The sequence below is a fragment of the Daucus carota genome, chromosome 9, assembly GCF_001625215.2.
Source record: "Daucus carota subsp. sativus chromosome 9, DH1 v3.0, whole genome shotgun sequence".
Classification (NCBI taxonomy): Eukaryota; Viridiplantae; Streptophyta; class Magnoliopsida; order Apiales; family Apiaceae; genus Daucus; species Daucus carota.
The window spans coordinates 32,148,612-32,289,759 of NC_030389.2; the positions used below are offsets into that span (position 1 = coordinate 32,148,612).

Sequence of the window (141,148 nt, forward strand, 5' to 3'; positions counted from 1 at the left end):
GAAAAATAAAATTTGTTTAACTCATAAAGTTATGCTTAAGAATAAAATTTTTATATATTTAAAAAATAATTTTAAATAAAATGTGTAAATTGTTAGATAATACATTTATGAGTACAATAATACATATCATATTTACATACCTTCTAGCAATTTACACACATTTTATATTAAATAGTTTTACAAGTATGTAAATATTATTTTTTAGACATGACTCAGTAAGTTAAACAAATTTTATTTTTCTTTCACTTTTCCACAAAATAGGGCAATTAAAAAATTAAACTAAAAATGAATACATAATAAATAATTAAAATTTTAAAATCTTAGGCTCAAGGCGCCGTAAAAACACCCTGCCCTAAATCTCTGTCTATATATGTGCATTGTTCTTTTGATCCGCCGCTGCCAAATTACTTTCCAACTTCATTCGCGTTCATCAAATATGTCAAATGTTAATGTTGCGATGGGTAACGGCGGAGGAGTTTCTTCAGCCCGGCGTCATGGACATCGTCGTGGGTCGAGAAATAGACCCAATAGAGGGCAATCTGTCCCGAATGTGGTGTCATTAAATGTTCCACCCGGAGTGGAATTAATAAATTGGATAATTTGCTTTTCTATGTTGAATCGTGTTTGTGTTAATGTTCTTCGTGGATTTGGCAGGGTCGCGCTGGTAGATTTTATCAATATGTATTCGGAAGTTCCGAATAGACTTTTAAGATCCGAGAAGAATTTCTTGACATGATTTTTATCTCAGGGGCTTGTTTTTCCCCTATCTCATTACCTACCCTTTTCAACGTCATGGTGCGCAGATGGAACGGCGACATAAATTATGGGACAGTGCGGACAATGACCACCGTAAGTTACGTGGTTCTAGATGTAGTAATTTATAGAAATCCTTTGTTCATTGAGGCACCTTTTGTTTGAGTGCTATAGATTCAAGATTCTAAATTGACTATGTTTCCATCTATTTAGTCGTTCTCATATTTTGTTGTCTTTGGAGAGAGATCTATGTCTCTTCAAAGTATGGATTGAAATTAATATTTTTATCATTGTTATGTTTCCATTTTCTATAAAAATAAGAATTTCACCTTGTTGCAAATTATATCTATATTATAACATTTTAATATTCTAGATGCAAGATTACAATGCAATTGATTTCAGTTTTTTTTTTTTTGGTTATTTTAGTTTGAGGTTTGATGTTGTATAATTATTATTGTGGTCATTAAATTTGATTCATTTAAGGAATGATACCATACATATATATTCTTCAGCAATATACTCCATTGGCAATTATAAGAATATTGTTTTCCTCATCAATTATAATACTGATCTGTTTAAAACTGATCGATAAAAGGACATGTTTCCACACACCTATATTACATCTTACATTTTTACTATATTTGCTCACTTATCTACTTTCACACAAACACCAATATAACATCTTTCATTGCATCAAACATGCCAACCTTGAATTGCTAATAAAGAGAACATTTGGACTCAGTGAAAGAAGGATATATTAGCCAATTCACTATCTCCGCTACTTATATATATCGATCAGGCTTGTGAAGATGAATAATCCAAGCACTCTTTGTCCTCTAAAAAAAAGATGATAAACTACACTACACAGACACTCTTCATGAATTATCAAACCCAAAATCCCAATTTGATAATTTCTAATATTAAGAACATCAATAGTGTTGATGCTAATTGTATAGTTGTACATTGGAATTTGTGAGTTTGATAATGTTGATAGAGATTTAGTAAATTTTTTTGACCCTTTTTAGATTAATGACACTTTATAATAATGTGCTAGAATTAATATTATCATATAGGCATATATTCATTGTCTTACATTGGTTTAATTTAGATAATTTTTTTGCGTAATCTATTGAATGCTAAATAAATTTTAAGATAGAGAATCATACTATACAATTCTTTTAAAGTGCGGAACTTTAGCCATGACTCTTAGATTGTTGAAATTATTTATAATAACCAAGTTCATTATGTTCTTAATAAATAATATCAATCTATTTTAATGAAAGAAATAATATTTAATTTCTATATTTTACATAATTATTAATATTTTCTTTGAATGCATTGTTCTAATTTGAAACAACAAAAATCACAAATGAGATGAGACAAGAATGATGTTACTTGTTTTTGTTTTTTTTTATAAAATATTTTAGCTACATTGAAAATATAATCGGAAAACTACAATAATATAATTACAACCCACAATGTTTTTATTTTAGAACAAAGATAACAACCTGAGCAATGTAATCCAAGGGCTTCCAGTGCTAGATGACACACTGCATTCATCTTTGCCTATAGTGAATCGAGTGGTACTTTGTTATCGGTATAACAAAATACCCACCAAGAAATGCTGTTAATACTGATGAAATCAAGCCCAGTGGGAATCCAATCCACACTCCTGTCCACAAGAACCATTCCTCTTTTTCATCAAGGTCATCCTCTTCTTGTCCATCATCTGGTGGTGGCTCGTCTTTTGAACATTTCACCCTGATCTGCATGCCACATAACCCACTGTTGTTAGCAAAATAACTCGGATCATTCATCGTGTCCATTTGTCCACCCCGCGGGATTTCACCACTTAGCTTGTTGTTGCTCACATCTAACACAGAGAGTTCATCTAACTTCATAAATGACTTTGGAATTGTACCAGAAATATTGTTGTTGGATAGGTCCAATGTTTCTATACTCTCAAGATCCCCAAAACTTTGTGGTATACATCCAGAGAGCCTGTTGTTGGAGATGTTCAGTAGCTTTAGATACTTGAGCTTTCCTAATGAAGCTGGAATAATACCGGAGAGCTTATTCTTCGACAAGTCTAGCAAAGAATAGAACTGCTGGTTATGACTTGAGAGACCTTGTATAGCATTCTTCCAATTCACTGTAAGGTCATTGATTTCTATTGTAAAAGTGAACATGCCCCTGTAGGATCTAATCGTGCCCTCAGTCCAGCTCAGCTCCATTTCATTATCAATATCAGGTCCACTTGCATATAAAGCCCAACCTCCAAATAGATTTTCCAACTCCGATGGGACATTTCCAACAAGATTGTTGATTGAGAGATCAAGGATTTTGAGGCTACTTTGGTTGGAGAACAACTTGGTTGGTAGTGAGCCATGTAGAGAATTGTTACGTAGACTAAGAACTTGAAGGTAGGATAGCTGGGAAAGAAATTCTGGCAAATTACCTGTAATGTTTGTTAGAAAATGGAAAAGTTTGAGTCATATTTTATATATATGTTCTTGATGTAATTTCCGGAAACTAATAGTTGGAGGTTGTTCCTTGCTATGAGGACTTAAACTTTCGTACTTGGATCTAAGATATTTTCTTAGTGAAATCCATAAATATATTGAGGCAAAGTTGCTCAGTTGAAATGGGTTATGTGGATTTAGTCCCACATTGATTTTGTAAAAGAAAATTATGGAGTTTATATAGCATCTTGTATTAGTGTGTTTACAACTACTAATACAAGTGGAATGCTTGTGTGTGGCCTAGTGCTAGTAAAAACTTCTATATCTTTTACAAGTTTATTTATATTGATTATTTTATTATTAATATTAAATATATTGAGTCGGGATTATTTTAAATAATCAGACTCTGAATATAGTATATAATATTAATATTAAGTAATCTGAACAATATAAATAATGAACAAAACCTGTTTTGTTTTGTTTTTACTATTTTGTGACTTGATCCCACATCGAGTAAAATAGTAAGAGAGCAACTACTTGTCCCTATATAAAGAGAAGTACACTTGAGATTTTTTCTAAGGGAGAATTCTCTAAGTGCCTATCTTGCAAACGTGAATTAGTTGCAAAGATTTTTTTGGGCAAATTGAGAATTTTCTAAGGGAGAATTCTCTAAGTGCCTATCTTGCAAACGTGAATTAGTTGCAAAGATTTTTTGGGCAAATTGAGAATTTTCTAAGTAGGATCTCTAAGTGCCTATCTTGCAAACGTATATGAGTTGCATAGATTTTTTGGGCGAATTGAGGTGCTAGTCGTTGTTGATCGTTTCCGTGTCTGTGAGCGGTTCGGTCTGTGCTGTTTTATCCTGGGAGCGATATTGCGACACCCATCACAGCGGAGTGGGGCAATAATCACTTCAAGAACAGCCTAGTCTTCATCGAAGGGCTAGGTGACTCAGCTGTTCAGTGCTCTTTTCCGAGCGTCGGTGTAAGGTACGCCTTTCTTGTCTTTTCTTGTTAATTATCAGTCGCTGATTAATTGTGTATATGATCTTCGTGCATGCTATATAGTTGTGATTTTGTTTGCCTGTTCTTGCTTATATAATATAACTGCTCTACACATTGTTGCTGTGATATTCACTATTATTTTTTTCCAACAATCTTGAAGTGATTAGTTGTTATATTGCGTAAGTAAGCAAGATGGTTAACGAAATTGGTGATTCGGTTGTTGGTACTACTGGTTCTGGGTCTGGTGTTACTAGTAACATCGACCGGACTACGTATCGTTTCCCACAGCCTATCGATTTTCGGGTATTCCCGATAAATTTGGTGGGGGAGTTTCTTTTTCTCGCTGGCAGAAAAAGATGAAACTGTGGCTTACGGTTAAGGGTCTGTGGCCGGTGTTACAGTATGAGAAACCAGTTGTGGTACAGGAAAAGGCTGAAACCCTTAAGGCCTATGCTATGTGGGAGGAAAAGGATGGGGTGGCTAGGGCTGCTATACTAGCAGCCTTAACGAACACTCTGTTCGATGTTTACTCATCTGACTCCTACACTGCTAAGACCTTGTGGGAGAAGCTTGATCAGACACACAATACTGACTCCCAAGGGTTGGAAAAGTATTCTGTGGCTAAGTTCCTGGACTTCAAACTGGTGGATACAAAATCCATGACTGAGCAGGTGCATGAGTTTGAGACGTTGGTGCATGCTTTGAAGGAGTCCGGAATGGACCTTCCTGAAAAGTTTTTGGTTATGTCTGTGATTGAAAAACTCCCTAAATCTTGGGAAGAGTTTGCACTCTCCCTGAAAAGGCAGAAGGGAGAGATCACTTGGACTAACCTGATGCTGGACATCTCTGTGCAGGAGCAGCACAAGTCCAAATAGGGACATGTGATGCCAACTGAATCTGGTAGCTCGAAGGTCAATGTAGTGACTGTGGGACAGAAAAGAAAGTCTGTCGCTAAGAAGGTGAACACTAAGCCCAAAACTGACAAGGGCAAGGCTAAGAAATCAAAGGCCAACAAACCATGTTGGTCTTGTGGACAGGTTGGTCATTGGAGTAAGGACTGTCCTGTAAAGAAAGCAAAGAAAGCTGAGGTGGTAGCACAAGCAAATACTGTGCTTGGAACCACTGATGGGCCTGTGCTTAACATGGTTGTTGGTGAGGCTGTTGCTTCTGAAACCAATGACGGGTATGTTAAGTACAACCATGAACTATTTTCCACTTATATGTCTAATGAGTGGTTGATTGATACGGGAGCTAATGTGCACATTTGTGCTGATATTACTCTGTTTGTATCTTATCAACAGGCTCATGGGATGACAGTGATGATGGGGAATGCTAGTGCGGCTCAAGTTCGTGGAATAGGAAACGTGGACCTGAAGTTTGCTTCAGGGCGTGTTCTATCCTTTTCTAGAGTGCATCATGTTCCCGAGATTCGAAGAAATATTATTAGTGGAAGTTGTTTAGTTAAAAATGGCTTTGAACTTTCTTTAAAGTGTAATAAAGTAGTTATTACTCAGACTGGTGTGTTTTTTGGCAAGGGCTACTTGTCAGATGGCTTGTTTTTAATAAATGTGGAGCCTGTTTTAGGCGGTTTTATTAATGATATTGCTTCTCCTTCTGTTAATAATATTGAATCATCCGATTTGTGGCACTCTAGGCTTGGTCATTTAAATTTTGGTGCTCTAAAGAATATGATGAACTTAGAGTTGATTCCAAAGCATGCCATTGATAAGAAAACTAAATGTCAAGTATGTGTGACAGCTAAACTAACAAGGAAACCTTTTCATAGTGTGGTTAGGGATTCTGACTTGTTAGATTTAGTGCACTCGGACATATGTGAATTTGGTGGTGTGTTGACTAAGGAACACTGTAGATATTTCATTACCTTTATAGATGATTGTAGTAGATATTGTTATGTTTATTTGCTTAAACATAAAGATGAAGCACTTGAAAAATTCATTAGATTTAAAATTGAAGTTGAAACACAAACTGGTAAAGTACTTAAACGTTTGAGATCTGATAGAGGTGGTGAATATACGGGAAACACCTTTAATGAATTTTGCAAGAGCAATGGTATAATTCATGAGGTGACTCCACCATATACACCTGAGTCTAATGGGGTGGCAGAACGAAAGAACAGAACTTTTAAAGATATGATTAACAGTATGTTGATTAATTCGGGGTTGCCTAAGTACATGTGGGGGGAGGCTCTGAATACGGCTTGCCATATTCTGAATAGAGTCCCTCTGAAACATATGGACAAGACACCTTACGAATTATGGAAAGGCAGGAAAACTGGTATAAAGTATCTTCGTGTGTGGGGGTGCCTTGCTAAGGTACTTGTCCCTGAACAGAAGAGAAAGAAACTAGGGCCGAAAACTGTTGATTGTATCTTTCTGGGCTATCTCGAAACCACTACAGCTATGAGATTTTTAGTATTAAAATCTGACATAGATGGTATAGTGGCAAACACGATAGTTGAGTTTCGTGATGCAACATTCTTTGAGGATGTGTTCCCTATGAAGACTGGTATACCTCAAAGTTCTTCTAGTGATGATCCTACTCACACATCTAGTTCTATTCCCGATTATGTGGAAAAGATGACAAATGTGGGGGCAAATCCTGCTAGTAGCTCTACTCCTAATGAAGTTGAGGAACCTAGAAGGAGCAAGCGTGCAAAGGTAGTTAAGGACTTTGGAAGTGATTTTATCACTTACAATGTCGAGGACGAACCTTTGACTTTCCGACAAGCCATGGATTCTTCGGAATCTAGGCACTGGAAAGGCGCTGTGAAGAGTGAAATTGACTCTATTGTTTCTAACGGAACATGGGAGTTGGTTGACCTCCCTCCTGGGTGTTCTACTATAGGATGTAAGTGGATCTTCAAAAAGAAGATGAAACCAGATGGCTCAATAGATAAGTATAAAGCCAGATTGGTTGCTAAGGGTTTTAGGCAAAGAGAAGGTATTGACTACTTTGATACATACTCTCCTGTTGCAAGATTGACAACGATCCGAATGCTTGTAGCATTGGCTTCCGTACATGGTCTTATCATCCATCAAATGGATGTAAAGACAGCTTTTCTTCATGGTGATCTTGAAGAAGAGATTTATATGGATCAGCCTGAGGGATTTGTTGCATCTGGCAATGAGAGCAAAGTATGTAAGTTAGTCAAATCCATCTACGGCTTGAAACAAGCACCTAGAGACTGGCACAAAAAGTTTGATGACACTGTTTTGACTTTTGATTTTATAGTTAATGATAATGACAAGTGTGTCTACTATAAGGTTAAAGGAAATGAACATATTGTGTTGTGCTTGTATGTGGATGATATACTACTGTTTGGAACCAGTATTGAGATTATTAACGAGACAAAGAATTTCTTGAAAAGACACTTTGAAATGAAGGACATGGGTGAGGCGAATGTGATTCTTGGTCTCAAGTTGACTCAATCAACTGAGGGAATAACCTTGTCACAATCTCATTATATAGAGAAATCTATACTTGAGAAGTATGGTTATTCAAATTGTAGAATTGCTAGTACACCATATGATCCTAAAGTTGCTCTTATCAAGAATGCTTCAGGTGTACCCGTGTCTCAGTTAAGATATTCTCAGATTATTGGTAGTTTGCAATATCTTGCTAATGGTACAAGACCAGATATATCATATTCTGTGTCTAAGTTAGCAAGATATACAAGCTGTCCAAACAGAACTCATTGGGATGCTCTAGATAGAGTACTTAGATATCTGAAAGGCACCATATATCTTGGGTTGCACTACAGGAGATATCCAAGTGTGCTTGAAGGATATAGTGATGCAAGTTGGATAGCTAAGAAGTCTGGTTCCAATGGAGTGACTGGATATCTGTTTACCCTTGCGGGTGGAGCAGTATCCTGGAAGTCGACTAGACAGACTATTGTAACTCGGTCTACGTTTGAGGCTGAGTTGTGTGCATTGGATGCCACGGGGACGGAGGCTGAATGGTTACATGGACTTATGTCTGTGTTGCCTGTAGTTAGTCGTCCGCTACCGGCAATTTCTGTTCATTGTGATAGCCGTACAACTATCGACAAGATCAGAAGTGCGAAGTATAATGCTAAAACAAATAGGCACATCCAAGTTAGACTTAAGTCTATAAGGGGTTTGGTGTTTGATCGGACTATTGCTATTGAGTTCATTGGTACTCAAGATAACTTAGCCGATCCTCTGACTAAAGGACTTGAGCATGCTATGGTCCTTAAGTCGAGGTTGGGGATGGGACTGATAACCCATCATGATTCATCTACAGCGGGAACCCAATACACCTGAGAGGAGATCCCTCGAAGTGTATTCAATGTGGTAAACAAGCTGTAAGGGTGGATCGGTAGTACCTTTAACTACAACTTGAGATACCGATGTATCTGAGTCTATCCCCTGTAAACCTAAAAGGTACTGTCACTGCTAGTATAGCAAGAGTTTTAGAACTCTGAATGGGGTCAAGTCATTTGACGAGATGGTTGCAGTACATCTCTGGAGATGCCCAGCTAAGCGAATGTAATTGTGAGGTCGCAATTAGAGGAAAGGGTTATTCCTTGAAACATTCGACGAACAGGATCGAGACACGACCATTAATGTCTCAGAGCCGTAGATTGGCACCATAGCCTTTGACTTATCGTCGTCTATGGAGTGTGGTTACACCCAATGGATAAAGATTCAAGGTGAAACATTCCATCTATATCCAGTAGCCATCGAAGTAGAGGACTTAGGAGGGTTCAAACCCGGAAGGGTACCGACTCTGAAAAAACAAGTCATGATGAAATCTGATATGCAATTCTATTATGGATTTGTGGGGGATTGTTAGAAAATGGAAAAGTTTGAGTCATATTTTATATATATGTTCTTGATGTAATTTCCGGAAACTAATAGTTGGAGGTTGTTCCTTGCTATGAGGACTTAAACTTTCGTACTTGGATCTAAGATATTTTCTTAGTGAAATCCATAAATATATTGAGGCAAAGTTGCTCAGTTGAAATGGGTTATGTGGATTTAGTCCCACATTGATTTTGTAAAAGAAAATTATGGAGTTTATATAGCATCTTGTATTAGTGTGTTTACAACTACTAATACAAGTGGAATGCTTGTGTGTGGCCTAGTGCTAGTAAAAACTTCTATATCTTTTACAAGTTTATTTATATTGATTATTTTATTATTAATATTAAATATATTGAGTCGGGATTATTTTAAATAATCAGACTCTGAATATATTATATAATATTAATATTAAGTAATCTGAACAATATAAATAATGAACAAAACCTGTTTTGTTTTGTTTTTACTATTTTGTGACTTGATCCCACATCGAGTAAAATAGTAAGAGAGCAACTACTTGTCCCTATATAAAGAGAAGTACACTTGAGATTTTTTCTAAGGGAGAATTCTCTAAGTGCCTATCTTGCAAACGTGAATTAGTTGCAAAGATTTTTTTGGGCAAATTGAGAATTTTCTAAGGGAGAATTCTCTAAGTGCCTATCTTGCAAACGTGAATTAGTTGCAAAGATTTTTTGGGCAAATTGAGAATTTTCTAAGTAGGATCTCTAAGTGCCTATCTTGCAAACGTATATGAGTTGCATAGATTTTTTGGGCGAATTGAGGTGCTAGTCGTTGTTGATCGTTTCCGTGTCTGTGAGCGGTTCGGTCTGTGCTGTTTTATCCTGGGAGCGATATTGCGACACCCATCACAGCGGAGTGGGGCAATAATCACTTCAAGAACAGCCTAGTCTTCATCGAAGGGCTAGGTGACTCAGCTGTTCAGTGCTCTTTTCCGAGCGTCGGTGTAAGGTACGCCTTTCTTGTCTTTTCTTGTTAATTATCAGTCGCTGATTAATTGTGTATATGATCTTCGTGCATGCTATATAGTTGTGATTTTGTTTGCCTGTTCTTGCGTATATAATATAACTGCTCTACACATTGTTGCTGTGATATTCACTATTATTTTTTTCCAACAATGTTGTTGTCATGGAGATCAAGATATTCAAGCATTATCATATTTGTGAGTTTCCTAGGCAACATACCAGAAAACTTATTTCCCCCCAGTGCAAGAATACTGGTTCCTCCGCAAAATGACACAGGAATGTCACCTGAAAGTTCATTAGAGGACAAATCAACATAAATGAGTGAGCAATCTGCAGGATCAAAAACTGGGAACGTGTTGCCAGATAATTTGTTTCTTGACAAGTCTAATAGCATTAGTTGAGGGATATCAGCAATGGATCTTGGAATGGCCCCGGAAAAACTGTTTGCAGACAGCATAAGTACCTTGATGTTATTAGCATCACCTATATTTTTTGGCAACTCTCCTGAAAAATTGGTTTTTGAAAGAGCTAGAATGGATAAACTCGCAGATTGAAAAAGGCGAGATGGTATTGCACCAGTAAGCTTGTTACGCGACAGAAGTATACTTTTAACTTCCATTTCAGCAAGCCAAATAGGAAATATTCCTGTCAAATTACAGTCGCTCAGATCGATAATATCAAGATTTTTCTGAGTGGAAATCCATTCCGGAATGTCTACAGAAAATTTGCATGATTTGAGAGAGAGTTGAGAAAGCATACACTTGGGAACTATTTTGACATTGTTATTCCAAGTTAATGTGTTTCCTCCAAGATTTAAGATCTTGAGACTCTCTATGTCAAACAAACTTGAAGGGATTTCTCCAGAAAGCCTATTATTTTCCAAGAGAAGTGTTTCCAACCTGATCAAGTTACTTATTGATGGAGGTATTAAACCACTGAAACTGTTTTCGCTCATGTATAATCTTTCCAATCCCTTCAAATACCCTATTGAATCTGGAATACGCCCCGAAAATTTGTTGTAATTGATAGAAAAGTGTTGCAACTTTGTCAGATTTCCAATCTGCACAGGAACATATCCATCAAGCCGATTCTCTTCCAACTTTAGAGTCCTCAAATTTCCAAGCTTGCCAACTTCACTACTTAAACCACCCTTCAGTGAATTATAAGATAAATCATGAAATTGCAGATTCCTCAACTGGAAAACTTGTGCTGGAATTGTGCCGTTAAACTCATTCGAACTCATGTCAAGGTGAACTAGTTTCGTGAGATTAGCCAATCCTTTGCCTGAAATTTCCCCTCCTATAAAGTTATAAGAGATATTAAGAAGCGATAAAGATGTGATGCTATAAATGGGGTCTAAGATATTTGGATTGATACTATAGTGTTGTAGTTGAGTATAAATATCGCTAAGGTTTAGAGCTACTATGCTACGTGAATGGGAACCGCAAACAACTCTATTCCATGCACAGCAATCAGAAGTGGAGTCCCAAGACCCCAAGTCCAAAAGTGATGGGTCTGAGGTGTTGTAGGCATCGATAAAGGAGGACTTGAAGCGGAGAAGGGACTGTTTTTGATGGGTTGTGTTTCTTTTGCTAGTTGTTGTGAAGCAGAGTTGTTTAATAGAGTAAAGCACATGTCTACTGTGAAACCTTCTGAATTAATACCATTTGAAATGATACCGGTTCCAAGTCTGGGACCAATACTAAAATGTTTATATGAACAGATTAATGGCCATTAAGTGGTTGCAAGACAATTTTCAAGTAGGACACAGAAGTATTATTGATCATTTATTGATTTTAAGACTAATCTACAAGAACCGGAGAAAAGTTCAACAAGACACCGTCTGGTTGTGTCTTTCTGTAACACAAGTTGCTATTCTTCTGATGACTTTTCTTTTCCTTCTCCTTCTCTTGTAGTCTTCGATTAGTTTTTTACCTGATTTTTCTGGGGTGTGTCCAGGGACACACAATAAGATAACTATTTAACTAGGTGACAAATTTTTATGGGCTCCAATCTTATTAATAATGATGATCCCTGTTTATACAAAAATTTCCACCCATAAAATCTGCCACCTAGTAGGAACTTGTTGTTACTATGTGCTAATGGGCACAGACTAGAAAGCTTTCTTTGACAAAATAGTTATCGATTAGTTATTTACAGAATTTTCATGTAATTTTATGTGATAAACCGTATAGTGTAATTTTGATTAGTTGTCGCAAAAGTGGCATGGTTCAAGTTGATTAGCCATGTCAAGTTGATTAGCCAAATATGTCAGCAAAGTGTGTTAAAGAAAAGTGAAGAAGCTTAATACCTACTGTAGTAAATAGTTTTCCTCGCCAAGAGTTCACGGTTTTAGCGCTCCCCTTCATTGACAGTTGTTTATAAATCTTGGTAGACTTGTAGTTTCTTTGGGATTAGGATTGAAAATTCTTTGTTCAAATAATGTATCAGTCATGTTCTAGAAATATTATGCATATATACATACTCCTGCTAATTAGATTGACAATTTAAACACTATTCCAGGTAGTACAAGTATTATATATACAATCCTGTGTTTTAAAAAAAAATTATACTATAAAATGTTTTTAATGTAGCAAGCTTCAAATTTAAGTCACTTTCGCATAACAGTCGCGTTACGTACTCCTAATCGTAGTTTTCACTTAATAGTGAGTAGCTTCACGTACTCCTAATCGTAGTTTTCACTTAATAGTGAGTAGCTTCAAGACTGATAGATGCTGTATCCAGGTAGAGTTTTTAGAAAGGTCGGCCCCACGGGATTTTACCACTTAGGTTGTTGCTACTCACATCTAATACTGATAATTAATTTAGCTTCTGAAATGATTATGGAATTGTACCTGAAACTAAATGAAAATTTCTAACATGTATTACATTTCTCTAATCAAATTTCTAACATGCAACTAAATGAAAATTCGGTAACCAACTAATCTATAACCAAGATCAACAGAGAGAAAAACTGATTAAGCAACATTAATTTCGTATTACATAGACGTACGGCTCATGTTACTCATCTGAATCACATTCAAGTTAAAAAATTTATTCTTTGGTTTTCTGTCAGTAAGTTTTGCGCTCCACCTTTTCCGTTGTAAAATATCCGTCGTAAATGTCCAGAATTGTTGTAGTGTATGATTAATTCATTGGAAAGTTTACATTGTTCAATTGTGTTCATACATCCTTATGATTTAGCATCCACCAGCCCACTCCACTTTACGAAAACAAGTAACAGAAGTAAAACAATGGCAAACCACTAGGCCTGATAAAAACACGCGTGCCTTCCTTTGTCATGATCAAATCATAAAAGCGTTGAATGTCTCATGAATAGTTAACGTCATTTACACTTCTAAGTACCGTGACAAATCTCAGTTGACTCGTTCAGAGTTGGAGGCTTAAAAGTATAAGGAAAGGAAAATAAGGGAAAAATCGAACACAACACCACTACAAGTAGGCACTCAGTTTACCATATAGACTTCTAACAGAGTCCGTGCAAACTCAGGCATTACATATTGGGCGCCGATCCCTGGCACTCGCCGGGGACGGTTTAGCCAGCATCACTTTTCTGGGCCATTGGATTAATATCGAGCGGCCCAGATTATAAGATAATTTTTTTTATATATATACATCATGTAACCCGATCAGCGTTTTTTAACCGCTGGATGTAGGGCTGATTATTCGGTAAAAACCGAACCGAATTACCGAAATACCGAATAAGCTCAAAAATCATAACCGAATAGTGAACCGAATTTAATTCGGTTATTTTACCGAACCGAAATTTTTATTTCGGTTAAAGCCGAATACCGAAAAAAAAAACCGAAATTTTATAATTAATAAAAAAAATATGAAAATAATGGAGAAAAAAAATTTAGGAGGCAAGCAACCAACATTATTATATCTTTTTAATTATAATTATTAATTTGTGGTGTTAACTTGAGTCTATATATGAGGTACTTTGAATCAGCTACTCATGCGATACGGTTCCAGAACTCTTTAGACTTCACCTTTAAAGCTGGAGGCACTCTGCATAATTTGCATATACCATTTCACCATGTCAGTGCTTTCTGGTGCTTGCTTTTATTTTGTTTTTCTGCAGTTATTTCAGCGAAACTGTTTCGCAATCTTATTATAGATATTGTTTTAAGAGAGACTTTCATATCGAATGGTGGCGAAATATCATATCTTCAACTCAATGGTGACCCCATTGTGTTTTAATGTATTGAAAAATAAATAAATAAATAAATAAATATATTTTTTTATTTTAAATATTTCGGTTATTCGGTTTTTTCGGTTAATTCGGTAAAAAACCCGAAAAAACCGAAATAGCCAGAAAACCATAACCGAATTAGGTACCGAAATATTTCGGTTCGGTTAACAGAACCGAAATATTTCGGTAATTTCGGTTCGGTATTCGGTTAACCGAACCGAATGCTCAGTCCTAGCTGGATGAGGTAAAATGACCCCGTCTAGCGGTTAAAAAGCGCAGGAGGTATTAAATTTTTGTTATAATTCTGACCGTTGGATTTGAGGGATAATATATTTACGAATGCAGATTCCAAGTGAGATTGGAAGCTTGTTAAACATTTCCACTTTGGCATTGAGCAAAAACAGTTTCTCAGCTGTAATCCCACGATCTTTACGAAACATGAGCAAGTTAGAAACACTTATGCTTGAAGATAATATGCTTTCCGGAGAAATACCCTCCTGGCTATTTGAGATGGAGAGTTAAAATAAGATGATTTGGAAAAACAATGTTAAAATAAATACAAAGTGTATGCTTCCTCAAATGTCTCTAAGATCTTGCAAAATTGAAGGAGACACTCCAGAATGGATTTCCACAATAAAGGATCTTGATATTCTGGACCTGAGTAACAATCACCTCACAGGAAGACTCCCGCAATGGCTTGCTGAGATAAATGTTGGAAGTTTACTACTGTCAGCTAACAACCTTACTGGTTGAATTCCTTCTCACCTATTTAAATCTTTAAATTTATCATTCTTGGCTCCCCGAAGAAACAATTTTGATGGGGGAAATATAGGTCAAGCTAAGAAACTCAAGGTACTAATGCTTTCTGGAAACAAATTTGGGCTCATTCCAAAGTCTGTTTCCAGTTTTTAATCCTCTTGGCTTACTTTATTATGTAGATCTCTCATCCTGTGTCATTTTCCACACTAATAGGTATCCTTGCACTAGGGGAAAATAAGTTTTCTGGCAAGCTGCCTAAGGGCCTAATAAATCTGACAAATCTAGAATATCTTGATTTCCATGACAACAACATAACAGGTAACTTCCTAGAATATATTTCCCAATTATTTGAACTTCAAGTTCTAGAGTCTACGTAACAACTCTCTCATTGGCTCACTAGCATCAACCTCATTCTGCAACCAAAGTGACCTTTGAATACTTGATCTCTCAAGTAACAATCTTGATTGAAGTATCCCTTCAGAGATGGGAAATCTAAAAGGAATGATTTAAGGTGACATTGTGTTTTGGATGGGCATGGGTACAGGTACTGACATTATAATGGTAAATAATGAGAAATGTAGCAAATCTCCTCAAGGCATCAATTTGTCACCTACAAAATCAACAGATGATGAGCAACCATGAACACCATTCTCACAATCTCATATCTGTGTATTAATATATTAAATTTCAGAGTTCCGACTAAACTAGGAAATCTGCAATAACGATTTATGCATGAGCTTGATCACCAACATTTCGCTTTGCATGCACTTGCTGCTGTGGCAAAGCATACATGACTTCCGGTATTATATATGTCAACAAAAAGTAATGCTATGGTTTCTTAGAAAACACTTATCGGAATTGATTTAAGTTTTACTTATCGGAGTTGATTTAAATTTTTATAATTTTTTTCGTAAGATAATGGAGGAACTTATATATCATACTTCTTATATTATTTATTATTGAACATAATTATTTAAAAGTACATAATGCATTGACTTGTTCAAATAACAATTAAGGTGACAGGATCAATAGCAAGTCTGTTATTACGGGTAGTTCCTGTAAAGGATCGGACTAATGACGTATACAATACTTTAATTCTCGATGTAGATGCTACATAGTTGGTTCTCATCTAGAAATCCTCCAGAGACTACGGGTATAATAGGAGCCGATCATCTCATGGCTATCGAGAACAAATCAAATTAGATGGTTCTATTTCTCAATCTTTCTGATTTGCTACTACGGAACCAAGACCGCAAAGATTGAAAAACAAGTCGTTCGGGTTGGAAATCAATTGGAGCGGATCTTATCAAATTTAGAGGATATATATATATAGGGGCTTACTCCATTAGAAACTAAATTAGTATAGAAACTAGAAACTAGTCCCTGGCCAGTTTTTCATCACTATTCTTAACTACAAAAATCATTCATTTGTATATCAGAAATCATTAACTTATATATGCAAAAATCTGACAAATATAGATGTATAAATACACATATATACAACGTACATCATCATCATATTCAATCATACTACATTGATGAAACTCCTGGCATCATTATCAACTCCTTCCACTACTGCCGCCTTCACTTACAACCATGACTTTGCCTATCACCGTTTGTCATCATAACTTGCCACTACTAAGGACTATCTACCATCACCACATACCTCATCCCGCCATTTTCTACCATTATATATCTTCTACAACTATAATTGATCATCAATAATCGACCACCAATGTCAATCCTAAGTAAATTTTCTTCAATTATTAAAAATAAAAAACTGGTGAATATACTGTATAAATTAGTGATTAACAGCAGAGAAACTAGTGATTTCTGTAGTTATAAATAGTGATTCAAGGAGTGGTTTCTAGTTTCTAGAATAATATTAGTTTCTATTTGATCACTTGCATATATATATATATAGAAAGAGTCATATTCCAATAGAAACCAAATTAGCCTAAAAACTAAAAACCAGTTTCTGAACAGTTTTTATCACTATTTTTAACTACAGAAATCACTAATTAGTACATAACATATCACTAATTTATATATAGCATATCTCGCGAATATAAATATATATACACATATATGCAACGTATATGACCATCATCTTCACCCAGATCGTAATAATGGACCTCTTACCATCATTACTAGACGTTTCTATCACTTGCCACCACTGTCTATCATCACCAATAGTCACATACACTTTCCATCTAACTTACAAAATTAACGGACTACTTACCATCATCATACAACTTCTCTTGCGGCTTCCTACCGCCAAGAACCTTCCTACGGATGAAATTGATCATCTATAATCGATTATCAATAGTTTAGATAAGTAGATTATCTCAATTTTGATAATAAAAATCGCTGTTTACATAATGTATAAAAACAGTGATTAGTGCAGTATAAATTAGTGATACCCGTAGTTATAAATAGTGGTAGGGAAACTGGTTTCTAGTTTTTATTTTAAGAGTGGTTTCTATTTGATCATGAGCCTATATATATATATATATATATATATATATATATATATATATATATATATATATATATAGGGCATTGCTCAAAAAAGAACACTCTTAAAAGAAGAACAACACAGAACACTTTAGAATCTAATATAGAATCTCATCTAAAGCTTAAATTACTTTTAAATTTGAAGTTGATTAACTTGTTATTATGAATAATAATAGAATCCGTCATGTTTAACAATAAATTTGGGTTAAAAATAACATGATTTTATGTAAAATTATTCGTGCAAAAAATATATATATGATTCCATTCTGGATTCTATCTTAGATTCTGTTCTGGATTCTATAATATTTCATAGTAATAATGTGGATGAATTTGGATGTTATATTTCATATATTAAGTTTAAATGGTGTTTAACTATATAATTATAATCTTAACAAATCATTCTTTGTGAAAAATAAAATGTTATGATAGTGTTCTGTGTTGTTCTTTTTTTAAAGTATTCTGTGTGGAGTGCAACCCTATATATATATATATATATATATATATATATATATATATATATAGGGTAAAATTCTAGGGAGGGACATCTTATATAGAGTTACATAGTAAACCTTTAATTCAATCTCCACCCTTCATTTGTATCTTATCCAACGGCTGGTAATATTTGAATAAAAACTGAAATTTTTGCTAGTCGACCGTTGTGTCAAACGCGTTTCTCTCTCTACTCTCTGTCTCTCTCTCTCAACGCTCTCTCTCGCACTTCTCTCTCTCTCTCTCAAAGCTTCCTCTCGCACTTCTCTCTCTACTCTCTCTCTTTCTCTCTCAACGCTCTTTCTTTCTCTCTCGCACTTTCTCTCTCTACTCTTTTTCTTGCAAACGAAGTATGGATTATTCTTACAATGGATCTGAAAGCATCAAATCAGTCGGTGATGTTCCAAGTTTATCAGGTGTATTGTTTATTCTAATTGATTTTCATTTTTTCAAGCTGCATATCGTTGGAGATTGTGTAAAGTTACAATTTCACAGTCATATATGTTGTTTAGTTATTTTGAATGTGATTTGTGATTGTATTGTTGAACTTGTATACTGGATTGATTATAATCTTGATAGGTTGTTTATGTTCTATCGTAGAATAATATTACACATGAGATTTTTATGTTCTTGTATCTTATAATTAATTTGGATTTGGATTCTACTGTAGAATTGATTTGGTGATTTTATAATTATTTATACTGTTTAATTAATGCTTCTACTATAGAATCAGATTAGATATTGTTATCTGCAATGTTTTTAATATTTATTCTAGTGTGGAATAAAATTGTTGATTTATAGTTGAATGTTTAAACTTATAATTAATATAGTCCATTTCATGGTCCTAATCATTGCCAGATAGAGTGCTGCGATTATTACACGAGATTCGTGATGATATTAGTGAACAAAATGCAGTAAGGTACATTGGATAAATGTTATGATGTGGTTTTAGTTAGTTTTGTTTTTACAATTATCAATGAACTATTATTAAGCTTTATTGTTGCATATGATATTTGTCAGGAATGAAGTATGGGTAACATTTCCTAGACAAGAGCAAGCTATTAGTTATCAAAAAGAACATAGCAATGTTTTTATTTTTAGCTATCAAGACCATGTTAATGGTCAGAGGAGGTTTGTTGTTTCAAGCTATAAGGAGTTTTGGCGAAGGCTCTTATAATCTTTTTTTATTTGGTTTAATATATCTACGTAATTTTGATGTTTATGGTTGCTATAACTTATAAATTTGTCATGTAATCATAGGTACAAGAACATGAATCCCAAATATCGTCATCATTATGAAGTTATTCAGGAGGTAATTATGTTCCATTGCATTATGTAGTATTAGTGTAATACACAGTGTAATTAGTGAGTTCTTGTTTATCTAATGTGTTTTAAAGTTTCATTTTGTGATTAGGGATTACCATGCCACCTTTATTTTGATTTGGAATTCAATAAGATAAAGAGTGTGTTGTTGAACTTGATTCATCAACAGAAGGTATTATTTTGACATAAACAGGGTATTATTTTGACATAAACAGTCTTTTTTAACAAATTATAAGTTGGATTCTGATTATGTATTTATACTATTATTGGCAAAAAAATTTTCTTGCCATATAATAATTTGTTTCCCTTTTAAGTACAACCGACATGCTGGTGCATTTGTTGGTGAGGTGTAATTCAGATTTAAATTAGATATTATTCATCAAGGTTTAGGTTCTTGGGATTTGTATTGTTTAATCAGAAAACTGATGAAGCTTTCATATTTTTTTGAATTTTAGATTTGCTCAAGGATACAAAATGAAAGGGGAAGAGATGGAAGATTCGAAAAATTGTTCATATTAAAAGATAGGAACTCATCTCATGTGAATAAAGAAGTTTTTATTGATAGAGCAGTGTATTCCAGAAATCGATGCTTTCGCCTACCATTGTCTTCAAAAGCACGAAAGACTTCTATACTTGTACCTACTGGACGTTTTAAGTGCAGGTTCATGGTAAAATACTAGACTAAGACTCTAAGTTGTTATTTGTCCTATGCTTATATTTGTTACTCAACTACATGAAATGAAATATTCCTAAAACTAGACCTGGCAATTCGTGCAGATCGTGTACTTTCGTGTCGTGTACCTTTTCGTGTTGTGTACTCAAAGGCCAAACACAAAACCGACCTGTTTAGCGTTTGTGTATTTTCGTGTCGTGTACCTCCGTTTTCGTGTCGTTCTCGAGTCGTGTTTCGTGTAAAATCGAATTTAATTATAAATATAAATAAATATATAAATTAATGTAAATATTAGATTTCTAGGCAAAAAATTTACAAAATAGTATGAAATATATATATTTAAATCATTTACACTTACAATATTATAAACTATGTATTATTTTAAAAGAAAATATACATATATTTATTATAAATATACATATATATAATTAAATATTAATATTTAACTATTAAATTATATTTATTTCGTGTATCTCGTGTCGTGTCGTGTCGTGTACCCGAAGGGTAAACACAAAACCGGGACGACATCTCAGTCGTGTACTTCGTGTCGTGTATCTTTTCGTGTCGTGTACTCAAAATGCAAACACAAACACTAAATTTTCGTGTCGTTTTCGTGTCGTGTGAAAATTTGACGGGTCTACCTAAAACAGAGTGAGGAAGATATGTTTATGGCATCTTTGATCTGCAAAGTGGATGTTGATGTTCAAAAGATTCTTATATGTGAAATGGATATTGGTTGTTCAAAGACTCTCCAATTTGCTACACAAGTAACTATTATCACCTCTGAAAGTCTTTTGTTTGATAGAATGTGTCCATTCCCCTTATAATCGTTGTGATTTGCATATTTGCTAATTTTATTTTAAATTAAAATAAAGTGTAATTCGATTCAGGTTCATGTCAACTTGCATAAAGATTATGGAGTCCCAAGAAATCTTCTGTCAAATTCTTGCATGATTGATTCGTCAAGAATATTTCAGACAGGGAGATCACCATTTCCACTTTTGGATATGTTTGTAGAGTCTGTTGGCTCCTTAGGAAATATATCAGGTATCCATTAAGTGATTTTGATTTATGTATAATTGAATATTAGAAACATAAGAAGAATATATATTTATTGATACTTGAATATATAATCGTTTATATGATTAGTAGGTTGGATATTACGTGTTCTTTTCAGGAAAAATTCACAGTTGGCATTGGTTTTCAGAGTATGGTATAATGGTGTATAATATGTCAAAAATAGATACTGTGAGAGAATTGGTAGACAACACAAAAGCAATCATGATACATTTTATCCCACTTAGTAGTATCTATTTTTGATTTTATATTGTAGCTTTGAGTTTGGTTATTTTATTTCGATTGTAAGTTGACTTGTACATTGTAGTTATTTATGTTGTTGATCTAAGAAGAGCTGGTTATTATCAAAAATGTCATGATCCAAATTGCAGAGGTTATTAACTTATGTGTCACTATTAGTTATACAAATAAATGTTTGAAAAATATAATCAATTTTAAATATTGTTGTTAATGTTATAACAGGTTATCGTTCTCCACTACGTCCAGTTCCTGAAGAAATTGTACCTGATACAACCATTTTTTTTGAAGGTGTTAAGCGTCATGAAATTTATGAGCATAATGTTGATAACAAGACGATAGACATTGTGGATAGCTGCCTGAAAGATGGTTGGTGGTTTGAAGCTGTAAAATTTGCCGAAAAAGTTGAGAAAAAGACACTAGATTTCGATGTAGTATCTTGAATCAAATTATGTATAGAAGCAATACTTTTTGCTAATGTAAATATGCTTGAAATAGTATGTAAATATTTGAGTTTGTGTCACATATTGAAGAAATTGTGTAATTTGTGTTCCAAGCAAATGTAAATTTTGATTTTGTATCTACTTTTATAGTGCAAAACATTCTTGTGCAGAACAGCAAAAATTCTTCTACTGATACTTACACACTTCTACTCTTGAATATAATTAATCATTTAAATATTATTTTCTTATAGAGTAGTTTATACATTATTGCTAGCAATCCATTTGCTCTGCGTGAAACTGTAAGTTGTTTCCCGGTAGCTTTTATGTTCTTCTTTAGGATCGATTCTCTTTTGATTAGTAGTTGATCATGATTTTTTTGTTGAGCAGGTTGTCGAGGTTCCCAATGTTAGTTGGGAAGATATTGGTGGCCTGGATAATGTTAAGAGAGAGCTTCAAGAGGTAATTTTGGCTTTTGTAACTGTAACAAGTATATATTGCCAGGGATTTCTGTCATTTACAAAGATTAATGAATGTGGGAAAACCTTGCTGGTCAAAGCTATTGCCAATGAATGTCAAGAAAATTTTATTAGTATCAAGGCACCCTGAGTTGCTCACCATGTGGTTTGGAAAGAGTGAGGCAAATGTACGAGAACTATTTGACAAGGCTCGTGGATCTGCCCCTTGTGTGCTATTCTTTGATGAACTAGATTATATTGCCACTCAGGTTTGTTTTCACTGCTTTTAACTATAAATTCTTGTATATTAAATATTTGTTGCTGTTTGGACACTTCTAATTTACACTTGTTTATTAATCAATCACAGAGGGGAAGCAATTCTGGAGATGCTGGTGGAGCTGTTGATAGAGTTTTAAATCAACTTTTGACTGAAATGGATGGAATGTCCACTAAGAAAACGGTTTTTATCATTGGAGCTATTAACAGGCTTGATATTATTGATCCTGAACTACTGCGGCCTGGTCGTCTAGTCATGCCTCAGGAAATCACCAGTATCGCAAATATCAAGCATTTGCTCAAACATTGCAGCAGTCTAGAGGATTTGGTTCTGAATTCCGATTTGCAGACACTAGTGCTACAGCTACTGCATATGATCCTTTTGCAACTTCTGCTGGCGGAGCTGATGAAGATGACTTGTATAGTTAGGCTGTACCTCTTTATTTACCATGCACTCATGTTGTTTTTGAACTACTATTTTATGTCTCAACCTACAGTGTATGGTTTTTATAGAGCTAGTCTTCATATAAGTATGGTTGTATCTTATTCTGTGTTTTCACTACAATGATATTATACCATTATCTGCTGTTCAGTGCTTGGAATTGTACACAGGGGTTGAGTCTTCTATGGTCATGTTTAAAAATTATGATTTACGACTTAACATGGTTTAACGTAATAAGCTGAGGACATACAGTTTTGTTTTGAAACCAGAAAAAGACATACAATCTGAAAATTGAAGATTATTCTATTATGGAATATCATAAATATTATATAATATTTTTATTATCATAGACATTAATAAATAAAACAATATTAAAAATAATAATAAATGCCCAAACTTAATGGATACAGTTGATTCATAACCAACTGCACTCTCCCTCCCCAAACCAAACCCACTCCCTCCGTCAGTCTCACTGCAGAAAACCCCCTCCCTCGCCTCCGTCCCCCCCTCCCCCTTTACACTCTCCCCTCCCTCTCTCTGTCAAACACAGTAAAGTAACAATGGCGTCTTCTTCGAATCAAGGTAATATCATTAAATCAAAATTTGAGATCCAATTATCATCCGGTATTTATCTTCAATTTCATTGTGTTTAGCTAATATAATTAGTAGATTTTGTACTTCTTTTAATCTGTGATTGTACTTGCACTAGCTAGTAGTTGTTTTTGAAACTTTATTTTTATTTTTGTTTGTGTTGTGGATTCTGAATACCATGAGATTTCTTTTAAGTGTTGATTTACTTAATTTCATATTACATGTTTGAGTTGTACAGCTAAAGTATAGCAGATATGAGTCCTTATAGTTATATTATTGAACATATAATTTTTTTTTATGCTACTAGAGAATCATAGATAGTGGAAATTAAGTTTTTAGTTTATTTTGAATGCAATTTTATTCTATTTTCTATTGAAATATAGTTTTCTTCTGACCAGGAAATTTACATAACAGTTGCAATAGATACAGTGATTTACAAGTTGATTCCACTGCTAATAACAATGATTTCACTGTTGAGTGTGCTCGTGATGATGAGGTTGAGAATTTTATTGAAGGTTTTGATGATTCGTTTAGTAGTAGTAGTGGATTATCGATACCAAAGGTTGATGACAACAAAGTGAAGCCTTATTCTGGTCAGATTTTTAGAGATATTGAAACATGTTTTAAGTTTTATGCTGAATATGGGAGGCAAGGTGGTTTCGATATTCGCAAGTCATCACAAAAAGTCAGAGATGGTATTGTAGTTTACAAGTATTTTGTCTGTTCGAAGGGAGGTGATCATGAAACTTCTATGTCGAAAAACTCTGATAGTAATTCGGATTTGTCTCTTGTCTCAAGCACTGCAGGAGTTGATGTAAGAAGGCGAAGAAGGACAGTTACAAAAAAATGTCAATGTGAAGCAAAGGTTCAACTGAAATATGGTGGTTTTAATCAATATATAATATTTTGTTTTGTTGAAGGTCACAATCATCCTTTAACATCCACATCTGGAAAGTAATTTCTTCGTATCAATCGAACTATTTCCTCACTTCAACACCGATTCATTTTAGATGCTGCTAAATCAAATATTGGTGCTCATAGAGCGCATAGCCTCTATAAATCTATAGCCGGTTCCTACACTGATGTAGGAGCAACTGCTACAGATTTTCAGAATTGGGTAAGGGATATTAAGTTGTATATTGGAAAGCATGATGCGGATATGTTGCTTCAAAATTTCCAAAATAAGCGAGAGACATCAGATGCTGGATTTGCTTATGAGTATGAAACAGATTCGGATGGTCATCTTACTCGTCTATTTTGGGCTGATATTCCAGGACGCCAAAGTTATTAAGTGTTTGGTGATGTGGTGTCTTTTGATGCAACTTATCGCACAAATAAGTATGTTAATCTTATATGTGTATAAGTTTATACTCTTTGTTTTATTTTTTCACCTCTGCTTCTTTATAATTTATATTGTGTAATTGTAGGTATGGCATGGTTTTTGTACCATTTATAGGTGTTGACAATCACTGGAAAAGTGTTACCTTCGCATCTGCTTTGCTTAATGACGAGGATTCGACAAATTTTACATGGGTGTGCGAGATGTTTTTGAAAGTCTTTCAGCAGGCACCAAAATGTATTATCACCGATCAATGCCCGGCTATGAAAGTTGCTATCAACAAGATATTCCCTAATTCAATTCATCGATATTGCATGTGGCATATAATGCAAAAGTTTACAGCTAAGGTAATCAAATACATCTGCCTTATGCAAATTAAATGATTTTGATTTACTTGTATCTGTTATATGTTTGATGGTAATATAGATACTCATTAGTATTATTTGAGTTATTATATTTTATCTTTTATTCTATTAGAGGAATAGATTAGTTGTAGATTATCTACTTAATTCGATTATCTGTTGTGTGTTAGAAATACCTTCTCATTTGTCTAAATCCATTAAAAATAATATTTTTATTATAGGTTGGTCCTGTTTTTTGTGCGGAATCTGGTTTTGTGGAGAAACTTAATAAATTTGTTTGGTCATCACATTTGACGATATCTAAATTTGAAGAAGGTTGGAATTTTGTGTTGAATAAGTTTGGATTGAGTGAACATGTATGGTTGAATGAAATGTACCTTATGAGAGAATCGTGGATTCCTGCCTTTTTTCGGGACAAGCCCATGGGAGCGTTGCTCAGAACGACATCAAGGTCAGAAAGTAGTAACTTTTTCTTTAATCATTTTGTGCAGAGGAGAGACACACTGTCAGAGTTCTATATATGCTATGAGAGTGCCATTGAGAAACAGATTTATGAAAATAAAAAACTTAATGATGGAGATAGATGTATACCTAAGACTATCACTGAAAAAGAAATTGAAAAGGAAGCAGCCCAGCTCTACACTCGCACAATGTTTTACAAGGTTCAAAAACAGATTAAAGCTAGTTGTTTTCATATTAGTTTGGCTGGACAGCCAATTGTGGTTGATGGTGTTAGTAAGTATATTGTACGTGATAAAACTTATGATGAGAAGTATTTCGAGGTTCAGTTTTCGTTCTTGACAAACAATGTGGAGTGTTCTTGCAAGCTTTTTACTAGAGTGGGATACCTTTGTCGGCATTGTTTCTACTGTTTGGGTCTATGGGGTGTTGAACGAATTCCATATCAGTATTTGTGTAGTCGCTGGATGAGAAATGCAGAGGACAGATTTTGCAAATCAAAATTTTCAGATGTGATGGAAAGTACTAATGTACAGAACATTAGGGATATGTCAAAAAAAGTATGGACTGTGTTCCAAGGATGCATTGAATATGTTTCAAACAATGCTAATGGTATGCAGTTTTTGTTTGATGAGATGAATAGTTTGAAAATAAGGGTTGAAGAAAAATTTGAAAGTTCCAGAGCTACAAAAGAAGATATGCTAGAAGAATGTTTCGGAGTGAGGCCTTCAACTATAACTACTGTTCATCCACCACTCCAAAGTAATAATAAAGGTAGCCGAAAAAGACTTGTTGGTCCTGCAGAAAAAAGTTGTGATGGAAAGAAGAGGAAATTAAGGGTGTGCAAATTCTGTATGATGGAAGGATATCACGATTCACGTACTTGCCTGAAGAAGAAGATGCAAAATCCAATCATGCAAGCTGCTAATATTTGTGTTGACCATATTAGCACTAACGAAACCATCAATACATGTATTCTGCAAGTTAAAGTTCCATGGAATTATGCTTGTTAAATATTTTTATCTAATGCTAATTGAGGCAGGTTGATTCCAATTTATAACTTATTTCCATATATCTCTTTTTAGGAATATTAAGCTAGTTTGCATGGATCAGCGGACAAGAAGAAACAAGGATTGAGCCAAAAAATGTGGATTTGTCAAGTTTATAGTTCTTGGATTATCTTGCAATGTAAATGAACAAATTTTACATTGTTCTTGAGATTAAATTACAAATTTTACTAAGCAAGAATGATTGTCTGAAAGTCTGATATTTGGATTTTAGACCAATGTGTTCTCGCGGGGGAGATAACTATGGATTATTTTTCAATTGGCTTTATTGGTATATAGATGAATTTGCTTGACCAAACTTGCTAGGCTGTACAGATTCTATAGGCTGTACAGATTCTATATATGTACTTGAATGCACAACCTAAAGTCCAGGTTGTAATCTTTTGGCAGGCTGCCATAGAGAAGCTGCATGTACCAGATGAGTTGGAGGATACCTTGTAAATTCACATGGTATTTCAGTGCAGGAGTAGAGATGATGTAAATTTGTAAATTCACATGGTATTTCAGTGCAGGAGTAGAGATGATGTAAATTATTCGGCTTAATGTACCATCCCTTGAGGCTTGGCCTGCTTGCGCTTTCGGAAAGTGGTGGATTAGTTGAGCTAATCTTTTAGGCTTTCATTTAGTTTTGTAAGTGATATATTATTCCTATGATAAACCTAAGTCATATGATGAGGAATGTAATGAGTTTTTTTATAGAATACTAAAAACAGATCTATTGTACATGAAAAACTATGATTCTAGTGTAGAACATTATAAAAATCTAAGTGTATTACAGTAAAAACCAAAATTCTTTTTAATAAATTAAATTATTCTACTATTGAATATTGATGTGAACATTGTAGGTTTTTTGATTTAGGTAAAATATAATGATTCCACTAAAGAATACTATTTTTAACTTACTATTATTAGCTTACTAAAATCTAAGTGTATTACAGTGAAAACCAAAATTCTTTTTAATAAATTAAATTATTCTACTATTGAATATTGATGTGAACATTGTAGGTTTTTTGGTTTAGGTAAAATATAATGATTCCACTAAAGAATACTATTATTAACTTACTATTCATTTTTAATAACTTACAATCCATATGAAGATTAACACAAGTTAATACATAACAATGATTCTTTTATAGATAGAATGATAGATAGCAAAACAGACATTACAAGAGAGTATTTCTTTTAAAATTTCTAGCATCATATTCCAATACGTAGCAAATGAAAATCTGCAATATTTTTACTAGCAGTTGATCACTATTCACATCACTTTCAAAAATAAGTACTTGCTTCATCTCACTATTCACATCACTTTCAAAGACAAGTATTTTCTAAGACAAGTACTTTCAAAGACAAGTACTATTCATCTTGGTTGACACAGCGACTTGATCTCATTCACCATTTTGTTTTTGTACAGATTTGTTGGTGAATATATAATCTTTGAGGCGTAAATCTGATGTGCCTTCTCCAGCTGTTTTTTCTGTTGAACTCCCTGCATCAATATATTGATCATTTTACCTAGTTAGTTTGTTCGGAGCATAAAGTATTCTAGAACTGAATAGATATTAGAACATTGAATACCAACAGTAATAGAGTAAAGTATCCACATAGCATTTTGGTGAGACTATAATTTAATTACTATTTAACTCAAATCAGACATGGAATGGTCTTACCTTTTCATATGCAAATTTGCATTCCCAGTTCCGCAATCCATTGCCTTTGTAGGTTTCCATATGGTTAATGGCAAACACTCCAGAATCCACCTCATTATACATTGTTCGCCATTTCATATCTAGTCGAACAATTGAAACGCTGCCCAACTGTTTACTCTTGACCGGACTGCTTGTTTCCAAGTAGGTCACAAAATGTTGTTGCTGAAAATAATTTTTTTGTGAATACATATAACACAATTTATAGTTACAAATAAAAGTAGAAAAATACCAAGCATAATCCAGAACTAGAAGAGCAAACAAGTATTATAGTTACAATTAAGATTTTATAATTACAAGCAAGTCATTATCCAGAACTAGAAGAGTCCCTGGTTTGGGTTCAACAGAGTAGAATGAAATTGGTCACTAAAACCCGTCTCAATCAGGTCACTTACTCACTTTCTTAAATCAGGTGTACATTTCGTCAATTGAGTAAAAATCTGTACACAGAAATTACTTACGTGGTATGAATGATATTGATGTGGCTAATGTCCGTTAAGCTAACCATAATTACATATAACACAATTTATAGTTACAAATAAAAGTAGAAAAATACCAAGCATTCCGGTAATCCATCATAGACTGCATTGCTGCCATCTCCAATTCTATTGTTGTCAAGGATCTCTATTGATGGATTTTTAATGTTGAAACAGACAACATAATAGTATTCTACATCATGGATGGGGAAAAATATATGCATAAATAAATGTGAAATATATAATTTAGTCTATCTATGTCAATCTATGTTCGTGTTTTTGTGTGAAATTGAAAGTATTTATTAAATTCTTAGAATGTACCAGATCGATATCATCAATTTTTGAATCATGTTTCAGAAGCCATATATTTAATCTTGAACAAAACCTTATATACTTTGCTTTAGCCTCTTCAGGAGTTTCAACATGGTTCCTTTTTGTCAATGACATCCCCTGTATTGTAGAAACAATCTCAAGTTAATATAAACTACAGAAGTTAATAGAAATCAGTGCAAATTATATATTATGAAAGACCTTCATTGTGTCTAAAATATTTCATCTAGTAGAATACCGTGATACTAGTGTTGCAAAAGAACCGGTGTGGAGAGTCTGGGGATCTGTATTTTTCGTCTTCATTCAGGATGCTCGCATATACATCAACGACAACAGTTGATATTCTTTCATTAAATTGAAAAGTTTTAATCTGGTACTTCATGCAAGTTACATCCTCCCAGAAGAAAATAATTTGGCTGCATTAATATTATATTATTCATACTTAAAAGTACTGCCTAGATTAAGTAATGATGTGTTTTTAAATTTAATCAAATATGTTAGTGAAACATACGTTGGATCTGATGTATCTCCTATGATCCAATTCCACACCTCCTCCTCTGCTTTTGTAATCTTTTGCCTGTTGAAGTCAATTGTGCGATCAAGATATGGTGATTTTTGGGAGTCTCCAACCTTTACCTCTCTCCTTAGTCTTCCCGGAATATATTCATTGTCTTCTTCTCTTTCAAATCTATCAAAATCAATACGTTCACCACCCAATGTTAGATCACCTAGAAAGTCATCGATATCAATCATTTTGTTATATGCTTTATCGAATTTTGGAAGCGCTAAAATATCAATTGTTTTCCAGTCTTTGTTCGTGCAGTAAGGCCACTCTGGGTCTCTGTCACTGTCTGGTTCGACTTTGTTTTTCAAAATATATTATTGTCAATTGAATTATTTTTTAATGATTACTAGAATAGAAGAGAATGACATATGATAAATAAGAATATTGAATCATACAATTATCAAAGTAAACATTCACAAAAATTACATTATATTCTAAGTGTTGTTATAATACCTTTGGTGCTCTTCTTCTTCTTCTTCCTGATTTGGTGGTTGATACATTTTTGCAAATGTGTCTTCATACAGCTTCAGGCTAGGGTTGTTTGGGAAGAGGTCATTTGCCATCTTCAAGTTGTTTTTGCATTTCTTATACACAAATTCCAATTCTTTGATGTCTTATCAACTTGTGACATCATTTCCTAGTTTCATAGACATAATAATATTATTCAAAACGTTATATAATCACATGACAGAAACTAGATTTTATAGAATTATAAAAAAATGTTTTGTACCTCTTCAGTGATAATTTCATTATCTTCATACATGAAGTTAATATCTCTCGTCACAAACATGATTCCAGTATTAATTTCAGCTTCCTTGAATAGTTGTGGACTCATTTCTACTCCTCTTAAGGTTTCTTTCGGTGTTTTTAAATTGTCACCTTCTTGAAATATCTGTAAGAGAAGACATATTTATGTGGTTAATAAAAGCAGAAGAATTTATATGGACCAATATAAGATTGATGCAGTTTAATATTTATGTGGTTAAGACTGATGAGCTCCAACTATAGTTAGTAATATAAGTTGGAGATGTAGTGCCAAGTGCTAACGCCTAACTGTGTTAGCATTGGACTTAACCAGGCTCATTATTAGCCAAGGGGCTCAGGGCATTCCCCACAACCTGGATGAGTACATCGATTGTGTAATCTCAACTTGGAGTAAAGTTCCAGTGACTTGTTTGTTCTGCTCATCCTTTAGGTGATAATATGTATGCTAATTGGTCCTTGCTGGAAGCTCAACAGGAAAAATGGTGCTGTAATATCTTTTCTTCTTGATCGACTAATAATCAAGTTGAGTGATTTGCTTCTTTTCAACAGGATAGGAAACCGAATCGAAAGCCCTCTTGATTGTCAGTGTAAAAATTAACAGGCGACGGAACAGTAATGTAACATGTTTCAACAAACAAATCAACTACAAAACCTGACTAGTTAGAGTGGAAAGAACCCTCTGTATTCAGCTTACGATGTGCTTCTAGGATAAAATTCTGTTTCTTGATATGCAAATGCCAAATGTGCAAGAAAAGAATCAAGCATCAAGTAAATCTAATATTCTGTGACCGACAGGAAAATCACTAGGATCCTAATCAGAAGAGGAGAAGAGAAGGCTCTAGGAGGCCATGAATTCTGAGTAGTCAACCTATTTGTCATATAAATGTAAGTGTATGCAGGAGCTTGCATGAACTATCCATAAAGCACAAAATTAATATTGTACTATAGAACATAAACTTTTTTTTAATATAAAACATGAAATCCAAATAAATTACAATCATTTTTAGAGAATATAATTGAGAAGCTTACATCCACAAAATCTTCAGCGGGTAACTTTCCTTTGATTTTACGCAATTCAAAAATTGCAGCCTCCTCATCATCCTGATTTCCATCCTAAATTTTCCAAGTTCAATAACAAATGAGAAATGTAGTTTACTTATCACATATGTTTATATTGAGAATGTAGTTTATGATATGTTTGTTATTTAGACCTGGTGCCTTTGTTGTTCAAGTGATACATTTTTAGTAGTCTGTCTCTCTCCAGTGTTTTCGTTGTGCAATGGTCCAACCTGAAATGTATTTTAAGAACATTAACATACACTTCTGATCCATTAATAGGCTGTGTCTTCACAATTTTTCAAAGAAATCAGTTGAGAATTATATTAATTGGACAAATGAACTTACAATTTCTCCTTTCAAAAAGGTTCCATCAATGGATTCACTTCTGTTTCTATTCTCAATGAGTGAGTCCCTCCAACCAATGAAAACATGCCTTGTCCTTTCTGCTCTATATTCAGTATGGACGCTTCGGCCAAGGTAGAAGAACTGAAAACATTGTTAGTTAAAATTAATGCACAATAGATATTAAGGACAAGTACGAATTATTAATATTTTATGTTTACTTACAAGGAGGAACACTAGTGAACCAGTGTAGTACTTCTTGTGAGGATCATCCCACCATTCCTCATGAGAAGTTCGAAGAGATTCTATGACAAGCTTGCACCAATTGTACTGGCTCGCGTTTTCAAACTCGTCTTCAAATCCCAAAACATCTTGACAAAGGAAAGAGCTGTTGTTTGTGTATATGAACAGATTCATCATTAGAATCATGAAGTTTTGTTTGAAATGAAGATCTACTACTCTTGATCTAGTTATCGCCTCATACACGGTCAACTCTGTGATTCTATTTTCATCTTTGTCAGGAAATTGCGCTCTCCATCTAGAGAATTTGTCTCTATTAACTTTGCCTTTTTCGAAACAGATTTCTTTTTCTCCCTTTGGCAGCCCAAGGGTATCAGCCACATCTTGCTCTGTGATCTTCACCCTTTGATCATGGAAGAGCATCTCATCCTTGGTCAAATCTTACCACCAAATTATATTCACACACAATGAGTGCGGAACTTTTCTCATTGCAAATGATAAGAGAAGGCCAAATCCCGCTTCAGTCACCCATTTTTTCTGATCTTCTGTCAACGCCTGGATAGCATCGGTGAAGGTTTTCGGGTAGGCACGTAACAATATCTTATTTGGCATGTCTGTTTCAGGCTTTCTTATGTTCTCAGTTGGTTCCTCTTCTTCTGTTTCTTCTTCTTCTTCTTTGACATTTTTTCGTTTCTTGGCTCTTTTAATTTTGACCTAATATCATCCAGATTAAAGGAAAAGATTTAGTATTTGAATTACACAATTCAAAAGATAGACAGATTCCATATTTGTGCATATATATGAAAGAGTGTGTTAGGATCGCATCCACTATAGATTGACGTTAATCAAACAAAATAACAAGCACGAAAGTAAAGAACACAACAATTAACGTGGAAACCCCTCAAGGGAGGGTAAAAACAACCAATCCACTAAATATGAATGTATTACAAGATTGGAGTCGCTCCCTCACTCAACACTCTTGTATACAAACCCCTCAACTTGATCACAAAAGTTCTCTCTTGTGTATCTCTCACACAACTCTCTAACTTTTGCAATACAATAAAACTCCTACAAATAACTATATTTATAGGCACCATAATTAAAGATCACCCTCGATCTTTTATACTACAAATAAAACATCACCCTCGATCTTTGATTTTTGAATTGCTGGCAAAGGGGATGGCTTATTGCCTACAAGGAGACATAATTAAAGAACATCATTATGTTTCTTTAAAGCAATTTGCAATAAAGAAAGTTCTAAAGAATATAAACTTAAGAAAGTGTAGAATTTCTTATATTGAGTTATTTTATGCTCTTCTTGTGAACTTTCTGGGGTGTATGATACCAGTGCAGGGAGGGCATCATTAGATTTGAATAGATCATGTGATGGCGGTGTTTGCAGCATATCATGATTCACATTGTTAATATTTTGAATGCTACTTCCTTCACCATCTTTCTTTTTATCTGTAGTTGTGTCAGATAAACTAAACTCCTTTTCTTTTACTGATGTCAAGTCTTCGTAAAATTTTTGGAATTCATCCAAATCAAACCAATCTTCATTCATCTGTTACAACAGAGAAGTTTTAAATACATCATTTTATTTTATAAATCATAACACAAATTAAGAACATATAGATTAGGGAAAACCAATAAATAAGAACTTACAAACTTACAAATCCTGGACAATCCTTAGACATGTCAAATTGATAGGGACAAGCAGTGAGGAATTTGAACATGTAAAACAACATGTAATAACCATATTTAGTCCCATCTTCTTGTTGTGGAATTGATGGTATGTTGTATGGTATATTAAAGATTTCCTCAACAGATTCTTTTCGATTTCCAGATTCATATAAATGAAATACAAACCTGAAGTTTGCATCATATCAAATTGTATGTTACAATATATTATTTATATATAAGAATTAATTAAATTATAATTAATAGTTAATATAAGATCTTACTCTCTTAATTTTGTTTCAAGTCTTGTAGCTTCTCCGAATTGCAGCGAGTCCAGTAAGAATATGCATGGACTCTTTGTTTCAGAATTCATATCCTCGCCAATATTACAGATAATGAGCAAGTTCCAGTGATTTCTGTCATGAACAAATATAAATTTCTTAGTATTGGTTTGAAGAATGTTTAGTACATATCTAACATCATATCTTTAATTTACTTACGATTGGCACATTGGAATGAAGACATATCTGCTTGAGAACACTTTTTGTCTTGATACCCATTTTTTCAGTTTGTTAGCTTATTTTTCATCAAATATCTTCGAAAAGATAAAGGATGGTAACACAGACATCCTTGTATTCTCTCTGAAGGTATTCTTTTCCAGATTAAACTACATAGAAAAAAAAATATTTGCATGACCAGAGAAAATAAATGTTATGAAAACACTTGTATAATTTGGCAAGAATATATTACCTCCAATAATCATCAAAGACTGCTGTGCTCAACTGTTCTTCTACTTCATCATCAGAATTTTGCTTAAGTCTCTTTTGCGACTTGCCATGTTTTGCAGATCTTGAACTTTTGAATTTATATTTCTTTCCTCCTGACCTTGTACCTGCCATGTTTAGATAGAAGTAGTGAAGATAATAAAATAATTAAATAGGAAAATCAAAACCAAGTATTTCATTTATGCAAATAAATGAAAGCTTACACCACCGAGACGCCCTAAAACGCTTTAATTAATGAAAGGAGAACTACAGTTTGAATAAACAAGTAGGATTCAGTTTCATATGATACACTTTGAATTATTTGAGGCTTAGATTGTGCTTTCATATGAGCCAGAGGCAGAGCCAGAGTAATTTTATATGATCCACTTTGAGTTATTCCACAGAGCTAGTAAGAGATACACTTTGAGTTAAAATATGGAAAGAGCAAATAGTTTTAAAGTCGTACTCTAAATATGTTCAACTATATGTGCCTGTAAACAATGTTCCATACCATTATAACAGGAGACAATGACTAAATGTCATACAAGATTAAGTGATACTTATTTCTTTTCATCATAATCTTCATATTGGTCTACATTACTCCAATGACAAAAATGATATTAATCTGACAATAGTCTTCTGTATGCTAATCCAAATAGTGGAAACAGAATGTAAGTTTTGTATAACCAAGACAATTAAGTTAAAATAACCCTACTTAACTAATTCCAAAAATATATAATTTGGTAGAAGTTATTGCTACACCAAGGGAAGCATCCAAACAATACCTTCATTTTGAACTTGTTATTTTGAAGATTATACACCAATTTCCTACTATTAATTATAATGCTTTAAGAAAAGAGTCCCCATACCAAAATATATAAACCACAATAATATCTTTTCTTATATTTAGAAGTCATCTATCTACCCTGATCTTAGACTTGGAAGAATGTCGCAAGATATAATTAACTTTATCCCTTATACATATAAACAAAACACCGTTAAAATTGCATTAGATAGAAAAAAAATTTATGCTAATAGATATTAAACAAAATCATGTACAGAGCAAGTGCTGGTGAGTAATATATATGACCATAAAACTTCCACGACGCACACATGTACACATATTCCTGTGATAAGGACTATAAATGCCCATGCTATTCTTGATATATTGTACCAGTTTGACATTTTCTAGCCTGTTAAGGGAAAAAAAAATTCAGCGACCAGTATACCAATCACCAAAGTGAATCCATGATCAGTGGGATCAACCGATGTTACCTTAAGCAAACACCAAACAATAACCTGTAAAACTCAAGGTGACTATTTCCTAAAAAATATTCTACGACTAATTATTCTGATGAATACAAGTAATATATAACCCTTGTCATAAAATAGTATTCTACCAAGGAAGCAAAATAATCTATCCTATAAACAATGAATTTATTCTAATATACAACATATTTGACAAATTCATAAACTATATTCTAATGTAGAACAAACTTCATTAACTAGTAACATATTCTACCAAAGAAGCAAAATAATCTATACTATAAACAATGAATTTATTCTAATATACAACATATTTGACAAACTTGTAATATATTTTACTGTGGAAGATAAAAAGCTATGTAGTATAAACAATGATTTTATTCTAATGTAGCACAAACTTTATGAAATTGTAATATATTCTACTACAGATGCAAAATAATGAATAATGCTCTATAAACTTAATAAACATGCTCTGTTTTATAAAGAATGATATTATTCTAATGTAGAACAATCAAAATTACTTCTATTGTGGAACATCTGTGTTTCGAACATAGCTAAAGCACAACATTCTATTGTAGAATATAAAATTTTGAACAATTCTCTGGAGTTTTACTGACCTATTCGGCGGAGCATCTTCTAAGCTGTTAATACTCCTCTAAATCACCTGAAACAAACAAAAAGAGCTTCGATTAGCTTTGATTACCTTCGATTAATTTGAAACCCTAATTTATCAAAACAAAATTGAATCTCGATAAGCTTCGATTAGCTTCGATTTGCTTCTGAACCTTCGATTTGCTAAACAAGGAAGCTCGATTCCTTGTTTCGAGCTTGTTTTTGAGCTTCGTGGTTCGAATCTCTGAACCTCTGCTGTGCGTAGTAGAGTCTCGATTTGCTTCTGTGTGTATAGCTCCTGTGTGTGTATAGCTTCTGTGTGTATAGTTGTCAAAATTAAAGTTAGATCCAACTGTTTTAAGAGGTAATTAATAGGTTTAATCACCGCCGTTACTTTTTTTTTAATATCAACGGTTCAGATCGGGTGTACTCTATAACTCCATATAAGGTGCACTCTCTAGATTGTCACCCTATATATATATATATATATATATATATAGAAGAAAGTTATATGGAGTCCTATAAAGTTTGGAGTCCTTGGAGTCCTAATCTTGGCCTTCCATTTTGTGTTACATCCAAGGGCTGTAATGTTTTATTGATTAATCTTTTAATTCTTAGTTTTTTATTTATCTAAAAACCACCCGTGCTTTTTTTTGAAAAGTTGTTGCGTGCCTAATGTATCAGGCAGTTACAACTGCCGCAGTGTGTTTACAGGGGAGTTTGAAGAAGTAGTGTCCTGCGCCAACGCAACCATTTCTTATTACATTTTCTCAGATTGTGTTCTTCAAAACTCGGAGGCAATTTCTTTAATACGGGATCATTTTGTCTAAATCGTCTAATGTCTAATAAGAAGGCCGAAGCAAGTAATTTTTTCTGCGTTTTTTCATTGCATCTTGTGTTCATTGTAGGTCATGTACTGCATGCAGGACATATCTATGGTTAATGTATTTTTCGTGCTGCACATGGTTTTGGCTTTATTTCGCCGTGTTCCGCACATTTTTTATATGCTTCAGTCGAATATGGAGTTTGTGTTTTTGATTTTTATGTGGTGAATCGTGCAATTGTGTTACTGCCCATATGAGTATTTGCTTTGTAATAATGTTCCTTTCGGCTTTTAAGTTTTGCACATGTGCTTCTATGCTGCAATTTTAAAGGTGTATTGAAATATCTTTTTTCATGGATAGGTGTTCAAGATGTCCCCCACATCGAGAGTTCGGATTCCGAGCATTCATACAAAGATTCCGATTGTGAAACTTCTGAAAGTGTTGAGGATGTTGAAGAGGAGAGCAATATAGATGTTGAACGTGAGTATCCCAAAGTGCCTGCTCCAAAAGTGTTCATCTCGCCTAGTGGGGCTAAAATATATACTCCATCTTGCGACGATATTTATAAACCACAAACAAACCAGCATTTTCCAACTCTAGAAGATGCATTTCTTTTTTATCGAGAATATGGGCGGCAAGGTGGGTTTGATGTTCGTAAGTCTGGTCAAAAATCCGACAGAAGGGGCAATGTCGTTTCCAAAGTCCTGCAGTGTAATTGTGGTGGCAATCCTACTCCGGGCAAACTAAAGTCTAAAGATGATACGGCTGCCGATAGTTCTCAAGATAGAAGAACAACGTCGCGTTGATATTAAAAGTTATATAATGGTTTTTATAATAAGTGCCTGATATTTTCTTTTACAGTTTGGCTTGGTCTGCTTGGAAGATCCTACTGCACATTCTAATACAGAACTTAAAGTGAAATGCTTTTCTAGAAATGCTGTATAGTGCACACAGATGAACCAACTATTACCATAGATCATTACGATTGCAAGATAATTTCATCTATATAAGCCCGCATGAAGTTTAGAAGCAGTCCCTTAAGGATCGATACTGCATTTTAAGTTGGCACCAACCTTATATTACTACAAACTGTTAATAAAATTTTACACAATGTGCAGGGCCCTTGGCAGTGTTAATCACTCACAATCCTATCTGGACTACAAATGGATCAAATTATGACAGTGCAAGATATTGGTGGATTACAGAATGCAATATTGTATTTATTATTAAGTCACTCCAAACTTGTGAACGGAAACTCACTTCACAAAATTGCAAGACCAGGAGAACACAGATTTGTTGGTTAGCTGGTTGAATCTAGGAACTGTAATTACCTATGTTGAGGACGTTCATATTAAAAGTTTTGAATTTGATGTTCCCTGGTTCGTACAGTGTTCCCTACATTTTATTTTCCAAGAACATACCATATTTTCATATACAAATCTGACAGACATGCTTTGTATATTTACATGGATCAATGAGTTGTATTAATTATATTCTTTATCGTTGGTTACAAAAAAAAACATCCCGACCCCCAGTATTATATGTACACAGAGATCTAGGTTTTGTTCCTGAGAAATACAAGGCTTGTCTCTAAGCACAAGAATAACAGGTTAGATGCCCGTGTGTTTTTAACTCAGATACTACTGCAGTACATTATCATGCCGACTAACTAGAGTGCAGCATATAATCACAGTTTTTTTAACAATAAAATGCACATCAATGACACTAAACACACACAAAACTCTTGACTCTCTCTGTTACTGACAATACCTCAGGCATTTTAGAGGAGGAGGATCCTACTCTCGGCATTTCAGGCTTAGAAAGTCCAGAGACATCCCGCCCATCGCTACTGTTCTGCAGAGTCTGTACGTCACCAAACAAATAACCACAAAATTAATGAGTTCCCTAATTTCGTGTTTTGAAGTGACAATTGAAGCATTTTTCTAGAAAATTACACCAAAACTCATTTACACTAAAATAGTGACTTGTGGGACTTTTTCTGGCTAAAGCAGCAAGGAATTTAATATATTTATTTTGGTCTACTTCTGGTCTCTTCAAGTAATCTCACTGTTTTAATTCATTACTTAAACAAAGACCAAAAATATATAAATACTTTTACTTGCAGAATTATTTACCTTGATTCGCAAACGTTTTACAATAGAAGCCGTGGAAACCCGCGATTTCGCGGACAACCTGGAGCATCCGTCCTTTCCAACATCTAGTCCTGCAGTCTTCTTACCTGAGCTGCCAAAGCGCTCTTCTGGAGTCATAAACTCGTCATCCTCTTCGTCCGCAGCACTCCGACGCATTTCATCTGCTTCCATCCTTTCCCTGCGGATGTCCAATCTTGGCAACGGTGTGGTCACCTCACCTGGCCCCTTGCCAACCACGCTACCGCTTACCTTTTTCCTAAGTAAAGATCCCCCCGAAACAATTCCAGGATACTTTCCACTAGAGCCATCATCATCAATAGTTACGTATTCGGGCTTCTTCTTCGTCCAATTGTATAACCATGGGCTAGCAATTAGTCTGCTGCTTCTCCTTCGATCTATCCAAATGAGTCGACAAAGATTAGCATTAACTTTGCAAGACTCATTTCAAACACCTTAATACAATGCTAGCCAACTACAAAAATTCCAGAAATTCATATCTACCCAAAACAAGTACGCTCAACAGCAGCATATACAATAGCATTTTCAAATAAAGCATACACAAAGCGCAGAACTAGAAAGCAAAATGCAGAACAAGTCCAGAGAAAATTCCATCTTTAATTACATGTTCAGTCACTATAGTGTTCAGCTACTAAACACTAACCAAAAAAACAACCACAGTAGCAAGTCGCAATGAAGCAATGACAGGACACAAAAGTACCAAAATAAGTATAGTTTTACGTAAGCCGGAACATTACATAGGTCATCACACAAATAGACCTTGGAATATTCCCCATCATCCAAATTGCAGTACACCTCCCCCAACAATGCTTACAGAATACATTCCCAAACTGGAGGCAAACATAATTTTCACTTAATTTGTCACAAACTCATGTTCTTCACACCTCCCTAAAAACAGGGAAACAACCACATATACCAGACAACAAAAACAAACTGTAGATATCTTGTAACTTAAAAATACCCACGTTTACCAGACAACCAAAGGCCCAAATTTTACAATCATAACACTCACAAACTCATGTTCATCACAAAACCCTTACATAAAAAAAAGCCCCAAAACGAGCAAAACCCTACGACAGTGCAAATGCAGGACAACCACATCAGTTCGCCCCATGATTTCATTAAATCAGACTAGTAAGGGTGCCTAAAACGACATGCATCTCAGTTGAAGGACATACCAGAGGTCATTGTCGCCCAACTTCGCCTTGTTCTGCACAGTATTCGCCGACCTTCAAATTGCTGGGTAGATTAGGTATACACCGTCCTTCAAATAGGGCTGCACAGCGCGAAAGTGGAGGATGGTTGATATCGTTGCTGTGTCCTTCACCAGATGATGCGGGCTGAACTCGGCAGAGTCGTGCGGGTGAATAGATTTCAAAAACAAAATAATAACTGGCAGCCGTTTTTTTCAATCCTTAAATCTCAGCCTTTGGATCTGTTTAAAAATCAATGGTGGATCTTAGGGACTCCAATATCTCCAAAAAAATAGTGTCCCACAGAACTCCACTCTATATATATATATATATATATATATATATATATATATATATATATATAGGAGGAAGATCCTAAGAAAACTCAGCTTATCAAGAAAACCGAGAAACCCACTTAATCACCGTTGATTTTATAATCATAATATAAATTATGATTTATCAAAAAATCAATCAAATCTAATTCACAAGGGATATTATAGTAATCTTGTACATATATTTAATGCATACAATCGGTAATATATTTAATGCATTTAATCAGTACATTCAATAAGATTTGCAATTAATTGATTTCCTTTTCAGTATTATCCATATCTCAATCAATCAATCAGTATTTAATTTGAATTTCAAATTTTAAATTTGTCGTGGGTAGGAGATCTTTCAACGGAATCTGATGAAATATTTTCTCATTTAACTACAGGAGAGGTATTTCAGTTTCAGTGTAATTGGATTCCTTGAAGTGTTTATATTCATACTAATATGATTTAACCAGATTTCATTAAGTGTTTTGATGCATATTTTTATACAGATTCTTTTGATGAAAATTATACATAAAAATTAAAATCTTTCACTCGTATTGTTCTATTAAATGTTTTTCTGAAAATAAATATTCCAAAATTTTAAACTTAATAAGGTCTTAATACTCATCGATATAAATTATATTTTTCACATGTAAGAAATCACTCAATGGAATTCGGTCAAAAGAATATCACTCAAAGAAATTATTTAAAATATTAGAACAACCAAAAGAATATCATAAGGTAAATAATTTATACAATAAAAATCTCAAATTTTAAAAGAATCTTACATGGAACAAATATTTATTATTAATCATAAAAAAATATCTTAGAGAATCTTTTGATATTTATTATTTAAGATAGTATTTTAAAGAATCTTTAGATAAGATTTTTTTTTGTCGTAGGTAGGAGATCTTCCAATAGAATCCGAAAAAATATTTTCTCATTTAACTATAGGAGAGGTATTTTAGTTTAAATGTAATTGGATTCCTTCAAGTGTTTATATTCATGTTAATAAGATTTAAGTTATGTGTTTTGATGCATATTTTTATGCAGATTCTTTTGATGAAAATTATATATAAAAATTAAAGTCTTCCACTCGTATTGTTCTATTAAGTGTTTTTCTGAAAATAAATATTTAAAAATTTTAAACTTAATAAAGTCTTAATACACATTGATATGAATTACATTTTTCGCATGTAGGAAATCACTCAATGGAATTCGGTCAAAATAGTCAAAAAAATATCATAAGGTAAATAATTTATACAAGAAAATTCTCAAATTTTAAAAGAATCCTACATGGCACAAATATTTATTATTAATCATACAAAAATATCTTCGAGACTCTTTTGATATTTATTATTTAAGACAATATTTTAAAGAATCTTAAGATAAAATTTTTTTGTCGTAGGTAGGAGATCTCTTAACAGAATCCGAAAAAATAATTTCTCATTTAACTATAGGAGAGATATTTCAGTTTAAGTGTAATTGGATTCCCTCACGTGTTATATTCATACTAACGAGATTTCATTATGTGTTTTGATGCATATTTAAGAGAATCTTAGTAATATAATAATTTAAAAAGAAAAGATAAATATAATCAAGCCTGTTCTATAAATATGTGATAAGATTTATTAAACTTTTGTATAATACTCATATGAGATTCTATAAGTTATTTTAAATTGATAACGAGTTAAGAAAATTTCTTACAAAATCATTCAGTAAATACATTAGAAAACCAAATAATATTAAAAAATTTATTTTCTCTTAATATTTCATTGATTAGTTTTCGACCATATCTATTTGGTTCAAAACATACAAGAATTTAATAAAACCAAAGATTCTAGCAAAATAAATAATACTAAATAGAACTTTAATATAATACATGTTAAAAATGAATAAAAATTATTTAGCAATATTTAAATTATAATAAAATATTTTTTTATTATTATATGATAAGATTTTTTATTTTATGTATAGACTAATGTGAGATTCTATAATGTATTTTATATGCATAACATGATAACATACAAGACTTTATTATTTATATAAATTTGTAAATAATTAATGTGGTCTAAAATTGATTGTTGTAGAACGTAACTGACCGTTTTTGACCGTCGATTTTGTCATGTTTTTTTTAGTGTTGGAAGAATCTTTTATTAAAAATATATAATTTCAATGCTAAGAGAATCCATCATAAATATTTTAAATATTGTTGACATAAGTTATTTAATATTTAAACCCTTAATTTTAATTTATATATTCTAAAATCACTTTTTAAAACACCTTAGAGAATCTTAGATTATAAAATTTAGAAAAAATGAATCATTAAAAAATTACATCTAATATAATTTTCAAAAATTATTGCTATATAAAACATTTATCAAAACCTTGAATTTTTGACGAAATAGTTTTTTTTTAAAACTTTTTTAAGGAATCGTAATAGGAATCCAAATAAGACACAAAGAATAGTTCCACGTGTGATTTAAAGAGTTGCGGTAAAGATTAGAATAAAGAATAATTTAAAGAATCTCCATGATTAATATTATTCACTTTTTATGTCATACTCTTTGTATGTTACTATCTTTTATTAAAGGTTTTATTATGTTTTATTAAAGATTCTTTAACGTAACATAGAATACTAATTAAACATGTGAACACACAATAGAACCCTTATAAATTATATACTTAAAAAACAATTTGATTCTAATTAGAAACATAACAGCACACTTTTTTTTATGGTTATATTGATAAGCGAATACAATTCAGAATATAGAGACCCTGGGAAACAACCAGCTAGCCATCAAAAGATCAACAAAAGAGAATCCAGGTTGACAATAAACATAACTAGAATACAAACTAGAACACCTAAAAACTAACTCAAGATCAACTTCCAGCAACCTAGTATTCTGAGGAGATCATTTAGAATCATTGAAGCTTTCCACCTCGTGGAGAACCTGATCAACATCCATCAAGTCTTTACTCATGTTGCAGAGAATCAAAAGGGGGGACCTTCGAGGAAAACAAAAGCTCTTCAGAACCTAGATTAGAATCCTCTGAAATGTTTAGATCGTGGAGATTCCTGAGCATTTTATCCTCTAGCACATCTTGCGCATTTTATCCTTCAGACTTGGGAACTCATAGAAGAACCAATTTTCTCATCAATCAGTCTTCCGCCTCGTTCTTCTTCTTCCCAACTTCTTCCTATTCCTCTTCCAACAACTTTCAACATTCCTCATCAGCGTCCCGTGCCTTCTTCTGAGCTTCATTTTCCTTCATTGCTTGCAACTTCAAGGGATTATAATATGCAACATCCAAGAAACCCACCCCATATCCGACCAATTTAATCAGAGTCACTTGAACCTTATCATCGATCACGAAAAAGCAATCAACAACCAATTCTTACCTACCCCACCAACATTCATGATCAATGCGGAAGTATTCTGAACAAGCAAAAACACGGCAAGATCGAAAACAAATATACAACTTGAATCAGTCCCAAAAATCCAATAATCAAAATGGGAACTCGAAGTCTACCCCAACATGGGAACTCAACCATCAACAAGGCACTTCCTTTGTCCAACTAAAAGATTGCCCACGATTCTCTTTAAGACGATAGGTTTTACTCGAACCAACAAAAGGCCGGTGTTGTTACGGAGATTCTTCTCCGCCATTGAATTCCCGAAAAAGATTGGACGCTTCTGGAGATTATACGAATGTGATAACAAGTAAATTTTGTAAAAAAGTTTAAAGATTCATGATAATGAGACGTAGTATAAACCTTGAATTGATGGAGCATGGTGTTTTAACGTGGCTGTCTTCTTCTTACGGTGAGAAAGATTCTTTTCAGAGGATAATATATGTAATGATTTTCAGACTATTTTGTGCTTTGATTGAATTGTGGCACATGCCAAAAATAAGAGATTGTTACTTAATCAGCAACAGATTCTTTACGATTTTGCCCCGTATGTATTAGATTAGGATATATATTTGATTGATATTATATAGGAAATGATTAAATATGACAAAAATAATCAACGGTATCTAAGAGGGTTCCTCGGTTTTCTTGATAACATGGTTTTCTCTGGAACCTCACTCTATATATATATATAGGAGTAAGATCCTAAGAGAACTTTTTTATCGAGAGAACTAGCATATCTACCGTAGATCAGCCATTTTAATCTAATGGCTACTATAATTAGGATATTTAATATTAATATATTAACAATTCAGTATAAGGGCATATCTGGACATTGAAAATAAAGATTCTTTTGAGCAACTTTCCATTTTTGACAATATATATACATGATTTGATTAACATAATTAATAAGATATGTAATTAATTAATTTCCTAATCTATATTTTCCATATCTTAATCAATCAATCAAGCATTTAGTGTATATTAAATTTGAATTTCAAATTTTAAAAGATTTTATTGAAAAAATATTTTATTTAATTTTTATATTGGATCAACATGTAAAATACTTTGAAGAATCATAACTTATGTACCTAGTTTCGTGTTTATAAATGAATTTAGTTGATCAAATTTGATCAGATACTAAAATACTTATATGAATCCAAAATAAAATACTTAATTAAATTTTAATAATTGTACATCACATGTATTTGAACAAATAGTGAACTAAATTTTATTTGTCATATTTTATATTCTACACGAAAACACTAATTTAAACAAATTTATAAATCTTAATTATGGTAGTTAATTTGATATATGGAATTGAAGTTGAATTATAATAGCATATCATTACAAAGAACACTTACTTGAATGTTGAATAATATAATAAGTCATATTAAAATACTTACGAGAATATGATAAATTGGAATGATTCTTGGAATTTTTATTATTACAAAATTATATTTTATTTAAAAATATGTTCATAAAAATACATTGATGATTTCTCAATTAAGTAATTAATTCTATTTTTTTTTCTAATTTTGACTTGATTTATTTGTTTTGGTAGAATCTAATGACAAGCACATACTAAAATCTAAAAATGTAATTAAAAAATAAAGTTTTTTATTTAAAGTATTTATTTTAAAAAAATTTAAAAGAAATACTTATTTGATGTTCTCTGATTAGACGAACACCTAACATATAACACGAACACGTAGCAGAATCGTGTAATAATACTTAACAAAAAATACGCTGAAATTAGTTAGTAGAATAAGAACTATTACATAATAGGAACACGTAGTAAATTAGTTAGTGGAATCCCTAATTTAATCAAAACATGCTTAAATTTATTAAACACTCACTTAATAAAAAAATATTATTAAGATCTAATATAACAAAAAAAAAAAATCTCAAGCTCTTATTTACATATTTTGTATATATTTGGCAAAAAACACATAGTAGAATCTACAACTCCGACTATAATTGAATATTAATTTTTCTATAATAACTTAATTTATAATATTTAAATATTATATTACTTATTAGATTTAAAAAATCACCTAATAGAATCTAAAAATTCTTTAGAGTATTTTATATAATGATTTTGTAATACATAAGACATTTTGAATATTTGACAAAATATACAGTCGAACATATAACAGAATCTCAGTATTCTTTAACTTGTAGTATAAGGATTTTTTAAAAATGAACAGTATATATTAATTTAATGTTGGATTCCGTTAGTTGTTCCTTTAATTATATTTATAAACATTCAGGACTGATGCATATACTTGTAAATTTATGTATTTTAGTTTAAATTATTAATTATAGATTTCGTTTAACGTAGAGATTTTAATTAAAGTTAATTATTGTTTCTTCATAATATTCAGATTCTTTGTAATATTCTAATAAAATATATATGTTATTTATTTTGAGAGTGAGGTAAGCGTTTTTTAAATAGGAAGATATTGATTTGATTTGCATTAAATTGTTATTGATTGTCATTAATAACTTGATAGTTGTTACCATTTTAACATCAATATACCCCTCAACAATGATACATAACTTTGAAATTATTACAGATTTGCCATTACTAGAATATAGTATCATTAATTAATAATCTGGTGTGGATTAACGGTCTAGATGGGGATCCTCCGGTTCTCTTGATAAAATGGTTCTCCCTCGAACCTTACTCTATATATATATATATATATATATATATATATATATATATATTCCAGAGAGGGACTACTTATATGGAGTTACATAGTGCGCCACTAAAATCATCAATTTTATTATAAATTCTGTTATAAAATACATATAAAACGTGATTCTAATATAGAATACTATAAAATATATCTATTTTAAGTAATTTAACACTTAAAATTTGATGGAAAAAGTATATTTTCGAAACTGATTCTACAACAGAATAATTCTGGATGATTATTATTCTATTATAGAATCATGTTAAGATATTGCATAATTTTAGATGATCTTTGGAATAAAAAAATTGTATAACTTCGTTTTCGGTTTAATAATCAAAATTTGCAATTATATTTCATAAAAAATATAATAGAATATATATTATGTGTATATTTATAATGGTGTGCTACGTAACTCTATATAAGAGGGTATGTTATGGAGTGCTACCCTATATATATATATATATATATATATATATATATATATATATATATTATCATAATTCCAAATATTGTATATTAGAATCTGTTTATGTTTTTAATGTAAAATTATAAAAAAAATCACAAAAGTTTAAAAAATTGATTCATCTTTTAATTTCATCAAAAACTTAAGCTCATAGATATTTTTTATTTTTTTTCATTTTTGGAAATTATCTTACCTACCTCTGCATCAAACTTGGAAGAGCAACTGCATACTCACTTATGCAAACACATTAATCTTGGAAATGAGCCGAGTAAAAAAATAATGGTCACTGATCGCGACAAAAGATCATAAGTGTTGAGACCAAAGAGCTCTAGGCCTCACTGCACAAGGCTGAATCCTGAGGATTGATTTGGGCACATAAATGTATTGAAGAGAACATCAGTCGAACTAATCCCACTCTATCTATCAAGATTCTTTCTAACAGGAGTGTATTGATTCCAGAAAGTTAATTATCTTGCTTAAGGACCTAATGAATCTGACGAGTCTTGAATATCTTGATCTCCATGACAACAACATTACAGGTAATTTCCCAGAGTTTATTTTTGAATTGACATACCTTCAAGTTCTGCGTAACAATTCTCTACATGGCTCACTAGCACCCAACTCATTCTCCAACCAAAGTAAACTCCAAAATCTTGATCTTTCAAATAACAATCTTGCTGGAAGTATCCCTTCAGAGTTCGGAAATCTAAAAGAAATGATTCCCCATGAGATTATGTATACAAATGGCATGGGAACTGACGACATAGTTGTGAACAGGATTGAGGCTACAGTTACATCATTTAGTCGCATGTTCCCCTTTTCGATCAAGATCAATGACTTGATGGTGAATTGGAAAAAGGCCACACAAGGTCTATCAAGTCATAACCAACACATCTACTAATTGATTGACTTGTCGAAGAATGAGCTTTCAGGTGCTATTCCAGATTCACTAGGAAATCCCAAGAGACTAAAACTACTCAACGTGTCCAATAACAGACTCTCGGGACATATACCACAAAATCTTGGGGATCTAAAGAGTTTAGAGACCTTGGACCTATTTAACAACAATATCTCGGGTACAATTCCACAATCATTTACGGAGCTAAAGCAACTATCCCTGTTAGATGTAAGTAACAACAAGCTAAGTGGTAAAATCCCGCGGGGTGGACAAATGGACAAGATAAATGATCCGCGATATTTTGCTAACAACAGGGGATTATGTGGGATTGAAACCAGGGTGCAATGTTCACAAGATGAGCCAACACTATATGCACACGAAGAGGGTAACGACGGTGAACAGGAATCATGGTTTTTGTGGGCAGGACTGGGGATTGGATTCCCACTTGGTTTCATTTTATCAGTAGTTATAGCATTTGTTGGTGGATATCTTGTTCCAACACAAAAGCACCACTCCGTTCACCACAGGCAAATAGGAACGCGTAGTTTTAAGAGTTATACAACACTTTATAAGAGTCCTAAGACGTTATGAGTAACGTGTAGTTTTAAGAGTTATATAGCACTTTATAATAATCCTTAGACATTAGGCCTTTTTATGATTGTAATGTTGTCAAGCACATAGAAATGTAGCAAATCTCCTTAATGGTGTCAAATTGTCACCTACAAAATCTATCGATAATGAGCAACCATGAACACCATTATTATCACAATCTCATATCTGTGTATTAATATATTATACATTTATACTTCAGACAAGACTAGGAAATTTGGAGTAACGATTTATGCATGAGCTTGATCAGTAACATTTCGCTTTGCATGCCTTTGCTGCTTTGGCAAAGCATACATGACTTTCAATATTATATCTCAGTAAAAAGTAATGCTATGATTTCTCAAAAAAAAACATTTAATTTTTTATAAAATTTTTCGTAAGATAATGGAGGAACTTATATATCATACTTTTTATATTATTTATATTTAAACATAATTATCTAAAAGTACATGATGCACCTCGAGGATGGAAATCAATACGATTGGATAGCTGGAGATCAATACGTGTGGATCTTATCAGATTAATTGAGTGTATATTATGAGATTTAGGAGAGGTAGATTTTATGAAAATTCCAAAAAGTGTATATTGGTGTTTGATTATATTTTTAATGCACAATTTTAAAATTTTTCCGGAAAGTTTACAAAATTGAATGATCTTTTAATTTCATCGAAAATTTAAGCTTACAGATAAAAATATGTGTCATTTTGGAAATTATCTTACCTACCTCTTCATTGCATATTAAGTTTAATTTTGTTCAATTAAGAACTTAAGCTACATATTTAATGGCTCAATTCGTACACAACTATTTCAGTTAAGGTTCTTGCAGTTTATTGATTTAAGTCATGATTTGTTAAAGGGTGGTTTGAGTAGTGAAGTTGGCAAGCTCAAAGATTTGAGGATATTGAAGTTGTGAAGTGATTGGAAATATTGGATTTGAGAAATAATCGTTTACAGATGCAGATTCCAAGTGAGAGTGAAAGCTTGTCCAACATTTCCACTCTGGTGTTGAGCTAGAAGATAATATGTAGATCTCTCATCTAATGAACTGTGGGGTGACATTCCTGTATTATTTTGCACGCTAACTAGTTTCCTTGCACTAGGGGACAATAATTTCTCCGGCAAGTTGTCCAAGGACCTAACGAATATATCTCTATGACAACAAAGTTGATTTCCCAGAGTTTATTTCTGAATTATAATACCTTCAAGTTCTAAGTCTTCATAACAATTCTCTACATGGCTCAGTAGCACCCAACTCATTCTCCAACCAAAGTAAACTTCAAATTCTTGATCTCTCAAATAACAATAACAGAATCTTCCGCATTGTATATATACACATCATTAGTTCACAGTTATTTAGTTAGAGTTTATGATAGTAATACTGTCGAGCACAGAGAAATGTTGCAATGTGTGTAAATATATTTTATTCATGTAGCTATTTGAATAGTTTGGTTAAATACTCTTTCTTTGAGCTGTAACACCCGCGTACATATAGTTATCTCTTATTTATGGATAGCGCAGAAATACAGGTAGCTATAGCATTATTGTTTGTCCTCCAACTGCTTTTCCATGCAAGAGAGTGACATCAATTTACTCTGTGTAAGAGAAGCAAAATAAAAATCCATGAGAGCATATCGACTACTGTATTATTGTGGCAAGCTTTTAAAGATCAGATCAGAGTCACTTACGTTTTAAAATCGAATTCAGGATCAGCAGAGAATAGAAAAGGAAGTCCGCATTTTTCTGACAGAGAATCAAATCTTGGAATACGAGCAGCAGGTTTAGCATTAGCCCCATGATTATATCTGCTTTGTGAAGTTGCTTCCTGGACGCAAGAACACAATTGCCTCCTTTCTGCTCGTGTCTTGGCTGTTGCACGTAGTGCTCTATACGCATTGCAGCACTCACCAGATGGCTCTGATTGATCACCTCTGGTATAAACATTGCAGACAGCTCCTGTTCTCTGTTCCTCGGGTGCACCACATGTTAGAGCCTCACCCGGCTCCACCAGCATACGAGCCGCCACCACCACCAATACCACTGCCAAGTATGCAACCTTTGCCATTATTCTTACCAAATATGTAAAGATGTTGAGGATGATGTTAGAGTAGACCATGCAAGTATTTATAGGATGGTTAGCGAAAATCGGACTTGATAAATAAGGTTTAACTAACGGTTAGGATGTCAAATTTGGCTTTATCACATTACAAGTAGATTACTATTTCATGCATGTTTAACTGATTTAACATGCCTCTGGGAGCTATACGTTAAATGAATTAGGCAAAGTAGAAGAAATTGATGGGATTTAATCTTAAACTTCTAACTTGTTTTATTGTTTTAGTTGTTTTGTTTAAATAAATAGTTGTACGTTTGTCATTGTCAGCAAAGACTAGGTCTAGCCCAGGAGCGAGTTGTTAGGAGGTGATGCAGTTGGTTAGAAGTAGTGGAGCTTGAATAGGAGTGGCACCTATTTTATAGCCACTATCTTTCCCTCTGTCAGTAGTTTCGCTTATATATACACGTTCAGGATATACACTGAATGTATGGCCTTGTAATTCAGTTCTTTCATTTTCAGTAATATAACAAATCAAAGCGCTTTGCTCATATCTGTTGGTTTACGTTTCATTTACACCAGTAAACACACACAGGTCTTTTGACGTGCAAAACCAATATTAATCAAGTAAAGCCCAGGCCCAGAGGTCTTCTGTTGATCCTACACGTAGTATCAGAGCCTGGTTGTTTATGCCAAAATATATGTCGAGGTTGATGACTATATGGAGACATCAAAAGTCAAGGAGGGAACAATGAGTATAAACTATCCGATGTTGTCAAAATCCAACTACACGGCGTGGTCAATGAAGATGCAGGTCTTCATTGAAGCTCGGGGAGTTTGGGAGGTTGTGGAGCCTAGTGACCCGAAGGTGGATGTAACAAGACGGATGGATAAAATGGGATGTTCCCTCCTTGACTTTTGATGCCTCCATAGTCATCAACCTCGACATATATTTTGGCATAAACAACCAGGCTCTGATAACACGGCTCTGATAACACGTGTAGTTACAACAGAAGACCTCTGGGCCTGGGTTTGAGGCTCTGTCCATGAAGGAGACAGAGAGTTTGGACGAGTTTTACATGAAGGTAGGTGGTATTGTGACAAACATACGCACTCTGGGTGAACCGATGGAAGAGTCCTACATGGTGAAAAAAATATTGTGTGCTGTCCCACACAAGTTTGTACAAATTGCTTCTACGATACAACAATTTGGTAACCTTAAGACAATGACTGTCGAAGAGCTAATCGGGAGGCTAAAAGCTCATGAAGAGAGGGTTAGTGGGCATATTGAAGACAATGAGAATCAGCTGCTTCTAACTCAGAAATGGAAGGCAAGAGGCCGTGAAGGATCATACGGCAAAAATGATGGACGTGACAAGAGCAAAATAAAGTGCTATAACTACAACATCTTTGGACATTATGCTGCAGAATGTTATAAATATCGACGAGACAAAGTACAGAAACAAGAAGTGAACCTCGCACAAGTTGAGGAAGATGAACCAGCAGCTTTGTTATAGACAGAGTGGCGTGTCAGACGGGCAAATAAAACATGCCAGACGGGCAAAACGCAAAGCCAGACGAGCGGACCACAAGTTTAAGATTAAGGGGTTGATAAAAATCACGCAAGTAGATGAATCCTAGAAAACTGAAGGAACCGTCAGCCTCATGTCACGTCACATCTTTTGAGAAACAAATATAAAATATGTAGCGTGCAAATCGTGTTCTTGTCGGCAAACACGTTGAAAATTTAAGTTTCTAAGTTTATAACAATATCATTTAATGTTTATGAAAAAACACTTTATATATATTTTTTTGCTCAAATATAAATGCTCATTGGAAGATAGTATGAAAAAATGGTACGAATATTTATATGTACAAATAAATTTTAATAATAAAAAATATTTATAAACTTCTATATAATAAAATAAGATAAAATAATTAATAACATGATAATGTTTAAAATTAAATAAAGTCATTACAACACCATCAAACACATAAATAATATTTTAAGGGGTGTATTTAACTGGAATTTTAATAAATTTTATATGGTAAATTTTTTTAATGCATTGTATCTGATTTTGATTCTACGCGGATTCTAGATAAAAAATCCTCCTTGCTGACCAGCTACGAAACCTCAAACTCGACATCCTTTGGCTTGGAGTCTTGGGACTCCATTTCTGACTGTTGTAAGTGGACTAGAGTTGTTTGCAGTTCTCATGCTCGTGATGTAACAGCTTTGCAGCTTGGCGATCTCCATATGCGTGCTGGATACAATGAATACAGACCGCTGGATGTACGAATCTTGGATCCTATTTATGGCATTAGATCCTTAAGGTTTCTTAATATCTCCTACACTGGGATAGAAGGCGAAATTTCTGGTGAAGGGTTGGCTAATCTCACAAAATTAATTTACCTCGACATGAGGTAGAATTTTCTTAATGGCACAATCCCAGCACAACTTTTTCAGTTGCGGTTTCTGCAGTCTCTTGATTTGAGTGATAACTCATTAAAGGATGGTTTAAGTAGAGAAATTGTCAAGCTTGGAAATTTAAGGTCATTGAAGTTGGATCGGAATTCTATTGATGGAATCCCTGTCCAGATAGGAAATCTCACCAGATTGCAGCAATTTTCTATCAGCTGGAACAAACTTTCGGGTCCGATTCCAGATTAATTCAATTTTCAATTTGAAAGGATTGAAAAAATTGGACATGAGTAATAATTATTTAGAAATGCATATTCCGGATAGGATTGGAACCTTGTTCCACATTTCCATCTTGGATTTGAGCGGGAACAGTTTAACAGGATTAATCCCGCCATCAATACGGAACTTGAGCGAATTGGACACGCTTCAGCTGGAAGATAACATGCTTTCAGGAGAAATCCCTTCCTGGTTATTTGACATTGAGAGTTTGAAGAATTTGTATCTTGGAGGAAACAAGTTTCTTTGGAATAACCACGTCAAAATAGTTCCCAGCTGTATGCTTTCCCATCTCTCCCTCAAATCATGTAAAATATCTGCAGAGATTCCAGAATGGATTTCCACTCAAAAGAATCTTAATTTACTCGAACTGAGTGATAATCAGCTCACAGGAAACTTCCCACTTTGGATTGCAGAGATGGAAATTGAATATCTCCTACTGTCACGGAACAAACTAAATGGGTCAATACCTTTTTCTCTTTTTCAGTCTCAAAACTTATCCGTTTTGGATCTTTCAAGAAACAATTTCTCAGGGGAGTTGCCACAAAATGTCGGTCATGCTTTAAAGATGAAGGTACTAGTGCTTTCTGGAAACAGTTTTTCAGGGTCGTTCCCGAAATCCATCGCAGATCTCCCTTCACTAATGCTACTAGACTTGTCAAGAAACAGACTCTCTGGCAACACACTCCCGGTTTTCAAATCTAATTTGTCACCATCATATGTTGATCTGTCCTCTAATGAACTATCTGGTGACATTCCCGTGTCACTTGTCAGTGGAACTTTTATTCTTGCACTAGGGAAAAATAAGTTCTCTGGAAGCTTCCCTAGGAACCTCACTAATGATGTGCTCCTTGAATATCTTGATCTACATGACAACAACATTACAGGTTATTTTCCAGATTATTTAATTTCACAATTATCCAACCTTCAGGTTCTGAGTTTACGTAACAACTCACTATATGGCCCATTGCCGTCCAACTCATTCTATGGAAGTCGCCTCCAAATTCTTGATCTCTCAAGTAACAGTCTTGTTGGAAGTATCCCTACAGAATTGGGAAATCTACCGGGAATGAGTGGAAGACTCTCAGGATACATGGTCGGCTATACTATTGGTGAGCTAGAGTTGAACTGGATCGAGGCCACAGTTTCATTGTTTAGTGGCATGCACACCATTACAATCGAGATGAATGATTTAACAGTGAACTGGAAGAATGCCATGCAAGGTCTCTCAAGTCAGGATCGACATATTTATACTCTAATAGACTTGTCGAACAATAAGTTTTCAGGTGATGTTCCAGATTCATTCGGAAATCTCATAGGGCTGAAGCTACTCAACCTCTCCTACAATAAACTCTCTGGATATATACCACAAAGTTTTGGAGATCTAGAAAGTATAGAGGCATTGGACCTGTCTAACAACAATATCCCTGGTGCAATTCCACAATCATTTAGGAAGTTAGATCAACTATCCGTGTTTGATGTCAGTAACAACAAGCTAAGTGGTGAAATCCCGCGGGGTGGACAGATGGACACGATGAATGATCCGAGTTATTTTGCCAACAACAGTGGATTATGTGGGATGCAAATCAGAGTGAATTGTTCAAAAGACGAGCCAACACCCAATGATGGCGAAGAAGAGGATGAGGATGACCATGATGAAAAGGAGCCATGGTTGTTGTGGATAGGAGTGTGGATTGGATTCCCACTTGGCTTCATCTCATCCGTATTAACAGCATTTCTTGGTGGGTATTTTGTTATACCAATAGCAAAGTACCACTCGATCCACTACAGGCACAGATGAGTGCAGTGTGTTATCTAGGACTTGAAGCCCTTGATTACATTGCCCAGGTTATCTTTGTTCTGAAATAAAAACATTGCGGGTTGTAATTATATTATGATGTGATTTGCTAATTTTAATTCTCATGCTCTATAAAATGTTAGCGCCGCTTCCTATCTTTTTGCATCAAATAATTCATGAATAAACATATTATATAGAAAAGATTATCACTAAAACTCAAAATAATTAAATTTTGGCATTTTCTTGTACCTAAGATTATCAGGTGATGTCTGTTTCACAAGTATATATACTCTATTAAAATACTATGATAATTTCTGTACTAACTACTTGAGCCTGTTTACTACTCTTCTACCCACTGTGCTTTTGGAAGAGTTGTGGCCTCTTATAAGCCACAGTAGCCAGAATGAATCAATGCATCAACTTGAACTGTGTTAGATTTGGGATCCAAAACCCAATTACTTGACATTGGAGCAACACTATACGATTTTTGACACGAAAGTATGTGAAAAATCTTTAAACAACAAAAGAACAGGATCTTGTGCAACATTTTTCCATTTCTTGCGATCAGTCTTGTTTAAGTGATCATTAATACTTTTTACGTCCTACTGGAAATATGTCTTGCAACTTGCAACCTTAAATGGCAATTCGTCGGCTCATTTAAACCACTTGTAGACCAAAAGTTCCGTGTGATACAAGTAAATATATCCTTCTACCTATTAGTATTATCTATCGTAAAGATGTGTGATGAATTTTATATTAGTTGTTTGAATTAAATTTAATCGACATATTAATTATTTATTATTTCTTCCGTAAATTATTGAACTTAGGAATCGACTACTTTGTGGTGACCTCATATCAAAAATTAAAGAAATGTGACTTTTTGGCGTGGAGCTTGAGTGCTTGACTCACTCAAAACTGGAAGTCGAAAGTGAGTGTTTAAAGAATTGTTGCTTCTCTGTTTCTATTAGTGTCATTATCTTGATTGCTTGGTCGATCATTGGACACATATAACAACAATATCTATGGTAATATTCGTAGTTGTTAGGAAGTTATTCTATCTGGATTTTTAATAGCGGAGCAGATATCTGGTTTTAGTTGCCCCCGAGGATGACAACATCGAACTACATTACAATTCTATTTGCTGACAACTAAGGACTGTAAGAGAAGGAAAAGAGAAGTCATCAAAAAGAACACCAGTAACTTCTGTGTAAGTTGCACTTGCACATGTATATATCATTCACCGTTAGAATCATTCAACTGAAATAAATAAAAAATTCCCACAAAAATTCTTAGGCAATTTGCCTAAGAATCTCACAAATAAGAATCAACTTCAGTATCTTGATCTCCATGACAACAACATATCCGGTGATTTATCAGAATTTATTTCTCAACTATCCTATCTTCAAGTTTTGAGTCTACGTACCAACTCTGTGCATGGCTCGCTGTCATCTAACTCTTTTTACAACCAAAGTAGCCTCCGAATTCTTGATCTCTCAAGTAACAATCTCGTTGGAAGTATCCCTTCGGAGTTGCGAAATCTAGTAGAAATGACTGACATCGGTTCTTTCTTTCTAATAAGTATGCGTATCGATGAAATAGAGGTAAACTGGATTGAGTCTACAGTTACATTACTAACTGGCATGTTTACCTCTGTAATTGAGATGAATGACTTGACAGTAAACTGGAAAAATGCTGAACAAGGCATCTCAAGTCGTAGCCGTCATATCTATTCTTTCCTGGACTTGTCAAGCAATAAGCTGTCAGGTGACATTCCAATTTCATTAGGGAATCTCAAGGGACTTAAGTTACTCAATATTTCCAATAATAAACTTTCTGGACACATACCACAAAGTTTTGGCGATCTTGAGAGTATAGAGACCTTGGACCTATCAAGAAATAATATCGTTGGTACAATTCCACAATCGTTTACAAAGCTAAAGCAGATATCTGTGTTAGATGTGAGTAACAACAAGCTAAGTGGTCAGATACCACGGGGTGGACAAATGGACACGATGAATGATCTGAGTCATTTCGCTAACAATAGTGGATTATGTGGGATGCAAATCAGGGTGAAATGTTCGAAAGATGAGCCAACACCAGATGATGCACAGGAAGATAATGGTGATGGTAAACAAGCGCCATGGTTCTTGTGGACAGGACTGTGGATTGGATTTCCGCTTGGCTTTGTTGCATCAGTATCGACAATATTTCTTAGTGGATATTTTGTTATACCAACATTAAAGTACCACTCACTTCACTATAGGCATAGATAAATGCAGTGTGTTATCGGGCACTTAAAGCCCCTGGACTACTACAAATATTTAGCACGGTTCATAAATTACTTTGTGTAGGTTGTTATCTTTGTTCTCAAGAACTTATAGCGAGTTGTAGCTATAATTATTGGATCATATTGTACTGTGCTACTTTAAGTATCCTATCATGTATATATAATGTAATTTATGAATAAAACATGTATGTTATGTAAGATTTATAGAAATGATTATCAAAAAACTCTGAAGGAAGCTTGGAGATCTTCTATTACTTTCTCGATTTTGATTTCACCAGTTCATGAAAACCTTCAGAATGATTCTTAACTCAGGAGTCCTTGAGATCATTCTGCATCTGTGAGTCATCTCACTTATAAATCAGGAGCTCATGTCAATAATAATTACTGTTAAGTGACCACTTTTCCTAAAACCTCAAGGGTTATCGACCGGAATTCTTCTTAAGTCAGTTAACTTGAGAAGTTCAATGCTCAAAAGGACAGGCAACTTCAAACTCTATAATCTCTATATATCTGAAATAGAAATCCCAGATGAAGAAGCACTCTTGGCAATATGTGCAGAAGTAGGGAAGAACACTGTCCCGCATCAGATGAATGAAGCAATAAGCATGTATTGGCCACATTAATCAGAGAAAACATGTTTCAATTGTTCCAAAGGAAAAATTATTGATGAGGAAGTGCTTAGGTTGTGTTCACTTGGGGTGAATAGAATGAAGGGAGAATGGAATGAATTTTACATTCTAAAATGGTGTTGATCAAAGAAAATGTATATAATTTTCATTCCTTCAATCATTCCAACCTTACTATTTTAACTATAATTATAACCCACATGTTTTGGAAGGAATGCTCATTCCATTTGAACATTATGTTTCTTCACAATCTTTCTCACAAAAAAATTAACTACATTCATATTTTGTCACCATTATCTCATACTTTCTTCTTTCTCCTTAAAACTTCTATATAATTTTTCATTCCATTCTCCCCTCATTCCATTCCATGAAGTGAACACAGCCTTAGTATACAAAAATTTGGCACTGAAGTACCTCCTGATCACGCCACCATCTTTTGTCTTCTCATCTGCATATGAAGCATAAACATCAGGTTCATGGAAATGTCGGTCTTCTGAGGTATAAAAATCACCTGGGATGTCATAAAAGCTTAAGGCGACATAGCAGGTTGTTTCATAAGGAGAAAACCTCTTCTCAAGTGGCCTGCAGCCGTAGGTTATAATACAGAGTTGTTGCTTGCCATCAGAGTCCTGAAACGCAACAATGTAGTCGGTGGAACACTGTTTGAACATGTAGGTGAACCTAGAATATCGTAAAACTTCCAGGAAGGCTTTGTCAGGTGCCAAGTATGGTTGCATAAATTCTTCACCACGGGAGGTCATCTTTGATGCACAGACATAACTAACAAGCTGATCGGGGAGTATACCAAAAGCCAAATTACCGATTATTGGATTACATATGTAACGAAATTTTTGTTGACCGAATGTAAAATGTGCAGGAGTTGGACTATTAAAATATGTGTGTATAGCCCATTGATGTGTTTGTAGATTGAAGGACGAGAGTAGTCTAGTAGTAGCAAAATAGACTATTTGCTCTTGTTCCATGACAAGATAAGAAACCCCATCAGCATAATAATGAAACTCTAATGCATCATCTTCTGGATTGGGCAACACTTGCCAAGTCCCGTCAGCAGGAGAAAAGACTTCAAATATGGTATCGAGAAAGCACCCAGATAGAATATAGAGTTTGTCATTGGCGACAAAAACAATCGGAAAAAGCTTTAACTCATGCATGGGATTTTTAATTTTAGTTAAAGTTTAAAATTCGTAATGACATTGTCTTCACTAGGTTCTATACTCATAAGATCCTTTTCTTCCATGGTATAAAAGCTAGTGTATTTATTACCCGACGACAATGCAAGTCCATAGAAATATATCTTGGAACCTAATTTTATTTATGCACTTGAAATAATTGTCTCCTAAATGCGAATCTGTGGGGAAAACAAGAAGAGGACGCAAGTCATGAAGATAAGTAGAGTCGGAGCTACAACTATTGCTACTAAATCGCGGGTGAAGTAGTGGATCCATTCTATATAAAGCAAAGCCCCCATTAAATAGTTTTGCAAGCATATAAATAAATTGATTAGAATCAGAGTACAGAGCTTTGAAATTAGGAGATTGTATAAGATCATACCATGATTTCTCCACACAAGTGCATTGTGCTAGAGATTTTGGAGGTAGTCTTTTCAGGATTTCTGCCAAGAGGTGTTCTGAATCAAAAGCACCAGCCATTGCTTTTGTCTATCGATATGTCAACACCCAACACCCCTGTTTATATATAAAGGCATCATCTGACTTTGAATTCGAATTAAAGTCGGATTAGGGAGAGCTTTCTAATCCGAATAGGATACTGTGAACCTCAAAAAGTCAAAATCTTCGATTTTCAGACCCTATATTTATCTTTTATTGAGTATGTTGTTAAGTGACAAAGGGAGCACGTAGAATCAATCAATCAATGAATCAATATCAATATACTTATATAAAGGAGAAGCGAGGAGCGTGTATGTGGCGCCTCTCACATTGCTTCGTTCTATTTTTCTAATTTTTTGGAATTTTTGGAAGAAAAATACCAAAAATTAGAACTACCTTTTTTAGTTTCAGTTATATTAGAAGCAAGTTTCAGAATCTGATTTTGTTTTAGATTATTTATGGAAGTAGTTTGGAAGTTTTAATTTGATTTTGTTTCAGATTATTTAATTATGGGAAAGAGTAACACACAAGTCTCTCTGCACCTATAGATACCCCTGTAGATTGTATTGTAGGGTTTTGAATCATCTAAACACAACCTCCACTATTTCAATTTCAATCTGATTTTGTTTCAGATTGTTTAATTATGAGAAAGAGTAGAATACAAGTTTCTCTGCATCTATAAATACCACTACAGATTGTAGGGTTTTGGATCATCTAAACACAACCTCCTCTCTTTCAATATCATAACCTACCTCTCTATGGTGATAGTTCTCTTGCTCGATTTCTAACTCGGTGGTGCCGTTCTTCTGCAACGTTAAGTGATGGATGTTTATACAGTATTAAACCTATAAATACCCCTATAGATTGTAGGGTTTTGAATCATCTAAACACAACCTCCTCTATTTCAATTTCAATCTGATTTTGTTTCAGATTGTTTAATTATGAGAAAGAGTAGCACACAAGTTTCTCTGCACCTATAAATACCACTACAGATTGTAGGGTTTTGGATCATCTAAACACAACCTCTTATCTTTCAATACCATAACATACCTCTCTATGGTGATATTTCTATACAGTATTAAAAAAGAAAGGTTGTTACAAGTAAATGTAGTTATAGACCGCTATGTAGAAGTCGACAAATCCAAACACAGAAAAAGAATATAGTCTTGACATTATATTGATTGATGATATCAATAAATTAACTATTAGTGATTTATGTTGGTTGGTTATTCTTTTATAATATTTGTTTTGTTCATCGGACATGTTTGTTGTTGTTAATTTTTATATGATTTACTTTGTACACAGGAAAAAATTATTCATGCATAATCTGTTTGCTCCCGTTCAAGCAACTTTTAAGTGAAGGCTGTTTATACAATATTAAAAAATAAAGATCATTACAAGTAAGGGTAGTTTTAGACCGCTATCTCGCGGATTTAAGTTAAATGTTTTTGTGCACAATCAATCCAAAAAAATTGGAGGAAGGTGACAATGTAAGAACATGTGATTGCTATTAAAAAAACAAAAACAAAATTAAGATTCGTCGTGCTTTAAATTGTTAATACGTGTATAAATTTATTTACATTTTTTCACCATGAATTATATTCTAATTTTGCAATTTTATATATTAGTATTGATATTACATCAATATTTTTATAATATAAAATTTATTTTATCCTACAAATATTAATTTTGGGACATTAATATACATTTTATAGACAACCACAAAATTATTTTATTCTACAAACATTAATATTAAATTATTATTATAATTTTTATAGGCCGCCGCAACGCGCGGCTTCTCAACTAGTTATTTTAAATTAATAAAAGTTTATGATATTTTTAATATTTTGGTCTTAAACCGAAACCAAACCGAACCAAACCGTTAAGAATCGGTTTGGTTTGGATTGGTTTTTACAACATTTGGTTTGGTTATAATTTGTACATTTTCTAAACCGAAAAATTCGGTTTGGTTCGGTTTGGACCTCTAAAACCGTCCAAACCGAACCGTGCTCAACCCCTAATGCGCATTATCTCTGTGCGTGCGCGCAACTCTCGCGTTCCGTGGATGCGTATGTAAAAGAGAAATCAGCAATTACGCATCTTTCTTTCCTGCCAGATTACGCAGCATGGATTCATCTAGGGGCTTAACCGAATAACCGGTGATCTGGACTGTTTCCCTCTCCAGGGCGCTTCTAGAAATATTTTCTTCGAGCATCTCCAACCCTCCCAAACCCTTAGCTAAATATCAATTAAATTTTATAGCCAATATTCACAAAAAATGTAACTCCAACCACAACAAGCCCTTGTGTATAATTATAGACATCCTCCTATGGATGACTATATTTGTCGATCCGCTACATCTGTAGCGAATTCCACGTCATCTCCCGCAATTTATTTTCCTCCTTCCCGCTGATTACATATTATTTATTACCATGTTAAACTGATATATTCTATTTATAACAATCTAAATATTAATAACATACTATTTTTAAATTATAGCCAACAAATATAGTCAATACCATTGAAACACAATGTCTTACAGGTTCAGCAAATTTTACGTAATGTCTTACAGGTTCAATTTAGCCAGCCAACGCCATTAGAGATGCTCTCAGGGGCAATTTTTGAAAAACACCTATATATTTTCAGATTTTCAAGGGACACTTCTATAATTTCGTAAAATTTAGAATGGTGAAAAAATAAAACAATTTAGAGGGCACGTGTCCCTCGCCTCTTACCAGATCCGCCCATGTCCCTCTCGATGATGAAGCTTATACCCTATCATGTCATGATCTTATTTTGAAGTCATAGTTAGTATTCAGAGATTGCCTCGATTTTGTACTGCCTGTATATGCGTGTACACCATGCACATAACTGAAATGCGTATGGGGGAAATGGCAATCATTCTGGTGGTTTTACAAAAACTTATTTACCGCTGCATCTTCTGACTTGGAACTCTGGGTCTTTCTTCAGAGTATAAGAAACTCCCGTTCATTTTCGTCTAATATCTTATGTATACATAGAAAGAAGACTGTTAAATAAACTAACAAGTCAATGATCTAGAATTATTGTTTACATGAATCTTAAGAGTCTCCTCTTCAGTTAAAAACTCAATATATACATTTAAATTTAGTTAAACTCAGTAACGTCTTTAGCTAGCTAAGAACAGGTCACAAAACAACTTAAATATATGTCAATTATTTCTTCATGATGATGTTTAATATGACTTCTGATACTTTTTTTTTTTTTTGAAAATAATATGACTTCTGATACTGATATCACTATCAGTCATGTTTCAGATTCTTAAAAATTGTCGAAGTGTGTTATTACTAGCTTATTAATCTGTAATAAAATTAACATATTACTAAGATCTTCTGTCATTCCTTATTAGAAAACCCCTCCATGTCAACTCAACATAAAACAATTAATGATGATTTTCTAACAAAGAAAATGAAAAAAATTCAGCCATCTATGATAATGAACAACCAGCTCCATTTCACAAGAACCAGACAGAAAAAACACAATGGCTAAGCCCCTAAGCATGATCAAATTACTTGTGCGGTTGCCTTTCATTTTCTTGCTCGTGCCATGCTTATGTTGTCCTGCTTATCAGAAACAATCCCTTCTTCACTTCAAATCCTCCTTGCTGACCAGCTACGAAACCTCAAACTCGTCGTCCTTTGGCTTGGAGTCATGGGACTCCATTACTGATTGTTGTAAGTGGACTAGAGTTGTTTGCAGTTCTCATTCTCGTGATATAACAGCTCTGCACCTTGACCATCTCCGTATGTATTATGTATACAAGCCGGTGAATGTACAAATATTGGACCCTATTTATGGAATTAGATCCTTAAGGTTTCTTAATATCTCCAGAACTTTGATAGAAGGTGAAATTTCTGGTGAAGGGTTGGCTAATCTCACAAAACTAATTCACCTCGACATGAGTTGGAATCTCCTTAATGGCTCAATCCCAGCGCAACTTTTCCAGTTGCGGTTTCTGCAGTCTCTTGATTTGAGTGTTAACTCATTAAAGAATGGTTTAAGTGGAGAAATTGGCAAGCTTGAAAATTTAAGGTCATTCAAGTTGGATAAGAATTCTATGGATGGAAATATCCCTGTCCAGATAGGAAATCTCACCAGATTGCAGCAATTTTCTGTCAGCCGGAACAAATTTTTGGGTCGGATTCCAGAGTCGATCCTCAATTTGAAAGCATTGGAAAAATTGGACGTGAGTAATAATTATCTAGAGATGCATATTCTGAATGGGATTGGAACCTTGTTCCACATGTCCATTTTGGAATTGAGTGGGAACAGTTTCACAGGATTAATCCCTTCAATAGGGAACTTGAGCAAGTTGGAAACACTTCGGCTGGAAGATAACATGCTTTCAGGAGATATCCCACCATCAATACGGAACTTGAGCAAATTGGAAACACTTGGGTTGGAAGATAACATGCTTTCAGGAGAAATCCCGTCCTGGTTATTTGACATTGAGAGTTTGAAGAATTTGTATCTTGGAGGAAACAAGTTCATTTGGAATAACGACGTCAAAATAGTTCCCAAGTGTATGCTTTCACAACTCTCTCTCAAATCATGTAAATTTTCTGCAGACATTCCGGAATGGATTTCCACTCAGAAGAATCTTAATTTACTTGAACTGAGTGATAATCAGCTCACAGGAAACCTCCCACTTTGGATTGCAGATATGGAAATTGAAACTCTACTACTCTCACGGAACAAACTTACAGGGTCAATACCCTTTCCCCTTTTTCAGTCTCAAAATTTATCCGTTTTGGATCTTTCAAGGAACAATTTTTCGGGAGAGTTGCCACAAAATATCGGTCATGCTTTAAACATGACGGTACTAATGCTTTCTGGAAACAGTTTTTCGGGGTCGATCCCGAAATCCATTGGAGATATCCCTTTTCTAATGCTACTAGACTTGTCAAGAAACAGACTCTCTGGCAACACATTCCCGGTTTTCAGTTCTTATCGCTCACCACAGTATGTTGATCTGTCCTCTAATGAACTATCCGGTGACATTCCCTTGTCATTATTCGAAGGAACTAGTTTTCTTGCACTAGGGAAAAATAAGTTCACTGGAAGCTTACCTAGGAACCTCACTCATATTGAAAATCTTGAATATCTTGATCTGCATGACAACAATATTACAGGTAATTTTTCAGATTTTTTAAAGTTACCCAACCTTCATGTCCTGAGTTTACGTAACAACTCACTACATGGCTCATTGTCGACCAACTCTTTCTACAACAAAAGTAGCCTCCAAATTCTTGATCTCTCAAGTAACAATATTGTTGGAAGTATCCCTTCAGAGTTTGGAAATCTGCGGGGAATGAGTGGAAACTCTTCAGGATCTCGAGCGTTAGCCTCTGGTAATAATGAGATAGAGGTGAACTGGATAGAGGCCACAGTTTCATTATTCAGTGGCATGTACACCACTAGAATCGAGATTAATGATTTAACAGTGAACTGGAAGAATGCTATGCAAGGTCTCTCAAGTCATAATCGACATATTTATACTTTACTAGACTTGTCGAACAATAAGTTTTCAGGTGATGTTCCAGATTCATTAGGAAACCTCAAAGGACTGAAGCTACTCAACCTCTCCTACAATAAACTCTCTGGATATATACCACAAAGTTTTGGGGATCTAGAAAGTATAGAGGCATTGGACCTGTCTAACAACAATATCTCCGGTACAATTCCTCAATCACTTGGGAAGTTAGATCAACTATCCGTGTTAGATGTGAGTAACAACAAGCTAAGTGGTGAAATCCCGCGGGGTGGACAAATGGACAGGATGAATGATCCGAGTTATTTCGCCAATAACAGTGGACTATGTGGCATGCAGATCAGGGTGAATTGTTCAAAAGACGAGCCAACACCAAATGAAGGACAAGAAGAGGATGATGATGAAAAAGAGCCATGGTTCTTGTGGACAGGAGCGTGGATTGGATTCCCACTAGGCTTGATTTCGACGGTATTAACAGCATTTCTTGGTGGGTATTTTGTTATACCAACAGCAAAGTACCACTCCATTCACTACAGGCAGAGATAAATGCAGGTGTGTGATCTAGCACTTGAAGTCCTTGGATCACTATAAATATATAGCACGGTTAATGAAATACATTGTGCAGGTTTTCATTTTTGTTCTAAAATAAAAACATTAAAGGAAAAAGTATGAGATAATAGGGATAAAATATGAATGTATTTAAATTTCTTGTGAGAAAGATTGTAAAGAAACATGATGTAAAAATAGAATGACCATTCCTTCAAAACATGTGGGTTAGAATTATAAAGAATGAAATGATTGAATGAATGAAAATTATATATATATATTTTTTTATCAACACCATTATAGAGTACAAAATTCATTTTATTCTACCTCCATTCCATTTATTCCAAGTGAACACAACCTCGGTCTTAGACCGGAAGTATCCTGCCTTGCATTGCAGAGAGAGTAAACTTTCAAATATCTTTACAGATTTACCACTCTTCAACTCAATGTGTGCTTACATGGCACCTTGCTGATCAATCTATATATAGAAATTGATTCCTTTTGTCACTTCATGCTTCCTTCTTAGCAAGTTCTATACATTTTTGCTGTATTTTGGTGGTTCAAATTTATTTGTTACGCAAACCTTTAATCGGGGCTTGACCATGACTTCAGACAACTGCCAGAAATTGACATCTACCCCCAATGTCACTGAAAGGCCAGGAAAAAGAAATGTCATCTAATGCTAACTTATAAAACAAGGCGGGCAAAAAAAATGTATCTAATGCTAACTTATGAAACAGGGCAGGCAAGTCTAATTAGTTTTAGATGAATAGACCCTTGTGCATCAGTTATCCACACTGCAAAGTCTTGTACATTTATCTGTATCCTACTAGGGAAATGTCCAAGTTCTGCAAATTCGCAGGATAAAAGATCAATTTCATTGGGGCAAGTGAATATGGCTGAAAGAGTGAATGCCCAGGGAAATGTAAAAGTCCAGTAACAATTAAGCCATGTTTGTTTGGAGGTATTCTAATTCATATTTCAATCATCATTGTAGTGCAATTTTACATATAATATTCTGTTCACCAACATGTATTAGGAAAGTGATTGTAATATAATCTAATGTGAATATAATTATCTAAATCAAAAAAAATAAAATAATATATTTATCCGGGATTATAATCAATTTCAACAAACACCGTCTTGGTGTATAATTAATAAGAATTTTGTTTGTTTTTCATAACGGTGTTTTTTTTAAGTATGAGTAATAGTTAGTGTATGTTTTATAATTTGACAAAAAAAGCTTTGCAGGATGTACCCTAGACATACTGCGTTTATTATACCTGAATATATTATGCTGATATCACTAACAGTTTTTTTAAATCGGAGTACCTGAAATTAGTTTAGGCATTAATATTGAATAAGATATTAGTGCTTATATTGCTCATCATGTATTATACAGAAAATAGACAAAACTTTTTATTACACAAAATTCTAAGATTTTATACGAAAATTTGGGATTATTGCAAAGTTGACAGGGACAGGGCTGGCTCTTATCTCCACTTCTTTCCCCTGCCTGCTTGGAAAATGTCTTGCAACCAGTTGGGTGGATATCCGTTGGTCTTGGTTCATTTGAACGACGAGAAGGACGTCTGTGAAGTTGAAACCGAATGGACTTGTGGCGACGACTCACTCGTTGACTGGAGGAATCCTCACAGCTGATCCCCGGAGAATTAACTTACTCGACTCAGAGGACTCACTCGAAAATACCTTGCTATGCACACACATACATTTCTCTATTGATAATAACCAGACTTTAAGAAACAAGCAAAGAAAACAATGAGCAAGCCACTGAGCCTCATCATATTATTAGTACCTTTGATTTTCATGTTAATGCCATGTGTAGTATCTTGTCCTGCTCATCAGAAACAATCCCTTCTCCACTTTAAATCCTCCTTGCTCCAGTTTTACAAAACTTCAAACTCATCGTCAGGTGGTTTGGAGTCATGGAGCTCAAATTCTGATTGTTGTACTTGGAATAGAGTTGTTTGCAGTTCGTATTCACGCGACATTATAGCTCTGTACCTTGACAACATCCCTTTTCCAAAATACCCAAACTTCCCTATGTTTTTAGATTCAAGAATTCTAGACCCCATTTATGGCATTGGATCCTTAATGCTACTTGATATCTCCAATAATTCGATATGTGGCGAAATTTCTGGCAAGGAATTGGCTAATTTCAGCAGACTAATTCATCTTGACATGAGCTACAATTCCTTTTATGGCTCAATTCCACCACAACTTTTCCACTCTTTGCAGTTTCTTGACATCTCCAGTAACAGTTTCGAAGGTGAAATTTCAGGCAAAGGGTTGGCCAATCTCAACAAATTAGTTCACCTTGACATGAGCAACAATTTCTTTAATGGCTCAATTCCACCACAACTTTTCCACCTGAGGTTTCTGCAGTTCCTTAATATCTCCTGTAATCGGATAGAAGGCGAAATTTCCGGCAAGGGATTGGCTAATCTCAGCAGACTAATTCACCTTGACATGAGCAACAATTTGTTTAATGACTCAATTCCACCACAACTTTTCCACTTGGGGTTTCTACAGTTTCTTGATTTATCTCATAATGCATTAAAGGGTGGATTAAGTAGTGATGTTGGCAAGCTTGGAAATTTGAGGACATTACTCTTGCAAAGCAATTTTCTTGATGGACATATTCCTCTTTGATACTCTCAGTGTTTTGATGATCACTCTGCCAGCAAGCTAATAGCATAAAACTGGTGCTTGTTAGCGAGCTATCAATGATATATGCATGTGCTAACAGCTTGATAAGTTTCAGTGTTATGTTCAACTGTCAGCAAGCTTACAGGTTCTATCAGCAAGCTCACAGCGCGAACAGAATAACAAATGGATAAGGATTAAAGTCGAAAAGCAAGGAGATTTATTAGGAATCGATTTGTAAGGACGTTAATATTTATATATGACTTATATAAATATTAGAGCTCAGTTTTAAATCAAACAAAAACGATTTCCTAACTTATAGGAGTTTTTATCTCTATCTCAATCTTATCTAAAACTACTCCTATTTGATTTCAAATTATGGTTTTTATATAAACGTTTTACTGAGTTTGTTTACAACGTTCCTACGCTTTTTACTCAGTAATCTTCACAAGTTCAAACGTTCAAATTGAGAACAAATTATACGTGAGTTCGGTTGGAACAAGATCGTGGGAATTTGTTAGCAAATTGACCGTTGGATTTTGTGTATATATACTTGAGTGTGGTTGCCGTTTTCTTTAAGGAGAACACACATCAAGCTTCTGAAATACAACACACTTTCATTGCAAAATCTTTACTTGAGCTCTAGTACTTATATTTGATTATATATCTATATTGAGTTCATAGTTTCGGTTGTATTACACTCTTACATTGTATTGTTCAAAGTGTAAAGGTTTGTTGCTGTGTATCGAGCTTGTGAAACAAGGGAACAAGGGGACTAGTTAGCTAGAAGAGTATACTTGGGAAGTATAGGTCTTGGAGAGCTTTTGGTTCGTGGTTCAGGGGTTTCAGCGAGCTGATAACAGGAACAAGGGATAAAGGGAGTTATATTATTGAATCATTGTAATCGTTAACATTATTTGATTAATAATATAATCTCTTACCAGTTGGTAGGGGACCAGGACGTAGACCATTAGGGATAGGGGTCGAACCTGGCTAAAATTCTCTGTGTTGCTAGCTTACTGATTATATCTGTTTTGCATTGCATCTGCATTGTTAGCTAGCTGACTGTTTATTCTGAAATTAACAGCAAGCTGTCTGTGACAGTATAACTATTCGGTAACATTAAAAATCGGTCATATTAGCCATAACACCTATTCACCCCCCCTCTAGGTGTGTAATTTCAATTGGTATCAGAGCTGTGTTTGTACTAATACTTCTGTAACAGGAATAGTATCGATCGATATGGCTGATAACTTTCAGGGAAAGTCCGATTTCAGAGCTCCTCTCCTCACGGGTTCTGACAACTACAATTGGTGGAAAGGCCAAATGGAGGCTCATCTATCCAGAGATCCCCTAATGCAAAGAGTGGTGCAAAGAGGTCCTTATGAATATCGTGATAGCGATGGCAAAGTCAAAGACGTTGATGTTCTCACAACGGACGAGCTATCAAAGGTTGCTGCCAATGGAAAAGCAAGGAGTACATTAATCAATGGGCTGAATCAAGCTGAATATGACAAGGTCTCTTCTCTCAAAACAGCAAAGGAAATCTGGGATGCATTGGAGACGTATCATGAAGGCTCACAAGGTCTAAAGAAGGTCAAGCTCGGAAAGCTCATGAAAGAATTTGGAAGCTTCGCTATCAAGAAGGGAGAATCCATTCGTGAAAGTCAAGCTAGATTCCAAGTCACTCTTAACAGCCTTGAACGACTTGGCAAAAAGATTCCTCAATCGGAAATCAACATGAATATTCTTAATGCAGCTCCATTCGAATATGGTGCCAAGGTCACAGCATTGGAGTCAGCTCTCAACATTGATACTATGGATCACCTGGCTATATTTGCTGAGTTGGAACAATTTGAAGCTAAGATTGAAGCTAACAGCTCAGAAAGCAGCAAGCTGCCAACAGAGAAAATGAAGAATCTTGCACTGCACTCCTCTGTCAGCAAGCTGGAAACAGATGAGGAAACAGAATCAGATGAGGATCTAGCTCTTATGTCCAGAAAAATCAAGAGAATGATTGAAAAGAAAAACAAAATGAAAAGAGAAAAGGGCAAAGCTTTTGGTGCAAAGAAAGATTCAAAGGATGATGCATGTTTTGAATGTGGCAAGAAAGGGCATTTCAAAAGGGATTGCTACAAGCTAAAGAACAAGTCAAAGCCGCCTAGACAGCAAGCTGATTTTAAGAACAAAAAGAAATCCAAGGCACTTCTAACTTGGAGTGATGATGAAGATGAGTCAGCTTCTGATGATTCTAGTGATGAGATGGTGAATTTGGCTCTTGTTGGTCTCGATGGCTCAATTGATACAACTGATTCAGATACGGACACTAATAGTGAGGTAAACTCTATTAATTCTGAATTACATACTATTGATACAACTACTTGTGAACTAACCATGCAGGATAAGAGTTGTTTATCAATAATGGAACTCGTTGATCTAAAGAATGAGAATTATGAGCTCGAGAAAGAAAATGTTCATTTGAAGAAAGTCATAGGTGATTTCTTGAATGAAAAGAGTGCCAAAGCTAGTAGTGGAATCATTGCTACCCTCAAGGAACAGATCTCACAACTTGAAGGGAACAACATCCAAATCCAAAGAAGGAATGATACACTCATGAAGGAACTCAGCTCGCTGAGAGCAGATCTTAAAGCTAAGGATGCAAGCTTGGAGGCATTCGAGTTAAGCAAATCCCAAAGCTTAGCCGAAATCTCTATTCAAGCTGAAAAGATCAAGTCATTGGAGCAAGAAGTTAAAAATCTTCAGAAAGCCATGGGAAAGTTTGTTCAAGGAGAAGAAAGTCTCAAATCTATGATGAAACAAGCTAAAGGTTCTCATGACAAAGGAGGCATTGGTGCAGCTTCTACATCCACATCATCAATGAGATATGAAGGGAAAAATGGCATTCCATACAATTATGCCATGCCTTGGGTGACTTGTCACAAGTGTGGAAAGAAGGGCCATCTTGCTAATAACTGTCCAATGAAGAATTCTCAATCAGCAAGCTGGAACAGGAAGTCAGCTCACAGTCAGTATGCTGACAACAGAAACAGACAGAAGACAGCTCCAAGACAGAATGCTGATAAGACCAGCAGAACATGGAAGAAGAGTTCTAAAGTGGTCCAAATGTGGATCAAGAAATCTGATCTTAATGTTCTATATGTTCTATCAACTAACACTGTTGGACCCAACAAAATTTGGGTACCAAAACGTTGAGTTGTTTGTGTTTGTTTTGTAGGTTTGTCTCGTGTCTAAAGTAAAGCCAAATCAATGGATATTGGATAGTGGATGCACTAGGCACATGAGTGGAGACAAATCTCAGTTTGTAAGCTTGAAGATGAAGAAGGGTGGACGTGTCACAATTGGTGATAGCAAAACTCTTCCTATTCTTGGCAAAGGAACTATAGGTAATAGTATCATTTCTATTAACAAGGTACAATTTGTCAAAGGTCTTACTTATAACTTGCTTAGTATAAGTCAGTTATTTGATGATGGTCATATTGTTAACTTTGGTAAGGATGAATGTACTATACTTGTCGGTGCTAACAAAACTCCTCTAGTTGCAAAACGAGAAGGAAATATATATGTTTTGAACTTTGAAGAACAGGAGGCAGGTGTTTGTTTAGCAGCTGTGGATAATAATCCAGAAATTTGGCATAGAAGGCTTGGACATGCTCATATGGATCATCTCAGCAAGCTGTCAGCAAAGAAGCTTGTTCGAGGATTACCAAAGCTTAAGTATGTCAAGATGGAGACATGTTCTGCTTGTCAATTGGGAAAGCAAACAAGGACTCCACATAAGGCAAAGAAAATGGTATCTACTTCTAAACCTTTAGAGCTTCTACACTTGGATCTTTTTGGTCCCGAAGCTTATAAGAGTATTGGAGGTAAACAATATGCCTTTGTTATTGTTGATGATTATTCTAGATTCACTTGGGTATTATTCTTGCGTACTAAAGATTGTGCTTTTAGTGAATTTGAGAAACTAATCAAGTTGCTTGAGAACAAACTAGATACAAGACTTGTAGGTATTCGAAGTGATCATGGTGGGGAATTCCAAAAAGACTTCATTACTTATTGTGAAGAAAGAGGAATCTCACATGAGTTCTCAGCACCTCGTACACCTCAGCAAAATGGAGTTGTAGAGCGTAAGAACAGGTCCTTACAAGAAACAGCTAGGACATTGCTGCAGGAGAGCAAGCTGCCAAGAAGCTTTTGGGCAGAAGCTGTCAACACAGCAAGCTATGTTCTTAACAGAGTGCTTATCAGGCCAATTCTCAACAAGACTCCTTATGAATTGCTAAGGAAAAAGAAGCCTAATATCAGCTACTTCAAAGTCTTTGGATCTAAGTGCTTCGTACTCAAAACCATTGATAGGGATGGTAAATTCGACTCTAAATCTTATGAAGCTATATTCTTGGGTTATTCTTTAACAAGTCGTGCTTATAGAGTGTATAATCTTGCTAAACATACTGTTGAAGAGTCTATTGATGTTTCATTTCAAGAGTCTACTGATGATCTTGCAAGAGATGAGGAAGAATGTGCAGGTACAGGTACTAGCAGCAAGCTGACAGTGAAGGAAACTGGAAATCAGCAGGCTGACAAGTCAACTGCCACAACTTCAGAAGGCAATAAAGCTACTGAATCCACTCCATCTCTTGAGGAAACCTTGGATAAGATGTCTAAGCTTACATTGGATGAATCCAGAGGTCAAACTTCATCAGCAAGCCAAAATGTTGTTGATCAGACTCCTCCTAGGCAGACTACAAGGAATGAAGAGGTCATAGCTCAACATAATCTACCAAAATCAACTAGAACAGTGAAGAATCATCCTCCTCAGTTGATCATTGGAGATAAATCAGCTGGAATCAGGACAAGGAAAGCTCAAGCCAACATTTGTGCTTATGCTGCCTTCATAGCTCAAGAGGAACCAAAGAATGTTCAAGAAGCTTTGCAAGATGAAAATTGGATCATGGCAATGCAAGAAGAACTCAACCAATTCGAAAGATGTGATGTTTGGGAACTTGTAGATCCACCAGAGGATGCTTCAATTGTTGGAACCAAATGGGTATTCAAGAATAAAGTTGATGAATTTGGTACTATCACTCGAAACAAAGCTAGACTTGTTGCACAAGGATACAATCAGCAAGAAGGGATTGATTTTGATCAAACTTATGCTCCGGTTGCAAGATTGGAATCTATTAGGATGCTATTGTCATTTGCATGCTTCAAGAAGTTCAAGCTACATCAAATGGACGTCAAAAGTGCATTCTTAAATGGATATCTAAAGGAAGAAGTCTATGTCAAGCAACCACCAGGATTCGAGGATGAAAAGTATCCAAACCGTGTCTACAAGCTCAAGAAGGCACTTTATGGATTAAGGCAAGCACCTCGGTCATGGTATGAAAGGTTAAGTGAATTTTTGATCAAAAATGGTTTCATTAGAGGTAAAATTGATCCTACTTTGTTTACCATTATTAAAGGACAAGATATATTAGTTGTTCAAATATATGTGGATGATATTATATTTGGATCTACTAATGATTCTTTGTGTAAGTGGTTTTCAAAGTGCATGCATAGTGAGTTTGACATGAGCATGATGGGAGAGCTCAATTATTTCTTGGGGCTCCAAATTAAGCAAACTCCAGAAGGAATTTATGTGCATCAATCCAAGTATATCAAGAACCTACTCAAAAGATTTGGATATGAGAATATCAAGGCGAAATCAACACCGATGAGCGTTGTCAGCAAGCTGACAGCAGATGAAAATGGTAAAGATGTTGATATTCGAATGTATAGAGGTATGATTGGTAGTTTACTTTATCTTACAGCCTCTAGACCTGATATTATGTATAGTGTTTGTGTTTGTGCTAGATTTCAAGCAAAACCAAAGGATTCTCACTTACAAGCTGTTAAAAGAATATTTAAATATTTAAGTGGAACCATTACTTTGGGCTTATTCTATCCTATCACAAATGCTTTTGATCTTGTTGGGTATAGTGATGCAGATTATGCAGGTAGTCAAACTGATAGAAAAAGTACAAGTGGTGTTTGTGCATTTTTGGGTCAAAGCTTAGTTTCTTGGTTAAGCAAGAAGCAAACTTCAGTTGCTCTATCTACGGCTGAGGGGGAGTATTTAGCAGCTGGTAGCTGTTGCTCTCAAATGCTATGGATGAGACAACAATTGAAGGACTTTGGAATCAAATGCAAGCAAACTCCTATTTTTTGTGACAACACAAGTACAATCAACATTTCAGAAAATCCAGTCAACCATTCAAGAACAAAGCATATAGATGTTCGACATCATTTTCTGAGAGACAATGTTGCAAAGGGTGCTGTCAAGCTGATTTTTGTGGCTACAGCAGATCAGCTAGCTGACATCTTCACAAAACCTCTTCCTGAAGAACGATATGTCGTGCTGAGAAGGGAATTGGGCATGTGTGATGTGCAGTCAGCAAGCTAATAAGCTTGGTCCGGGTACTATCAGCTTACTCTCTGTACTTTCCATATTGTTAATTATTTTTGCATGAAGGTCAGTTTAAAGGTTTTCAGTTAGTTTAACTTCATAAATTAACTATCCGTTGTATGCTGATTTACATGTATTTATGTGTTGAATTTTCCTACGTGATTATGTGATAATCTAAGCTCTTTATGATAAGTTTAAAATTCAAATTTTTCATGTGCTATTTATATGGGATAAGTGGTTAGATAGTGTTTGTTAGATTTACAGCTTATCTAGTCATAAGATTAAAAATGAACTTTATTAATAAAACAAGTTTAATTAACAAATTTCCTAAATTTGATCCCCCGATAATTATTCAAAAGTGTTTCAAGTATATCCTATCACCGAGTCTCTTCAGTGCCCTCTTTAAAGCGTCTCAACCTCCAAATAGGGTTTCATCTCTCTTGTTCAATCGCTTTTCTCTCCTCACCATAGCGACTATCGGCGCCAGACTAGCAATGAAGAAGAAAACTAGAGCCAATATGCGAGCAACCACCTCGAGTGCTACCAAGCGAAAGCTCATCGATGAAGAAGAGATTGATTTGGATTCAAAAATGGTGGATATTGAAAGCAGCGATGAAATCTCTGGGGTTCGTAAGTCGGGGACTACTGCGGAAAAATCAAAGAAGGCGAAACAAGTTGCTGAAGCTGGTTCAGAAATGCGGGATTTGGGCTCTCGCAAAGTCATTTTGGGTAAGCCTCTTTCTGGCAAGGCTTTTTACAATTGTGGGGTAGTCAAATTGTTTGCTGATTTAGGGTTTGAATCTTTTCTGGTTGATCTCCCTAAGATTTGTTACCCTAATTTAGTTCGTGAATTTTACTTGAATCTGTTCGAAAATCCTGCTGGTCAATATGTGTCTTTTGTGTCGGACACTAAAATAACTCTGTCACCGTTATTTCTCAATGGGATTTTGAAAACTCCTCCCTCTCCAGTCTCTATTTTCACTAAGCGTGGTTTTAAAGATGTTGTGGAATTTGGGATTAAGGATCAGTTTAAAACTATTCTTGGTTTTGAATGTGATAATGATACTTTTCCCTCTACCACTCAGTTAATCCCTCTTGCACATGCTCTGTTTAAGGTGTCAATTGAGAACATTAGTCCTAGGTTGGGTACTAGGTCTAATCTGTCAGCTCAGGATGTTGTTGTGTGTGCTATGCTGATGTCGGGTAAAAGTTTTGACATGGGTGATTTGGTTTTGAAAAATATGGTTAATGCTGTTGAAGGGAAGTCTACTGCTGGGTTACCATATGGGTTATTGTTAACTCGTGTGTTTGAGTGGTTTGGTGTTGATCTTGATGGGGTCGAGTCTGTCACGGCCAAAGAATTTTTAGATGTTAAGTGTTTGAGTCAGTCAAACTTGAAAATTGAGAAAGATGGTAGTTTGTCTGTGTTGGAGGTTCCTGTTGTGACTCCACCTATTGCTGCTCCTGCTGGTGTTGATCTGGGTATCTCTGCTAAAGAGATTCTGGATTACATGGAGGAATTGAGATCAAACCATAAGCAGTTGGTGGATGGCCAGAAACAGCTTTCTGAACAAATGGAGGAGCTATCAAACCAGTTTGATTTTTGGAAGGATATAGTGTTTGGTGGGAAGACAGGGAACTCACCTGAGAAGTGTAGCTCTGGGAGTCTACAATATGAGTTACGCAAGAGAATGTTTGGTTCTTGCGGTTCTTCTGATGTCAAGGTTACCTTTACTTCTACGGATGATGCTTCTGACAGTCCTAGGCCACGTACTGCACTGGATGCACTTAAGGATGCTGCAGGTACTGATTCTGAGTTAGCTGCTGCTGGAAATTTGCTGATGGAGCAAAATCGTATTGCTGCGGAGCTCGCGAAGAAATTTGCAAAGGAGAAGTCTGACAAGGATGATGAGGAGACCTAAATTTCTAACCTTTTTAATGATTAAGGGGGAGACAATTTAGGAAAATCTATCTAATTTAATAAGACTTGTGTGTGCTTAAGTGTTTAAGTACAAAGTTATGGCCCTATTTGCTTTATTTGTTTCAGACTAAGTTTTTGTTAAGTTAAGTTGGTTGAATTTGTTGGTTACCAGGTGGTTTATCCTGGTTAGGATTTGTTTTGGATATTTATCTGTATCCAGGTGGTTTATCCTGGTCAGATTATTAGTTTATCTATTTATGCAAGTACTTGATTTGGTTGATATCTGATTGCATAATATATTTGCTTTGCATATTAGACTGTTATATATCCTATATTTGTTTTTTAAATGCTGAATTGTTTTATATGCTAAGTTTAATGATATTAGATTGCTGTATTCAGGGGGAGTTTAAATACTTTTCCTAAATATGGTGTAATCATCAAAAAGGGGGAGATTGATACTCTCAGTGTTTTGATGATCACTCTGCCAGCAAGCTAATAGCATAAAACTGGTGCTTGTTAGCGAGCTATCAATGATATATGCATGTGCTAACAGCTTGATAAGTTTCAGTGTTATGTTCAACTGTCAGCAAGCTTACAGGTTCTATCAGCAAGCTCACAGCGCGAACAGAATAACAAATGGATAAGGATTAAAGTCGAAAAGCAAGGAGATTTATTAGGAATCGATTTGTAAGGACGTTAATATTTATATATGACTTATATAAATATTAGAGCTCAGTTTTAAATCAAACAAAAACGATTTCCTAACTTATAGGAGTTTTTATCTCTATCTCAATCTTATCTAAAACTACTCCTATTTGATTTCAAATTATGGTTTTTATATAAACGTTTTACTGAGTTTGTTTACAACGTTCCTACGCTTTTTACTCAGTAATCTTCACAAGTTCAAACGTTCAAATTGAGAACAAATTATACGTGAGTTCGGTTGGAACAAGATCGTGGGAATTTGTTAGCAAATTGACCGTTGGATTTTGTGTATATATACTTGAGTGTGGTTGCCGTTTTCTTTAAGGAGAACACACATCAAGCTTCTGAAATACAACACACTTTCATTGCAAAATCTTTACTTGAGCTCTAGTACTTATATTTGATTATATATCTATATTGAGTTCATAGTTTCGGTTGTATTACACTCTTACATTGTATTGTTCAAAGTGTAAAGGTTTGTTGCTGTGTATCGAGCTTGTGAAACAAGGGAACAAGGGGACTAGTTAGCTAGAAGAGTATACTTGGGAAGTATAGGTCTTGGAGAGCTTTTGGTTCGTGGTTCAGGGGTTTCAGCGAGCTGATAACAGGAACAAGGGATAAAGGGAGTTATATTATTGAATCATTGTAATCGTTAACATTATTTGATTAATAATATAATCTCTTACCAGTTGGTAGGGGACCAGGACGTAGACCATTAGGGATAGGGGTCGAACCTGGCTAAAATTCTCTGTGTTGCTAGCTTACTGATTATATCTGTTTTGCATTGCATCTGCATTGTTAGCTAGCTGACTGTTTATTCTGAAATTAACAGCAAGCTGTCTGTGACAGTATAACTATTCGGTAACATTAAAAATCGGTCATATTAGCCATAACACCTATTCACCCCCCCTCTAGGTGTGTAATTTCACTCTTCAGATTGGAAATCTAACAAAGTTGCAGCAGTTTTCTATCAATCTCAATGATTTTTCAGGTCAGGTTCCAGACTCAATTGGGAATTTGACGGGACTGGAAAGACTAGATTTGGGGAATAATCATTTGCAGTTGCAAATTCCGAGTGCGATAGGACGCTTGTCCAACATTTCCACTATGGTGTTGAGCAGCAACACTTTCACTGGTGTAATCCTACCATTTATACAAAATTTGAGCAAATTGGAAACACTTCGACTGGAAGATAACATGTTTTCTGGAGAAATCCCCTCCTGGTTATTTGACATTGCGAGTTTGAAGAATTTGTATCTTGGAGGAAACAAGTTCATTTGGAATAACCAAGTCAAAATAGTTCCCAAGTGTATGCTTTCTCAACTCTCTCTCAAATCATGTAAAATGACTGCAGACATTCCGGAATGGATTTCCACTCAAAAGAATCTTAATATGCTCGAACTGAGTGACAATCAGCTCACAGGAAACTTCCCACTTTGGATGGCAGAGATGGAAATTGAAAATCTACTACTCTCACGGAACAAACTTACTGGGTCAATACCCTTTTCACTTTTTCAGTCTCAAAATTTATCTGTTTTGGATCTTTCAAGAAACAATTTCTCAGGGGAGTTGCCACAAAATGTCGGTCATGCTTTAAAGATGAAGGTACTAGTGCTTTCTGGAAACAGTTTTTCAGGGTCGTTCCCGAAATCCATCGCAGATCTCCCTTCACTAATACTACTAGACTTGTCAAGAAACAGACTCTCTGGCAACACACTCCCGGTTTTCAAATCTTATTTGACACCACATTATGTTGATCTCTCCTCTAATGAACTATCCGGTGACATTCCCGTGTCACTTTTCAGCGCAACTAGTATTCTTGCACTAGGGAAAAATAAGTTCTCTGGAAGCTTCCCTAGGAACCTCACTGATGATGCTGCACTCGAATATCTTGATCTACATGACAACAACATTACAGGTTATTTTCCAGATTATTTTATTTCAAAATTATCCAACCTTCAGGTTCTGAGTTTACGTAACAACTCACTACATGGCCCATTGTGGTCCAACTCATTCTATGGAAGTGGACTCCAAATTCTTGATCTCTCAAGTAACAGTCTTGATGGAAGTATCCCCTCAGAGTTAGAACTGAGTGGAAGCTCCTCAGGATACATGGCCGGTGATGGTAAGGGGGAGATAAAGGTGAACTGGATTGAGGCCACAGTTTCATTATTCAGTGGCATGTACACCATTACAATCGAGACGAATGATTTAACAGTGAACTGGAAGAATGCTGTGCAAGGTCTCTCAAGTCATAATCGAGAAATGTATACTTTACTAGACTTGTCAAACAATAAGTTTTCAGGTGATGTTCCAGATTCATATGGAAATCTCTGGGGGCTGAAGCTTCTCAACCTCTCCTACAATAAACTCTCAGGATATATACCACAAAGTTTTGGAGATCTACAAAGTATTGAAGCACTGGACCTGTCTAACAACAATATTTCTGGTACAATTCCACAATCATTTAGTAAGTTAGATCAACTATCCGTGTTAGATGTGAGCAACAACAAGCTAAGTGGTGAAATCCCGCGGGGTGGACAAATGGACACGATGAATGATCCGAGTTATTTTGCCAACAACAGTGGATTATGTGGGATGCAAATCAGAGTGAATTGTTCGAAAGACGAGCCACCGCCAAATGATGGACAAGATGAGGATGATGATGATGAAAAAGAGCCATGGTTCTTGTGGACAGGAGCGTGGATTGGATTCCCACTAGGCTTGATTTCGTCGGTATTAACAGCATTTCTTGGTGGGTATTTTGTTATACCAACAGCAAAGTACCACTCGATTCACTACAGGCAGAGATAAATGCAGGTTTGATATCTAGCACTTGAAGTCCTTGGATCACTATAAATTTATAGCACGGTTAATAAAAAACATTGTGCAGGTTTTTATCTTTGTTCTAAAATAAAAACATTGCAAGATGTAACTTAATAATAAGATTATGCTAAGAGTTTGCCTGCAGTAAGACAGTACCTCTCATCATGTGTTCATTGTGGTTTTGCTTCATTCTTGCTCCCTCAATAATGTGCTGTGTTTCTATTTACATAAAAATCTGTTCAAGATAAGAATTAATTAACTAATCTATAATATTAATGTCCCTAACAGAGGTCCTTACAAGATCACATATTCACAATATAAATATATATGTGGCGTCTAGGAAATGATAAAAAACACATGCTATGAAAACATTTTTCCTGCAAAACAAGTGCTTATTATTTATATGCGAGAAGTAAATTATAAGTCAAAAGTAATATTAATTTATGTGTTTGGATTTTTTTTCGTATTCACAACTTACTGGGTATAAAAATTATTATGAATTTTCTTTTATAGTGTGATCCTATACATTTTTGAAAATCAAAATTTAAAAATAAAATATGTCACTAAAAATAGTTAGGATTCTCAACTTATTAGATTCTTGTTATAAGTCAGAAATTGACTTATAAGGTTTTTACACAAACGGTACGAATAAGTTGACTGCGACTTAAAAGCCTAAACTCGAAAAATAAGCTAGGCCAAACAGGCCCTTAATAACAGGAGTATACATGTAAAATAATTCTAATATAGGACTGATACAATCAGTTTCCAACTATCCATCAACCATTCGGAATTAAGCTTTACTTGTCGAAATCACAGCCTGGGCTGAAATTCTTGCAACATGAGAGTCATAACTATGCTACCTTTTGCCAGTTGCATATTGCAAGTGCATAATTGTACTGTTCCACTGAAAGTACTCTTCAGCATCTTGATTGCTTGGTCGACGGTCGAGCATTGCAGCTTTTCTTATCTACAATGAAGGCCAGAGAATCATAGCGGAGATAAAGATCTATTGTTAACATTATTTAAATTATCGTAGAATGTCCTGTAATGTGTTTTCTTTCCATTCTGCGTATTCTTAGGTTTCATTTGTCAAGTACCTTGTCATGAGATTAGTTGTGTCTTCCATTTTCATGCTTCACATGTGTGCCACAGGAATTATTGTTTACGTTAATCTTAAGAATCTCCTTTTCGTTTAATTGTTAAGATACCTTTGGTATCTTGTTGTCCGGCATTGATCCCTTTGTAAATTTAGTTCAACTCAGTAACATCGTCAGCTAGCTAAGAACAGGTCTCAAGCAAATAATATAAATATATGTCAATTATTTCTGCATAATGATGTTTGATATGGCTTCAGAGTTTTTACACAGATATCACTATCAGTGATGTTTTAGATTGTTAAAAATTGTCAAGTGTGTGATTACTAGCTTTTTAATCTGTAATAAAATTAACAGATTACTAAGATCTAGTCTGTCATTCGTTATTAGAAATCCTCCCCATGTCAACTCAACATAAATGATTTTCTAACAAAGAAAATAAAAACTTTTCAGCCATCTATGATATAGAACAATGGCCAAGCCCCTAAGCATGATCAAACTACTTGTGCAGTTGCCTTTGATTTTCTTGCTCGTGCCTTGCTTATGTTGTCCTGCTTATCAGAAACAATCCCTTCTTAACTTCAAATCCTCCTTGCTGACCAGCTACGACACCTCAAACTCGACATCCTTTGATTTGAAATAGAGATTCTCAAGAATTTGAATCTTGGAGGAAACAAATTAGTTTGGAATAACAATGTCAAAGTATTTCCCAAGTGTATGCTTTCTCAACTCTCTCTCAAATCATGCAAATTTTCCTCAGACATTCCAGAATGGATTTCCACTCAAAAGAATCTTGATATTCTCGATCTGAGCAACAGTAGTCTTACTGGAAAATTCCCTCTCTGGCTTGCTGAAATGGATATTAAGAGCATACTCCTGTCTCATAACAAGCTAACTGGTTCAATACCATCTCGCCTTTTTCAATCTTCGAGTTTATCCATTTTGGCTCTTTCAAAAAACAATTTTTCGGGAGAGTTGCCAGAAAATATAGGTGATGCTCATAACATCAAGGTACTTATGCTGTCTGCAAATAATTTGTCAGGGGCCATCCCAAAATCCATTGCAGATATCCCTGAACTAGTGCTATTAGACTTGTCAAGAAACAAATTCTCTGGCAACACATTCCCAGTTTTTGATCCTAATGGCTCACTTTATTATGGTGATTTCTCCTCTAATGAACTTTCAGGTGAAATTCCAGTGTCATTTTGCAAAGACACTGGTATTCTTGCACTAGGGGAAAATAAGTTTTCTGGCAGGCTGCCTAGGGGTCTAACAAATATGATAAGGCTTGAATATCTTGATCTCCATGACAACAACATCACAGGTAATTTTCCAGAATTTCTTTCCCAACTATCCAGCCTTGAAGTTCTTAGTGTACGTAACAACTCTCTACATGGCTCACTACCATCCAAGTTGTTCTCCAACAAAAGTAGCCTCCAAATTCTTGATCTCTCAAGCAACAATCTTGTTGGAAGTATCCCTTCGGAGTTAGGAAGTCTAGTGGTAATGAGTGGAGGTTCTATTGATTTTATAGCTAACCAGTATATTAATAATGAGATGGAGTTGAATTGGATTGAGAATACGATTACACCAATCAGTGGCATGTTCACCTTTACAATGGAGATCGATGGCCTTATGGTGTACTGGAAGAAGGCTATACAAGGTCTCTCAGGTAATAACCGACATTTCTACACTTTGCTAGACTTGTCAAATAATAAGTTGTCTGGTGATATTCCAGTTTCCATAGGACATCTCAAGGGACTGAAGCTACTCAACATATCCAACAACAGGCTCTCGGGAAATATACCACAAAGTTTAGGGGATCTGGAGAGTATAGAGGCTCTTGACTTATCTAACAACAATATCTCTGGTACAATTCCACAATCATTTAAGAAATTAAATGAACTGTCTGTGTTAGATGTGAGTAACAACAAGTTAAGTGGCAAAATCCCGCGGGGTGCACAAATGGACACGATGAATGATCCAAGTTATTTTGCTAACAACAGTGGATTATGCGGCATGCAAATCAGAGTGACATGTTCAGAACATGAGCTAAAACCAGAGGCACACGTAGATGGTGATGATGGTGAACAAGAGTCTTGGTTCTTGTGGGGAGGAGTGTGGAGCGGATATCCACTTGGTTTCATTTCTTCAATCTTGATAGCATTTTTTAGTAGGTACTTTGTTATACCAACACAGAAGTACCACTCAATCCACTATAGGTACAGATAAAAGCCAAAATGTTGTCTACTAGTACTTAAAGCAGAGGAAGTTTTTATATTTGTTCTTGAGATTAAAACAGAACAGACTTGTGATTTAATAATTGAATTTTAATAATTTGTCTTTGAAAATTCTAATACTTGCTGATTCTAGATTCTGGAAAATAATTCTGAAGACTTCAATTTATGTGCTATGATCGTTCAAGAGTATTAAAATTTATATAAACCTTTTATCGCGACAAAATTTGGTTGATTGAATTTCTCAGAACAATATAATTGACTTCTTTTATAATACACAGTCACAGAGTAATGGATTTTGAACTTGGACTTGAATAAATTTTCAAACAATTAATGACTGAGAGGGAAAAAAATTAGAAAGTCATCGATCTAAGAACGAGTTCAGATTGTGCAGCTGAAAACTAAGACTGATCTTGTCCCATAGGTTGGACGATTATGCGCCCTGTCTTCAACGGCACTGGCCTATAACTTTGATTAATTCATTTAAGCATTTATGTTTTTTGATATAGTTCATGTGCTTACCTCTTATTAATAGCCTACTCCACGTTAAGAAGGAACAGAGGCACAACAATGGCCAAGCTACTAGGCCTAATAATAATACTTGTGCCTTTCATTTGTATGATAATGCCATGCTCATCTTGTCCTGCTCATCAAAAACAATCCCTTCTGCTCTTCAAATCCTCCTTGCTCAATATCTCCAACACCTCAAACTCGTCGGTTATTGGCTTGGAGTCGTGGAACTCCAGTTCTGACTGTTGTACTTGGGATAGAGTTGTTTGTAGTTTGCATTCACGCGACGTTATAGCTCTACACCTTGACCATCTTCCTTCTGCGGTCTTCTTTCTTGCATTTCCAATATTAGACCCCATTTTTATATCAGATCCTTAATTCTTCTTGATATCTCCTCTAATTCGATGGAAGGGCAAATTCCAAGCAAGGGTTTGGCTAATCTCACTAAACTAGTTCACCTTGACATGAGTAGCAATGACATTCATGGCTCAATTCCAGCACAACTTTTTTCATCTAAGATATCTGCACTTTCTTAATATCTCATATAATCAGATATCAGGGGAAATTTCAGGCAATGGCTTGGCCAATCTCACCAGTATAGTTCGCCTGGACATGAGTAACAATCACTTTTATGGTTCAATTCCAGCACAACTTTTCTACTTGAGGCTTCTGCGGTTTCTTGATTTAAGTGATAATTCATTAAAGGGCAGTTTAAGTACTGAAATTGGAAAGCTTGGAAATTCGAGGACATTAAAGTTGGATGGGAATTCTCTTTTTGGAAATATTCCTTTACAGATTGGTAATCTGACAAAGTTGCAGCATATTTCAATAAGCCTGAATGAACTTTCTGGTGGGATTCCAGATTCAATCTTCACTCTGAAGAGACTAGAAGGATTGGATTTAAGTAGTAATAATTTACGGATGCAGATTCCTAGTCAAATTGGAAACTTGTCACGCATTTCCACTTTGGTAATAAGCAAGAACAGCTTCACAGGTGCAATCCCAACATCTGTACGAAATTTGAGCAAATTAGAAACACTTCAACTGGAAGACAATATGCTTGGTGGAGAAACACCCTCCTGGTTATTTGACATGGAGAGTCTGAAGAATTTGTTTCTAGGAGGAAATAAGATAAATTGGAATAAGATTGTCAAAATAGTTCCAAAGTGCATGCTTTCTAGACTCTCTCTCAGATCAAGTCAAATTTCCGGAGACATTCCTGAATGGATTTCCACTCAAAAGAATCTCGACATTCTAGAACTGAGTTATAATCAGCTCACAGGAATATTTCCACCTTGGCTTGCTGAGTTGGAAGTTGGAAATCTGCTACTGTCAAATAACGAGCTTAGTGGTTCAATCCCATCTCGCCTTTTTCAATCTCAGAGATTATCAGTTTTGGCGCTGTCAAGAAACAACTTTTCAGGGGAGTTGCCAAAAAATGTTGGTGATGCTAAGGAGATATCAGTTCTTATGCTTTCTGGGAACAATTTATCAGGGCCAGTCCCAGAATCCATTGTAGATATGCATCAACTATTGCTACTGGACTTGTCAAGAAACAATTTATCAGGGCCAGTCCCAGCTTTTGATGCTGATGGTTTTCTGATGTATGTTGATCTCTCTTCTAACAAACTATCAGGTGACGTTCCCTCATCACTTGGAATATCTATGATTGTTCTTGCGCTAGGGAAAAATAAGTTCTCTGGCAATTTGCCTAGGAATTTGACAGATATGAAATATCTAGAACATCTAGATATCCATGACAACAACATTACAGGTAATTTCCCGGAATTTTTTTCCCAAATGTCAGCCCTTCAAGTCCTGATCCTACGTAACAACTCTTTACATTCATTACAATCTAATTCATTCTCCAACCAGAGTGCACTCCGAATTCTTGATCTTTCAAATAACAATCTTGTTGGAAGTATCCCTTTAGACTTGGGAAATGTAGTATCAATGGCTGGAATCTTTGATAGATATTATATTTCCATACGTACTAATGGAATACAGGTTAACTGGATTGAGGCTTCGATTACATTAATCACAGGCATGTTTACCTTCAAAATAGAGATGAATGAACTCACAGTGAACTGGAAGAATGCTATACAAGGTCTCTCAAGTCATAGCCGACATATCTATTCTTTGCTAGACTTGTCAAAGAATAAATTGTCAGGTGAAATTCCAGCTTCATTAGGACTTCTCAAGGAACTTAAACTTCTCAACTTCTCCAACAATAGACTCTCTGGACATATACCACGAAGTTTCGGGGATCTAGAAAGTATAGAGACATTAGACCTATCATACAATGATATCTCTGGTACAATTCCACAATCATTCAGTAAGCTAAAACAACTGTCTGTGCTAGATGTGAGCAACAACAAGCTAAGTGGCGAAATCCCACGAGGAGGACAAATGGACACAATAAATGATCAGAGTTATTTTGCTAACAACAGTGGATTGTGTGGGATGCAAATCAAGGTCAAATGTTCTGAAGATGAGCCAACATCAGATGATGTGCAAGAAGAGGATGATGATGTTGAACAAGAGCCATGGTTCTTGTGGACGGGAGTGTGGATCGGATTCCTTCTTGGCTTCATTTCATCAGTATTAACAGCCTTTCTTAGTGGCTACTTTGTTCTACCAATACCAAAATACAACTCAATTCACTATAGGCACAGATGAAACCAAACTGTTGTTCACAATCTTTCTGTACCCTTTAATGTAATATAATGTTGTTCTTAGTAATTAATTACTTTATCTTGGAAGTCATTGTCTTAAATTCGTCAACAGCAGTGGATTGTATGGGATGCAAATAGGAGCGACCAAGTAACAAGCTTAATCTAAGGGGTGAAATCAGAGTAAAACTGAAAATAAGTTACTGAAATCAGAGTAAGCATTTTAAAAATTCTGAAATAAAGTTTCTCACACTTCTCTGCTTCTTCTCTCCCCCTTCTCTGCAATTTTTGCATTATTTAGTCATGTACATATCCAAGTAAAGACCATTATCCATAGGTTCTTATACGGTGGGAGTTTTAACTACACATATTTCTCTTATCAGTGAACATCTGTTCCTGTAAAATTTGAGTATGATAGTTAATAGCAAAAAGGCAACTAATTAAACATATTTAGGTTCTATAGCAACTTATTAACGCGGAACAGAATCAAAATTCATAGAAACATTGACGACAAAAGTTGTGTACAAGTATGGATTGGTTTGCTCAACCAGCGGACCAAATAATGACAAGAAAAAGTTGATGTACTTTTGTATTTTGTTCCATCAACTTGATTAGTGACAATAAGGGATTTCTTTGCAACAACAAACAACAATTCCTATTCTCTAACCAAGTGTTGCCATCATCGTCAATCTTCATCATCAACTTCATGAAAAGGAAGTGGTACTATTTTAACTGCTCTGAACTTGCCAGCATTGTTTAGATGCTCATTCTCCAATCTGCATACCATTCCAACCAAATTATTCACTAGGACTATATTCGGATCCGAGATATATACCATAGTTATGCTTCAATAATATATCAATAATGAAGTATCGAATGTGGATAGGTATAATAATGATAATATACCTGTAAAAATTCCACTGTCCTCGTCTAATGACTTCAAGAGCTGCTAAAATTAGCCCTGTGATTCGGTAATCAATGCTGCCCAAATTGTAGTGGAGGACGGTTTGTAACCAGGCTAGCCTGAGGATCAGGTTTAATCCCTGAAAGAGACAGGCATCAGAATTATGTTGTTACAATTGATTCAATTACTCTTGAAATGATTGACAGGATTCATAATTAAAATTATTATTTTTTTCAAAGAGAGGATTATACCATAGAGAGGAAGTAGATGAATTTTTGACGAAGCATTAACTCATTTCTTAACCAGGGATTCTTGGAATCCTTCTGTAACAGACCCCAATCCTTAACAAAATCCCAGTATAATTGATAAACAGTTGCAACACTAGACATGATCACAACTAGACAAAGCCATCCTATAGTCCTTTCTTTCTCATAGGCCACTTTTGCTCCTGCTGCCAACATTGCAGATACATATTTACCAAGATTTATAAGGTGGCTAGTTTCTCCTTCATCAAACCACCTCCGAGCACACTATGAAACACACACAAAAAAAAAAAAATAATAATAATAAAATCAGAAACCATGATTTTGCTAGAATGGTTGAATACAAATACACATTTCAAGTAATTTCACAATCTTAACCTGCATAGCCCTCCAATAATATGGAAGGAAGGAAACTGCATAAGCAAGGTCTCTGTAATTTTTTGTTCTCATGCAATATCCGTAATCCTGAGTTTTGTAGCTTCCTGTTATGTAGTAGCAGGTGACATACTCGAGGTTCCTAAGCATTGGCACCTATTTCACAGTTGCATTCAGAGTAACATGATTAATCTTTTAGTACATTAAAATCCAGATCAAAGGTTGCATTTTTGCATCAAAAAAATTTGTATATGTAAAAGTTACCTGGCTACATAGTTGATCAGCCATAAAGAAGTCAAGCATTACAACCTGAAGTTCAGAGTAATAAATATAAATTATTTTATTAATCCATTTAAGGGTTATGTACTCATTTATATTTAAAAGCAAGGAATTTTAAGTACCTTGTATAAAGGGGATAGAACAATATTTCTAAGCACGCGAAGTAAGCGATAACGGCTTGATTTGTAGACTATGTTGATGGGGCAGACTAGTAGTAGAAGAGAAATCTGCAAAAATATGAAGAGGCAAGATCATGTAACATGTTTTTAATTCATTATCTATATAATTTTTTCCATAATATATTAAGCAATAAATTACCAGTAAAAGTAGACCAGGAATGACTTGTATTTGAGTGTAGGAATACCCCTTGGCCATAAGTGATATATGAATAAACAAGACACCAACCACGGCCGTCATTGACATTGTACAGATCAAGAACACATCCCTGTACTTGAGGTCTTTTGTTGGGGACAGTTCAAAGATGAAGCTATAATTTATACGAGTCTTCCTCCACGCAAAAATGTTGCATCCGTACAGAAAGAAATGTAGAAATAACAGGCTGAACATGCTGCACAAGTTAAAGATTTTTTCTTAATATTAGTGTCTAGTACTTAACTTCTGAATTTGATGTTTTAAATTCAAATTAAGATTAGTTAGTTCTGGATTAGTGTCCTTGCCTAAGAACCGGATAAACAGTTTCCATGTACACTGTATCGGACTGAGGTCTATACATTCCTGCTATATGCGCCATAATCCCATAGCCAATTAAGAACGCGATGAAGCATCCTGTGAATAACCCTGTTACAGAATAATAAACAGAACATGATTACTTTTTCCAGGACAATCGAAGGTATAATTCTATATAGAAAACACTAGAAAACTAATAGAATATTTCTTCGTAATAAGAAATAATTTTCTGAGAATTATTACACCTTTTTATGGGCGAAAAGCCACTGTTCTATATTTTTATGATTCCATCATTGATTAATTTCGACAACAAAAATCATGCACTTGTGATTATCCCACTCATTAGTTGTGGACCATCTTGGCCCTTAGAGGCATAATGTATAGTGCTGGTTTAATGGATCTTAGTAGCCATGTCCAATTATATTTCTCTGAAATTCTTCAATTTGCTTATAAAGCAGAAATAAGCTCAATAATCTCCACTAAAGCTAGTGGTTCATATAGAAATGCATATTTTATGTTATCTGTTATGTAAAGTAGACAGTAGAATTAGGATAACTTATTCTAAAAACAGAACTCATCAAGGATGTTTGTGGAAAATATACACATTCACTTTAGGATACATAAGTACAGATTAAAAGAAATTTATATGGAGAAATTAAGTTACCAATGAAGAAGGTGACAGCATGAGATTCAGTTCTTTGAGTCGGTTTAAGATATTTCATCGCCTTCCTTTTATCATCTTCAGCAAAGTGTTTGACAAACATTTCCTCAACTTCATCAGCCAACTTCATAACCTGTCATTTACAGGATTAGTTCAGAATTCAAGTTAAATTTTCAGCTTCTAAAGTTATTTTAGACGAACATACGGTATCTAACAACAATCTATAATGCTATTTGATGACATACACAGTATACCCACATTCAATCATCTTTCAACAGAAACATGATGCTAATTATTTTTCCCACTACATTAGAATGGATCATTCTGCACCATGAATCTTTTAACTTAAATCTTATAAAGGCTTTGACTAGTTATTTACCTTGTCTGAGCTGTTGAAGTAAGAGCTTTCAACAACTTTTAAATAAATGGGAAGAACTTGTTTGTTTGTAACCTGAGAATAAGCCATTAAAAAGTTAAAAAGTGATATACTAAGAGGAAAGTTAAAAAATTGTGGTAATGAGGATAGCCCTATTACTTACTTTGTCGAATTTCTTCAAAATCTTTGAAAAAGCAAGCATGTTCAAATTCCTGAAAATTATGGTTATGAACTGATCATGTAACATACCATCGAAAAATGAACAGAAATATGAGTTTGAAGAGGCAATTCTTCAGAAATGTACCTGTAAGTTTTCAGATAGCCAAGACCTTTATAGAGCTCAATGAAAGCCCCTCTTATCATTTTTTCAGCATGGTGTATTTTTGTTTTGTTAATGTGCAGCTTTCTTCCGTCCATACCACCTTTCTTCGAGGACTGCTTAATTAGATCATCCCAAAGTAAATATGAAAATGTGCGAGTTGGATTTGTGAGAGGAATATGTATTTTAAGATTTTTTCCTTGAGAACTGAAAAATCGACCAGAGGCAGTTCTTGGATTTGAGTCTGCCCTTTTTAGTTTTATTGATTTAAAAGCCTCATCAAATTTAGAAGAGCCGGAGAACTGCAAATCATTCTGATCAAACTGATCATCAGTCTCGTTACCCTGCTTCTGCTCCTGCTCTGTTATATACCTGGGGGATTCTTCATCTGTCATACAAAACGAAAAAAAATGAGAAATTTTTACAAACTTAAAATGCTACTACACTGATAAAATGGCACAATTTACTTTAAAAAAGTGATTTACCACATGAAATGGTGCCTGAAATGGAGTCGTCTTCCTTGGAATTATTCGAAGAAACTTCATTAGCATGCTGTGATTTAAGCGCACTCTTCAGCTCAAGAAGAATCCCCATTTGTTTCTCCAGTGATTCCCATCTCTCCAAGAACTCCTTCTCTTTGTTTTTAAAAAATTGGTTCACTTTATTAAGTTGGAGGTCCAAACATGAAAAAAAATCGACAGCTGCATCACTATCATCAGCAAACTGCTCCAGAAGTTCAGTCTCGTACATATCACCTTTGCTTTCAGATGATTCAAGTTTCTTATGAACCTGAATATAATAAAACCACCACAAAATAAGCCTCATAAACTTTGTAGAGCATATATGCATCAAAGGTCATAACTCATGCATGAACATTACTTATTTAGTTGTGACTAGATAAGGAAATTGTACACATTTATAGAAGAAATAGAGATAAATTACATGAATTATCCCATGTTCTCTACGTTTGTTGCGAAATAATGAGCTTTTCCTAATAGAGGAAAAGATGGTTTTGCTTAAAGAGCTCTCATGGTTATTGGAAGGTGCATTTTCGACGTTCAGGAGATGGATTTTCTTGAGATCTTTCTTCAGCTGCCCATAATCAACAAAGGCCTCTTTCCACTCAGGCACAAGCTGACCCTCAAACTGTTTAGAAAACTTCACCATCTTGACAACAAGTCTCTGCTCGACGTCTCACAGTACTCGAGAGCAACTGCAGTAGATGGTGTGTGAGGCAAGTGACTTGAGAGTGTTTAGATGGTGCTTAGGAGCACATTATTTATGGACAGGAAAAAGAATTTGAATCACAGCACATTCCAATATATCCTCTGTAACCTTTTCTATCCACTAGGAGGGTCTTGTTTAGGCTTTGATTCGCCCGGAAATGTATGCAAAGCCACCAGGTATGAATATTGGATGGCTTCTGACTATGAAAAATGCCCTCAGGAAAACTATGAAAGTTCAGGGATTTAAAGTGAAGAGAGTGGGGCCCTTGTATGCATGGATGCCTAAATGAAATTATTTTTTCAGATCATTCTTCAGAAGGCATAAAAATCGAAAATTTAGCACTAATTCAGAATATAAGCCTTATTTTCACTTTGTTTGAAGAGACATGATTATATACTAAGCCTTTATGAACCTTAATTAGAAAAAGTTGCTTATTTATAACTGAGTTTAGTAGCAAGGTTATGTAGCAGAACACAAAGCTTGGCTCTAATTAGACCAGCATGATTTCCACTACATTGAGGATCCCCCAAAAGCTTACACTAATTTTTTTGGTACCCTTCCACCATCACTAAAATAAGATTTGCAAGCTACAGAGTAAATAGTGCCTAATTATACACCATGGAATGTACTAACTTTTAAAGTACAAGATATATTTAGCCGTTTCTTCTAACATCTTAAGGTTTTAGGAAGTCGTTTACATGATATCAAAGTTCCTGCAGGTTGGTTGTTGCTCCTTGGTAGAATTGTTATGGTAATCTACTCTGTCACTCAAGAACAATGCTGAAATGTGAGGGATTAACCGTCGAGCAGGTTAAAATTCTAGTATAGTGCAGACATCTGCAGAAAAGGCCTCGGACTACATATAAATCCAGGCATCTGATTATCCTACATCAAAACACTTATCATGAAATTAGATATGTTTGATTCTGAAGCATCAATCTTCTATGTTTCGATACAAATGTACACGTTGGGAATGCAGGGGTATGGACCGCAGAGTATTAGTACCACTGCAGTAGCCTACTAGAGCTAGTAGTTCTAAATCATAGAGAAGAATGTTCCATTTTTAGGCGTAATTAACAAATATTCCCACATCTCATCGCGTCTGTGTATGTCATTTACGCGTATTCTTCTGTCGTCTCCCTTACTTATTAGTACTAGCTTCGATTCTTCCCAACTTGTCAGCTTGCTATTTGCAAATTCTTGTGGAGCTCCATGTCTAACAACTAATTCTATTATTGTTTTCTCTTTCCACTCTCTAAAACAGACACAAACTTTTGACAAATGACAAGGATTGCAACATCAATCAATGATAGGAACATTTGTGGGGAATCGAAATCGCCATCCTCCTTGTCAATCCTGACAAGAATATCTCTGCAACTCTTGAAATTGCCTGAACTTGGTGAAAAACACGTAAACTCGTGGTCTGAGTTCTGATATCATGTTAAATCCCGACAAATGAGTTCTCGTATAGTTTGTGCTCACATAGGTAAAGAAAAAGGGTCAGATTTCTCTGCTGGGAAGATAAAGATTTAGGCAGACTACATGGATCACACTAAGCTTTGTGTTCTATGGTCACAAATCATCGTCTCGTGTAAAAATTAATACCATATATAATTCCACCTGAAGCGAAAAGGCGAGGGACCTGCACAAAACTTGAAAAATATATCTACAATGTCTTTAAAATTTTGACCAATCACACGCGTGTATGGGCTATAGTCCCCTCCCAATCATTCCTATCCACCTTATACCCGGGTCGAGGCTAAGTTAGGCTGAAGTCACGACTGACCTTTAGAGGTCGGTGAGAAAATTAATATCTGTTTCGTGTGATTTGAAAAGTTAAGACAACATGTTTCGAATCTCAATTTGTACAAATTTCAAAATAATTTTGTTTCGGATTTTGCAAAATCCTGATTCCGGCACTGTATCTGTTGTCGTAAATATAGTCATTCAGTTGGAAGGTACAAGTGAAATATAAATACGGAAGTATCAACAAGACAAGCAATATATGTATGGTCTGACTAGGACAGCATTAGTTTTAACAACCAAGTCCAAGTATATATGTCCAAGCCACATACGTGTGTAATTGTTCCTTGTGTTTTGTACAAAAGCCGTAACTTATAAGTAAAGGTATAATTTATCTAAAGACGGGCTTTAGTCTCCGCTAGCCCCTGTGTATCTCCGTTTAAAAACCGAAATATTTGATCAGTGAATTCTGACGGTTAACGGTCTGTTTTGAATTGGAAAATCTGAATTTCTAAAACCCTTTTCTTAATTTAAAAAGGGGAAAGCTATGGATGAAATCTGGTGCCGACCTATACACAAATGTTATCTGCATATGTTTGAATTTTGATGGTATGATGATCTAGTGGAGCTTTATTGTTGTTTCTCACAGGAGATACATAAGTTGCGAACTGATTGATTTCTATCAGTCTCCTTTTCCTTTTGAAAGATTTAGACCAATGAATCTTTCTTTTTTACTCGGCTGTTTCCACAACAAATTGTTTTGTACGTAGTGCTTTTTGCATGGCATGCAGCTATATAACTACTCCCTCCGTCCCCCTGAATTGTATACATTGAGGGACGTGGACGCGGCACGGACTTGCTCTTGTAAAGTATAGTTGTGTAATTTATTTTTAAAATTTTCTTTTTCTAAATTAAAGTTTGGATGTTCTATTTTTATTCAAAAAAAGAAAATCTGAAAAATAAGTTATGGAACTATATTTAATAAGAGCATTGAAATGCGTATCGAACAGTTAATAAAAACGTATAGAATTAAATGGGACAGAGGGAGTACATTTTTAACCGTACGGCGAATCAGCCTATACATCTATCCGCATATTTGGCTTGCCTTATTTACCGAAATAAGTATTTATTTCAGGAAAAAAATATATAATGCCTGTTTGGGCAATGAAAGTTGCTCCTGTTTTTACTTCTACTTTTTTCTTTCCCATTTATTTAGAGAAATAAGAAATATTTTTAATAAGTTGTGTGAAAAAAGTTGGAAGTAGAAAATGTTAGCTTTTCTTTAGAATTTTCACTTTTTTTCCAAACTTATACTCCCTCCATCCCATTCAATTGTATATGTTTTTTTTTCCACTGTTCGACACGCTTTTTATAGCTCTTATGAAACATATATCTACAACTTATTTTTAAAATTTTATTTCTTTTGTATAAAAACATAAATGTTATACTTTTATACAAAAAAAAATCTTAAAAAGAAGTAACAAACTTATACTTTCTTGAGTATTAAAATTCGTGTTGCGTCCCCGTCCCCCAATATATACTATTGACTGGGATGGAGAAAGTAAATATTAATTTACATACACTTCTCCATTTTTTTTAAACTAATCCAAACGACCCCATAATTTATACACTTTTAAGCACTTCTCTCTACAAATAATTAAGCACTCGTGGATGTTATCCAGGAATTAATATTGCGTGCTCTTTTTGAGCAATTAAGTTTTTATTTCTGAAAAATAGGATATATCTAACATTTCCGAAACGATGCTATTCTTCATTGCCTCGTGCCAGATATATAATGTTCTTAACTATATACATGGACACAGTACTGTTGCATGAAGTATAAGTGTAGTTGAAGCTTCTTAAAAAGTATTGGCGGAGAAACGTTTGGTTTTTAGCATATGATTCCTAGATTTTGTTCCATGCAATATCTATACGGTTGCATATATAAGTGCACAAAAAAATATTACAACAGTTTTCTTTACATGGAACAAGTTCGTAATCTTATATCAAAACAAGATCGAGATTTACCAGAAGTGTAAAGAAATAAAAATTAAACTCTTATAATATTAATGGAGAACATTATTTTTTTCTCGAATGGCCAAATAATACGATGCAAGCAAAAGTTCCTGGATTGAGAACCTATCTTTATAGTATTGTTCTCTTTTGATGATTCAGTTTTCTGAGGCATATACTTTGTGACGTACTGCTAAAATGCTTATATTCTTATACCCCTCACCACACGTACAATATTAGTTCGTTTTTCTCTAATTAATATGGTGTGCTCTGGTTATTTATGACTACTCAGCCGAACTGATGTGGATCTAGTTGCTCCTCGCTAAAGAATTAGCTTTCGGTGATTACTGATATATTCCCCTTTAGTGTCAATAAAAGGACCTGGGTGCAATACCCTCTTCGTTTTTTCTCAGTTGTACACTATTGATTTTGTATAGTCAAATTGATCATTTTTCGATCAGAAAATAAGAACGATATTTTTATTATTTTAAAAATTAAAAATTATATTTCAAATAGATTGTATATATTTTATAATGATATAACTTTGATATTTTTGTAATTATAAAACATATATAAAGTTCAGCAAATTTTGGTCAATTGGATTATAAAAAATGAAAACTGAACGGCTAAAAGGAGACGGATGGAGTATTGCAAATCGGTCTATTCATAGATACTAAAAAAAGAATATATCAGTTAAGGGAGATAGAATAATTAGTCCACGTGAGCAAATAAAACTGATTGAAAATAAAATGAATATATCAGTCCTGGTCACGCAAAATTGCTTATCTAATCAAGCAACCGGAACTTCCATATAATAAAACTAATAAGAACTTGATTGAATTTTATTTATTTATAAATATTAAAAAAATATATATCAGTCCAATCAGATAAAATTAGTTATCTAAGCGAGTTAGATAAAACTGACTCATAATAAAAAGAATATATCAGTCCTACTCACGCAAAATTACTTGTCTAATCGTGCAACTACAACTAACTGAATATAAAATCAATCCGAACTTGATTGAGTTTATCTATCAGTCAATGCTAAAAGGGTATCATTGACGGTCCAAGGAGGCTAAAATTGACTTCACTAAATTGATCGATTATTTAGTCTCAACATCGACTAGTAATTATAAAAGAAATCGACTAGTAATTAAAAAGATCATTAAATGTTATGTTTTATCATAATACTAGAGACTCATAAGTCACAATTATATTATTTAATCTAAAAAACTGCCGACTATCTCTTTAGCAACAACATGTATATAAAATTGGATTAACTGAGCAATAAGACTAATAACACACATGTAGGGGGAACCGACCTCAAACAGAAGGTAAATTAGGTTTTTATGTGATAATATAATTAAAGTATCTCTCTAAGTATATGCTTAACATTATTACACGTATAAATCAAACCAGCATATAAACATGTATGATTCCGTATGGTAGTCCACATTATTTGGACATGATAAGGTAATGATTCCATATTCGAGAATCAAGAATACTTACTAAGAACCACAAATTCAAAAATCCTCCAGGCATATGCATGTACGTTGAAAGAATTAATACTTTCGATATCCTTTTAATTCAAAATGCTCATCCGAACGATCAGTGTACTCTCGATCCATCATCTAGTACAGTTAGCTAGTGATTCTCGCTACGACTTAGCCATGTTGATACATTTGAATTTCTGAATTCGGGGATCATTCGACAAGACTGACAAGAAAACATTGCGAATTAATTCCACATGATGCATGTTATCTCGAGTTTTCGTCAAAAGATGGTTTAATTTGATTTTATTTGCGTACTTGTACCGAATTTTGAGTGGATTTGTTTGATTGATTGGATTAGTGAATCATAAGGGTTAGACTATAATAGGGCGAGTGAGGTTTTGATCTACCACACGAGTGAGTTCATGAGTTAGCAAATACGCAGTACTTAGAATATTTGGTTCGTCTCGGATCAAAAGTATAGGCTGCGAGCCTGTTTATTTGCGCTTAAAGCAGAGGCTAGAGTTATTTTTGATTTTGATCTTAGAAATGTTTATTTATAATAAGTTAGAGATTGATTTAAAATCAGAATTAAATCAGAAACGGACTTAAATGCAGAAATTAGTTTGAAATTATTTTTCAGTTACTTAGTTTTTTAAAACATTTTTTTATAGAAGCTACTCATAAATTATAACTTGCTCATAAATAATTTTTATTTTATTATTATATTTTTTAATAATTTATAAATTATTAATATATTGAAATTATCTAGACTGATATTTTAAGTTCATGACTCATATTAATTTATAAATCATATTTTAAACTCAGTAAAAAAAAAAGGGTGTGGAAAATGTCAGGTACAGGATTCCACCTTGATGCACTTATTGTCGTAAGATAGTAGATTCCTCGGATATTCCTTTCTAGGCAAGATTGCAGCAGTGTCTTGGTGGGGTGAAATAATTAGGCAGCTCAATATCAAAATCATTTATGTGTATCTTTAAGTATATTTTAGACACCGTTTAACATTGCTATTTTAAGTAACAATAACAGGTTTTTATTGAAAAACAGATAATATTTTGATAAATCTAAAAACAGTGCTCGTGAACAACGGTTTTTAGCTCAAAATTAGTTTTTAGAATAATCATGTAGTCCAATATTTTTGAAAAAACTGTTTTTTAATTTTTACAGAAAGTTGTCATAAATTTCACTATTAAATTTTATCAAAAACATTGTACCCCATGTCATCGGTTCGACTTTGGCTCAACTCTAGAATTTATTATACTCAAATTGTAAGGCTTTAGTCAGATTAGTAAAAAAAAGAAGATATAATTGAGCTTATTTGTACTTCAAATATCAATCGGTTCATATGCAGAGCCCAGAACCAGAGGCATGCTTCTTCATATGAAGACTAGAAACAGTTCATATACTGGGAGACAATCAATCTGGAGAATTATCATTGTACAGTTACGAATTCAAATAGAACGTATGTATAAACTTATTTACTCAGGTTGAGTTCTACTGTATACAAACGATTATTTACAGTAAACATATCTATTTGTTTGTTCTCAAATAGCAAATTTTTAGTTTAAATTTTTTATTTGAGTATAGTTCATCAGATTTTAGATCGTATCGGAACTCTGTCCGTCTTTAACCAGTTTCTGCAGATATCAGTACACAACATTATGAAGCGAAAATGCCAGCTCAAGTTTACTAATTGAGCATCAATCAAATTTTCTTCAGTAAAAAGGCGAAAGAAAATTAGAAATCCGTGAAATGTGTAGATAGACAAACTTAAAAACTCGAAAGAACCTCCTGAACTTACAAAATAGTCATGCTTTATTCCTAAGTTATAGTTCAGAAAAACGCAGTGCTGATCTATCCTGTGTTCCTCATTCCAGCAGCAATCCCATTTATAGTTATAAGCAATGCATCTCTAAGTTTAGAGTTGTTATTATCATTTCGCAGTCTCTTCAGTATCTCCACCTGTAACATGTTCAACGGGTTCAGAAATGGAAGCCTGCTTTCAATCAGCTTTCTTAAGCTCTTGTTATTCTCTGAAAGCTTTTCATGCCCAGTAACCTGCAATACATAGTTTTCAGTGGTTGAGAGTTCCTTCCTTAGTTCAACACCAAGTTCTCGTCTGCTCTCAGACACAAGAACATCATCATAATGTTTGGCTATTGGAATGTCCGCTTTCCCCAATACCATCTCTATAAGATCTATCGTAGATTGGAAGAATGGCCATTCTTTGTAAATTGCTCTTAGTTCATCTGTATGTCCTGCCTCACAAACACCCTTTAGACCTGATCCAACTCCAAGCCAAGCTGGAAGAACAAATCTAGTCTGAGTCCATGCAAATATCCATGGAATTGCGCGTAGATGTCCAATTCCTCCCGCGCTTTTCCTTCTTGTGGGCCGGCTTCCTATATTAAGGTTGCCTAGCTCAGCTTGTGGAGTAGCTTCCTGGAAGTAAGTAATGAATTCAGGGTTCTCGTAGACTGTGTTCCTGTAAGTACTGCAGCTGATTTCTGATATTTTATCCATCAGGGTACGCCATTTTTCTTCTTTAGGTGGTTGTGGAGGACGTAGGGTGGCAAGCAACACGGCTGTGGTGTATATTTCTAGTTGTCGAATAGCTGTTTCTGGTAAACCGAATTTCGCCTGCACCATTTCTCCCTGTTCAGTTGTCCTCAGTGTACCCTAGTGTTCAAATAAAAAAATCAAGGTAATTACAATCATATTAGCAGAGCGCCGTTATGTGATATATTTTATCATGCTATCAAAAGTGTTGCGTCTTTCCTGGAGACTGATGCTAATTACAGTGCTGTCAACAATGATATATACTTTTTTGGCATGACACAGCAATTAATACAAATACTCAGCTCAGCAATATCTTTCACCCAATCTAGTTGAGTCGCAAGCTTACCAAAAATTTAACCTAAAACTGGAGATAAATCACATGTAAAACAATATAACATAAATGGTATTCCACTACATGTTACCATAAATGGTAAAAACATGGTACTGATAATAATTTAGTGAGAGGAAGCATGTAGAGTTTAATTGTCACATGGAGATCGCTATCAACTTTTTGAGATCACTGAAATATATTTTAAGAATAAATTAAAGATGATATGCACCTAATCCATGGAGAGAAAGGAAGAGTTTATAAATTAAATATATACATAATAAACTGATAACTAACCATCACAGAACCAGGCGGTTGGGATTGAATTGCAAGGTGTGTTGGACCTCCACCACGCCCTATACTCCCTCCACGCCCATGAAAGAGAGTGACTTTTATGCCATATTCTTTGCATGCAGCAACAACATTCTCTTGAGCTTTATAAAGCTCCCATGCAGCAGTAAACCGGCCAGCATCTTTACCAGAATCAGAATAACCAACCATCACCTGCACGCAACTACTGTATAAGCTCAACAATTTTTGGTGGCATTAGCATACAAGAGATTGCTAGGTAAGCAAGGACCTCCTGGTGCCCATTATGGTTCTTTATTATGTGCTCACGGTACCAATCAATTGATAACAACTCCCTTATAACAGAGCCAGCTCCCCTCAAGTCCGTCACTGTTTCGAAAAGAGGCACCACTCGCAGTCTATACAAAATGCAAAAATTTGGTAAGACATAGTATTACTATAGTAATAGACTAATAGTACTTGTGAAGGGTATTCCAAATATTTATTTTTACCAATACAATAACCATATTAACCATGTGGGACAACAAAATGTCTTTTCTTTACATCCTCGTCCACAAAATATAATCCATATAGTGGCTTCTACTATCCCCTTAAGGTTGTAGAGGAGCTGGTCATCAATTCTATTGAAGGGTCAAATGTACTTTTGATCATTTGTATATAACCAAAAATAAAAATTTATCTTTAAGAATAACCTCTTCTAATATTTGTCGGACTAGGTTTAGACATTTTATCATTTAAACTGGTAAGGTTGTAACCTTTTTTATCAAATCTAGAACAAAAAAAATCCTCCATTAACTTTTAAATTTAATACGACATTGAGTTTTCAAAAGGACTTAAGATTAGAAAATTCAAAGGAGTGTGTGGCTTATCCCTCCAGGCTTTTCATATTATTCTTTTGTAAATGTGTGCTGCTATATCACTTAAACTCATATATGTATCACACTAATTAGCTTTAAGAAAAACAGCGGGCCACTGTTTTTCGCAGTAGGGGCGGGGGACGGGGACCATCCTCACCCCTTCCTAGTTCCACCACAGAGTATAGGCTGTTATCATACCAAAACAATTAAGTAGACTACAGCAATTGATGTACTTGGTTTTATTGCGAACAGGGATTAAATTATAATTGATCTTACGTCCCACTTGGACATGGCCTGCCTAGCTCTCCAGCAACAGCAAGACGCGTATCTTTCTGCAAAAGCTCCACGGCAAGTACATCACTTGCCTGGAAGCACAAAAAAAAGAAAGTGATGAACTGCATGATGGGCACAGTTTATGAAAAGGGTTGAGGAGGCAAAAAAGGAATATTCATCGATAATTAAAGCCAGACAAAATAAGTGCAATGTCGTTAAATGCTCATACGTTTGAGGCCATTGAAATAACATATGCACCAAGAGAATCCTGCCCCAGTATTGCAGCAATTCGAAATGTCTCCAGGACTTCTTTAACATCAGGAGGAACCTAAGAGGCACACTTTCATGTATTAAACTAGAATTCCAAATTTGTTTTATTAGATAATATATATAATAATATTGATGTCCAATCTAAAACACAGTTTTTGATTCTAAACAAAGCTAACAGAGTATGAGTCAGCTTAATTTTCCAACGAACTAACAACATTACAAACCCTCACTCACATTTTCAGGAGTCCACTCTTAACCACTTCTTAAATGTCTAAACATTTCAAGCCTAACTTTATATCCAGATCAAGTAGAAAGAAACACAACATGCTGTCTTGTGTGGGAACTTATACTAGAACTAAGAAAAAAGACTACCAATAGGTCATTACTTGTTCATACTTTTTAGTAGCAATGGACTTGAGTTCTGATCAGACAGACCATGAAAGAAAGGCAGCTAGTAACCTTATTCATTCTTCACTACATACAGGTAGCTAGTAATTTTATCATCCTCCACTACATACATTTTAACCTAAATCAGTCGTATGATCATTACCTTTCTAACAGTGTGGAAAATACATTGTTTTCAGTGTCAAGTGCATCTGATATTACCATTACCTCGATACTTGGAGGAACTAGAGGTCTCTTCCCTTTCAATTCCCTTGTTAGAAACTCGAGTTTTTTGCCTTCATCCCACTCGCTATATTTACCCATATCTAGATACTTGGTAATTGCATCAAGTGTCTCAGCATGTCTACCTGATTCCTGTTTTATTACAAGGAGTTTCAAAACAATGAACCTGATTGATATTACAGCCACCAATTTAACAAAACAAACCTGACGTAAGTCAAGCTTCATTAAACCCATCCCGAAAGTAGCAACTCTTCTGATAAGGTCAGAGAGTCGACCATCAGCTATAACCCCTGATCCACATGATTGCTGCAGAATTTTCACTTCCTCATTAACAAATATTACAGGCAACAATTAAGTAACAACGTCAGGACATATCCCTCATAACTCATACATCTAAAAGTGTGGTATCAAGGGAATTCTATGTAGATACATGAATGTAATCCTCTGTAAATTTTGGAATATAGATCTCACGATTAGTCAAAAAAAATTAAAGCTGATATACCAGAGAATCATAACATAGAAGGAGTGGTTCCAACAGCTGACTTGAAGTCTCATAAAAATCACAAGGATCCTGTTCAATGGGAGAATTATCGAGTTGAAGCTCAAGTCGTGTCCGGGTCCTCACAAGCTGAGATCAAATAAACAACAGACAGGCTTAACCTTTTCATACAAAAACATATAGCAAAAAGAGTCTAATAACTCAAAGATTCCACTGGATATCGGGGAGGAACATATCTTTGGTTTCCTATGTGCAGAATGCAGATGTACATGTATATGTGTACATATGTGCAGAAAGGATCTATAACTATTTTCTCTTCCTATTAGATGATGCTTTTATTAAGAAGTCATTTCTCAACAACATTAAAAAATAAAAGGACCAGGAAATAACTTCATAATTTCAAGGGAAGCAATTCTGTAATTAATAATATACATGATGGTTGGCCCATGTAACTTTGAAGTACACATACTTAGTTTTTTAATATTTTCTAAATATTAGTAATTTGATAAATTAATGTTATACTTGCTGTTTGGTAAGTAATGTTAAATTCAAAATTTCGAAAAGAATCTTCGGGTCGTCTTAGATTTTGAGAAGTAAACCTGCAAATAAAAGTGTACACGAGAGAATTGGCAGGTTAGACCAGGTCTATGATGTACACACTTTTGGTAGATGATTTCCATAATATAGCTGCAAGATAATGTTTCACGCAAACTAGCAAAGTGTGGCTTAATAGATGAACTTCACCATGCAATTCACAAAATAATAATTTAGCATCAGTTCCGCATTCAATCTGATAAGTACCTTTTCCTTTACATCCCCGAGAATGATTCTATAAGGTGCAATTCCTGGGCGTTGAGATAGGCTTGGTTCCAGAAGCTTGTGAAAGCTAGTCTTTCCAGTCTGAGATTCAGCAAAAAGTTTTCTTTGAGCGGATAGTGGACCAGAACCAGCACGGGGTGTGGTCTGGGGACTTCCTGAATTAGTTGTATTCAAATTTTCAGTTGTTACTGTAAGTCCTTTGAATGAATCCTGGCTTGGAGAAGCCTTTCCATCCTGGAAAATGAAAGATTAACTACTACATAAGGAAACAGAAAAGAACTGGTCTGCAAACTTTACAAATAAAGAACTAGATGAACTCAAAATAATTATTCAGTATACTATATAATATACCTCACGATTTAAAGGCATGTATTCAGTACCAGGAAGCTCTAGACGAGGATACTCAGTTACGTCCTTGCATTCTACAAAAACATTTAACCAAGACATCTGAAATCAGACCCCTCTGTTGGTATATAAAAAGTATGGTACAATTAAACAAAATATCAAGCCACTGAACAGGAACCTCAATGCATGATTTTTTCAAAAAAAAAGTGTGATAGCCGGAATTAATTATGTATAAAACAGCTAAAGCCCCGCGGGGTGACCAAAAAGCCCGGCCCGGGCTTTGAGCCCCAAATCTTAGCCCACGGCTTTTTGTGCATTTTTAATATAACCAGGTCAGTAAGCTGAAAAAGAAGAAGAGATAAAAGAAATATGAGATACTAAAAATTTTCTGTAAAATGCTGCAGATCGTTAAATCATACTTATGCTGTTAAAAAAACGACAACTGCACCAGTAATAAGAAATATTTATATACAGTTGTCCTTTCCAAACTATCATGGCAGAGAATTACTACATAGGTTGATGTACAATTTACTTTTCGCGACAGAATCTGCCACTACATCACTCGCCAGAATGTTCCAGACTCCAGAAAAATGAGAAGGTAAACAAACAATGTTTAAAGCCATCAGCGGTCAGTGTACCAGAATTAATAAAATAACCAGGAGTTTAACCTGTACAAGGTGGTATATGTGCTCCAGCTGGAAGTTGTCTAGGAAGAGCTGAATTGTATTGATTTTGATGTTTTGCCTGACTCCAATTCACTTGTTGATTCCAGCTTCCATTCCCATTCTCAGATAAAGCTTCTGAAAATGTTGAGACAATGTTGAAGCATGAAGTACCTCATATACATCAGAAGGAGCTTCACTAAATTTAAAAGATATTATAGAAAAATATAGTCATTATATGTTTGTATATGTCCACTTAACAAAGTAGGTAACCGCAGGTTATCTTGAAGAAAAAAAACTATCAACTGAAGAAAAGTTGATGTAAGCAAAATTTGAGATGATTTCCTTTTAAACTAGTCTTAATGGAAAGACATCTATAGAACATTTAAAAGCTAAATCATTACTTGACAATATAACTATTATATGTTCACAGAATCGGGTTCAGATAGATAAAATCAAAGAGCTTGACCATATAGATAAAATCATAAAGCTTAAAACCAACAATTCATTTTAACTCATCGTTGTAAGATCACGAGTACATGAGAACAAAGTACAACAAAGAGAAGCCCTGAACATATAAGAAGGTAAGACATATTTGAATACTAAACCTTTCGCTAAAATTTCATGTGCCATCTTTGATAGTCTATCAGTGCACTTGTTCACTGAAAGTTCAAATCTGAGATGATCGACTTCGCGAATGTAGAGATCAATAGCCATCCACCTGGATAAGAGGGACACATCTTTTGTTACCTGAAACAATAGATTATATTTTTAAATAAGACAGGCTATGTTATATTTTAAATTTGAAGGCAAATGCTAGTTGAAGGTTTTTCCACATAGTAATATAACTAAATATCCAATTCTGATAGCTACTAAGTAAAGGTAGCCGTTGAATCCCTCACCCTTGCTGTCACATTTGGATTTCCATCCCTATCACCACCCATCCAAGATCCAAATGTTACTGGTGTGCATGTTAGAGGAAGTGGCTTTCCAGTGTGCTGAGAGAAAATAAATTAAATGACATTGAGTTCATTATGGTATGGAATGATGCATAAGGATGATAAAGGATCCTTAATATCCAAGGGTAATCACAAACCTTTTTAAGTGCATTGCTGACACGTCGTAAATATTGAGGCACAGCTTTCCATAGGGACTGCTCCACGATGTTTAAGCCTAAAATTAAGTTATAAAGTCACCGTACAGAAAGTTAAAGTTTATAAAAGATTTTGAGATGTTTAAAATTTACCAGCTCTTGCTTCATCTACAGGTGTAGGTTTGTGGCGCCTGAGTTCATCGGTCTGCCATATTGAGGTTATTTCTCTTACCTACAAATTTGTTAATTTAAAATAATTCAGAAAACTACAGTAGATATCTTATCCAGATACATACATACTATTATCAATAAGCGAGAAGTACCAGATCTTCAATCAGCATCTCCCGATCTTCACGCCCAAGATTCGGCCGGTTGTTGTACTCTAACAAATGCTGTGGAAATGGTAAACTGCCAAAGTCAGAAATATATTGGCATAAAAAGCATTAATATTCATATTTATGCTGGTTTAGAGTGATATGTATTAAATGGAGAATAGTAATCTACTAGCATACAAACTTAGCCAAAATAAAAACAGCAGACCGCAAGTCTAATGTGTTTGTACTGTAAAGTCCGCCTGTTTATTTGAGTGGGATGTGCAGTGAGAACAATCTCAACCTCCTGCAAGCATAAAAACCCAATATTACAAAACAATATGAAAATATATATTTTCCAAATCTTTTCATTTTAACGTAAACACCTGCTTGCAAACAGCATCATAAAGCTCATCAGGGGAAACTCCACTTTGAAGCAACTGATTAAAAGTGCTATCACAAGACTTTGATACTTTTTCCGCATCTTGAGCATTCCTCAACCTTCAAGACCATTATATTATTTCAGAATATATTTTTAGCATGTCATTTTATCACTTCCAATTTACACGAGTTGCTGACACAGTGGCAGAACCAGAGGGGGGCTAGGGGGTGCTTGAGATCCCCCTAACCTCCAAAAAATAGTATAATATTTTTTTTATCTCCAGTAAATTAAAGATTGGGCTATGAGAATTTTTTTGCAAAGGTCAAAAATGAAGCTGTTTTACAAAACTGTTGGAATATGTAAAAGAGCAGAATTCAGTTGTTATCCACTACAAATCTACAATGAAGCGTTTACAAAACTATCAGCATATGTAAAAGCGTAGAGTTCAGTATCCATTACTTCTTCAAGTAAATATACTTCATCAGACCACAATAAAAGATTAGTTGTGTACTTTTTGATTACTATAATTGCTATTGTTAACTGTAATGTTAGATATACAAGCCTCGTGAATTTCGTCCCTATTTCGCCACTGTGCTGACATATTTATAATAAAAAAGTGTTCAATTAAGAGACCAAGCCAAATATTTCAATATGACAAAATCCTAATGTATAATATGTTTAACTGAGTGTCCCATATTAGAATAGTTGCTAGCATTATCAATACTCAGCCGAGAGATTAACATTAAAGTGTTATGCATTGTGTCCAAAAAACCATGAGATAAATTGTAGGACGAAAAGTAATTCAAAAAGTACCTGTGATGAGTTTCAGCTATGCCCATAAAAGAGAGAAACTGACTGAAAGCTCTGGCAAGAGTGGATGCTTCCTCTAAAGTCATGTTTGATAAATTAGATGCTAATTCCTTCTCCAGGTAATCTGCCATGTCTTCAATCCCCGATGTCCTCATCACACACGCACTCTAAACACACAATGTGCATCATATAAAACTAAAGGACATGTAATTATAACAATTTACAATACTCAAAAGGCATAATTTCCTCAAAGTAATTGCTTCATTGCTTGTACACTTTTATGAACAAATTCTATACTAGTAAGCCACTATGCCTGGCAGTGAAGCATCCTTCCAAATACCTAAATTATGAAATCAGACTAACAAAACAATAAATACACATCCGCATCTGCCATTCCACACACAAGCACTAGCGAGTTTAAAAAAGCAAGCCACTTACAGCCTGTAGACTCTGTAAATCTAGTAGTCTTCAATGTTTGTTTTGTAGTATTGCATGTAAGAGATGATGGATTGAAGTGACAAGTTGAGAAACAAGAAACAATATACATCTATAAGGTCAATTTTTGCTAAAAAAAAACATCTTAAACTACAAATGTCACGCACTCTACATCCGCAAACATGTCATTTCACCACACATAATCAAGTTTCCTTTACTAAACTCATCGTGAACTCAAAACAATTAACTATAGTTCATAAAGATTAGGTCAATTTTAACTGCAATCAATACCCTTCATTAATAAGCGAAACTCCTTGTTCAGTGGAACATCAGAAGTACCAAATCCCGAAGTACCAACTAGCATTGCATATTAAATTGACCTATTAGACTTCTAAACAATTATAAATTGTAACATTTAAATTTTATCAAAGATTAAAGACCCTACAAGCCAGTTGCATAATTTTTTATCATCTCCTTAGAAATTATAAAGAACATAATGATTTTGATAAAATAAAACATATCATTCTCAAATAAATTCATATCATAACATGTATTTGAGAAACAAAATTTAAATTAGGATCAAATGTCAATATATAGAAAGTTTTATATCTAAACAACAATAGTACTGTATATAACTATATTAAGAAGATGATAAACTATAATAAATGATAAAAAAAAAATTAAAAATATATTTAAACCCGTGCTAAAGCAAGTACTCTTAAACTAGGAAGTCTACAAACTGTACAAACATGACATTTCACCACACACTCAGATTCATTCGGTGTAGTCATCGAAAAACCAAAGCAACAAATCTAATTATATTAATTCCTAATAATCACTTCACACGCACGAGATTCCTTATATAAATCCAAATCAAAGTATCGAACACAGCATATATATTTAGTAGTATTACACTTGCGCAAATCTCGCACTAACAACAACAGTTTTAGAACGAGAACACTTAAAATATTATGTATTGTCATGCATTTTTTGTAAAAACTGTTTTGTAAATTCTTAAATATCACAAAACAATTATTTTCACGTGTTCTCGCAAAAGTACGAAACAATCATTTTCGCGTGTTATCGTAAAAACTGTGAAGAGTACGTACGTACCTGAGCGAGGACACGAATTCGTTCGAGCTTGTCGCGAATAGCGTTACCAACACTATGCTGAAGCACATCGTGAAGAAGGTTACCTAACAATTTACAGTCATCTTCAAAGCTCTGGTACGATATTTCCTCCGCTATATCGTCCGTTATGTCCGTCATCGAGAGAGAGGGAGAGCGAGAGAGATAGTGAGAGAGAGAGAGATGGCGTGTGAGTACAGGAGAGATGAATATGATGGTGGAGGGAGATGAGAAAAGCTCGTTAAACGAGAGTCACATTTACTGCGGGGGCACTGCCAAATATATTGTGACACGTGGCTTTTGCACCGGGTTTAGTGGAGACTCTGTTTTTGGTATGCAAAGGACTCGTCTGCTCTGTATTGTTGTGTGCATCGCTATAAATAAGTCTAAAATTTGATTTCACTCGATTTAAACTTTTAATGTTAAAAACATTACTAGTTCTCTCGTTCTCGTTTTTAAGTGTCTTGGACATGAGAAATTCTATTTTACTAGGTATCAAAATATTATAGATAAAAAATCTAAATGGATAAAAAAATAGTGGCTTCCTTCGTTTATCTAAATCGTGTCTGAGTCCCCGTGTGGCTGATCATCCTCTTGCCAACTACTAATCATCGCGTTGGTAAGTTATTGTCTCACCAACTAACTAATCAAACATGAGCGCCTCCTTGGACAGATTCCTCCTTCCTCAGCCTACGGGGTATGTGCACTCGATTCCGGCTCTTGTTCCCCTTATAGCGAAACGTTTCTTTGTGCATCGGTGGAAAAAAAGATCCTTTTTTAGATATGAGATAATATTTCACCAATCAAATCATGAGTATCTAACATATTCATACCTAACGATTTTCTACAAGGTGATGGTGACAAAACGTATAACTCGATCCGGTCCATTTATTCGTAAATCATTTACTTGATCGGTCTAAAAATATATTGAATTGAGTGAGACGGAGGAAATCACCTACAAAGAATAAATTAAAATTTAAGAAAAATATGTGAAAAAATCTGAACCAGTGAAACATTGTGACAGCTGTATCTGTTTAGACTCGCTCTTCAACCTGCGCACATAACAGTTTTATAGGCTCACGCACCCATATTAAAATGTATATATATTCTCTCTGTCTTATCAGGTTTTTACGTTATAATTTTACATATATTTTGAAGCTCTTATTAAATATAATTTCATAGAATATCTTTTTAATTATTTTTCTCTGAATAAATTTGACTTTTAAATTTTTATTCAAAAATAAATAAATAGATAAATAAATAAACATTATGAAACTATAAATGAATATTTTTGTTAATATCCTTAACTATAAAATATTTATAACTCATGATACTATTTATGTGACAATGATAATGATTATATGATTTGTGTGAACTTTAGAGCAATGTAACGAACAGAATATAAAATTTCTAGAAATGATATTTCTCTTCCTCTCCTGCGGTAAAAAAATAGAGCTGGCTAATAGGGTGTGCAAGTGAAACATTTGTACAGGGCCTCAAATTTAATGGGACCCCAGATTTTTTAAGACCATTATAATGTATATATAGGTTTAGACCAATAATTTTTTAAAAATCCAAATACACTTTTTTTAAAAGCCCAAAACAAAATCAAAAAAACATAAATATTACTACATTAAATTTTCTAACGGGTCTCAATCTAAAGAAACACAAAACTAGATTATATCTATCCAACCTAATAATTAATAAACACTTCTGATAGCTTCATTTTTAGTTATGGAATGGAGCACTAAAACATTACTAGCCGGGCCCCATAAAAAAACCAATACTTAGTTAAGTGAATGTAGTAAAACCAATAATATTTGGCCAATTAAAATTCAAAATAAATAAAATGACATGAAACAGGGGTATTTCATACTCCCTCTGTTTGGTTTTATTAGTCGTTCTAAAGAATATCAGTTGTTAGTTTATGTTAGTCGTTCTCTCTTTTCAAAAAGATATTAACGACATTCTTTTTATTTTATCCTTAGTCAACTTGGAAAAAACTAATTAGTTACCGAGAGAATTAAATAATTTTCACTTACCTATGGGACTTCCCCTATATAAACACACACCTGGTTGGTATAAGTGTATTGTACTCAAGTTACTCCTCCTTTTTTTTTTGCAGCAATGAGTTTTAACGGAATGTGTCATCAATCAATTGAAGATGATGAAAAACTCAAAAAAGTCAAGAAAGAAGATTATATTGACAAAGATGGAGACAATGAGTCCAATACAAATCTTATATCAAAAAAACTTCATGAAGAAGTAATTATTATGTCAGAAATATATTTTCCGATGATCAAACCTTTTTTGCTACAGCAACATCACACAAGAGAGGAAGAAGAAGAAAAAGCTCTCGTGAAAGATGCAGACAACAAAAAGATGGAGTATGAAATTGATTTGAACAAGGCTCCACAAGAGTAAAATAGATGTATCGTTAATTCTCTAAAATATCCCATGTTTAAATTGCTAAATCCTGATATGTAATGTTTATTAAAAAAAATGAATTTATGTATGTTTTATTTTGTCTAGCAATTTATATATGTTTGAGTTTTATACATGCTCTTTTTTTATATTTTTATATTTATATTTTACATTTTTGAAAATTGTTTGTAAAAAAAATATTTGTAAAAATGAGTACGTAAAACTACAATATAATAATAGAAACTATTGGATACTAAAAAAATTGTTTGTAAAAATGAGTATATAAAACAATAATATAATAATAAAAATTTAGTTACGCAATATCACAATCTTTTTAAAATATGTACACGACGTTATGTCTTTTTAAAATTATAATATTATTTTAAATAAAAATTATAATTTTTTTTTTATATTTTCACGGAACACAAAAATTCATTGATAATAAGTATTATCAATAAAAAATATTATGATTTACACCAATCACAAATGAAATAAACGGAGAGGAATAATCAAAACAACCTAAACTTGCTTAGTTTTATAAATCAAAAGCTTTTTGAACTTCATTAATCTGCTTTCAGTAAACCCCTAACTTCATTAACAAGCATCAGATCACATCTTATTTGAACAGGTAATTGTCCTTGTCTCTCCAAAGCTTCTTTGTTGATATGTGGCAGTTGGTAAGTGTTGGAACCTTTCAGTACCTTCATAGTCTCCATCATGCACAGTTGTAAAGTCAAGAATATGCGATTCAACTTTTCAACAGAATAGGTTTCAAATGTTTCCTGCACTGCACCAATCAGGTCATTTATTGTTCTTGACACTGTTATATTATATGCATTATATTTATATTATATGCATTAAGTAACAGTAAAATCATAATGCCATTGAGAAAAAGAACAACCTAAATCAGTAAAAGGAAACCCCATCACTTCCAAACCATCGTTTTAGACACTTATGCTTCAGTGACATCTTTGGAAGCTTCGAAATTTTAGGGAAAGCTCGAGTTGACTGTGTTAGTAAGGTCCCTTCTATTTACAGCCCAACCCCCGCCACATTTCAACATAAAAACATTTATGTACACTTGCAAATATACATGAACAGTAAAAATTAGAGAGTACCCTTGAACATACAACAAAATTCTCCAAATTCACTTATCTTGTACCTCTCCTGCTCTCGTCCACAACTTTCATCATTCCTTCAACATTCATTAGCCTCTGCTGCTGTAAATGCAATTCAAAAGTGATTACAAACTTTCTTAGAGCTTTTATCAAACAATACTTAATTCAAAAGTAACAGAAAGTTCTGTGAGAACTTATATCAAACAGTAGAGATGCAAAATCAAAATGAAAACTATTAATCAGACAATTATATAATAATAATCCAAGCATTAGTAAAGATATAGAATCAAGAATACTCGCACAATGTAGGGAAGAACAATTTATCAGATTTAAGTATCAATCCACAATTCAATTCAGAATATGCGTTTTTCACTGAACTGTATAAAATGTAAAACTAAAATATTACCATATATACTAAAAAAGAGGGCCAGTGAAATAGAGAGAGAGAGAGAGTGACCCAGATATGAAGAAACAGAGAGAGATATGGGACACAGCCGGAGAGAGGGAGATAGAGGAGAGAGAGAGATTCAGGAAGAAAGACAGAGATTCGCGAAGGGAGAGAGGGGGGAGGGAATTACATGGAGCAGACGGAGGTGCGAGGTTGGAGAGTTTTGACATGAAAGAGATTGAAGAGTTTGAATCCGATTACATGATATGAATTTGAATTTTGAATTTGAAATTGGAATCAAGACGAAGCAGAAGAGGAAGTAAAGCAGCTGCATTGGACATACCAGTTCTATCGATGCAGTGTTTTTGCTTGAAAAGGAAAGCAACACGCGTGAATCAAGAAAATGACATACTCTGCTTTAGGGAAAGTCAATCAAGCGAGCGGAGATTTTTTGTTTTTTAATGACATGAAAATATGTGTGTATTATAAAAAGATTTTTAACATCACAAATGGAAAGTTAGCATGTGTTCGAAAGTTGTGCGGTGGAAAACTTAGACAATAGTAGAAATTTGGATGGCATTTTTTGTAAATAAGTATGAAGAGTTGGGGTAGGGAGTGTAAAAAATCATTGAAATAGGATTCAGGATTTATGATTTAAGGGATGTATGTTTATATTTCTGATTTGCCCTCCTCACTTCTGTGTTCCTATCCTTGCTTTTATACTGCTTTCCTCACGTGCCTTGCATGTGCCACCACTTTGGGCTCCTTGTCGTGGGCTGTATACTTTGGTGGGCTGTCCTTCTATGGGCCAAGGCCCAACATTTGTCCCCCCTCAGGTATAGGCTGATCTTTAGATGAGCCTTTGAACTGTCTTGGATTTAAATAAAAATTTTAAATTTTTATTTGAAATAAATCAATTTATCAAAATTGGAGGGAACTTTTGAACAAAATTAAAATTGTACAACAAAAATTCAATCAATATTGCTGCTAATCGGTTTCCCAGGATACCATAATTAATAAAAAGAATTTCAAGGTGTAAGTAAATAAGGGTAACTATGGAAATTATAATGTTATTGATTACGTTCCAGGTGAAAAGATAAGGTTTATTAATTTACGTGCTTAAATCTTAAACGTCTAACAAAACCAAACAGAGGGAGTATACATTACTCCCTCCGTCTCTTAATACTTTCTCTGTTTGCCGTCTGCACGTTTGTCAACATACATTTTTAATCATTAATATTTTTCATTTCGTATAAGTGTTAAATATAAAAATTTCACCGTATTAAAATACTCATAAATATGAATATAACAAGATCACTCATGACTATATTTTGTCTTATAAATTAAATATAAATTAATAATTCATCTCATGTTATGAACAGTCCCGACATATTAAAAAGAAAAAGTAAATAGAAACAGAGAAAGTATATATTTATTTCGGAATGACCAAGCTAAGATGTGAAAACTAAAGTCATATAAGTATCCTATGATTAATAACTAAAATACAAATAGATTAAAAGTCTTTAGCAACTACAGTACAAACATATTAGGAATTTTTTACACACGTTTAAAGCATGTCGGGCCAATAAGCTTGTTAGTACGAATGTTAACAACAAATACATACGAAAAAAGAAAAGCAGAAATTCATGGAACTCCTCTGGAACTGTCTACATTAGTGATTAGTCCTGTACAGGGCCTTGTACATTTCGAACAAGGCACATCAAGGCCCGCGTCATTTCAAATAATTCATTTTCGACGCATCTTGTGATATCGATGTCCAGTACTACCAAGCCCAATTATCACGATGCTTTAAGAAAAATATAATTAATATTTTATTATTTTATTTAAAAACGAGATTTTATTTTGTTGTAATGCATTCATAATTGTAGAAATCGAAACTAATCGATTGATGAACCTATTTATTGGAACTTTGTCGGAGTTATTATTAACTAAAATGAGGAACTTTAATCAAATTGGGGTGTAATGATAAACTGGTGAATTTTTTTAAGAACTAATCGTGGAATTTTAAATAAATCGAGAATTTTTAAATCACCAATTACAACAAAAAATGTCAGGAATAACTAAAGTTGAGACTATTAGTGTTCCTAAGAATAAAATGTCCTATTTATGATTTATTGACTATATATCATATCATCGTTGTTTTTATAAAATTGTCAAAAAAAAAAAATTCCTCGACTGAAGTTTCCAGTCTAAAACTTCAATAGTAATTTGAATTTATGGAGTGTTCGATATCTGTAAAGAAAGTGGAGAATTTTATAGAGAAATTTCTACTCCAGTCCAGTCTCTCGTAAACTTCAATAGTCTATACATAATTTAATTTGAATTTGTGGAGTGGCTGATATTTGTAAAGAATGTTAGAATTTCATAGAGAAAGAAGGTGTTTGGTTTACTGTTTGAATCGGTTAAAGAAAAACGGAACTTCAGATGTATGTATTGATGTTTGGAAGTAATTTTATGATATATAGTAGGGGGTGATAAAAAATCGTCGAAACCGTATAAACCGTCCGCACCGCACCACAAAACGCATTTTTTAATTTTCGTGGTGCGGCTGCGGTTTGATTTTTTCAGAAACCGCGCGGTGCAGATTGCGGTTTGATATATAACTAGTGCGGTTCAAACCGCACCACGATATTATAATATATATAAATATATTAGTGATTGTCAAATAAAATTATATTATATACATATATATATATTATTTACAATTATGTCAAATAACATTATATTATGTTAAATTATATTATATATTTTAAATCTCTTTAAATAATAGTTAATTATTATTTTATCAATCTCGCATTACTATTATACCAAATTTGTATGAAATGATTATATATCATAATATGTCTCTTAGTACTCATATTTATTATTTTATTTACACTTTTATGTGCATTATTTAGCAGTAGTTGTTGTTGTTGTTCTGAAATGATAAATATCATATAAATTCATTACAAGAAATTTTTTTAGTTATTTTATATTTAAATTTTATTACTAACTTCAATTAAAAATATTTATTCTTAAACATAAACAAACCGCACCACACCGCATTTTTGTGGTGCGGTTTACGCGGTTTTTATCCTAACGCGGTGCGGTTGCGGTTTGAGTTTTCAACCAAACCGCACACGCGGTTTGGTTTGCGGTTTTGAAGAAAAACCGCACTGCCCGACCGCGATCACTTCTAATATATAGAATGAAAAAATCAATCTCATTTATAAGATAAATCATTTCTTATGTTTTTTTGAATACCCTCGTTATCCTTCCCACTTATCGTTCAAAGGACTGAAAATTTATTTCGAGGGTTCAATATTTCAATTACAGCTACCGAATTTGCTCTGTCTTTTACTTCTTGTAATGAACCAAAAGACATGCATGAAACATCACCTTCTATGTTGTCTCTCGGATAAGACAGCGGGCCAATTTGGTTCTTCCGGATATTGTAGTCAAGACAAGACTTCAGTCGTTTTCTTCACTTTCCCACAGGCCACACAGCCCACAAATTTAAGTGATTGATATTGCAGAGCAGTGACAAGGGGCTAAGGGAGAAGCACTAACAGTACAATTCGATTGAGGGCAACTATTACTAGCAAAATTTTTACAGGAATTCACAAAATTAGTATACAATTAAATTAATTAAAAATAATTAGATGATCGCATGCTCATACCTCCGTGCGAGAGAAATGAGATAAGTAGTTAAAAATGTTGTGAACTCCTTTAAGATTACACCAATCTATCGGTAATCAGCTTTTAGTTACCTTGTGTTGGTTCATTAGGTTGCCTACACATTCATACAGATGATGCAGTAATGGACTTCCCATACCCGTCGGTAATATCATTATTTTAAAAATCATCAATTAATCAAATTAATCCATATTTCATAGTTTATCGAATTGATTAAATTTCTGAGTATTTGATTAAGAATCTGATTAATCTCTGAACAGTTCAATTAATTTTTATTATGTATCTTCATCAATTAAATTTGATCTTCTTTTCACAAAACTAAGTAATATAAAATGTCACTGATACCATGAAAACGAAAAACTATAACTAGAAATGAATTAAGTCGAGTTCTTTCTCATGGAGGATAAATTTTTGTCATGCTTTATGAGTTAAGAATATAATTCGAGTTAAGAATATAATTCGAGTTAAGAATACGTGAGAGGAAAAAAAGGAAGGTGATTTTAAATTTTCTTTCTCATTCATGCTCTTGAGTTTTATCAAAAAAGAAGACACAAATATTTTCCTCCTAATCTTCTCAACAAAAGTGAGATGATGCAAGCGGGGATGGCCAAAAATTGTAAAAATTTAATTTTGCAGGTAAACGAGTTATTTATCACGTCCTCTTTAAATCCATCAAAAGTGTGTCTTATATAATATAAGAGCCAACTCCAAACATGTCTTACAAATAATTAATTTCAATGATTTAAGATCTAAGATCGTATGATATAGTGATCTATTTGAAAAAATAATTGTCACATGATCTATTTGAAAATTTGAATTTGAACAAATAATATATTTGAAAATACGGATTTGAATTTTTTTTGAATTCAAAATAGTATAAACCTGAGAATTTTAAATGAACTCTCAAATCCTGTCATTTAAGATGAAATGCACAATTCTAGGACCCTCCAAGATTATTTCAATGACATCTTCTGTATATTTTCGCTATTAGTTTCATAATATTAAATCTAATAAAGCAATAAAATTGAATAAAGTGATATTAATGTTTTATTTACAAAAGTTATATAAATGATGACTAGGATTTCCTAAAAGTAAGACTGGTTTTTTGTTGTTGATGATGTGAGATGGGGTTTATATCAAACTCGTCATTTGTCGTGTTAAAATATGTCATCACTTAATTCACCCATCTAATCGGAAACTCATTTAAGCCATTATAAATCAAATATATATTAATTTACCACAAAACTATTCATACATTTTTGATCATATTTTTTTACTTAATCATTTATCGAAAATTGACCATTTACTTTTTCCAACTATAAAATCACTTCGAGTACTTTCATAATTGCCTCTAATATTTATCAAAATAATTTGGGAATTTCTAAATCAACATAGCTATGTAGTTAAAAAAAAATATATAGCTATAAATATATATTTATATGATCACCCTAGCTATGTTGCTTTATAAATTCCTAAATTATTTTGATAAATATTAGAGCCAATTATTAAAGTACTCGAAGTGGTTTTGTAGTTAAAAAATAAATGGTTGATTTTTGATAAATGATTAAATAAACATGTATGAATAGTGATGTCGATAAAATGATATATATTTCGTTTACAGTGACTTAAATGAGTCTCCGATAAAATAGATGGGTTAAATTAGATATTTTAACGCGCCAGTTTGAAACACCGTTTAGCTGTTCCGATGAATTTGAGGCAGGAACTGCATTTATGAGGGTAATTATCACTCCCTCCCACCGGAGGAGCTGGGTATGTTTGGAAAGCAGAGGTTTGACGCTTATTTCAAGTTTATATTAAATATTTTAAGATTTACTATAATATTTTATTAGAAAGTTTTAGGAAAAAAGTTATAAAATAATATTTTATAAAAATCTACTATATATATAAAGAAAACTGTATAAAAATATGTGAAACCATGTAATCTAAGTAGGGGTGAGCAAAACCGAACTAACCGAACCGAACCGTACAATTTTGGTTCGGTTTGGTTTGGAATTTTTCAAAACTCCGGTTAGTTCGGTTTTCGGTTATAACCGAACTTTTAGTTCGGTTCCGTCCGGTTTTTGAAACACAAAAGTTCGGTTTAACCGAAATAACCGAAGTTTTATATATATAAAATTATAAATTATATTTATATATAATATAAAATATAAATAATATTCATATACAGTTCTTATACTCTTATGACGTAATCGCCTAATTGAATACCACAAGCCCATATCTCTATCAGCCACCGCCCCAGCGCCTTGCGCCACCAGACGACCTCACCACCGCACCACCTTACCACGGCACCAGACGTCCAGACGACTTCACTAAGTATGGCCATGTTTTCACTTTTCAGTTTCGTTCATTAAGTACTTAAGTTTAATTATTTAACATTCATGTGTAAAAGACTTGAATTGCTACTGTATTTAGCATTTAAGTATGGCTACTGTATTGCTATGGATTAAGGAAGTTTATGACTTTATGCAGAATATTTATGACTTTAATTGTATCTTTTTTTATTCATTTTTTCTATTTGTGTTTGAATTTTATTATTTTTATATAAAGTTCGGTTTTAACCGAACCGAACCGAAAAAACCGAAGTAATTTCGGTTCGGTTCGGTTAAAATGATAAGTACGGTTCGGTTCGGTTTCAAAAAATATGAAAGTTCGGTTTTCGGTTATTTCGGTTCGGTTCGGTTTTCGACCGAACCAACCGTTTGATCAACCCTAAATCTAAGAGTGATCTCGAAGGATGTTATGTGTATTCGTTAGCTATAATATAACATATGGATAATCATCTAAAATTATAGCTGAGAGGTTCTAGCTTTACTCTAATGATGTTATGTATAATTATATTATCTAAAATCATATATAATAATAGTTTTATAGATTTTATAAATGTAGTTATCCAAATTATAGTTATTTATATATTTTTTTAAAAGATAATAAGCGGTTTTAACTTTAACCTAACAAGTGTAATACGTTCGAGTTGGTGTAAAAACTTGGGATTTGGGAAATACAACTGCCTAAACATGAGCTATAGCCGCATATAAGATGTAGGTAGAATCTAAAACCAGTAAATTTCACGGTATGAATGTACCTAAGCTAGCGGTACTTATCGACCATGGCTAGTGGAATGTAGGTAGCTGCGCTAGAACCGTCACCATAGAAACATGTTGTTATCTTAAAAACTGTAGACAAATGATAAAAGAAGCCCCCGAATGATGCAAAGCACAAAGGTGGCTATTGGAGCCTTTATTCATCATTGAGACCTGTGCATCACACCTCAGTTGTTGCACCACTCCATCCCTATATACTCACTGCTCCCATTGTCGCACAATTTTTGCTTCAAAATACAATGTGGTTTCGAAACCAATATTCCGAAATTGAATCCCGGCATGTCCAGTGTCTGACATGACTCGTATCCGTTTCATTTAAATATTACACAAAAATTAAAAAAATTATGCTTATACTCAATCTCATACATAATTTTACTTTTTATAATAATACTGCAAAATGGATATAATTATCATCAAACTTATTCATTTAAATTCCCATAAATACCGAATGATAATGTGACAGTACGGGGCGGGTAAGTTGAGATATTAAAGGGCGAGAGAGTCGCCTGTGTGGGGATGAGATGGTCGTTTTTGGTGGGTAAGTCTTGGTGTGCCTTTACCTGCCCCATAACTGTTTCCAATGCAATGTTGAGTTTACACACAGTCAATTCATTTTTAATTTTTCCACACCCAAATCTCTCTCTCTCTCTCCTTGTTTATCAGCTCAAGCCCCCACTAGAAAAGATGCATCACACAGAGCTTTGTCTCTTCAGCCTCCACTATTCTTTTCTCCCATTTTCAAAACCAAAACTTCATTGTTTTTGTTTCCCTCTTGTCTCCATCTTTCTTTACTGTTCTTGTCCCTTGTAAATCTATCTCGTTTCACAGTTAGGTGGGGCTGCTCATCTTCCTATTCTGTCAGCCTTCTCTTTACAAATTACTCTTCACTAAAGTCCACTACCAAAGAATTTTAAGCCTAGCCCTTCTACCTCAGCTTCTTAAATATGTGTAGTACTAAAGAATAGAGTGGAATCCATCGCTTTTTATATCTCTTTCTTTTAACTTTCTTCTTGAATCTTGATCTTGTCTTTGTTGCTTCCCAAGATGAGGACAATCATGGCGAAGACCCCTCATGACTCGTCTTTCTCGTTCTCTCGTAGATATTTTCATTGGAAGAAGAAGGTGGAAGACGATGATGATATGGAATTGGAGGATATATTGTCTTACAACTCCTCCTCGCGCTCTAACGAGGAGGAGTTCAAAGATAAAGAGCTTGATTCTTCTTCGGTGCAATCATTGAATCCTCCGGTGAAAGCACCGAAGAAGAAGAAATTGTCGGTGGTGACAATTTCCAAGCTCCGTTCGGCTTTTGCTTTCGGAGGAAAAAGTAAAAGCCGAACTTCAGGCTCGGGCCTCGGGTCTAAAGTCATATGCACACTCTTCGGGTACCGAAGAGGGCATGTCCATGTTGCATTTCAAGATGATTCTAAACTGGCACCAGCATTTCTGGTTGAGCTTGCAACTCCTACCAGCATTCTTGTTCGAGAAATGGCATCTGGGCTAGTCCGAATAGCTCTGGAATGCGATAAAAAGTCTGTAAAGAAAGGCCTGAAGCTGCTTGATGAGCCACTCTGGAGAACATACTGTAATGGCAAGAAATGTGGATATGCAATGAAGAGGCAATGTGGGCCTGATGAGTGGAAGGTGCTGAATGCAGTGGGCCCAATCACAATGGGTGCTGGTGTACTGCCTGGGAGTGAAAATGGATCCGGGTCAGAAGGTGAGCTTATGTACATGAGAGCTAAGTTTGAGAGAGTGGTGGGGTCTAGAGACTCTGAAGCTTTTTATATGATGAATCCTGATAGCAATGGAGGTCCTGAGCTCAGTATTTACTTGCTTAGAGTTTGAGCATTGTGATGGCTAATGTGAATCATGTTATTAGTTGAAGTTAAGTCATGTTTAGTGAACTTGTTAGTTTTAATTATTGGAGCTACTTGTAATGCGGTTGATTTAAGTTTAAGAAATGAAGAGTTATGGAATGGGGTATATAACTCTCTGTATGTACAAGTCTTATGGCACTGCAATAAATTTCCAGCAAAGTCTTGATAGTCATATAAAATCATCGCATCAATTGCGGAACAGATATATACCATTCACTGCGATTGAAATGATATCGGACCCGACTCATTCACTAAGATTGAAATGATATCGGATCCGATTCATGTAACGGATTTGACTCATGTAATTCGGTGTGACAATGTAGCGAATGATATCGGACCTGACTCATGTTATTCGAGATGACATTTTATGAACATTTTCATACGAATATGAACAACCGTATGAGCGGAATGATATCAAACACAACAATATTCAATTAGAATATGAACGGATTGTAATACGAAACTAATAATTTTAATATGACACGACAAATATTACTCCCTCCGTCTCAATTTATAGGTCCATTTTGGAATAAACACACATCTTAAGAAAAAAGTTGGTTAGATAGAATCTTATCTCATATATTATTAATTAGTGCATTGATAAGTGAGAATATTGTTGAGTTTCAAAAAAATCACAATAAATATAGGGATTTAGTGCATTGAGAAATGAGAATAATGTTGAGTTTCAAAAAAATCACAATTAATATGTAGATAAATTTGTATTGAAAGAAGAGAAGGACAAATATTTTGGGACAAATTTTTTTTTGCAAACTAGACTTATAAATTGAGACGGAAGGAGTAATAAAATTTGAGTAGATATTGATTTGACGCAACCGAAATCTTGCCACCCCTAATTTAGGGCGAGCAGTAAAGGAAGAGAGGGAAGCATAATGAAAATGAAATTAATTTCTTTGTCTGGCTGTCATTTTTAGGTCCCGGATTAGTGGTTTGAAGCTCATGCAAGAGTTTTGTCTCTGTAAAACTGTTACTAACAGTCACAGACAGAGTCCATCAATTTACAGCAGTATTTAAAACACTGCTGCTTATAATACACAAACACGATAGTTGTAACCTGTCTTTTCTTCATTGAATTCATTGTTTCCTTTTGGTTCGTTATAGTGATCAGTGAGCTAGTAGAAGATACTTATGTTGGTGTTATACATGCGTTATTTGGTAAATAAGTCATTTTAAAAAAAACATATTTATAGAGTAATTACTTTTGAAATGAAAATTTATGAGATAGTTTAATAAAAATAAGAATTTATATTTAGAAAAATGTATATTTTTACTTAATCATTTCAGGAAGTAAGGATTTATTTGTGGAAAATTAAGACAAGTCAAACACTCCCATATTTTTCCTTTTTTGAAATTTATTATTAAGAGGATTATTATTGGGGTTATGATCCTATATATTTAAGATTCACACTATATTATTAGTCCAATTAATTCTAACAAAGACAGGAAAATAGAGCTCAAAGACGAAAATTCAGATGTAATAATATCGTTATAGCTCAACAACCCTTCGTAAAGAATTCGATTTTTCAAATATTATGTCCGCGACATGGTTGAAAATGAATCCGTGATGATATAATATAATACGAATACTTATAACAACATTGTACTCCATATCATAATTTCTCGTGGTCGTGGATTTGGTAAGCTTTAATGATCGATGTCGATTATATAAACACAACACATATGTTAATCTGATGAGTACCATTATTGGACTTAGATATGTAATTGACACATAACCTAACTAGTGTTTTGATACGCACGGGAGTGACGAGACATCCTGTCTCTTCATGTTTCTTGCTCTGCATTTTTAATCTTCGTTTTCTTTTCATGTTTATTTCATGTAGAATGTAAAGAAACATTCTAGCTGACAAAATAATCCTTCTCTTGCCGGTTAATATCAACTGAAGTACATAAAGTCGATACATGTTTATTTGAAAAGATAATAATCTTGAATAAGTATATTATATTACTTTTAAAATTTAAGAGATTATAATTGTTGAAACTATATTATAAGCTAAAGGGATATTCTCTTATATAACACATTCAATTTAACTCAATTTATATGATTAAAATGTCTATTTTATATTTTTTACTAAGGAATTCAAATATACTACTCATTCCACAATTTATGTGTACGAACATCCGAACATCTTTTTTTCATGTGCTGGTTTATGTTTAAATATTAATTGAATTTTTTATTTTTTATATGTTTAACTTTCAACGTCGGCATTCTAAAAACACAACAATAGGTATTTTAGGCAATGGCATTTTGAAACACGACGCTGGAAGTCTAGTCTAGGTGTACTCCTAAAGCGTCGACATTTCAATTACCCGACGCTGTAATTACTTTAAAGCGTCGACATTCTTAAGCCCGACACATATAATTGTTTAAAGCGTCGGTTTAATGTGAAACCGACGCAATAGAATTAGTGAAATTGTCAACATGCGTTCAGTTAAACTTGCACCCGACGCATATAAGGTATCTAATGCCACGGTTTCTTATAGAACCGACACATAAAATCATTTTTGTACCAGTGAAGCATGTATCTATTTAAAATATAAGATTTTATCGACATTATTTGAGTTAACAATTCAAATAACCTAATTTTAAATATTGTTAAAATTTTAAATGAAATTCAAGATGTCAATGTCTAATTTGAAATAACATGATCTAGAAACGAAGGTGGCGCATAATTATGACAGAAAATTATGGGTTTGTTATTTCTTCCCTGTGATCATTCGAAAAGGATAGTGATAGTGGGATTTGTGCATGCTCACTTCAAATGGTGGTTTCACTCATGGGATTCAAGTTTTCATCTATTGTTTCACTTGCTCGGGCACACAAATACACGTCGAGTATACTTGCAAAATAATTTACCATGTCCGAAGATTTTTTTTTTTCTACGGGATCACTTCGCAACCAAGATAACCTATAAATCATTTGCGTGTATTCTTTTGTACTCGTGGAAGTGAAAATTTTCACCCGATCCTGTTTCTCATTGTCTATATTTTAGCTCCACCAAGTTTTATCTAAGAAGATGAATGTGACACCCACTTGTGGAACGATTAGGCTAACCCGGATTTGAAATCTACGAAATCAAAAAAGTCTAACCCGGATTTGAAATCTACGAAATCAGAAAAGTCTAACCCGGATTTGAAATCTACAAAGCTAGAAAAATTGATGATTATAAAGAAATATTATTTTATATTTCTATCTTGATTATTATAATTTCTGATTCCGTTCCGTGATGTTAAAAATATTCAAATTACAAGTTTACGGCCAACTTTAAACTTAATTAGCAAAAATATACGATCAACAAATACACATTTGACCGGTCCATGTTCATGTTCTTCTAGTAACAAATCAAATTACAAGTTTAAAAAGCAAGCAAAGTACATGCATAAAATGAATTAGCAGTCAGCAATGTTTGCGCTTACAAACATAATATGCAACTGTAGAGATTCTTTTCTCTCTCATTGTCTCTCGGCGAGAAGGAGTTGGAAGCATGCAGAGAATATAATACAGAAACGCTCAGAGCTTGCCGGTCGCAGCTTGGGCAGCAGTACTACCCGACGTCCGGACAAGAAACGATAAAAATGCATTACACATATTTGTAAATCACTGGTGAAAGTCAAGGTTAGACCTGCATGCTGCAGCTGCTTTTGATGATCCGAATTGGAATAGTGGAAAAATACAATTTTCAATATATTCTGGTGCTGTGTCATTTCTCCCGTACTTTCTCCTAGGGGTGAGCAAAAAACCGATTTGGAACCGAAACCGAACCGAAACCGGGAAAAACCGAAGAAAACCGATCCGAATATAACCGATCCGAAACCGGAACCGAAAAATTAAAAACCGAACCGATTTAAATGGTTGGGTTCCGGTTATACCTTCCAACCGAACCGATAAAACCGAACCGAACCGATTATTAATATAATAATTAAATAATAAATATTATATATATTGTTAATAAATATATAATGTATATAGTATTTAAAAATTAAAAAATCTATTCAAATTATAAGTTCACATCATATAAAAAACTACAAAGTATACTATGTCTTTTAATTATTGAAACACTATCCAGGAGCTCAGCTCTGTTTTTTCCCGTAGATGTTAATAAGGTATTGTAATCATAAAATAAATAAACACACTAATACCATACCATGTGCTTTCTAAATCTTAAATATGCCAATCTGCTCTAGGAGAAAGATGGTTGATATTAAATTTGACAAGAGAGATCCTCCTGATGCTTTCTGATGCTGCTGCTCACTGTAATCATTTGATTTCCCACTTAGAAATTTGAACATTAAATAAAATATTATTATTTTTGTTAAATTCTCATAATATATTAATGAATATGTATAAATTACGCGTGTCAATTTGTCTATTATTTTTCATTGTCGGTTTTGTAACCGAAACTGAACCGATTATAATCGAACCGGGGTTTTTTAAACCGAAACCGAAACCGAATCCGAACCGGCGGTTGCGGTTTTTAATTTTAAAAACCGAAGATATATGGTTGCGGTTCCGGTTTTACCCGGAAACCGAGCCGAACCGGCCCATGCTCTCCCCTACTTTCTCCAGCTATTTACTTTATCATTGTATTTGTTGAAAAATCTCCCTTGCTCGTTTATTTACTCTCATTATCGGCTAACAAGCATGTGAGCAAGTACAATATATATAATCGAAAATAGAGTTTCGGTGTTTTAGAGATAGTTTGACTACGATTCTTAAAAAAAACAAACAAAAAACAAAGAAAATAAGAACAAAAATCTAAGTGATAAATAGAATTATACTTAAAGTTATTTGGATAATAATAACATAAAAATAAAAAAAATTCAGCTGTGAGAAGAAAAATTATGATTACTAGCTTCTCAACTTGTGCTTCAAAACCTAAAATAAGCTGATAGCACTTCTCTATTAAAATAGTCAAATATAAACAATATTTTAAGTAAAAAGAAAGTGACTTCTCGTTCCCAAACACTCGTTTGGATTTTCTTTTATGTATGGCTTGTAATAACAAGTCTAGTAATCCAACTTGTCTTGTCTTATTATTATCATTGAAGGGAACAAAAAAAGCCGAGAGGAGAGGAATACATTGAAATATAATAAGCATCATATTAAATTCAATAATTATACAATTATTCGAATTTTTTAAATAATTCTCGATTTTAGCTGATAAAAACCTGCAGACCAAGAAAAAAAGCGTAAATCTACCTTATAATTTATTTTACTTATTAGCCCTTGACAGACAAATTATTAGGGCTTAAACTACAATATCTACGTTGTTGAGACGTATTCTACCGGTTATTATAAGACATAAGAACATCTCAAATATGAAAATCTAAAATATATGATTTTCATGATCCAATTATATGTCATATACGCAATAGTGAAATTTACCGATCAATTACTTCCGACAAATAAGTACGATTCCAACAATTAATGGACCTATTTTTTAAATTTAGGTCATTTATTTAGGATAAGTATTAAAATTAAATATACCTCCTTTAAATTTTTGTTATAAAATACATATTTAATGTTAAATAATTTTATTGAACATAACATAGTGTAGAAACAAAAGTTATAAGAAATTAAATGCATTATATTATTGAAAGATATATATTAAAAATTATTACATGAGAAATTATTAAATTTAAAATATAAAAATTGACGATTATTATGAAATTGTAAGATATGTTTAACCAAGTTTTTTTTTGACAAAATATATTTAACCAAGTTATTTTGAAATTGACGATGTGTCCGTTTCTCACATATATGTATATTTTAGTTTCGGAATATATATTTTATTATTGGATAACAAGTTTTTCACGTAAATTTGATTACGATTATTTTTATAATTACAACTCTTTTGTTGATGCCATCAGGATTATCTTGTTCATAATATTGATAAATACGCTCTCAAGATGGTTCAATTTTTTGACCAATATCGATAAGTAGATCAATTGACACGTTTGATCATGCACTTATCAAGAGTATATCTTCTACCCATTTTCAATCACTAGCAATTTCTTGACTATCTCCAATTATTTTTTCACAATCGTCATTTAGATCAATAAATTTTTTGTTTAAAAAGACGGATACTTGTGAATGTGAAATTTTTTGGATAGATGATTTTTGTGTTTCAAATTTTGTATTTGAAAATAGAGGAAACAAAAACTGATATAGAAAATTTTGAGGATATGGAAATGAATATTAAAAATTTGGAGAAAATATGGAAATCAGTATTGAGAACTCGAAATTGAGAAACAAAATTGAAAAAAATTTATAAATTAGGAAAGACGAATTTGAATATGAAAATTGAGGGTGTATTTTGAGAATTTGAAGATAGAGATTAATTATTTGAGTTCATCTTTTAAAAAATAAATGTTTGAATGGGGTGTAAAAGTTTTATATTTATAAGAACAAAATGTTATTGATTTAATATATACATCACAATAAATTTATTATTCAAGCGTTATTAAACGTCTACCTGAGAAAATCAATGTAGTAATAAATATATGGTTACTCTTTTATTCTCATACAAAATAATTAATAATATAAAAATAAAAAATAAGCAATTGAGACGGTTCCATAGAAGGGACCAGTCCATTTCTAATATTTTCATATGATACATAAATAAGTGAAGGTCTTTCTAGTATGTTTCTAGTATGTGTATGAGCACACATTAACAACTATTATTTGATTAATCTCTAAATTTTGACTGATGTAAATTTTCGTGTAATCAAAGAATTCATAATTATTAATGAGATAAGAGTTAATAGAAATCCAACATCTAAAAAGTGGTTCATGTGAGAATAAAAATCTGATAAGTTGAATTCAGCAGTACAGTTCATTTCATGTGTAACTTTTCAAGAGGCATAAATGAAAGAATCTAGACCATGATGATGAACATAATAAGTCAACTATAGCGGAGTCAAAATGGCACTCAGTCCTGCAAGCTGCAATGAGTGCTTGACTATTTATCAATCATGTCACCTTGTTAATCAATACTCCCCCGTCTCAGTCATTTCTATATAGTTTCTTTTTTGGGATGTCCCATCATTTCATACATTTCTAAAATAGCAATTTTTAATAATATAAAATATTATTACACCAAGTACTTTCTTCCACTATCTTCGTTTTATAATAATATAAACATTATTACACCTACTACTTTCCTCCACTATCACACATCTATAATTAAATACAAATGGGTCTCACCACTTTACCCACTTTTCATCTAACTTTACTCATTTTTTACACTTTTTCTTGATCTCCGTTTCTACACCAAATGTATATAATCTACTGGGACGGAGGGAGTACAGTATAAATTTTGCCGACTCATATTTTTTATTTTTTGGACTCGACAGTCCGACACTGTTGCGTTGTTGGAGTAGATTTGGGCCGAGATTGTCCGAAGAGAACTAAACAATAAGCCTACAGGTCATGGTCCAAGAACCTTCTGCCGGTCTATCATTGTGTTTGGGGTTTTAACATACCAGCATTCGATAGCAAACAAGACCATTGTTGTAATTTAAGAGCCCAACCCGATCTATCGGTGAATTATTTTTGTCACTTGATTTATTTATTTTTTGACAAAACTTGGCACCTAATTTAATTACTAACAAGAGATATGATAAAAGTACCAACCACCCATTTCGTAAAGAAAATTTAAGCATGTTTTCCTAATAAATAATTTTATTATTAAGTATCGAGTTATGTTTAATCTTATTCCATCACAGTAATAAGTAACTTTGTTATTATTTTTTTATAAAAGGAAATCAATTCGTAAATTAAAATCCATACATCATTTACAAATACAATCAAAATTGAACAAACACAGAAAAATATCGTTGTTGAATCCTTATTTCCTTGATAGATAACTAAGCGGTTTGAAGAAGCTTTGAATATATATTTGTTTTCACCCGATTGATTTTCACATGACTGTTTTGAACAATCGATCATAGATGCGATCTCATAATAGGGTCATGGGCACATGCTAAGCACGGAAACTCACAAATTTGATGTGTTTTGATTGGTGTGAATGTAAGGGGGCCATCATTATTAAAGGGGTGTAAGCTAATCAAAATAAGGAAAAGCCATCAAATTCTGTGCTTATTGTGTGCCCATGGGCACACCATAGAAAAACCGCTCATAATAACTTTCAAACATAAATCAAACTCATGATTTTTCATGCCCGGTCACGGAGAACGTCAAAACACAACAAAACAAAAACCTAACTCTATTAAGAAAATCTAAATAAATTGGGAACTTATGAAAAGAAAAACAAGATTTCAAACAAGAAAACGAAAAAAAGAATTAGAGTTTTCCATCGGTGAAAACCGATAAAAGACCCTCAAAAATCTTTAATAGAGGTTAGGGTTCAAAAGATATGGAGGTGAGAACTTTAGATAATAAAATTCTCAGATTATTAAAACTCAAGTAAATTAATTATTAACTATCAAGTTATGTTTAATCTTATTTAATTAAACTTAAATGATAAGTCAAAAATAATTTACACGATTATTTATATTAGTACCAGCACAACAAATTATTTTGTTGACCAGTAAATGATATTATTTGAAAAGAGCTAAAATTTTAATGAATGAATTTTTTAATTGCATCTAACAAAATTTATAGTTTTCGAAGAAATAAAAGGAGAAAAACTAATTACGTTAAAATAAAACAAATCATAATTTGTGGAGAAAAGATGAAAAGGGAACATACGAACGACGTCGTAAAGGGCAGAGCGGGCAGGGATTTAGGGTTTTGAGAAGATATAAGTAGAACAAGAGCACGGCCGATTCAACAGAAAAACACACACAAAAACACACTCAAAAAACACACACAAGATGGACAAAAACATGCTAGGAGATCTCGCCTCTCTTCCTCAAGAAGACCAAGCCAAGATGGCTTCCATGATCGACCAGCTCCAAATTCGAGACAGGTATAATTTACAGATATAATTAATCAATTAGTCTGATTACATGTTTAAATCTGAACTTTTGTGGATTTTAATACGAATTTGGCTTTTTATTTTTTTAATTGAGTTGCATAAGTGTTTATGTTATGTAACTCTGTAGAAGAAGCCTATACTAATTTTATGTTCTTCTAAAAACCATGTGTGATTTTTATTACACGTGGACGTTAAGGGAACTACATATAACTAATTTGAGCTTGCGCTTTCGGTTATGAAGTTACTTATAAGTCGAAGAATACGTTCATTTTTCGACTTATAAGTTTGTTATAAGGTCCCCTATGGTGCCCTGTTAAAATATATGTTGCGGATTGTATTTTAAGGAGAAACGATATCGATATGGGTGCTGCATTTGTTGTTAAACTTGTGACTGGTATTCGGATAGTCTCGAGTGGAGTCTTGAGTTGCAGCTCAGAGGTGGTTTTTTCTTGGGAATTTATCTTATATTATCCCAAATTAACTAGTACATTTATGTATATATCCTCTTTGATTGAAATGTTATAAATATGTTTGATGCTTGGTAGTGCAGAAAGTAAACTAGAGGTAGGGAGGATTTCAAATGTGTGTCGTAAAATTAATAAAAGATGTTATGCATGGTCTCTGAGTTGGATATGAATTTCAAGATAGATAAAAATGTCCTTTATAAATGTGTAGTAGTTACGTTAACTGTGGTTAATTTAAATTGGAAGAAAACTTTGATATATAATTATAATTACAACTAAAAAGGGGACATATTGGGACAATATACCCCTTTTTCTTTGTTTACGGAGCCTTGTCATTAAAGGAGATGATATTGCAGATGAATGTAGAACAAGTAATTCTCTGGAAAAACAGGTCGGGTTAGGTGAATGTAGGAAAAAGAAGGTAGTGGTGGAATAAGGGAATAAGCGGTTGTCGTTAGTGACAGAACTCAACTTTTGCGTTACAAAATGAAAGGAAATCAAATTTGTGCAACAATAACTTACTCTTTTAATATTGACATAAATTTAATAGATACCAAGCTCTTAATATACCAAGGGCTCATTTAGTTATCTTCGAATATGTTATTATAATTTTCATTATAAATATTTTATTATTTCTTGTATTCGTCCAGTCAATAATAATATGTCCTTTTTGTACATATATGTTACTAAAAAGGTTAATTAATCTGTATTAATTTTTGACTTATTATTTATTATCGGTTTGAATAAATTTATAAAAGTTAATAATAAAGAGTACTGAAAGGTTTCCCTATAAAAGGATTGCATAAAGATAGTCAAAGTAATAAAAAATTAATTATTGGAACAAGAACACAGATTCTGATTTTCGGTACTCGACTTGTAACTTACTCATATAGCTCTTTTACTTATTATGCAAATAATCCAATATAGACAAATTTTCATTGATACTCATACTCACAAATCACAATATTGCTAATTAGGGACTTAAATAATTGGTCTCTTCATTTTGGCGTGTAGTAGTAGTATTTGAGTTACAGTGTCGATCTTGGGATGGTAGGCGACTTTAGATGGACTGGTCTGGCAATGGGCTACCTGGTAGATTCTGGTGATATGTGATCCTCTGGTTTTGGATGTAAGTGCCTTTGCTGCAAATGGAAAGATGCATTAAATGATATATGGAAAGTAGAAACGAACAACAGTTAGCAACACTCTTGTTGGTCTTCCCAACGTAGGGGCTGTAATTGGAGTTGTCCACTTTCTGATTGTATGGGTTTGAGTTCTAATATTGAACCGAACCCATTTATTTGATTGAATACAGTTTCTGTAACCAGAATATATAGATATGCAATGTGTTAAGTAAATACTAAACGGCGTTCCTAAAACATTATGGTGTCAGGAGGGCTTGATTGATCATATATTATATTTTACTTGAACCCATGCATACTGCTAATACTCTAATTCCAAATGAATAAAATGAAAAATCTGCATAAGTGTAGTCATATACTTATTATGCTTTATTCAAAATTTTGTGATGTTCATTCAAATAGCACTTGATGCCTGATTCTTAATTTTATATTGCCATTTCGGTACATTACATGCACCACAAGGCATCTTTATTACTTCATTGTTCTTACAACACTGAACACAATCGTCTTTGTTTCATTTAAACATCAATGAAACAATACAAACATAAGAATGAAGAGAAGATTAATTTGTAACTAAATCTGTCCTTGGTTTAGCTTTCTACCAAAAAATAAAATAGCACTTAGCATGGAATATGAGGATATCATTTTAGAACATTGTTGGACTTGCTGTTAATGTATATTTGCTATCTTCTTGCCTAGAAATCACGATATAAGTAAGCTCTGGGCTGTATTTATTGTGCATAGACGGCTTACCTGATGTTTCTTTTTGTGATCCTTTTTTCAGTCTTAGGATGTATAATTCCCTGGTGGAGAGATGTTTTACTGATTGTGTGGACACTTTCAGACGCAAAAGCTTAGACAAGCAAGAGGAAACATGTGTCAGACGATGTGCGGAGAAGTTTTTAAAGCACTCCATGCGAGTCGGCATGCGATTTGCAGAACTCAATCAAGGGGCTCCCACACAAGATTAAGAATTGGCCTTTGAAACCTGCATATGATTAATGTAACATTTAGCAGTAAGACTTTACTACTACTGTATCGTGCGGCCGAATAATAGAGAGCAAGTTGTAGACTGGGTATCACAGAATTTTCCATCTGTTTTGAGGATGTCAATTGTTTTATACACTCATTAGCTTTGGATATGTTATCGCATCAATACCAGCAGTTATGGTGCTTTATCTTTTTGTGGATTCTCTCAGTTGTATTTCAAAACTAGGCCATAGAGTTTCCTTAATGGAAGATTATTCCCAAATAAACAAGTATTTAATTTCTTTTCAAAATTTTAATCAATCACACTGTGAACGAAAATATAACTATAGTGACACTACACTCTACAGGATTCATTTGGTGCTGTTGAGATTGTATTTGTAAACTAGCTTAAACTTGTTAATGTTTATGTTTAGCAACTTATTTGTAACAGTGGTTCACAAAATAGTTTACAAATTAAACTATTTCTGTTTGATTAATACGTTATGTTTCTATTTGGCAAACCAGAAGCAGGTATTCATTTTGTAAGACTGCTGCTTCTTTTCTCGTAACAGTTTAGTTTTTTAAATTACTAAATATTATAAATGAAGTTATCCAAATATTTAAATAAATTAAATATACTTACTTTTTAAACTTAGCCGAACCACCTTTGGACTTTAAATTTAAGTAGAGTATCAAGATTGAAACACACTACCAAGAGAACTGGTATTTGAACCTAGATCACTTCAGCAACTAATCCATTCCCATACTGGGCTTTTACCAGATCAGCATTCAGTAGTAGCTGACAGCACCTATATATTTACATTGCAACCACTCATTTCCTAGATTGTTTATACTTTATAAGAGTTTTCTTTAATACCTGATTTTTCCTGATAAAAAAATACCAGATTTTTTCATTCTTTCTGTAAAAATTCAAAAACATTGCAATAATATGTATTTATTTGACATGCATTTGCATAATAAGAATTATTTATCTGGAAATATTTGTAAAAATGTAACTTTTTAACTAAATGCAACAAGAGTAAGAAAACTATATTTAGCAAAAAATATCGAATTAGCCATATATATATTTGTGTTTGAGAAAATAATTGTACTTTTTTCTAATGTGAAGGATAATTATTTCACCAGTAATTAGTTATACATGGTATATTTGCAAATTTTTCACAGGTAGGTAATAATATGCAAATAAATTTGCCAAAGGTTATATTGTTAACCCCAATTTTTGTTTGATGTTGTTTTCACCAACAATATTTGAATTCATTATTTACAAAATGTCAACAATTCAGTTCACTCCAACTATTTATCAGTATACAAATTGATATATAACAACAGAAAAAATAAAATGATAAAAAAATCTAATTATGTGAAAAGTTAATCCAGAAATGCTGTAACATGCAATGATAGTCTTGAACTGTCTAACAGTAACTTGTGAACTGTCTAACAGTAACTTGTTGGTAGAATGCATGTATTACTTTATCATTTAAAAAAGAGGAAATATATTATCACAAAAAAAACACTGATGCAAAAATCGAAAACCCGAACTAACCCATTGATCTACCGATTCAGAATTTGTTAATTTTTTTTTAGTAAGTCGGGAATTTTTACTCAAATCAGAACACATTAGATAAATTAATAAAATGTTTTTAAAAATTAATCATAAATTTTTCAAAAAAAATCAGAGATGTTCAGAACATCTAAAAAAAGAGTGATATGGGGTTTTATATAGGTGATATAAAGACTACTGATGCATGCACCTTGCACAGGCATATCAGAAATGCAGAGCAATTACTAACTAGGACTAGGAAGGGACTAGCTGGCTTGTCAAGGAGGTTCTTCTTTATATTATTCACTTTTTTCATTTACTTCTTATCTCTGAACATTAATAAAGTTATGACAATGTCATTGCCTTGATATAAACCCACATTTCCTTTTCTAGTTCATTCTCTCTTTCTCCTTGCAACCTTTCTAGCATCAGTTCACTTGTTCAGTTCCTTTCTAATTTTTTTTCTTTATCTTCCTTTTGAGTTAACTTTAAAGCTTTTGACTTTTTACCTGCTTGTAAATTGCCTGGAAGGTGAAGCTCTGGTTACAACACAACCAATTAAATTCCTGTATCTGTACATGTCAATACCATCAATATGCCCTACCTGTATCTTTTATTTCTTTTGTCTCGGTTTACTTGATATCTGCAAGTAGGGGTGTACACGGTTCGGGTTGGGCGGGTTAAAGAAATTTAACGACCCAACCCAATTAAATCGGGTTTTCAAATTCTCAACCCAAACCATAAAAATTAAATTCATAACCCAAATCAATTTGTATTACTTCGGTTCGGATCGGTTTGATCGGGTTATGAAATATAAAATAATTTCTTTTCCATGATCTAGCAAAACCAAATTTCGACACATCAAAAGATAAAACTTTAACTGAATGTACTACAGCAAGGTGAAATACCCGGTGTATATAAAATGAGTTAAGCACTATAACATCTTAAAAAACGTGCACTACTTATCAAAACAATTAAAGCTCGATACCATGTTAAGCCCGATACCAGAAACTTCAGAATTATAGCAATAAATTAGAAATTAAGTTGAACAGAAACAATTAGTAAAGCACAACAAATCAACAATTAGCAAAGCATGACAAATCAATAAATCAGTTAAATGGACTATGCTAACATATTATGGGTTACTAGAGTGGGGTGAATGATTTTTATATGTAATTTAATATTTTTTAATCGGGTTGGGTTGGATCGGTTAAAAAAAACTGAAAACCGTGTCCAACCCAATTAAATCGGGTTACTCATTTTCTAATCCAATTATCAATCGGGTCAAAAAAGTTCGGATTGGTTCGGGTGAAATATGATCGGTTTGGATTGGTTCGGTCGGTTTCACGGATCCGTGTACACCCCTATCTGCAAAGTCATATGATATTCTTTTTATTGTTACTTCTCTCGTTGTGACTGATGCGGAAAACTTGTGCACTCGTGTGCCAATTAATCTGTTTTGAATAATTAATGTGATTATTATCATATATTCTATGGGAAAACATGGAATGACATCTATATTTTGTGTTTATTGAGCAACCATATGGCCATATGGTTTCCTAATGACTTTTAGGCGGTTGTTATCGCCCTCGTTCCGCTTATCGGAAGCTTGGAGTTCGAATCTTGTCAAAAATGATAAAAACATGATAAGATATTCATGATCTATATAACAGTAGCATCAAGAACCAAGTTCTACTTGTGATTGGGACTAGTGTTCTCAAGTTGATTGAAATGCTAGTAGCAACTCAAGATTTCATATTGACAACATAAACAAAAAGACTTAAAATTACTTTACATTAAAATGGTCTAATCTACCATCATAATACATTACCTTACATAGCAATGTTAAACAACACAACAGTCATCACCATCTTTACCAAATAAACATACAAAAACCCATTCATTCCATTTCTTGAGGATCCCAAAGAGGCCACCATTTGGGAATCTTGATCACTCCTTAACTTGGAATCTGTACCTACATTTTTCCCATAAAGATTCACATCTTGTTGACATGCCTTTACTCCATAAGGCACTTTGCTAGTTGATAATTCATCAGTTTGGTAACAAAGATCTGGATTATCCCATGCCCCGAAACGACTTCCCATTTTCTCATAAAATGTTTGGGAGAACTTGAGCTCTCCTGTCAAATTATTGCCATGAATGTAGATTGCACTTATATTGGTAAGAGTTGCTAGTTTTGATGGGAGTTTACCTGTTAGATTGTTGTCATTTAGACCCAAGAATCTCAGGTTCTTAAGCTCTGAAATGGACTCTGGAACTTCACTTGTTAATCCCATATTCGACAAATCCAGGATTATTAGACTTCGAAGATTAGGCCAACTAAGCCTCATTATGTCTCCACCAACGCGGTTTCTTGCTAAGACCAACTCCTGTAAGGACCTCAGTTCTTGGAATGATTGTGGTAGGCCGCCTGATAATTTGTTGTTGCTAAGATCCAACAATGTTAGATTCTTCAGGTTTCCAATTTGGTTGGGAATTTTTCCGACAAATTGGTTCTTGCTCAAATCAAACTTTAGTAGTGATTCCATGCCACCAAGAGTGAAAGGTAGTGTTCCTGATAGTGAATTTCTACTCAAGTCCAAGATCAAGAGCTCGCTTAGTGCACCAAAACTCTCCGGGACTTGACCTGTTAACTGGTTTCCTGATAAAACTAAGCGCTTCAAGTTTGGTAAGTTGCCCAAATTTGGTGGTATATTACCACTCAAACCATTCTCCAGCAGCACCAGAGATTGGAGTCTTGTAAGGCCACCAAAAGCAGCTGGGATTTGTCCGATAAGCCCCAGGTTTGATCTAAACTCTAGCGACTCTAAGCTGCCAGAAAGTGCACTCCAATTTTGTGCAGCAATTGTGATCTGATGACTCTGGTGTGCCATGCAATTGAAAAATGAGAGAGCTTTGAGGTGACCAAGTTCAAACAGGGGAGGACTAAATTGCATATTGGGGGCACAGTCAAGAGAATTCTCATGAATTGGACCAATGTTTAAGGTTGTGACATACCAGTAGCCATCATATATATCACAAGCAACACCCTGAAGCACAAATTAGTTCATAATTACCAAGATGGTTAACTAAAATTTACAATTAAGATATGCAAAGATAAATTTTATATCCTTAAGTATTATTAGAATTCGATTTTCCAACAGCCAACAAAAAATAAAGTTCAGCTGTCATGTTCTATGCTAAAATAATTTCATGCAAGTTCAAGTTCTTGTTTCATAAAAAAGATCTAAATTTTTACCCTGAAACAAAGACTTGGTACAATTGAAAAAAAAGTTAAATTAAAAGGAAAATTTAAGTAAATTGTATAAATAAATAAAGAGAATAATAACCATATAGATAAAAAGAAAATAAATTAATAGGGATGGATAAAAATATAAACCTGGATGGGAGTCCAACCACAAGGATCAGGATAGAGATCAGAACCATTCCAATCCTTTCCCACAAAGCCTTGAATGGCAGAGTAGAGAGCCTCTTTCTCTCTTTTCTCCATTGGAGCTCCTTCTGTTTCAGTTTCTTGACCATTGCACCAGAATATACTAGTCATGCAAAGCACAACAATTGCAGTAAAAAGAGCAAAGCTTGTTTTGTTAGTGTTCTTCATTTGCCTAAACCAAATATGCCAGCCTCTGGATAATTCAATAGTGCAGAGCAGAAGAATATTGAAATAAGGAAATGAAGTTAAAGAAAAACAAACAAGAGTTCTTCTGAAATTCACTCTTCTTCTCAAGAATCAAGATGTTTCTTAACTTTGATATGTTTCTTGACAATGTTTATAGCAAAGCCAAGGAGTACTGAGAGCACTTAGATGTCTTACAGATAATAAAGTAAGCCCAAGCTAAGCTCAGTTATCCATGCAGAAATAAGTAATTATGGAAATGTCAATAATAAAATCAGAACAGTAGCAACTGAAACAAGGCATTGAGAACTGAAAGAGAAAGGGAAACTGAACTCTCCAAATGAGTTTATAGCTTTAGGCTATTTAAAACACTTTGAAATTCTCTTTACCAAAGATTGGCTGTCCAACAAATAATACACATATAATATGCAAACAGTAAATGAATCAGTAGCTAGCTAGGGTGTATCATTGGCTTGGCAGTTGAGAGATTAATGGTTAGAACTAAAGTTGTGCTTTGTGTGTGTGTGGGCTCAGGGGACCAAATTGCATGCAGAAGAGAAAGAGGTGAAGTGCATGTAAATGCATGCAAGACAAAGGTAGTCTGTGAATGACTTTCTTTTAGTTTTTTTTAAGCTGTTGGATATTTACCAGCTTTTTGTAGCAGATGAGAAAAGACAAGGGACTGCACTAAGATACTTTGGAAAATGCAGTTTTCTGTTTCCATTTATTTATTTCTAACAGGTTTTTTTTTATCTTTATATCAATTACTTACATTATTCAAAAAATCGGGATTAATCAGATGATCGGGATTAAAGATAAGATATTTATATAATATTATAATAATATTTGATATATTAGTTTGATTTACTATATAATATATATAGTACTCCTCTGTCCCTCTCATTTTTTTACAATTTTTTCACACTGCTCGACACGCATTTTAAGGCGCATATAAAACATACTTCTATAGTTTATTTTTTAAAAAAAATTTGTATAAAAATTTAAACATCAAATTTTCATTCAGGAAAAAAAAGGTTCAAAATAATTTATCGAACTACGTTTTATGAGAGCATTAAAATGCGTGGCGAGTCCACGTCTCCAATGTAAACAAATGAGGGGGACGGAGGGAATATCATTTAAGAAAATTCATTAATTAACCTGATTCTAAAAATCAAATCAAAATGGTACCTTTCATGATTACTTAGCATAAATGCATCACATTTGTCAAATATGATAAGATAGTTGTACCTTTGTATTGCTAAATGCTAGTGGGCCTGTGTAAGTAACTGCAATACTTTATTGATCTTATGAGGTTTCTCAAAAGAAATACCTAGTATTACAGTTTAATTCCCATCAGATCTTATCACCAACCCCATGTCTCATTTATAACAAGACCATGCTGTTACCTTGTGGAATTGTGCTTGCAACTCCTTACTTCATTTTATTTACAGGGTGTAGAGATATGAAAATTGTGGTGATAAATTATTACCAGTATCATTACCAAAATGAAACAGGTGAAAGATGGAGGGATTTGTATACACATTCAGTCCTTTCTCTGTTTAACTACATTCAACAAGCTGGAATTATTGGACTTGCATTCAAAATTCAACAAGTATATAACTCACTTTACTTTTTACCACAAAGTTACCCGTTTCACTTGATGAAATAAGTAAATGTGAAATAAACTGAAATATTGGTTTTTAACATAAGGCAACTATATTTTAACGGGACAGGTCCCTCACAAACGATTGTTACATCATATCATATCATTGATTAATACATGCAGCATGGTAATAATAAGTAGGAGGTCTATATTTTTCGGATACAAAACATATTAAGCATAATCTGATATATTGTAACAATCATTTGTCGGAAACTCGAATTCGGTGTATTGAGTATGAATTAGTACATGTATGCATATCTTATATATACTGAAGTTATGAACCCTAGGGATGGCAACGGGTTGGATCGGTTCGGATATTTGAGATATCCAAATCCAAATCCAAATTATTTTTAAAATCCAAATCCAAATCCAAATCCAATCGGGTTTCATATATCAAATCCAAATCCAAATCCCCGGGTTTCGGATCGGGTTCGGGTTTGTTCGGGTTTATCCAAAACCTGAATTCCGAAATTTATATAGTATTGTAAAAATATTATTTTTTGATTTGCTCGTCCTTAAATTTCATTATATTTAAAACTAAACTACTTTAACAATAAAGTATTACACATTAATAAAATCTTGAACCGTGTTTAATAATTTCTAAACACAAAT

At 34.0% G+C, this 141,148-nt stretch overlaps 15 protein-coding genes, 1 long non-coding RNA gene and 1 pseudogene across 17 annotated transcripts; 10 read left to right on the forward strand and 7 right to left on the reverse strand.

The window, feature by feature from the left end:
- Positions 1 to 2,309: 2,309 nt before the first annotated feature.
- Positions 2,310 to 16,713, reverse strand: LOC108201428 (receptor-like protein 46). The gene is made up of 3 exons (XM_064085375.1): positions 16,691 to 16,713; positions 10,204 to 11,701; positions 2,310 to 3,218 (listed from the first exon to the last, which is right to left on the reverse strand). Exons 1-3 carry the CDS (start codon positions 16,711 to 16,713, stop codon positions 2,310 to 2,312), a joined length of 2,430 nt encoding a protein of 809 aa, XP_063941445.1.
- Positions 16,714 to 18,382: 1,669 nt separating this feature from the next.
- LOC108201427 (uncharacterized) lies at positions 18,383 to 22,943 on the forward strand (annotated as a pseudogene).
- A 573-nt stretch (positions 22,944 to 23,516) lies between these two features.
- LOC108201425 (protein FAR1-RELATED SEQUENCE 5-like) lies at positions 23,517 to 26,720 on the forward strand. The gene is made up of 5 exons (XM_064085376.1): positions 23,517 to 23,538; positions 23,946 to 24,467; positions 24,558 to 24,830; positions 25,004 to 25,233; positions 25,470 to 26,720. The coding sequence occupies exons 1-5, from the start codon at positions 23,517 to 23,519 to the stop codon at positions 26,718 to 26,720; spliced, it is 2,298 nt and encodes a 765-aa protein (XP_063941446.1).
- Positions 26,721 to 38,984: 12,264 nt separating this feature from the next.
- On the reverse strand, positions 38,985 to 40,919 carry LOC108202309 (uncharacterized). Its single transcript, XM_017370699.1, has 3 exons — positions 40,753 to 40,919; positions 39,539 to 39,951; positions 38,985 to 39,266 (listed from the first exon to the last, which is right to left on the reverse strand). The coding sequence occupies exons 1-3, from the start codon at positions 40,760 to 40,762 to the stop codon at positions 39,129 to 39,131; spliced, it is 561 nt and encodes a 186-aa protein (XP_017226188.1). The 5' UTR covers positions 40,763 to 40,919; the 3' UTR covers positions 38,985 to 39,128.
- Positions 40,920 to 48,151: 7,232 nt separating this feature from the next.
- On the forward strand, positions 48,152 to 49,153 carry LOC108201424 (receptor-like protein 46). Its single transcript, XM_017369709.2, has 2 exons — positions 48,152 to 48,533; positions 48,597 to 49,153. Exons 1-2 carry the CDS (start codon positions 48,152 to 48,154, stop codon positions 49,151 to 49,153), a joined length of 939 nt encoding a protein of 312 aa, XP_017225198.2.
- A 1,699-nt stretch (positions 49,154 to 50,852) lies between these two features.
- On the reverse strand, positions 50,853 to 51,233 carry LOC108201423 (non-specific lipid-transfer protein 1). Its single transcript, XM_017369708.2, has one exon. It carries the CDS (start codon positions 51,231 to 51,233, stop codon positions 50,853 to 50,855), a length of 381 nt encoding a protein of 126 aa, XP_017225197.2.
- Positions 51,234 to 53,950: 2,717 nt separating this feature from the next.
- On the forward strand, positions 53,951 to 55,720 carry LOC108201422 (receptor-like protein 46). Its single transcript, XM_017369707.2, has one exon. The coding sequence runs from the start codon at positions 53,951 to 53,953 to the stop codon at positions 55,718 to 55,720; it is 1,770 nt and encodes a 589-aa protein (XP_017225196.2).
- Positions 55,721 to 58,752: 3,032 nt separating this feature from the next.
- LOC135149201 (uncharacterized) lies at positions 58,753 to 60,422 on the reverse strand. The gene is made up of 2 exons (XR_010287440.1): positions 59,198 to 60,422; positions 58,753 to 59,078 (listed from the first exon to the last, which is right to left on the reverse strand). It is a non-coding gene; the product is annotated as an uncharacterized LOC135149201 (long non-coding RNA).
- Positions 60,423 to 63,778: 3,356 nt separating this feature from the next.
- Positions 63,779 to 66,334, forward strand: LOC108201421 (receptor-like protein 46). The gene has a single exon (XM_017369706.1). It carries the CDS (start codon positions 63,779 to 63,781, stop codon positions 66,332 to 66,334), a length of 2,556 nt encoding a protein of 851 aa, XP_017225195.1.
- A 12,863-nt stretch (positions 66,335 to 79,197) lies between these two features.
- Positions 79,198 to 80,904, forward strand: LOC108201420 (receptor-like protein 46). Its single transcript, XM_064085377.1, has one exon. The coding sequence runs from the start codon at positions 79,198 to 79,200 to the stop codon at positions 80,902 to 80,904; it is 1,707 nt and encodes a 568-aa protein (XP_063941447.1).
- Positions 80,905 to 82,649: 1,745 nt separating this feature from the next.
- Positions 82,650 to 84,306, forward strand: LOC135149155 (receptor-like protein 46; the record flags this gene model as incomplete). Its single annotated transcript, XM_064084114.1, has 2 exons — positions 82,650 to 83,543; positions 83,589 to 84,306. Coding segments are annotated over 2 exons (1,548 nt in total), but the record flags the coding sequence as incomplete, so codon positions are not given.
- Positions 84,307 to 85,231: 925 nt separating this feature from the next.
- LOC108201419 (receptor-like protein 46) lies at positions 85,232 to 87,436 on the forward strand. The gene has a single exon (XM_017369704.1). It carries the CDS (start codon positions 85,232 to 85,234, stop codon positions 87,434 to 87,436), a length of 2,205 nt encoding a protein of 734 aa, XP_017225193.1.
- Positions 87,437 to 87,912: 476 nt separating this feature from the next.
- Positions 87,913 to 92,737, reverse strand: LOC108200654 (phosphate transporter PHO1 homolog 1). The gene is made up of 14 exons (XM_017368874.2): positions 92,236 to 92,737; positions 91,779 to 92,082; positions 91,279 to 91,681; positions 91,138 to 91,186; positions 90,978 to 91,049; positions 90,602 to 90,731; positions 89,928 to 90,048; positions 89,569 to 89,818; positions 89,373 to 89,477; positions 89,236 to 89,280; positions 88,975 to 89,127; positions 88,585 to 88,863; positions 88,336 to 88,472; positions 87,913 to 88,205 (listed from the first exon to the last, which is right to left on the reverse strand). Exons 1-14 carry the CDS (start codon positions 92,458 to 92,460, stop codon positions 88,115 to 88,117), a joined length of 2,364 nt encoding a protein of 787 aa, XP_017224363.1. The 5' UTR covers positions 92,461 to 92,737; the 3' UTR covers positions 87,913 to 88,114.
- A 6,735-nt stretch (positions 92,738 to 99,472) lies between these two features.
- Positions 99,473 to 109,843, reverse strand: LOC108200258 (phosphoenolpyruvate carboxylase 4). The gene is made up of 20 exons (XM_017368353.2): positions 109,480 to 109,843; positions 107,935 to 108,098; positions 107,126 to 107,240; positions 106,969 to 107,046; positions 106,752 to 106,820; positions 106,582 to 106,660; positions 106,432 to 106,508; positions 106,238 to 106,333; positions 105,944 to 106,085; positions 105,342 to 105,473; positions 104,680 to 104,750; positions 104,311 to 104,562; positions 103,513 to 103,638; positions 103,215 to 103,316; positions 102,996 to 103,142; positions 102,343 to 102,441; positions 102,117 to 102,205; positions 101,255 to 101,381; positions 100,972 to 101,178; positions 99,473 to 100,466 (listed from the first exon to the last, which is right to left on the reverse strand). Exons 1-20 carry the CDS (start codon positions 109,633 to 109,635, stop codon positions 99,642 to 99,644), a joined length of 3,153 nt encoding a protein of 1,050 aa, XP_017223842.1. The 5' UTR covers positions 109,636 to 109,843; the 3' UTR covers positions 99,473 to 99,641.
- A 10,995-nt stretch (positions 109,844 to 120,838) lies between these two features.
- On the forward strand, positions 120,839 to 122,281 carry LOC108200919 (protein MIZU-KUSSEI 1). The gene has a single exon (XM_017369191.2). It carries the CDS (start codon positions 121,287 to 121,289, stop codon positions 122,088 to 122,090), a length of 804 nt encoding a protein of 267 aa, XP_017224680.1. The 5' UTR covers positions 120,839 to 121,286; the 3' UTR covers positions 122,091 to 122,281.
- An 8,649-nt stretch (positions 122,282 to 130,930) lies between these two features.
- Positions 130,931 to 133,890, forward strand: LOC108200764 (mitochondrial import inner membrane translocase subunit Tim9). Its single transcript, XM_017369012.2, has 2 exons — positions 130,931 to 131,091; positions 133,491 to 133,890. Exons 1-2 carry the CDS (start codon positions 130,997 to 130,999, stop codon positions 133,675 to 133,677), a joined length of 282 nt encoding a protein of 93 aa, XP_017224501.1. The 5' UTR covers positions 130,931 to 130,996; the 3' UTR covers positions 133,678 to 133,890.
- Positions 133,891 to 136,921: 3,031 nt separating this feature from the next.
- On the reverse strand, positions 136,922 to 139,351 carry LOC108202038 (piriformospora indica-insensitive protein 2). Of its 2 annotated transcripts, XM_017370407.2 has the most exons (3): positions 138,637 to 139,351; positions 137,449 to 138,286; positions 136,922 to 137,376 (listed from the first exon to the last, which is right to left on the reverse strand). In XM_017370407.2, the coding sequence occupies exons 1-3, from the start codon at positions 138,856 to 138,858 to the stop codon at positions 137,069 to 137,071; spliced, it is 1,368 nt and encodes a 455-aa protein (XP_017225896.1). In that variant the 5' UTR covers positions 138,859 to 139,351; the 3' UTR covers positions 136,922 to 137,068. The 2 variants fall into 2 exon arrangements, with proteins under 2 accessions (XP_017225896.1, XP_017225895.1); XM_017370406.2 differs by having other exon boundaries at positions 136,923 to 138,286; positions 138,637 to 139,346.
- Positions 139,352 to 141,148: the final 1,797 nt, after the last annotated feature.

What these genes read in the sequence shown, in the direction of transcription:
- LOC108201428 (XM_064085375.1), bottom strand. Translation starts at nt 16,713, where the DNA reads ATGGTAGAAAATGGCGGGATGAG. An exon ending in GTAGAAAATGGCGGGATGAG is followed by an intron (nt 11,702 to 16,690) that starts GTATGTGGTGAT and finishes GTATTAATTCAG; the next exon opens with AAGGTTTCACAGTAGACATG. An exon ending in TTGATCTCCATGACAACAAC is followed by an intron (nt 3,219 to 10,203) that starts ATTGTTGGAAAA and finishes TTTCTAACAAAC; the next exon opens with ATTACAGGTAATTTGCCAGA.
- LOC108202309 (XM_017370699.1), bottom strand. An exon ending in TAAAACGTTTGCGAATCAAG is followed by an intron (nt 39,267 to 39,538) that starts GTAAATAATTCT and finishes GGTGACGTACAG; the next exon opens with ACTCTGCAGAACAGTAGCGA.
- LOC108201421 (XM_017369706.1), top strand. Translation starts at nt 63,779, where the DNA reads ATGGCTAAGCCCCTAAGCATGATCAAATTACTTGTGCGGTTGCCTTTC.
- LOC108200654 (XM_017368874.2), bottom strand. Translation starts at nt 92,460, where the DNA reads ATGGTGAAGTTTTCTAAACAGTTTGAGGGTCAGCTTGTGCCTGAGTGG. An exon ending in GAGAACATGGGATAATTCAT is followed by an intron (nt 92,083 to 92,235) that starts GTAATTTATCTC and finishes TATTATATTCAG; the next exon opens with GTTCATAAGAAACTTGAATC. An exon ending in CTGATCAACTATGTAGCCAG is followed by an intron (nt 89,128 to 89,235) that starts GTAACTTTTACA and finishes ACTGTGAAATAG; the next exon opens with GTGCCAATGCTTAGGAACCT.
- LOC108200258 (XM_017368353.2), bottom strand. Translation starts at nt 109,635, where the DNA reads ATGACGGACATAACGGACGATATAGCGGAGGAAATATCGTACCAGAGC. An exon ending in GAATTCGTGTCCTCGCTCAG is followed by an intron (nt 108,099 to 109,479) that starts GTACGTACGTAC and finishes TTGTGTGTTTAG; the next exon opens with AGTGCGTGTGTGATGAGGAC. An exon ending in ACAAACACATTAGACTTGCG is followed by an intron (nt 106,821 to 106,968) that starts GTCTGCTGTTTT and finishes CCATTTCCACAG; the next exon opens with CATTTGTTAGAGTACAACAA.
- LOC108201420 (XM_064085377.1), top strand. Translation starts at nt 79,198, where the DNA reads ATGGTGTTGAGCAGCAACACTTTCACTGGTGTAATCCTACCATTTATA.
- LOC108201422 (XM_017369707.2), top strand. Translation starts at nt 53,951, where the DNA reads ATGCATATTCCGGATAGGATTGGAACCTTGTTCCACATTTCCATCTTG.
- LOC108202038 (XM_017370406.2), bottom strand. Translation starts at nt 138,858, where the DNA reads ATGAAGAACACTAACAAAACAAGCTTTGCTCTTTTTACTGCAATTGTT. An exon ending in GTGGTTGGACTCCCATCCAG is followed by an intron (nt 138,287 to 138,636) that starts GTTTATATTTTT and finishes TTTGTGCTTCAG; the next exon opens with GGTGTTGCTTGTGATATATA.
- LOC108201423 (XM_017369708.2), bottom strand. Translation starts at nt 51,233, where the DNA reads ATGGCAAAGGTTGCATACTTGGCAGTGGTATTGGTGGTGGTGGCGGCT.
- LOC108200764 (XM_017369012.2), top strand. Translation starts at nt 130,997, where the DNA reads ATGGACAAAAACATGCTAGGAGATCTCGCCTCTCTTCCTCAAGAAGAC. An exon ending in CAGCTCCAAATTCGAGACAG is followed by an intron (nt 131,092 to 133,490) that starts GTATAATTTACA and finishes TCCTTTTTTCAG; the next exon opens with TCTTAGGATGTATAATTCCC.
- LOC108200919 (XM_017369191.2), top strand. Translation starts at nt 121,287, where the DNA reads ATGAGGACAATCATGGCGAAGACCCCTCATGACTCGTCTTTCTCGTTC.
- LOC108201424 (XM_017369709.2), top strand. Translation starts at nt 48,152, where the DNA reads ATGAATCTGACGAGTCTTGAATATCTTGATCTCCATGACAACAACATT. An exon ending in TTGGAAAAAGGCCACACAAG is followed by an intron (nt 48,534 to 48,596) that starts GTCTATCAAGTC and finishes ATGAGCTTTCAG; the next exon opens with GTGCTATTCCAGATTCACTA.
- LOC108201419 (XM_017369704.1), top strand. Translation starts at nt 85,232, where the DNA reads ATGACATTCATGGCTCAATTCCAGCACAACTTTTTTCATCTAAGATAT.
- LOC108201425 (XM_064085376.1), top strand. Translation starts at nt 23,517, where the DNA reads ATGGCGTCTTCTTCGAATCAAG. An exon ending in AATATTTTGTTTTGTTGAAG is followed by an intron (nt 24,468 to 24,557) that starts GTCACAATCATC and finishes GATTCATTTTAG; the next exon opens with ATGCTGCTAAATCAAATATT. An exon ending in TGCAAAAGTTTACAGCTAAG is followed by an intron (nt 25,234 to 25,469) that starts GTAATCAAATAC and finishes TTTTTATTATAG; the next exon opens with GTTGGTCCTGTTTTTTGTGC.